Source organism: Cuculus canorus, chromosome Z, assembly GCF_017976375.1.
Source record: "Cuculus canorus isolate bCucCan1 chromosome Z, bCucCan1.pri, whole genome shotgun sequence".
In the NCBI taxonomy this organism is placed as follows: Eukaryota; Metazoa; Chordata; class Aves; order Cuculiformes; family Cuculidae; genus Cuculus; species Cuculus canorus.
Genome location: NC_071441.1, coordinates 63264152 through 63408330, shown reverse-complemented (window position 1 = coordinate 63408330; position 144179 = coordinate 63264152). Strand labels below are relative to the sequence as shown.

The 144179-nt window shown below is 39.5% G+C and overlaps 2 protein-coding genes and 1 long non-coding RNA gene across 6 annotated transcripts; 1 reads left to right on the top strand and 2 right to left on the bottom strand.

The window, feature by feature from the left end:
- Positions 1 to 18503: 18503 nt before the first annotated feature.
- On the bottom strand, positions 18504 to 24237 carry LOC128850430 (uncharacterized). The gene is made up of 3 exons (XR_008447865.1): positions 23187 to 24237; positions 22357 to 22440; positions 18504 to 20476 (listed from the first exon to the last, which is right to left on the bottom strand). It is a non-coding gene; the product is annotated as an uncharacterized LOC128850430 (long non-coding RNA).
- A 1065-nt stretch (positions 24238 to 25302) lies between these two features.
- On the top strand, positions 25303 to 39840 carry LOX (lysyl oxidase). Of its 2 annotated transcripts, XM_054054901.1 has the most exons (7): positions 25307 to 26489; positions 27545 to 27653; positions 28958 to 29095; positions 31331 to 31487; positions 33781 to 33876; positions 34016 to 34131; positions 35717 to 39840. In XM_054054901.1, exons 1-7 carry the CDS (start codon positions 25763 to 25765, stop codon positions 35721 to 35723), a joined length of 1350 nt encoding a protein of 449 aa, XP_053910876.1. In that variant the 5' UTR covers positions 25307 to 25762; the 3' UTR covers positions 35724 to 39840. The 2 variants fall into 2 exon arrangements, with proteins under 2 accessions (XP_009561254.2, XP_053910876.1); XM_009562959.2 differs by lacking the exon at positions 35717 to 39840 and having other exon boundaries at positions 25303 to 26489; positions 34016 to 34135.
- A 5747-nt stretch (positions 39841 to 45587) lies between these two features.
- SRFBP1 (serum response factor binding protein 1) lies at positions 45588 to 126242 on the bottom strand. Of its 3 annotated transcripts, XM_054054276.1 has the most exons (9): positions 126107 to 126242; positions 112218 to 112349; positions 94001 to 94089; positions 93025 to 93097; positions 69696 to 69767; positions 49836 to 49917; positions 47498 to 48236; positions 47091 to 47128; positions 45589 to 46354 (listed from the first exon to the last, which is right to left on the bottom strand). In XM_054054276.1, exons 2-9 carry the CDS (start codon positions 112218 to 112220, stop codon positions 46167 to 46169), a joined length of 1284 nt encoding a protein of 427 aa, XP_053910251.1. In that variant the 5' UTR covers positions 112221 to 112349; positions 126107 to 126242; the 3' UTR covers positions 45589 to 46166. The 3 variants fall into 3 exon arrangements, with proteins under 3 accessions (XP_053910252.1, XP_053910251.1, XP_009561256.2); XM_009562961.2 differs by lacking the exon at positions 112218 to 112349; XM_054054277.1 differs by lacking the exons at positions 69696 to 69767; positions 112218 to 112349 and having other exon boundaries at positions 45588 to 46354.
- Positions 126243 to 144179: the final 17937 nt, after the last annotated feature.

The window sequence follows — 144179 nt, the reverse complement described above, 5'->3', positions numbered from 1 at the left end:
AGCTTGTTAGCTCCATTGCAATGTGATGCACTCAGAGTCAGCTCAGGCTGGGTGTTATATCTGAATGAATAAGTCCTCCCCCAGTTTGGAGTGTCAGGAGGGTGCCGTGCCGAGATACTCCTAGGTCTGGACAATCTTATGAGGACTGGTTCCATGACTGCTATTTGGATCATCCATGTTTTTCTGCTGTTGGGAAAGTGTTTATTTCCATTAGATAATGGAGAATTCACCGTAATTATTTTTGGCTTGTGTACCACTTCTAAGAGCTATTTCAAAGTGGTGTAATACAGAATAGGCTTGTGTCAGCACATGGTTTCTTTGTTCTGGAAAAATGTGTTACTGAATGTCAGACTAACAGATCAGAAACATCAGTGAAAAATCTTTTCATTCTGATGCAGGGCAAGGGGTTGAACGAACCTTACCTACTTGTCACATCAGTGTCCTGCCACTGGGGCAGGCAAGTTTGGAGGAAGCACTTCCGTCTATTCACACCGAACCTGTCCTGCCTAAAATACATTGACAGCTACTGGGACACAAGGACTTTCCAACCTAGTGGTGAAGATGACCAACTTCCATAACAAAACAGTCTCAGGCCAAGGGGTTTAGAGCAGACCCATCTCAATACTTAACCCTCTGAGCAGGGAGCTCTTTTTTGCTTCAAAGCATTCAAATCTCAGCTCCTTTGATCTGAGCGAGGCGTCAGATCTGCATCCTCCGTATCACTGGCTGCTCTGGACACTTCACTAATGATTAAAAACGCTACTCTTAGCATTCAGTGTCTCAAAAGTGACAGATGTGAAATACCTGCATGATTTCTTTGCTGGAGGTGAAAGACAGAAAGAAACAGTCACTAAATGTGTTTTGACCTGAAAAATACGTATATTTTCCTCTTCTTTTGTTCAGTAGAAGGTAAAAACATGTTATACACAATGTAATTGGTGTTTAAATAGCATGGTAGTCATCATCTTTTTTTCTTCCACGAATATCCCTACCACTGTATTCTTAAGCCTACATATAATTACTTCTCCAATCATTGCCTCTATGATGTCATATGCCACAGTAACTAGAATTTACTTTCAACCGTGTTGTGAACAAAGTCAAAACCCTGTCTTTTTCAAAGTTTAGTCACTGGACTCTTACAAAGTGCTCTGGAGCAGTTCTATTTTATAAGAATGTAACAAAAATTGTCAAACCTTCTACATTGGCATAACATGAGAAGACCCTACAGAAACTGAAATGCCAGACCAGTGACCTGGACTTTGACTGCATGGGAAGAGGGAAGGATGAAGAGCAGCACATATTCTTAATCCAGAAGGAAAAACCTGGTTGTGACTCAGACAGAGATTTTTTTTCCAAGAACAGTTCATCCTAGCGAAACTAAGACACTCAGGTCATGCTGCCAAGGTCATTGACATTTTTGTTTATCTGATCTGTAAAGGGAAATTACAAAGTTAAATGTTGTGGGCTGTGTCCTCCATGGAGCAAACTGCTGCAGCTCCAGTGCAGCCACTGGAGGCACCTTACGGCACCACAGATTTCACACTGTTTCTTATGAGTTCTTTTCTCATGTTAGGGGTAAAATATTTGAGTTTGGCATTATATCCAGTTTTCATAATACTTCCACAGTTGATTTCTGAAAGTCAAGCTGTTTCACAGTCTGGCTTTCCTATAGCTGCATGGCTGCAAACAGAGTAGTGAAACACATAAAATCTTGCATGAAATGAAAAATGATGTAATGAACATGTTCTGTTAGTGTCTAAAGCAACACTGGGCCATAGCGTCCTGCCATTTTCTGTCTCCTACCTCCTCCCATTCCCAATCAGTTCTCTTTAAATTAGGTTTTTCCTCCTTTCATGTATGCTCTGATATGCAGCAACTGATTCAAGCCTAAAGGTAAAACATGACAATTATTAAATATTGAGTCCATATAAGAACAGAACAAGAACAACAGAACCCATAATCACACATCTGAACTGTAAGCTTGACAGGGGAAGTTTTTGCTTTGTAATAGAAGAGCATGCAGTGACTTATTCCTCAACTGGATCTCGCTGATGGTAGTGATACATTGCTATTAGTAAAATATTGAATGGTTATGTGTAAGGAGTAACCTTCTGTGCAATTGTCTGCCTGACTATATCCATGAAATCTGGAGTCACTTGGATTTATCACAGACCTTCTGCAAGTGGGGAAACTGGGGAAACCTGACATATACTGTATAATTAAGGAGATTTTTATTTACAAACATATTCAATATTATGAATGAATCAAAATCCACAATGTAAGATTGAGTATTCTCAGAATCTTTGAGTTGTTTATCCTGCAAAGCATGATAGCTCCTGGCAATACTCCGCAGGAAAATTTGTGTCAGTTATCACTTCCACATCTTCTTCTCATGAGGGATAGGGCCCAGTTTCCCTCAGTCACATAGAGCCAGTCAGTCAGAGCCACTGTCATTTTATGCCTGATCTCACTATTTCTTATTAAAACATTTTCCTGTTTTGGAAAAGTCTTGGCTATTCAAAGTACAAGCAGAGACCCTAGTAGTCCCTTCAAGCAGCCTCACTGTGAAATATAGCACAAGGGAAAAGTATACTGAAGGTTTAATTAAAAACATATTTAGAAAACAGTAACTAATCACATGGGAAACCACATATTTCAGCACATTACTCTATGTAAGAAGTTTTGTTACAAAACAATTATTAAACCAAGTGTTGATTAAGAAAGAGACTTCTTTTTTGACTAAAGGTTCTACTTAAAGGAATTATACCTAAACCCTACATGAAATACGAATATTATCAGACAGCTCTATCTACAAGCAGCCCCTAAATACCCCTAAAAAATCCAACAAATTCTTCTCCAAATTTATTAGAAAGCCTTGTCCATTGAGCAGTTAATTTTTGCTGTTCCCCTTAGAGATAGCTTACAGCAAATTTTACTGTATTTCCTTCCCTCCTGGTATTGACTTATAATAAAAGAAAAACATTTTTTTGCCATTTAATGCATTTTCCAGAATTACATCAGTATCCATCCACTTCAAACAGCTTCTAACAAAAGCCTTGTCCAGCTGGGTAAACAAAAAGATTTTACATATATTTCATTGAGCATTTTTTAATTTTTATTGTGAAATATTAAGGCAACACTTCTTGCCAAAACCCTACTCAGATGAATAACTCTTTACGTGTTTAAAGTAAGGTATAGGTGCTCTTACTGCCACAGCAGAAGTTAAGAAAAGCATCCCAATGTGTTGGACTTGCAGCTTCACAGGGCAAAAGGGCATTGGTATGTAACGCAGTTCAATGGGCTTACATAGCAGCCTTAAGGCAACACATCTCTGAAACAATAAATACCGATTGAATAGAAAGATAAACTCCTCCTGCGGATACACCTGTCATAAAAAAAGATGAACAGTATAATGAATCTTAGCTTTTTCCCTTTTTCAGCAGATTAAAGAGAGATCATTACCAAAGTCAATGAACAGATTTCCTGAGTACACAACTGTCCCCAAAGAAGTGCATGACAGGCAGCCGACCCAGTGCCCCTTAAGAGAAAACTGTTTTCATCCCCAGCTGTTGAGGGCATGCACTTTGAATACACTTAGAATGAAGCTTTAACCATAGACTATGGGGTTTTGTTTTTTTTTTAATTAAAACCATAAAATCCAAGGAAACAAACCCCAAATGAGCCATTCTTCTTTCATTGGTGCTTTAAATAGATTTTTTTCTAAAGCTGCATTGGATTTTGACAGACTTTATTTGATGTCAAGGAAAGGAAACCCTGTTTCTGAGAAAAAGATGTGTGGCAGGGTGGGCACAGGAAGAGTGCTGCTGTTTGTGGATTGATCTCAGCAGCTCAAGTTCCTATTTTTATTTCTAAGAACATAAAGACAGCTGAAAATAAGTTGACAATACAGAGAAAAGACCTCATTGTTGCACAGTCCTGAAACCTTCTTCCAAGCAAATCCAGCTTTCACTTACATTGTCATGATCTCAGTGGAGTCAAATTTTCTTGTGATGTGCTGGTATGCACTAGAGAAAATTGAAGAGAAAGGAACTATTCCTGTAATGATTTTTAAGCACACTGATGAGTGCTCATTGCTGTCAGGATTATCTTGATTCCACTGTCTCATGACAGATAGCTGCACTGTAAAACAGTCGTTATTTTCTACATGAGGTACTAATCAATCTTGTGTGTTTCTTTATGTCAAGGTTTCACTTTTTCCTAATGACATGTGTTTGACCATAAGAAAGACTGGTGATTGTGGAGCTGATTCACAACCGCATGGCACAGGACTTCTGGGTCTTGCTCCTGGGTGATCTTCCTGTGTAATCGTTACAGTCAAGGGTCATTCCTCATCTAATGACAACTGAGTCCTCTGCATGCCACCTTAACACAGTGATTCATTGTGGTGGGTTAGCCTTGACTAACAGCCAAACTCCCAGGCAGCTGCTTACCACTGCTCTCCAGCAGGACTGGGAGAAAAATAGGTTTGAGAAAGTTCATTGGTTGAGATATAGACAGGGAGATTGCTTACCAGTTGCTGCCATGGGCAAAACAGTTTGGGGAAAACAAATTTATTTTATTGCCCATTAAAATAAATTCAGATGGTGAGAAAGAAAGATAATTGATGAAATCACCTTCCTGTCCTCCTTTCACAGGCCCATATTCACTCCTTCACTCCTAGCTCCTTTATCCCACCTGAGTGGTGCGAGGTTGTTGCAGTCAATACACAGCAGTTACCTCTTTGCTGTTTCTTCATCCTGATACTGCTCAGCTGCTCCAGCATGGGTTCTGCATGTGCTGCAGGGGATATCTGCTCTGCCATGGAGCACCTCTGGCTCCTTCTCTGACCTTGGTATTTCCCTGTGCTGTTTCTCACTCCTTTTGTTTCCTCTTTCTGTTTCTCTAGTAAAAAACCTTGCCATGGACAACCAGTAAAAATATACACTATTATATTTTGTAGCCAATTTTGCTATTTTACTATGTGGTGTGATATTAAGTAAAAACAATCTATGATTGGAAGGTGCTATAAAACTTGCAGTTCACTAGTTTTGAAAAGATTTATGATCTCCGTGTTCTATTTTTCTCAGAAAATTTCCCTGCATCCTTCTCTCACCTTCCAGAAAACATTGTGCAAACTCATAGATTGAACTAGGTGTGAAGATTAAACAGAAGGGAAATACAAATAATAAAGCAAATACTGTATTTCCAGCAATTTAATAATCTAAACAAAGAAGATGGCAGCCAGATATATATGTTATGCATGTGTGTGTGCTTGTACATGTGAAGGAGAAAGGGACAAAGACAGAAAAAGGCGGAGAGGGTGAGAGAGTGGGGAGAAGGAGGAAAGAGCACTTGTGTGTGTTGCGAACTTGCACACGCCAACATTACGAGGCAATGCAAACAACCACAGGTGAACTCACTTCTGGCAAAAGAAAATACGTGACTTGGTGCAGACTGAAATAGGCTCACACAGCGGTCAACCGCCTGTAACTTACCCAGTCAATCTGTACCATCTGTACCTCCACTTCTCTGCTGGAGTGCCAAAGCTCGAAGGAACATACAGGTAAAATAAAAAGGATTAAGGGACTTGTACTACATTTCAGGGGTGCAAGGCAATTTATGGTGTCAGGTCTTGGCTGAAACAAGAAGCAACCTATTGTGGACTGGTGTGGTTAAAGTATATCAAATCCAATCTGTTACAACACATGACAGAAAGATCAGCATCTCTTTGAGCTTATACCTATAACAAGTATTTTAAAGAAGGAATTCTGAAGGCAACTACAGAAACTATGAATTTTAAAACAAGTCCTGAACTCTTGGGACTAGTAATCCTTCCTGTAATAGCCGCTTAACACTTAGTGGCCTGAGCTTTATACAAACTATGAGCAATAAATGCAGTGTACCATGTGGTCAAGGAAGCAGAAAAATCTGCTATTGGGAAACATCTGAAAGTTAAAAATTATATATGTAATGCAAACATTGTGGCTGCGCTGGACCCTGAAGTATGGTGAAGTAAATAGGGAAATGCTTTCATATTTAATTGCTTTTTTGAAGCGCTTTAATGTTTTCACAAGAAATGGTTTCCAGTCCTCATCTATTTGATTCTAGGGGATATTTAGTTTTCCTAGTCTCCTTTTTTCTTGCCTTTTCAGAACTTCGTTTCTTCTCAAAACAGGACTAGAGAGAAAATTACTGATAGGAGGAAATGAGAAAAGGGTGTTTTTGAAAAAGAAGATATTTTTAGCTAATAGGTTTCAAAGTGGTGCTGCCCTAGAGAGACTTGTCTGACAGTTTCCTACCCATGATTTGTACTGGGCCACTATATGTATGAAATAAATGTATATATGTAATAAAATCTCTCCTGTTTTTACTACGTATTGGCACACAAAGAGACAGGCAGTAGATCAAGTATGAACAGTCTTAATTCATTTTTAGAGAGTCCCTGTAGGTCAGGGCAAGGATGAAGTGGCTAAGCGTTAAGAGGATGCTGCTGAGTTATTCTGCTGGAGGAAAATACAATTTATATGGCTGTGAACCTTTTACATTTCACAGCATCACAGTTGTGACTTGTCTGTTTTGCCAGAATGTCTACAATCAAACTAACTACTTTATTAAAATAGTGGTGATTCTTTAGGTCAGAGACATTTCATGCTTTCAACTCTAGCTGAAACCATAACAGAAACACTTTTTAGATAGATATGAATAGTTACATTGCTAAGTAGTATTTTTACTTAGCAACTGACTCACTGTCTCCTGGATAGAATTATCTATTCTTTGCCTTAGACAAAATGTGTCACCTGCTTTTAATGAAAACTAACCTTTTCAGCTTTTCCATTTTTCCTGACTCTACAACTCTTCTCACCATATGCAAGGAAAGAAGCAAAACTTGTCTGTACATACATGGTGCCATATTCTGTCCTGGAATCTGGATAAAGCATGATAACTGTGCTAGTACAAGACTATGTGTTTCAACATTTCTTATTTCATGGAACTTATTGGAGTTTCCTCTTCTCATCTGTGTAGATCTAGCTAGAACAGGTGTGTTTTGCTTCACAAATAATATCTTTACTTTGACTATAAACTGCAATAATATTTGGCATAATGTTCTTTTCCTGTAAAACTGGACAGGCAACTAAAGCATCTAGTGCTTTAGTTCACATGTTGGAAGTGTTTCATATGGACTAAAAAATCTGCAGTAACAGGGCCACCAGCTGCATCATCGTTCGTTGTCAAATTATTTGAAGGGAATTGTCAACCAGGTAGTACAAAACAATGAAAAAATCATGCCCACTTAGTTGGGACAAAATGGGTTTAATGTGATGGCTTAGCAGTGGTGCACACTTGGAGTAAGTTATTCAAAGAGTTGGCAGAGAAAAAAGAACTGAAGGAAAAAAGAAAAGAATACTGAGAAAAAAGAAAAGAACACTTTATGCCCCTAAAGTGATGAACAATTCAGAGAATATGTCTATTTGGGTTAACCACAACTGAGCAAGGAGCGTAGAATAATCTTGATTAGAAATCACAGATTATCAGATTGCCACGAGGTCCAGAAAAAATCTAAGTACTGTTTACAGGTATACTTAAAGCTTTAGATAGAGTTGTGTCAGGTTTTACCTATATAAATATTCTTGAATTTACTTTGGGCTCAGGACATTTCAGGACATAATTGACAATTAAAAACACTATCCTACTGAGTTATTAATTTAGATTTATTTATATAGGTGACAAATATATGAATTATAAATACTATTGACACATCAGCCTTGCAAAGCTCTGTTTGTTCACTTATACATGATAAATACATTGTTTCAACAAGAAAATGAATTATGAGTAGTTTTTGTCAGTCAGTACAACACCAGTATAAAGGGGAATTTATATGGGTGTAGTTGTGACTCATTCACACTATAACTTGGCTTTGATGCCAAGGCTAACATGAATGCTTCTAGATATATATATAATGGCTGAAAGTTATTTAAACCCTAATGCCACTCTCATCTCATGTAATATACTGTACCTCAAATAGCACAACACTTCCTACCTTTGTGCTGGACCACAGAGTTAGTTAGCAGTGACTCAAAAGGAAACTGTCACACTGTGAGTTATTATCATCATATGGTGCAATATTTTATAGCAGTATACGTTCAAGGAGCTAGATATAACCAAGCATATAAGATCTAACTTCAGGACTACATTTAAGATCTCGCTTGTCACCTATTTTATTGTATTTCGTTAGATAATGTCTAGCATTCCATTTAGAATGTCTTTATATTTATGGTTTCCTAAATACATTAGAAGCCTTTTTAAAAGAAAAATACTTGCCACTTTTCAATCACCAGTGGGTTTTCTGGTCTTAGTTAATAAATCATATCACCTAGAAATGAACTTGGAGCACAAAATCACAGGAAAATATATTATTTTAAGAGCATAATTAAAAATCTTTGTATGGATAATAATATGGCCCTACCATTTAAAAATAAAGTTTGTTGCTCTTCCTCACCCTGCCATTCCCTGAAAGTAAGAAGAGAGAAGTAAGTGACAACCTTACCAAAGAAAAATGGCAAGATAATGATGATAAAAGCCAATTTAGCTTACAAACTTTATATACAGTAGAAACAAACTGGGAAGTGGGTGTAACGTCACACAAAGTCTCTGGGTGATGAATTTGAGTTGGTTTTACCAGGGAATATTATTGCACTGACAGAAATAAAAACTACAACTCAAGCCAAGTATAAATTTGAAGATTTACTGAAGGAAAACAAAGTGATGCTTACCTTTCTAACAGTTTACTGTAATGCATTATCTCTTCTCAAAAGCCATGAAGCTGTTCATGGGTTTGGAACATTTAACCAGTTCTATATGCAATGTGTAGGTATACGAAGAATAATCTAAGCGTGTCTGCTTCTGGAATACCTCCTTCTTTACAGTTTAAATAGCATGTCTCTCCCACTTTGAACACAGAAACACTTTGTGCCTTAGATATTCACTCCCTCTACCCAACACATGGTGTAACCTCTTTTGTGATGTGGTTGATGGTCTACCTCGTACAATATAGCAAATGATGCCTAGTGACTAGTGTATGTGACCTGATATACTAATTCCCTTTCTTTCTTTAGCCATAAGGGCAATCAAAAGTCCTAACTCTTTTTAGTGTTACCATGTTATATAAAAGCCAGATTTCCAGGATGTAGACATTTCCACTAAGACCTACCAGAAAGTCAGCTAAATCTGGCAGACAGATTATTTTGGGACTGCTATGAAGTTATTTTAGACAAATTCTTAAGTCCAAACATTCAGTTTCAGTCTCATCCCATCACCAGTTAAAGACTTCTCTTATGCCTGGGAGGTCCTTGAACCACCAACATTCCTCCTGGACAATTTGGGATCTGAATGGAATTATCTTCAAAAGCTGAAGATTAATAAATAACATAGCTAAAGGATAAGTGAAGTTTCAAGAATGTCCCAGTACTCTGGCTTTTCAGGACAACTCCATATTGGCATGTCTGTGAGAGATCCAAAGCTTTGCTTAAATAATTGTAGATCTTCATGTCATTGTTCTAACAAATTAAATAACCAGTGATTTAGTAAATTAAATATTACACATATAAAGAATTACATTTTGCATTATAAAACACAAGGCTTTGCATTCAAAGCTGGAAAATATATGTGGTGGCTCACAACCATGTCTCAGTTGCCCCACCAGGCTTACTGCTCCTGGGACCCTTATGATGGTGTCCTTGCAGGACACCTGGCTAAATGTTCCACTCACTTCCCTGGCTATGAGGGTCTTTCCCCAGGTGTGGACCTTTAAATTCTCTTTTACTAGTCCAGCATTTCCATTTCACAGAATAAGAGGAGAGCAGACCATAGAAAAATTTTCTTAATGAAATTTAATAGTTCTATTTACGTTTAACACCTATATACACGTGCACGTGTGTGTGAATACACACAAAATGTATGCACATGCATATAAAATATACCCATAATGGTATCTATTTGCAGTGCAGATGTAAATATAAACCTGATACCTATTATACTACAGGATAAACATACTAGTAAGAAGCCTTAGACTGTACAGTGGTCCAAGATAGTTTCCTTCAGATATAAACAAGGGAAATCAGATCTCACTCTCCCACAAAACACTGTTTAGATGTAGCAAGGCTTAGAGCTACTTTTCTTTTCTATGTGTCTTCCATTTTGTGCCCTTAAAGCTGCACATAAAATTTCTCGTTCTTCTCTCAAATAAGCACAGGCCCCCAGCTTCCTAATTCAAGATCCCGCATCACATATATCACCTTCATAATGTGTGCTGCCCCTGCCAGTAGCCTGCACGGGATGGCTGTGGGGGTGTGTACTAAGAGGCTGTGTCTGGGGAGATCCTCCTTGGGAACACGTTTCTAACCTACAGAAGACAGCAGGCTTTGAGACTGCTGGGTTTAATAGATACTTATGGTTCTGTCTTTCATAATTTTATTGGTTCATTTCTCTACTCCTGCATTGTGCTTTCTATATTTCCCAGCAATACTTAGTCTACAAGGTAATTATATCACGGTGAAAAAAGATATTTTTTTAATGCAAACTTGGGAATGGTCATATTTTTCAGTACGATAAAGTGTCTCCCTGTTCCCCTTCTCTACACCAGTCATGGTTTCAAACCTCTGTCATTCCTCTGCCATTATGATTTTTCTGCTTTAAAAAAATGAAAGGGCTTATTCTATGGAACAAACTTGTCAAAGTAGAACATGGGAAACTTTGACTTAATATTACGAAAAATACGTTACCTTGGGGGTGGTCAAACACTTGGGCCCAGAAAGCATGTGTGTTCTTCATCCCTGAAGACATCCAGAACTTGTCTGGGCATTGCCTTGGAAAAATGTTAAAACTCATATGTTTCATGAAGTAGCGCAACATTTCTGTCTTCTGAGAGATCCTTACCTGTAATGAACTATTATCTCATAATGGCTTCCTTTTGTTTGAAGTATTTAATGCAAGATGGTATCAAAAGTATTTTTTTTAAATTCAAGCACTGCCTGGATTGCCATAAGTACGTGTTCCAGACAAATACTGCAACAGCACAGAGAGCAAAGAGAGTTCACCAGGTGCTTGTTTCCAGAGCACTGTTGAGAGAAGTCGCTTGTACTACCTGAAAAAAAACTTGCTCACAAGTCACATATTAGGCTGGAAAAGGAAGAACAAATGTTGGAGGTATGCATAATCATCTCTGGAGACCCAGTTTGGGTCTCCCAAAATTACCAGATTAAACCAGGAGAGGGCAATGAGCACACAGAATATTGTTGATAGCCAGAAAGGCGAGAGTTCCTGAATTGTACAGTATTTTCCTCTTCTTAATCAAGGGGTTAATATTTATTTGCCCCATCACTGGCTCTGAAGAAGCTGCATTTCTGAGGTTAAGTATCACTGCATTGCACACAACAGGTCCAGGGGTCTCTCAAAACAAACAAAAGGTTTCCACATCAATCTTGCTAAAATAAAAAAAAAAACCAAACAATTCAGAACTGCTGCCTCTTGGGCTAAATGGAAGAATGTGTTTAACTGGACAAATTCCCAGAATTAATGCCACAGAAATTTGCATTAAAAGAAACAACAATCAGCATTTAGAAGTGGAAAAACTATTGCAAAGATCTGTTCTAAGAAACTGCTTTCACAACAGTCTTCACAAGAGTGTACTTTCTAAGTTGCTTCATTCCCAACGCATATTATTTTGAAGAAGCCTATTTAGTGCATTTTGGTCTCTTTCAGAATGTTTAACTTCTGGTGAACTCTGGAAAATATATCTGCTCATTTACAAAATGAGGACAGCATTTGTTTGGTTTTCCCAGAAAGAAAGGTTGCTGCTTGTGTGTGGCTGTTAGGTCCACTGCAGACATAAACAACAATAAATTGTCCTGCTAGATTGAGGCATATAATTTTCTTAGTTTTGTTTAACAGGAACTCCCTTTAAAAAGACAGGGTAATTTCTAGCTTCAAAGATACTTCAGCATAAAAAAAAAAAAAAAAAAAAAAGGGAGGTGCTTTGGCTGACAAAAATAACCTTTTCCAAAAGCAAATGAATAAGGTACATCATTATTCTCAGGTGTAAACAAGTGCAGGGTTTTAAAGTGGAGTTTTTATAGCTGGAGTGGAAATATATTCCACACAAAAAAAATTTCTCCAGAAGCTCAAGTCCTGATTTTTTATTTTTCAACCTCAGTAATCTAGGAGGCATGTGTTGGATTCTGTTTTCGTCCTAAAGGTATTGGTTTAACATTTTGTAACATAATATTTGAAGTTCTGAGTAATTCCGAATACTTTCTGAATCCACAGGAGCAAACAAACACATATTGCCTGCATACCTAATAGTCTAGTGGTTTACCCTAGTGAGAAACTGCCCACCACATTTTATGGTGTAACCTCAATGCTTAGTGTTTTATGGGTTCAAATGAGTTGAGTTTGCTTTTCTCAAGGATATCACTATCTCGCACTTAACATGCGCAGTTTGTTCACTGCTTAGAACTTCTTTTGAAAATAATATACCTCTATAGTTCATGAAAACATCATTTCATGTGATATGTGTAACAGCACAACCATTTTCTGTCTCAGAAAATGGCTGAATAAAACCCTGTATTCTTGAACAAACGCTTTATTAATTATGAGAACAAAATTTATGTAATTGGGGTGCTGACACAATGAGCAAAATAAAAATGAAGGCAAATTTATCTCACTGGTATTTTGAAACCTGAAGAGATAGAAGATGCTTTTCAGATGCTATACAGTCACCAATGAGCCAAAAGAACAGGAATGTATATTCCACTAGTCTCATTTTGTTTGCAAATATCTTGGAAGAAGTATATCTCAGTAAAGATTTGATCAGATAGAGCATGGAAGTACACCAGACAGTCTAGAGTGCAGAGGACTCGCTGGGACTGCACATATGAGACAGGACTGACTGGGTCACACTATCCACAACGGAAATTTGTCCTTCATTTCTGGCCTCTATTCACTATCTTTTAACCCCAAATAAGGGAACCTGACCATTTTCTTCAAGTGCAAGATACAGTTTACCTGACATACTTTAAGCCTGGACAAATCATGATGTAGGACTGTGTACATGGAGCTCTGTTGTTGCCTTGTACTACGCTTTCTTTGAGCAGTCCCTCCACCCAGTATGTCTTTTCACTAGAATGTGGATCTTAAATGTAGTTTTACAAACTACAGCTATGATTGTGTGTTCTGAACAGAAATTTTGAGTGGTGAAGGAATTGAAATTTTGTAGGTGATGCACTTATCATTCTGATTGCAGTGTTTAGAAAACAAAAACCGCATAACAATACAGAAGACTTAGCATTTTCTTTGAATTTATGTGCTTGATGACTCCTTGAGAAAAAGGCCTAAGATTGCCTTCAGGTGTTTGGATATCAAAACTTCCCAAAATGCTTCCAGGGTGTAAGCAGGCCCCTGGTAGCAAGCACAACACCAGCAGCACTCCATTGTTTGGCATGAAAATGCAGAAGTAGATGAATAAATTTTCAGCAGCACAAAAAACATCCAAAACTGCTTCTTTACAGTAACATGCTCCTTTCTCACAAGTGGAAAACCAGTGAGGAGAAGTCACTCTAAAGACCAGATAATGGTAGGGTTCATTTAAAAAGATGCTTCAAAGCTCCTGCAGCTCTTCAGCACAACCCTGGTCCTCCCTCATGAAGTGAGAGGTCAGAAGGGTAAAGTGAGAGACCCAAGAAATGTGAGTGAACAAAAACAGTGAACAAAACTCTTGCTTTATTTTTCTTAGTTCTTCAGACATTCATGCTTATGTTAGCAAGTGCTTTCTTACTGCAGGTGCTGTCCTGAATGACAGCTTCAGTGGAGGTGTTCAACTCAAATTATAAATAAGGCACAGTTTTGTTTTGTTTTGAAGTGAAGGCAAAAAACCCTATTGCATCAGCTGACTTTGGGATGTGGTGTACTCTCTATCATTTGACCTCTTTAATCCAAGACTCTCTTTCTAAAAAAAAGATCCTTAGCTCAGTGACTAATTACGACCTTTATGCAGAAATTACTGGGTGAAATGCCAGTGCCTGTGTTATACAGAAGATCAGACTGTATAGATCCTTCTTGGCTTTAAAATTTTGTAAATCCAAATTCCAGTCTGAATTCTAACACATGTAATCTTTCCTACAGATTTCCCTAGAGGTTTCTATAAAAGACTATTTCATTTTCTTTCTGTACAACACTGCTCATTACCACTACTTTAACAGAGATGCGTTTCCTTAGTGGTGTGCAAAGAACAGTGATGGGAGAGATATCTATAACGTGCTTTTGAATATTCCATGATGTAAGGAAAACTAAAGTTACTACATACTGTTGCTCCGTCTTTGGCAAATACTGACTTGTAAGGACAGCACAGTAATGAATGAAAGGCAAATAGTAGTTTGTAAAAGACAGTATTTTGCCCTTCCTTATTAACTCAAGAATTTTAAATTGTGCTCTGGTCCTACAACCTACCACAGTAAAACTGAAACTTTAATTAACCAGAGTTTTACAATAGGAGAATTGTGCTGGAAACCATTCTAATTTTAAAGCAAAATAAAATGCAAAGCCAAAGCTAAAATTAAAAATGTTAAAAACAAAGTATCTGGATGAATTTTCATTCTTTAAAAAATACATCACAGGATATAAACAGACATAGTTTGTTAAGTGCTCTGGTCTCTGGTGCAAAGTCCCACACTAGTGTAATTCAGCTGATTTCCATGGGAGTCATTCGCCAGAACTGAGTAGTCCACAAAACTTTAAAGGGGAATCCAGACACATTGTATTCCTTGCATATCTGCAGAGGAAACACCTGCTTCTGGAACCAGACATTCAGTAAGCTTCATCCTCCTTAAGCAGCATCTTTGCTTCATAAACTTGCCCATTCCTGTTCAGGTTCTCTACCTACAGGGTCTCTTCTGCTGATATGATTCCTAGAGAAACCCTTTAAAAGTGTTCCTGTAGGCTCTGCTCTTTATTCCTCAAGAGGTTCATGACAGTGAGTGAGTAAAACAATGCCAGCAAGTCAAGACTGTCTTATTCTATATTGATTGCTCATGGCTTTTTGGAGAAAATCTTCCTAGCTTCCTTTATGAAGCCTGGTTTCAGTGGAGCAGTCACAGTAACTTTGCTCTAGGAAAAGTGGAAAACCTAGCAGGCACACCTCCCTACAGTCCTTTCAGATCATTGTATTAGAAGGTGTTATCCATTATACTGCTACTGGTGAGACAACCCACTCTGCGGAACAGCTATCCCCCTACTGAGTTCCCCATAACAAAGCGTGGATGGTGACCAGAAATACAAAATATTCTAAATCTTAGGACTATATGTATTTGTTTATAATGGTCTGTGTATTTGTGTCTATCTAAGAGTTTGATTTTGTTCAAGCTATGCAGGGAAATTGTACTTGCACCTAGATACAATATTATACAGCTAGATATATACAGGAAGATGTGCTAAACAGGAACAAGCACAGAAAGAAAATAACATGGTAAATCTAGGCTACAAGAAAAGCTGCTGTGGGCTTAGCTGTAGATTTACTGAGGAAGATGAGTAAGGGATTGAATTCTTCCTTTTTTCCCCCCTTCTTCTGTCCTCACATCCCGCTCCCATGCCACCACTCAGATAACAAACCCAGGCACTATGTGAAACCACAGCTTTCGCAAAGCTACACAGAAATCTGTTACACCAGAGTCAAGACCAACTATGACCTGTTCTCTCCCTTGTCCCATTCCCTGTCTTCTTGTAGACCTTATTGGCATCATCATCCCATGGCCTGACCTGATGTGGTCACATAGCCCAGATTTATATCACAGGAGACAACACAAGTCAGCTGGAGGGATGGGGAAGGAGCTCCGCTTTCTCAGATAAAGGCAGCAGCCACCTCTGTCACTACAGCATTCAAACAAAAATAGCACAATTGGAGTTTACATATTTCTGAATAATGTATCTATTTTCATGGAAGTTTCTGTTTGGCCACATGACATCAAATGCTTTGAAATGACACACGTACAGTACAGTTTAAGCCAATTACTGTGTTAGGCTTCAATTCAGATAGAATAAACCCAATGAAATCAACCTGGCATGCCAGGACAGTTTCCAAGCCTACTCTCAAAGATCAATTTTTAATTAGTAGCTTCTTGAGTGTGTTCAATATGAGGAGAAAATAGTGTTTGCCAACAACTTTTATTTCAGCTTATTTAAGACAAACAAGCATTTTATAAGTATATCTCTTTTCTTCTACTTTTACCTGGTAGAGTGAATATTACAGTCATTGCCCTGATATAGTTTGAACATCCTTTTATAAACATTCTTTTCAATCTACCTGCACAGAAATGTTTTCCTTCAAATAATTTCTCCGATTGTCTGAGCAATGAGAAGACCTGAAGAGAAATCTGGTAATTACCTATGGATGAAAATAGGAATTAAATAAGGAATGTAATTCTAAAAGGATCTACTATACTGCTACAGAACAGAATAGTAGAAGAATTCATAATATTGGTATGTAAGACAAAATATTATGATGAAATTTAGACCAAAGGGAAAACCACCATGAGTGTTTTATTTGAGTCGGAATTGCTGAGTGTCAACTTTGTTCAATAATACACACAGCTGCATGAAGTCTTTCACATATTCTAAATGTCGCATCTGTTCAATACAGCATTCTGTGTATTCAGTGCTGCTCTTCATATTGCAGTGTTGGCCAAAAGTAATAGTCAGACTCAGTGCCCTACTGTGAGTATTACTAAGTCTATACAGAGGGAGCCATGGTCCCTGCCCTGGAGAGCTTACAATTTGGGTTGAGAAGGGAGATGACAATTGGAAAAAAAACAAAGATAGTAGTAAGGAGAAAAGATAATGGGACCAAGATCATGTACTTGTATAGACTGAGAATATTAACAACAAACAGTTTCTCAATAGCCTTAGTGTTCTCTTCATCTCATAAGGAAGGTAAATAAACAAAGTCAGTTCTTCCCAAGATTTGCTCAGTTATACACTACTTTTTTTCAGTCTTCCTATGATAATTATACTTAGTTTTGCCTAAAGAAAGAAATTCTCAGCAGCAGCGAAATTTTCATGAGTCCAGACTATCCATTTAGGCAAGCTGGCCTTTCTCCACTCTTGTATGTGAGATGTTTTGCAGCAGAACTGGAAATATACCTATTTTCATAGAAAGATTTGGGTCAGAATGGACCTTCAAAGTAGACCTTGTTCCAGCCACCCTGTGATGGGCAGGGGTATCTCTCAATCAGTCAGGTTGCTCAAAGCCCCATCAAACCTGACCTTGAACGTTTTCAGGGAGGGGGCATCCACAGCTTCTCTGGGCAATCTGTTCCAGTGCCTCATGACCCCCATTGTAGGGATGTCTTCTTTAAATCTAATCTAAATCTACCTGCCACTTGTCCTTTTGCAACAATCCATCCTAAGATGTCTCTCTCCATCTTTCTAATGAGCCCCCTTTAAGTACTGAAAGGCTGCAATAAGGTGTCCCCAGAGCCTTCTCTTCTCCATGTTGAGCAATTCCAACATTGTGAGGCTTTCTTCACAGGAGATGTGTTTCATCTCTCTGATCATTTATGTGGCCCTCCTCTGGCCCCACTCCAACAAGTCCATGACTTTCTTGTACTGGGGATCCCAGAGCAGCATGAAGTACTCCAGGTGGGGTCTATAAGAGCAGAGGAAAGGGGAGAATCACCTGCCTCATCCAGCTGGCCACACTTCTTTTGAGGCAACCCAAAATACTATTGGTTTTCTGGGCTGCAAGCGCGTGTTGTTTCCAGCTTATGTCTGATTTCTATTCTACACTGTCCCCAAGTCCTTCTCCCAGGGGCTGTGCTCAGTCCATTCATGCCCCAGTCTGTACTGGTACTGAGGACCACCCCAACCTTTGCACCTGGTCTTGTTGAACTTCATGAAGTTCACATGGATGCAATTTTCAAGCTTGTCAAGGTCCCCCTGGATGGCATTCTGTCCAGCAAGCAAATCAACAGCACCATTAAGGTTGGTATTATCTACAAACTTTATGAGAGTGCACTCAATCCCATTATATATATCATTAATAAAGGCATTGAGCACTACTAGTTTCAAGATGGGCCCCTTGGGACACCCCTTGTTACTGATTTCCATTTGGACATTAAGCTGTTGCTTGTCCCTAATTACCTCTCTAACAACAGTATGCCTTGATATAGCTTCCAGCAAATCTGTTTACTTAATCCACATAGAAATACTTTTCCAGGCTTTACAGATGAAACTTTCTACACATCACAGTCTGATAAGCAGAACAGAGCCTGTGTGTCTTAATATCAAACATTTGCTTGCCAATAACCAAGCCAGAAAACGAGACTGAATTGTTAAGCTGAGGGTATTTATCTTAGAAACATCCTGCCCCCTAATCAGACATTTACAATTTGACCACATTAGATACAGCAAAACACAGCTGGAGACACCTAGGAGGGTTTAAGGACTGATAGATGCTTAAATTATACAGTTTTTCTGTAGGAATTTGGCTAATGTAAGATACCTTGTAAGTATGAAGTTGTATCTCTGTCGGAAGACCTTTAGACAGGTGGGTTTCTGTGTCCTATTTGAAGCAGATGTCATTGTGGAGAAGTGGGGCCATTCTTCTTTATATTCTTCCCTCATTTCTTTTTGAATACAAACTGCAAACTGTATTTGTAATGTCCTTGATACTTACTTCTAAAACATACTTTGTGATGCAAAGATGTGGGGTTTTTTTGTTTGTTTACTTTGTACATATTCTTTGGTGAAAACAAAGTAGCAGACAATTAAAATAAAATCCTAGTGACAGGAATACAGATATTCTTCTGCCAGTCCTTTATTACCTCCATCATTTTCCCACCCTTTATACATTTACATTTGCATTGTGAATGTCACTATTGTTATCTTAATTGAACTTTTTTATGCACCTTATCAATATAACACAGAATTATTTTCCAGTGTTATTTATGAAAATTCACCTCATGAAGTGGGCTGTTGTCTGGTATTTTTCCATCAGGCATTGGAGTTCCATGAAGAAAATTGCCAGTCTCTGTGACAGCCATGAAAGTTCAGGGATTCTTAGGAAGATGCTGTATGCTAGATATAAAATAATTATCAGATCCAGGTATATAAGAGAGTTAGGAAGTATATCTGCTTTGAATATGAAATATGAGACACAAATTTGGAATTCCTTTATACTATTTTTACAAAAGTTAGCTTTGTTTTAGACATATGACTGTCTGATATCTTTGATGAGGTGCATAGTATAATCATGTCTCAAAATTCCTGCCAACCTATTCTGCTCTTGCATTATGTTGGACAGAGTTCCTCTTTGTGGAAAGTTTACAAGGAGTTCTCCCCTGCTGAAGAGGAAAGGAAGATGATGGATTTGAAATGTTATCCATTCCTCTCCCTTCATACATAATGTTCTTCATCTCGGAACAGTCTGGTGAATGCTTCCGTTCAAAACTAATTGTTTTCCCAAGTCTTTCTTAGTTTGGAATTCTAACCGGGCTGTTAGAATGTGCTGTTGGGATGTCTCACTTGGAGCCCTGTGACAACAAAGACATGCTTGTGTAAAGAACTGTTCAGCCAAACATTTGCTTTTTCTGAATCTACTTAGTTTTTTTCAGATTTATCATGATAACTTCTCAGTGTTAAGGTACTTCAAAAAAATTAGGTTGTCGTATAGAAACTGGTAGGGAGTTCTTGAGCATATGTTCTGCTTATGAAGACAATTCAGGGCGGAACCCCCTAAACAAAAAAAGTAATGTTTACATATACACTGTACAAATCTATTTTAAATTTTATTAACCTTGCTAAATGAAACTAACTGGTACTTTACTTTGAGTGTCTTCGATTTCTGTTCCTTTGTACGTGTCATCAGACAACCTACTGAAATTAAATCAAACATTTCTGGTTGTATTACCCATGGTCAGCTTTGCATACCACTGCAATGAGTTCTTTGAAGACAATAGTTAGGGAAACTTTCATTACAGATGTTGACGTGTAAGGAAAGAAATAACCAGTGGGTTTTCAAATGTCTGATTGAATTTGCAGTAGTTGCGATTTATCTCACTTTTTTTAGAAATCTCACTTTTTACAGAAACCTTTGGGAGACCAACAGAAACCAAATAGAAACGCCAGAAAACAATATTCAGAGATGAAACACACTGTAAATTCAAGAAGGGAGAGGCTTTTTAAAAAAATTTCACTATGCTTTTTTTTCAAATCAAGAGAGAAACCATGCAACTGCATGCCATGAAACCATTCATATCAAGCTTTACCAACAGGTCAACACTCTACACTTTAAAAATCTGTGATTGAAACCTTGTTGCAAAACCCCTGATGTGACAAAAAAATCCACTGCGATTGGAAGGCTTTTGTCTTCAGGTCTCACGCAAGAAGTTATTTCAGGTCCTGTAGATGCTTTTCTTGATAATGCTGTCAGATCCTGCAGAGACAGACACCAGTACTTCATTTTCTTCACTGAACATGGATGAGTCAGTAGCTCTACCTCCAGCACATGAAACAAGGTAGCGACAAATTAGTTATGTAATGTAGATAAATAAGCACACAATATTAGACAGGGGTCAGGTGGCATTTTGGCTGATAATTTTGAATTGAAGACTTTACCTACTGATAAAATCGTAACCATTTTCTTCGTCGAATTGACAAGTTCATTGAAGCAACAAAAAAATCTATGTGTTCTTTCATAAATTCAGAGCAGAAAAAGTCTTAAGGTTTACTTTTGCACTTTACTTATGGTCAAAAGAAGCTGCCCGATTAGAGACTTCAAAATTAGACCTACAAATGGTAGCTAAATTTAACAAGAACATTAGCTTTTGTGAAATAAATTCTTAAAGTCTACTCCAAAGACTACTGATGTCAGAAAAAGTGTATAACCCTGGTCTCTAATTAAGTTGGTTTGTTAAAAAAAAACCCAACCCTCATTACAGACCTGAATCTGAAAATACTCAGTGTTCTTAGTTTCTAGGAAAATTCACATACTATAAAAAATATCTTAAGATCATAATTCCCACTATTAAGTGGAATTCATTATAATTAGGAACCTTTTAATTCAATGCACTGCCAAGTGAGTTTCTAAATAAAGATACCTGGGTCTGCAGTAAAATACGCCTTAGAAAAATGCAGTGTCCTAGTATGCAGCAAAATTACCCAATTTTGGATATTTGAATGCAAAACCCAATAGGTTAGAGAAAATAATATAACACAAGCAAAACAAGATAAATTTGAATAATCTAGTTGCAACTCGGTGTTTATGCAAACAGAAATATTAGATTAACTTCTTTGTCTACTCAAGCATCACTTGGATGAGTAAACTAAATATTTTTCAGATAAAGAAAGCTGAAGCCACTACTCTTCAAGCTTTTTCTCATGTCAAATACTCAATAACCAACCCTTCAATCACAAACAAACAAATACCAGCTTCAAAGAAACACACTTAACACATACTAAGTTGTCTAGTTTCATGATAGGATTTTATACAATTATTTATATTTCTTGATTCACATATGTGACTCTAGCTAAGCTTCAGTAATTAACACTAAACAAGAACACAGATTAGCCATCCTATAACAACAGAATTGATTTTTTTTCAAAAATAACGTTATGAGTAACAAATAATATCATTAGCATGAACTGCTTGTCATTTAAAATAACTCTCCTTTTCTATACTATCAAACTTTTTTCATCCAGTAAGCTTAGAGAACTTTAAAATGTCTTTCTTAGGACACATACATGCCAAATACAAAGAGCTTTGGTTCTGTTTGGTGTTTTTTTATGTTGGTTGTTTGAAGAACACATCAATCTTTTTCCATTTTTGAGATTCACAACTGCTGTTTAATAGTGAAGGAAGACTTAAATGACTCACATGCCATTGAATATGTTTTTCCATTTGTAATCTTTGAATAAGGACTGCAACAACATACCTATATTTGATTAAAATTAAATATAAAGTTAATTAAATATAAAATTAAATATAAATCCTGATCTCAGGTTTTGAGAAATTACTGTAATCACTTAGTGATCCCTGCTTCTATTACTGTCATTTTCCAATATGGGAAAACTTAATTTCTCAGTTGCTATTGACTGTATTTGTTTCTGTAGGTGGCAGAAATCAAGATCCCCAGTGCAACACATATACAAGTCACTCCAGTCAAAAAAGAAAGAGACAGGCAAATGCTTAAATAACTAAATTAATTGTAATCCACTGTCAGGACTGGGCTTTATGAAAAAGTTGCATTAACCTCATCAGAAAGCTTAATACCAGACTACTTGCCTTTTTTTTAGGGCAGTAGCTGGGTTGCTTACCAGATTTTTAAGGTATTGCAGAGATTTTCACCTCCATATCTCTGGTCAGAGATACTGGTGGGCTTTTTGATGGTCTAGACAGACCTAGGGTATAAAAGTTAGGTATAATTAGGCAACTGGTGAGGAGAGGACAGTAGTTAAATGGACATAGGGACCTAACGATAAATACAGGACATGACTCTCTAAGGATGCTGACAATGCTTAATAACTTAAATTCATTAACAAATTAAACTTGTGCTATGGACTAAATGGTAGATAAGGTGAATGGCTGACAAATGGCCAGGATTAGCCTCAACTATGCTTTCTCTAGTTCCATGAAAAGTAGTTACTTAATAAGGAAAAAAAATGGCTAGAATCCCACTGTGTGGAAATATTGTCTAATATTGCACATTGGGCAACAACCTGGTGTTTGTAACACTAGTAAGATTTAGAGGAAGATTAGAAAGACAGAAACCTCATTCCTTCAGTGTTTTATTTTCCCTGTCTTCAACCTTTCCGTTTTACTCAGTCTTAGTCATTGATTGTTCTGGGCAAACCCTTAATTGGAGAATAATATTTTCAAAGCCACAATAAGATCAGAGAGGAGGATGAGTAGTCTGCAAACACGGTGAACAGGAGGACCCAAACCCAATCACCTCTGCAGCAAGCTGCCCAGGCTGGAACTAAGTGGAGCATAAGGCACAACCTGCTTGTGGAAAGACATCCGTTACTGGGCTGCCGACCAGCAGATGCTCCCCACCAGCATGGTGCTGCCTGGTAGTAATAACAAGCACCCTCTGGCTGCTGGGGGTATTCCCAAGAAAGAAGACTTTGCTCTCTTTGGTGCTTACCTGCCCTGTGTTCTTTAGTGTTCTTCAGACTCAGAGCTTTTACGGCTAATTGCTGATTTCCCAATGATTTCACCCCCCTAGGTTGTTTGGGTGACTGCAGGAAAGTGAACAGTGCTTCAGTAAGTCCACTAGGCTGCACACTTGCCTGCAGCACACGTCTCCCGAGATCAAGAATAAAGCAAGCAGTGCCAGGCAGAGAGCTACTTTAAAGCTAAATACTAATAATAATTGGATAGCAGTGCAAATCAGCATTCATAATCCATCACAGCAACGATGCAGGGCCATGATTTCCAGGATTTTGATTATTAACTGTGAACTATTTGAAGTAATACGCAATTAAAATAAACTAAGTATGAAAATTAAAGAATAACCATACCCAGAACATCAAAATGCAGTGGCAAATCGCTGCCCAGACGGCTGTGTGTGGACTGTTAACCTGTCCTGGGGAACAGGAGCAGCATTGGGAAGATGCCTTTCATCTACCACAGTAGGGTAAAAATTTCCAGCCTGGGCTGATCATCTTTGATGGGAATTACTTAAAAAACATCCTCACCATAAAACTTCCGGTGAAGGGGAACTTTTGTGTATTCACCTCCATTCCTTTGAAAGGATTCATAAGCAAACGGCCCTTGGAAAAATACACTCAAAAGGAGTTTTGGCTGAAATCCACAGACCTTAATTCGTTTGCTTCTCTGGGTGATTGGACTTATCAAAACACAGTGTTGATGAACTCTTGTAAAAGCAGGAAGGGAGGGAGAGGCTTTCGGGCCACAGCCCGCTCCTTTTCGCCTAGCATAGTTTTGGGGAGATGCTGCCCGAGCCAGGTTTATTTGTTCTGGTGATGGGGCTAAGCCTCTCCCATGTGAAATTTCACTTTTCAATGAAAACTTACTCCAGGAGGAGCACCGCCAGTATATTTCTCGTGTGACTCATACGCAGAAAACCCAAAAGTCAATAGTCAAGAGTTTATTTGATGGAGGTTTTCTTGTAATTAAGAGGTCATTAAGGGGATCCGACTGTTACTCAGTGCTGAGACGAAGGTCCCCAACAGCTGCTCCAGCCCAGTAGATGTGCCGGCCAGCACATTTTCCATAAAACATGTTTCCTCTCTCGCTAGCGGCCCCTTCCCCCTCTCCGCCACCCCGTTTCTAGTCTCTCCAGCGCTGATGAGCTAATAGCATTTTTCCTTTGCATACTTTGGCGCTGCCCCACGGCATACTCTGGCAGCCTACGTGTGTCTGAGCGCGCCCGCCTGCTGCAGGCTCGGCACGGCTTGGGGCGCGGGGGAGACAGGCGGGGAGCCATGGGAGGGAGGGAGGGAGGAAAGGCAAGGAGCAATGGGTGGGAGGGAGGGAAGGGTGAATGGATGGATGGATGGGAGGCACAAAGGGATAGATGGTTTGGATGGATGGTAGGGATGGAGGAAGGCAGGGAGGGAGGGAGAGAAAGAGAGGGAAAGAGGGAGGGGGTAATGGAAAGCAGGGAGGGATGGATGGTAGGGAGGGAAGGCAGGGAAGCGTGGATGAGAGGGAGGGAGGGAGGGATGGCAGAGATGGATGGGAGGGAGGGAGGAGGGATTGGTAGGGAGGGAGAAAGAGCGAGGGGAAGGAGGGAGGGGAAGGAGGAGAGAGAAGGAAAGGAGGGAGGGAAAGGAGGGAGGGAGGGAATACAGGGAGGGAGGGAGAGAGGGAAAGGAGGGAGGGAAGGGAGGGAAAGGAGGGAGGGAAGGAATGGAAAGGAGGGAGGGAGGGAGGGAATACAGGGAAGAAGGGAATACAGGGAGGGAGGGAGAGAAGGAAGGAGGGAGGGAGGGAATGCAGGGAGGGAGGGAGAGAAGGAAGGAGGGAGGGAGTAATGGAATGCAGGGGGGGGATGGATGGGAGGGATGGGTGGAAGAAAAGCAGGGATGGATGGATGGATGGATGGATGGATGGATGGATGGATGGCAGGGATGGGTGGTAGGGAGGAAGGCAGGCAGGGAGGGATGGGCCGTAGGGAGGGATGGGTGTGGGATGGGAGCCCCTCGGCCCCTGCCCGCCCCCCCGCCCGTGCGGAGCCGTCAGGGCTGCACGTTTCCAGCCGCATTACGTGAACAAACGGCGGGGGCGCAGCCAAGCCCAGCCAGCGGGGCTTGTGTAACTTTGCTAGGGTGCCAGCAAGTTTAAAGTCCCTGGTCTCTCCTTCTCCTCCTCCTTCTCCTCCTCCTCCTCCTCCTTCTCTCGCTTCCAGACATCCGCGCGGGCCGGAGGACGATGAGAGGCTGATTGTTCGCTCCGGCTCCCATTCGCATCCCCCCTCGCCTATAAATACCACCGAGAAGAAAAGCCGCTCCCGCCGCCTCCCCGAGGGTTGGGTTTTCCTTCTCGACCTGCCCGATGGCACCGGCCGGGTGCCGCCGCTCCTGAGACCAGCTCGGCCCTTCCAGCGCCGCATCCCGCACCCCGCATCGCGCATCCCGCGCCCAGAGAAAAGGAAGGTGCCCCTCGCTCTCCGCAGAGACCCTTCCCCGGTTTTTTTTTTTGTTTCTTTTTGCCTGTTTTCTCTCCCTCGCCGTCGCTCAGGGGAAGAGGAGGAAGATGCGTGTCTCTCCGCCGGCTGTCCTGCTCGCCCAGCTCCACGCGTGCCTCTACTGGAGCTGCCTGCGCCCAGCCAGCTGCCAGCAGCCCCCTGGCCGCGACCCCCCGCCGCCCCCCGCCGCCTGGAGGCAGCGCATCCAGTGGGAGAACAACGGGCAGGTGTACAGCCTGCTCAGCCTGGGCTCCCAGTACCAGCCCCCCCGGCGCAGGCAGCCGGCGGCGGGCAGCCCCATCCTGCTGCTGCGGAACAACGCCACGCAGCCTCGGGGAGCTGCTGCCCGAGCCGTGCAGCCCGCAGCGGCGCAGCCCCAGCCCGCAGCGGCGCAGCCCCAGCCCGCAGCGCCCGGGCAGCCCCAGCCCCAGCCCGCAGCCGGCAGCCGCAGGGGCTCCGGAGCTCGGCACTGGTTCCAGGCTGGCTACCAGGCTCCCTCCGGGGGTAGCCGAGCTGCGGGGGTGCAGCGGAGCTCCGGGGCGACCAGGAGCGGCTCCGCAGGGTTGTCCCCCCCCAGCAGCACTGACGGCAACCGGAGCAGCGCTGGGGCGGGCGGGCCGCCGTCTCTCAGCAGCTTCAGACCCGGCCGGGAGGATGTGATGGTAGGGGACGATCCCTACAACCCCTACAAGTACACGGACGATAACCCCTACTACAACTACTATGACACCTACGAGAGGCCCCGGCAGGGCAGCAGGTACAGACCCGGCTATGGCACCGGCTACTTCCAGTACGGTAAGAGCCCTCCTCTCCCCTCCCCTTCCCTTTCCCCTTTCTTTCCCCTTTCCCCTTCCTCCTTTTTTCCCCCTTTCCCCCTTTCCCTTTTCCCCTTTCTTTCCCCTTTCTCTGTCCCTTCTTTCACCTTTCTCTCCCCTTTCTTTCCCCTTTCTCTCTCCTTTCTTTCCCTCTTCCCCCTTCCCTTTTTTCCCTTTTCCCTTTTCCCCTTCCCATTCCCCCCTTTCCCTTCCCCTTCTTTTCCCTTTCCTCCCTGTCCCATCCTCTCCTCCGTTGCCAGCGCGGCGCATCCCGTGGGATGCAGTGCAGGGGGGTTGGAACAAACCCCTGCCTTAGAGCAGGAATCGTTATTTGTACAAAGAGCGGAATGTTTTTGATCTAAGCAGAGTTAAGTTCCATCTAAGCGATCATGTTATTTGAAAGTGAGACATGGTGTCGCTTTGAGAGCATGTATTGTTTAAAACGGTGGGGTTTTTTCCGGACACTTTGGAGGTGATAACGATGAAAACATCTTGTGTTCAGTGTGATCCGTGCTGAACAGATGTCTCCTCTTCCGTAATCGCTGGTGTTTGTAGTATTTTCTGTCTTAAAGACAAGGTCAGGCAGAGCTGGAGCCAGCTACATATTAGCAAGAGTTTTAACTGTTGCAAAGGTTCATGATAACATGAAATTGATTCTTGGAAAGGAATAGAGTAACATTTCTGGGAAAATTTATAGACATGCATCTAAATGGGAAGTATATTCTGTCCCCAGCCCTTGTCTGGTGGCACACGATGGATGGAGATCACTCCCTTGTGTTGCCCGGCCCTGATAAAGGATGCTTGCTCCCAAAGCTCCAAAACAAGTCTTAAGAGTTTGATTTGCCATCATTTTCATGCCTGCCCCACTCTCAGGACAAAGCCTCTACTGGGCAGGCGCTTGCTTGGCTCCCGGGGAGCCCGGTGGGATGGGATGCGGTCTTTGGAAAAGCCGAAGGGTCTGGGATGGAAGCCGAGTATTTGCAGACGTGTCCTGGGTTGATCTTGCTGTTGTGTGGTTGGTTTGATGAACTGCAGGTCTCCCTGACTTAGTCCCGGATCCCTATTACATCCAGGCGTCCACATATGTCCAGAGGATGTCCATGTATAACTTGAGATGTGCTGCCGAGGAAAACTGCCTGGCAAGGTAGGCATCACCCTGGCTTTTGCCTGTTTGCTGTGGGTTCTTATGCTCCTGCACCCACCAGAGTACTTGAGGACACGGTGAAAAGTGGAAGAAAGTGAGGCTGCAGACCCCCAGAGGCCCCAGCCCAGTTCGTAGCCTTCTTCTACTCGTGTGGCAGAGGGTAGGGTGGGTGAGTAAGAAAACGATACTGCCCTATTAGAGAGACAAACCACACGTGCTCCAAAGAACCTACATTTTGTGAGAAGTTTCATTGCTCATTCTATTATCAGGCCTATTTAAACATATCTGAATTTTGCAAAATGGAGGCGTCTGAAAGAACCACTTGGATCTGGTGATTTTCATCTCGCTCCTCAGATCCAACCAGATCATATGCTATTCCATTTGGAAAAAAAAACCAAAAAAACCCAACCCCCCAAACCCTATTGTTAACCAGCACAAGTTACCATTAAAATTATAACATGCTAATTGTTTCTGGGCCTATGCCTTGTAATGTCTCATAAGACTAAAATCTCCCTGAAAAGTATTTGAAAGTCTTTTAACGGGTTGAAATAAAGCTTTGCAATGAAGTTAGGTCCTGCCCAGCTGGCAGAGAGGGATTTTTCCTGTTTTGTTTGGAACAAAATCAACATAGCTGTTTTTAACCATTTTAACTTGCTTGATACCTTATCATGCAAACCAGATTTATTTATTTACCACCATCATTAACTGAAGTCAGACTTTCCAGGGTCATGCTCTTTCTTCACTTGCTGAAAAAGGAAAACAAGGCATAAGAAGCAGTACTTTTTATGCTAACTTTACAGTGAAGACTGATTGAAATGTTCTTACTGGCATCTGTTGATTAAAATGTTCCAGTATTTGAAAGACTGGAGATAACAGCTATGCGAAAAAGGAAAATATAGCCTGAGGCATCTATTTATTCATATTTTTTACAACAGAAACAAACATCTGTTGTGTGGTCTTGCATACAGAGTAAGTTATTTGGGTTAACAGCAACTAATGTAATTGTGCTTTTGGTACCAGTCTAATTTTGCAGCTAAGCTGTGATCTGTTTCAGAGACAGAGGAAGAAAGTCAGTGGTCAAACTCCTGTTTATGTTGCTAGAGGCAGATCAGACTCTCACTCAGGTCTTGGTCTGACACCAGGCACTTCTGAGCATGATGTGGAATTCTTGTGCATCTCCAATGGATAAGCTTTAAGGGGACTGAAAAAATTCTGTGCTATCAGCTACTTCTGAAACAATACAAAGTGTTTTTTTTTAACGTATGTCATGCATATACTTACGGCTCTTTTTTGTCTTATCCCAGTTCAGCTTACCGAGCAGATGTTAGAGACTACGACAATCGGGTGCTCCTGAGATTCCCCCAAAGAGTGAAAAATCAAGGCACATCAGATTTTCTGCCCAGCAGACCTCGTTATTCATGGGAGTGGCACAGCTGTCACCAGTGAGTGAAGTGCTCAGTATGGTACCAACTAATTACCTTTTTTCGCTAAGAAATTGTCAATTAATAAGGTGATATTTTCTAAAACTGCATTGAAGCAGGGGGAACCCATGGGGAAACTGTAGTCTGGTTAATTTTATGGTAGTGGTAATTGCTCTTTACATAGCTACAAGAAACCAAATGAACATGAAGCTTATCTATAAATATAAAACTCAGGAGTATAGGTTCGTTATAAATACAAGTCTCAAATCGGTTTGGACAGTGCCACCTTCTCCCTTTATTCTACATAGGTTATAGTCCAGTTACATTTAACTGGAAACAGTAAGTTAAAGTCCCCATCATGGTAATTTAACTCTACAAACCCTAAAAACGTACATTTACTGGTATATTCTCTATACACGTTGTAAACATCAACCCATACTTCCTGACGTGAATTTCCTGGGTAAGTTCTTGACAAGGAATAGTCTGGTTGATATGGAAAAGGGAAGATACTGATGCTGATCCTATTATCAGCATCCTTATCATATCAGGATACTTCCACATAGCAGTATTGCTTTAGAAATAGCAAAATTGCTGGAAACACGGCAAGGCAGAGGTAGTAGAACATTTTCAACATTTTGGGAGCAGGTAAGACTGGAAACTTGTACCTTTTCAGAGAATTCACGTGCCGCAGTTTGCAAGTTTGTTCCAATGCTTATTATTTCATAGCAGGACCAGCTGTAAAATACTAGAAAGCTTACCTTCCTTCCACCTTACTTAAAATACAGCTCTGCTGTTATGGGTACGTAAGTGATAACTTAATATTATTCTATCAAAAAATAATATGCAATGTACGTTTGATCTAAAGGCCCTTAGTGTCAATGGAATATTTCTCTCTAGCTTCAAAGACTTTAAGTTTTCTATGAAAAATCAGTACAATTGAACAAATCCTTATAAAAAATGACTGATATTACTAGTTTGTTAATCTTGTAAGGGTTAAAAAGCTAAAACTAAATCAAAACTAACAAAAAAGCCTCCATAAGTGCTTTAGTTAATCCCCACTCCTGAAAAAACCCCACTACTACCACTAAAAACCCCAGCTCTGCTGCTTACAAAGTTAGTAAGTGGATGAAATGGATAGAGAGCAATAGAAATTTTCCATTTGTAGAAAAGCCATTTCTTTCTCTGCCATGATAGCCCAGCTGTTGCTATCCAGATGCAAAGTGTCTCTGATGTCGATTCAGTTCTTGGACAGAAAATACATTGCCTACAAAAAAATGCATTTCTCATGATCATTTCCATGACAGTGAAGCAACCTCATTTGGAAATGAACTATAACTGCCAATTAGTTTGGCTAACCATCAGACTAAAGTGTTAGTCATCATCATCTTACTGTTCCTGACATGAATGCTTGTGAGACTTGTGCGCTTCTCTTCGTTTTTACAGTACGTGTGAGTTCTGCTTAATTATACCTTTTTCATACGTTTCTTGAGCTGAAAGCATTCATAAGTAACAGCAGCCAAACGCTGCACAAAGTGCAGGTTTCTAGTACAAACTTAGTTTTCAATACGTTTGGAAAAAATGAAATTAAAAGAATAACAGGTGTTCCAGTCCACGGCAGAGCTAGTACGTATAGAGCTTGTATGAGAACATGAAAAATGCATCATTGTGCACAGATCAAAAAGCATACACACTTTTTAAAAGGGACTACGTTAAGCAACAAAAAGTTGACATGAGACGATATCTGCATTGCCTGCACATGGAAGCTGATTTCTTTACAAAAACTTTGCTTTCACTAATGTTATGAATGTGTTACTTTGATTGAGGACAGTAAATGGATGGGGTTTTGCTAGCAAGGAGCAAACTTCCCTGGAATTTATAGTATGTAAGGTAAGCATTCCTAGCGCAACTCTGGCTAAAGGCAGTTATAAGATATACAATTGAAATATGAACTATTTAATACTTGCTATTGTTATTGGAAAAGAGCTGAAACAGGAAATTTTGGAAAAACAGTGCTGTTATGGAGTCTTTCTCTTAAACTGAAATCTATTATTCATTCTTAGAAGATAGCATTCTTATAGTCATTGAAAATTAGAATATTGAAAATAAAACTTAATTGAATGGCCAGTAATAGGAACACAGACATTCTGTGTAATAAATAAAATTTAGCCAGATCGAACAGAAGGTAGATCAAATAGAAATATGTTAAAATCTTATTGACAAGATCTGATATTTACTAATGGATCTACTGTTTAACAGACATTATCACAGCATGGATGAATTCAGCCACTATGACTTGTTGGATGCGAGCTCACACAGAAAAGTTGCTGAAGGACACAAAGCAAGTTTCTGTCTTGAAGATACCTCCTGTGATTACGGATATTATAGACGTTATGCATGTACAGCACATACGCAGGTAAGAGTTGGTTTGGAGACAAACAAGTTCTTTTTCCCCTCTTATTTATTATGGATTGCTTTCTACCAATCATCTGATGGGCTATATTGCCTGATACCTTAACCAGCTCTGGAAGTCTTCATCACAGAGACCAAGAAAGCAAATTGGAGACTTATAATTTACCTAGGTGCTGATAAATGTGGGTGTCATTAGCCTGGCATCACCGATAACTGAATTATATTAAAACACACCACAAGTTCTTGTGGCTATGTCAAGTGAGCTAAAAAGAACTCAAGATAGTAGTTTTCAGTATTCACTCCTCCTAGCTCCCAAACTGCTCGGTGATGTCCTTGCTGGTCCCAGAGTTCCCTTTGCAGAGCATGTGGCTGCAAGGTGCTGAATTCTTTTGAGACTTTTAGCTGCTGGCAGGCAGTCCAACACAGAAAACTTACAGCATAGTTTTATGCACGTATAGAATGCTGTTAAAGAGAACGCAGCCATGTGAACATTATGATGGGTCATAAACAAAAGTAAAGCAAGATGCAAGGGCTTATTAAGGGAATAGATAAAAAATAGAATGTGCCATTATGACATCATACAAATCCACAATAGACTACTACCTTGAATATTGCATGGTGTTCTGGTTGCTACCTCTCAAAAATGCTACAGAAAATCTTAAAAACCCAAACCAAATGACCCCAGGAAAAGAAGGATGATCAGCAGTGTAGTATGGCTGCCACACTAAGACACTTTATAGACTATTCCGTCTGGAAAAACAGACGTACTATCAAATCTTGAGTGGTCCTGGATGGAAAGAAAAATTTGATGATATAAACTGTTTCTCACAGTACAAGAATTTAAGGATATTCAAAAGAGCTGTCAGTAAACCCCTTGAAAACAAAGAGGAGTGCTCATTTGAGATGTGAATAAAGTATTCTTGCCATAGGATTTTGCAGAGTCCAAAAATCTGATGGTGCCCCATGCCTTAAACACAGTTAAATGCCTTATAGAAGGAATTTGCCTCACTAGAAGGCATTACACATCCCATTTCTTATTTTCTGTTCTCCTCAAGCATCTGCTGCTGACCACTGTCATAGGCATGACACTGAGCTTGATGGATCTGTGGTTTCACTCATTGTGGCCATACTTACACATAAACTTGTATCCCTCATTCTGCAGTTTGTAATGCAGGAGGTAGTTATTTTATTACAGAGAAATGACAGCTATGCTTCACTGGATGACGTGTCCACATTTGAATTTTAAATATAATGAATGATCTGCAATGCATAAAGGCTTTGAAGAGGTTTTATAAATATCTTTTCTCCTTTTGTAGACCAAGACATCTAACTAAGCAACATACATATTTTACAGCTGGAGTATTTGTGTCACTAGAATCATGGCTGTGTCAGCGTTTCTGCTCGAAGCCCATATTTCAGGGGTTTGTAATTGGACTGTAAAACTTTCCTCCAGCCTCAGACTTGGCACATACTTGCAAGAGTCTGAGCTGATCACCAGCAAGGTCAAGAGGGAATTCCTGCAGGACTTGGGTTTTGTGCACTCTGTGTCACCAGAATGGATCAGCTTTGCCTAGAGCAATCTGTATTGGCCATGGTTAAAGACACCAGATTTGAACCACTCATACATTTATATATGGGAATTCTTATTAGTGGTATTAATGGCAAAGAATTTTTCAGAAAAGATTCATCTGGAAGAGAGACGACATTTTCAGTTCTTGTGTCACTATTTGCCTGAACAGATGCCATTTTTGTGCAAAACACAATACAAAAATGTCCCTAGACTCTGTTATTCAAAGTTGTCACTTCAAGAGAACATCTCTAGCAAAAAGTTGCATCACTCCTAAGGGCAGAGACAGGTTCCAACACAGTGATCAGGTTTGTACTGAAAGGCCCTCAGAAATTATTTACTTGAGGTCTGCAGGTATCTAGGTTTAGTCTTTGTTCAGTTTTGATTTTATTCTCACTCTTTGTAAAGAACAGTGACCGACAGCATCATCTATCTTTACATGAAAGGAGAGCTGTAACAAATGATAATAAAATATGGATAAAATACAAGTATCTTAGTATAGGTGTTTCTTATGCATTAGTAATACAGTGCTATCTATAAAAGTGATATGTCAGACTTGGGTGTTTTAATTTAGGTTGTCAAATAAAATGCCACTAAAAGATAAGCCTTATTTCCTGAGGTAATTATGTTAGTGAAACGCAAAAGTAAACTTCAGTCTGAGTGTCCTTAATGTCTAGAATGTTGCTATTCCTAATACATTTTTGACATCCACTGTAACTCCATTTTTAAGGGACTGAGCCCTGGCTGCTACGACACCTACAATGCTGATATAGATTGCCAGTGGATTGATATTACAGATGTAAAACCTGGAAATTACATTCTGAAGGTAAGGGTATTGGGAGTGGGAAGGTTTGGTTTTTGTTTTATTGTTTTTTAAAGAAGCAAATTATATGCATATGTCCTTTTGAATATAAGTTATCAACTCAAGCCTGGAAGTAGACAACACTGTGCTTTCTCCCCTTAAGGTGAGCGTAAACCCCAGCTATTTGGTGCCTGAGTCCGATTATTCCAACAATATAGTTCGCTGTGATATACGCTATACAGGCCACCACGCATATGCCTCTGGCTGTACAATTTCACCGTAAGTGCATTCCTTTGTCTTTGTAAATGCTTTATATTCATAGTACTAAAGGTAACAGATTTATAAAACTGAGAGGTTTAGTTTATATTGAAAAAACAACTTCCCACCTTTAATTCTAGTCATATCAGCTCCTTTAGTATGTTTTTGGGTTTCATATTTAGTGAATTAAAAATTCAGATGCTACTTTTCAAAGGTCTTTTTTGGCAGGAATGATGGGAACAATTGCTTTGCTGTTGATAGCTGTGTAGCATTCAAATCTTGACCTCCAGTAATTAAACTATGTCTATAAGGCTATCATGGGTTTTCAAAAATTATTTAGGCTTAGAAAACAATTTTAAGGGAGAATTTTGCTCTTGCAGTCATGCCATATATATATATATATATATCTCACTATGAAAATTGCTGCTACTGTCTGGGTTTAGATAACTACCTCTGGCTCACATCATCTTCGTATTTGCACAAAAGCTTTTCTGTGCTCATTCAATATCCACATATATCAGCCACACAGAACTGTTGAGCAGTGACAGAGCTCTTGAAGCAACCTGCAAAATCCCACACATGTATGTTACTCGCTTCTGCTGACCCAGCCGCCATCCTCCTCGGAACAGTTCTTCCAGACACACTCCATCTACAGTTCAGTTCTTTTAAAGCTTAAACAATGCAACAATTATGATTTTTTTTTTCCCTCCAGGAAGGCAAATTCATTTAATTAATGGTCTACTGTAGCTTACCATCTGTGAAACACACACACACACAAAAAGCAATCAGCCTTCTGTAACACAGAGGTGAGCAGTTCTCAGGATAATATATTAGTTGCTCATACAAAAACTTTATCAAGTGGTTTCATTTGGATTGCATAATGAGTGAGGATTAATATTGTATTAACATTGTTCACATAAGAGAAATTCCCGAGCAGTAAATGAAAAGTAGAATAAATGACCAGTATAGTCAGTTATAACAGAATCAGTGAAACAAACATACTGCATTAATGTGACTATTGCTTAATTAGCCTTCAAAATATGAATTCCTGACTTTGTATTAGGAAACCACTAGTTAAATGAGGCTAAAATGAGAAACATTTTTTCATGCCAATGTGGAGATCTGTATTTATAATCACACTTGGGGCACAGACACACTAAGTTAAATGGCTTCGGTAAAATCCTCTATTTGTTCTCGCTCTGTGGTGGTCAGACTTGCGGCAAAGAAATGAACAGGCATCTTGCAGCGTGTGAGTGATTATTTTTGGTGGATCTGTGGTAGGAGCTTTTAAAGCATTTGTCTGTAACGGCTGACTTGCTCATAATTCAAAGGAACACCGTTCATGCTCACATTCATGCAGAAGGGAAATCTGTACTTTGTGCCTTTAAGTTTTATTTTTCCCATCTTACCTCTGTAAATGTAGCAGGTAAATATATTCTTGCAGGAATTATCAGGTAAATATATTCATGAAGGGTGAGGAGAAAAAAATCTCTGTTACTGTTTGTTGTTGACCTATGCCTTCAAGCTGGCAAAAGGGTATTTCGCACATAACCCTCTTTGTATCAGTTTGGTTGCCTCCATAACATTGTCTCTTTCTTTTCCACAGATATTGAGAGAGATACAAGAAAATGGATGAGACGGTGCCAAATGTTTTGAACTGAAGTACCATTATATAAACTTCAATAGGATGTAAACACTATAGAAACAAAACTACAGAACATACACACATACACCCACACACCTTATGTGATTTTGAAGCACTTCAGCTGCTTCTCAACCAAATCTGTAACTGGATTTTAAGCATTTAAATTGGCATTACTTTTATTGTTATTGAAATGTGTGGAACTGGTGATTCATGCACAAATACTTTAAATTTTGAAAATCTAACTCATTCGTAAAAACATAAGCATTTCTTAACTCCTGAAAATCTGGAGTTTAGATGATAATAGACTTCAATGGGAATACTACTGGTGAATGAGTTGAACATATTTTAAAAGGTAGCAAAAATTTATGTAAAATTAATTAGATAAAATGCAATAGAAAGTACTAATGTCAGCTATCTCAGAAAATACCAGAATGAAAAACAGTTTTAAGAGTAATGCTCCAGCATAATTAAAATAAAACTCGCTAGGACACGTTAATATGAATTAGAAAAGTATGTTGAGTTTTCAAGGAATATGAACATATAGCAGAAAAATACATATATCTATATATCTATCAGTTATACCCCTGCAGGAAAAGTTACGTTTACATTTTTAATACATTAGAAGTTTTTCCATTTTCTTAAGTAAAAAGCAGATGAGGTTTTGAAAGAAGCCTTCCATCTGTGGAAATGAATTAAAGAACTTAATCCACCTTTCTATGTACAAGAGATTTTTCAAGGTGGGGCTTTTAAAAGACTTCTGCAAACTTAGTATGGATAAAAATAGATATCTGTCAAGAAAGGGGCTCTTGGAGATGATTAAGAGACCCTGATGTAGTCATCTGTGAAAAACATCCAACTTGAAGAGGTTAACCATCAAAGTTATACAGACGATTAACTCAGGTGACACCACAAACAGAAGTAGGTCAGAATCTCTAGAAAAGTATTTTTATCATGAAAAAAGCCTACTACCTGCTTCCCCCTTAAGTACTGTATTTGACTTTTTAAATTTATATTTCACTATTCGAACAATGAAGTTGAAAATATATTATCTATAGAGGGAGAACAAAAGTAAAGGTATTTAACATCCTACTTTAGGCTGTTCAGGAAACAAATACACCATTATTAAGGGGAAAAACTTCCAGCCTGAATTACAAGTTTTAGCTGAACTGCTTAACTGGTGCTGGGTATTCTGCTCCTCCTCCCATCCCCAAATTATTTTGCTTTTGCAATGCACCCTGCTGTAAGCTACAGTAGCTGTGATTTTTTTTTTTCTTTTTTTTTTTTAAAAACTGTGAAATAACATATCACAAGGGGATCTGGTGTTTTGTTTCAGAAGATTTCTGATAATGTAAAATGAAGGATCTACTTTTGAAACAGGGGGACCTAGAAATATTGATTGGTATTGGTTAAGTTTAATCAGCAGTTCAAAACACCCAATGAAACATGGAAAGCTCAGTATGTTTTTTTAAAAAAAAAATTGAAAATACATGTTCTATTCAGTATAGTTAAAAACTGAAAAATCTGAGGAGTATGGAGAGGTTTTATTATCACTTGAGAATAGTTCAGGCAGTATGGAATTAAATTGGAAGCTTTATGAATTATCGTAATATCCTTTAGAGATCAGCTTTTTCTTTATTACATGTATTTAAGCTTATTTCACAATTATGAAGTATTTCCACCTTAATGATAAATTACAAATTTGCACAACTGTCTCAGTAACCCAGTGACTGCTACCCAGCACTGGGAGTGGTGCAGAAGTGGGAGTGATACGATTTATTTCTGCAGATCCCTTTTTGTTTGCTGAGAGATACATTTTAGCAGTCAGTCACCAGTATGGGCAACGAACAGAAGCAACATGTGGAAACTAGATTTATTAGAAAGCCATTTATTACATATGTCTGCAAAAATCAGGGTCTGTTTTAAAGTCTAGGCTTCTGAAATCTCAGCCCAAATAGTTTCTAAGACTAAAAGGTCTTAAGGGATGCAAGTGCATTCACCTTTCTATAGGCTTAGGTCAAAATTGGGGTGAAAGTCCTGACAGCAGCTTGGGCAATGGACACAAAAGCTGCTGTAATGGAAGCCAGGCTGTGGGCACGGGCTGATTACTGGTTGAGAGGTAGTGTGCTCATACCTCGTTGTGCCTGATGCTGAATGTGGGAAGAGAGCACTAACTGGACACACAGCAGCCACAGGGATCGAGCTTATCCCTTGGCTTATGAGGCAGTAACCTGCTCACATGTCTATACCCAAACTACTTGCAGAACTCCACTGAAGTCAGCAAAAAGGCAGAGGACCTTGGGCATCTGTGTAGGTGGAGCAAGTTGTAATACTGGACTTAGTCCTTTCAGTGGGAATGGCCTGGTTCGGAAAGGTGTTGAACGCCATAATATTGGGGATATTGTAGCTACAAAAACGTAGCTTTTTTTTTCCGTAGCAAAATATTGTATTTGTTTTGACATGTGTGTTAAGCAACATGACAGTGATGTAAAATAGCACAAAAATTGCCTAAGATAACATGATAACATGAACAGTCTATTTTGAAAAAGAAAGGATTTTAGGATTAAAAAAAATGAAGGAATGTGACTTTAACTTCCCCTGTTCAACTATAGTAAATCGCAACGCAGTAGAAGAGTTTATTATATAGCATGTGTAGTAGTTCTAAATAGGGGAGTGTCAACCAGTGTTTTCAGTATCTTGGTTCTGCAGTTTTGACCCAGACACTTTAACCTACTTTTTTCATACTGGAATATATTTATGGGATTACGTGCATTTTTGCTGGAAAAAAAAATTATAAAACCTGTTTTGGTAAAAGCGTCTTTTATACAGCAAATTATTGTTTGGAATACCTTCTAGCAGACATTCGGATTATTCCCATCACCCTTTAAAGGCATCTTGCCATTGGTTTTGGTGGGAGCAAAATCAGATTTAAATTTGGTGAGAACCTTAGTACCAATTTGCTGTTTTGCAGTCTCAAATTTTGCTTTGAAAAGCCAAATTGTAAAAATGTGTGTGAAGCAATTACCTCCCACATTTCAGATATTTAGTTAAAAATTGCACATAAGGAACATATTGTATGCCAGGCTCATTACAGGAGGGATTTATTATATATTTTTTTTAATCCTGAAATACATTTGATATTTGCATATTTCTAGACAAAAGTGTAACAAAAATGACAGATTGGTCACCATTGGAACCAACATATTGTGTAGATGATGTTTTTGTGTTAGTAAAAGTCTAGTCATTTTCTCTCTGCTCCAAAGTTTACTATGCAGCGTTGAATGAGTGCAAACACTAAGTGTACCTTCCTATAGTCATTCATGCATCGTTTGTGGTGTACTCATTCAAAACCAGCAGGGTGAATTTCATAAATGAGACATTGAAAGGTGGTTTATCCTGTGTCTCAAATCTATGCCAATATGGCATTTTCATTTTCTCCAAATCGTAAAAGGTGCTGAAAGATTTTAACTTGAATTAAAACCAAAGAGTATGTTATTGGGAGGTTTTTATTATGCAAGTAAATGCTACAGATACAGTGAAAAGCCACTTGTTTTGCAACTTTTTTGAAGGTTTTTCATTATTTCATTGTCTTTTCTTTCAAGAGTCTTGATTTCAATAACTTTTCATCTTTATCTGAAGAGCTCTAATTTATAATATTCAGGCACTAGCTTTGTATTCTTCATTGCACTTTCATATTCTTGTGTTACATGCCCGTATTATGGTTGCAAGTTTATGTGAAAATGACTTGAATAAAATGTTTCAAGCGTTCTGCTTGTCGAAGTATTATAGTTAATGCATGGGCCAGATCCATCTCTCAATGCAAACGCTGAAATTAAAGTTATTTTACCTATATGAAAATGAAGATTCTGTCATGCTGACATGGTCTTGGAAAAAAATGTCACAAGTTAGAAACAAGAAGGAAAAATTTGCAAGGCATGATAAATTACCTCTCACACTGCACAGGGGTTTCAAGGAGGCCTAACAGAATGAGGTATGCTTCATCCGGACACAAGGTACTATACAAGAAACCCCTCTGTTCCTCTCTTGCGAGACCTAATCTGGAGTATTGTGTCCTGTTCTGGAATCCTCAACATAAGAAGGATGTGGAACTGTGAGAATGGGTCCAGAGGAGGGCTACAAAGATGATCAGAAGGCTGAAGCACCTTCCCTACGAGCACAGATGAGAGAGTTGGGCCTGTTCAGCCTGGAGAAGAGAAGGCTCTGGGGAGACCTTATAGTGACCTCCCAGTACCTGATGGGGTCTACAAGAAAGCTGGAGAGGGACTGTTCACAAAGGCTTGTGGGGATAGGACAAGGGGGAATAGGTATAAACTGGAGAGGGGCAGATTTAGAGTATGGAGGGGTTTCTTCACTATGAGAGTGGTGAGACACTGGCACAGGTTGCCCAGGGAAGCTGTGTCTGCCCCATCCCTGGAGGTGTTCAAGGCCAGGTTGGATGGGGCCTTGGGCAGTCTGGTCTAGTGGGATATCCCTGCCCATGGCAGGGGGGTTGGAACTAGATGATCTTTAAGGTCTCTTCCAACCCAAACTATTCTATGATTCAATGACTGAGATTTTCTTATATCATTCCTGTAGGAACAGGAACTTAGAAACATATATTTCAGAATTTTTGCACCAAAACCTCTATTTTCGTGGAAAGAACATTGGAGCACTCCATGGTAGAAAGTCTATGCACTCTAGAAAATTGACTAACACATTTCAAACTCTGCTGCTCCAAAAACATTTTATGCTTTGCTATCTACGTTCTCTAACTACAAACCAGTGTCCTGCTGCCTCTTCAATCTCTGTGCTAAACTGATGAATAGGCTGCATTGTGAACCATCTCTCGTCCATTCACTGAGGATTAATTCAGAACAGCACCGTTAAAAACTTCAGAATGTTCACTCTAGTAATGGTTTGTCAAACACTTAACTATCACCTAATGGCACTCTTGACTGAGAAATGCAGACAAAAGCGATACAATAAGATATTGCAGGTGACACTAAGCTGGGTGGAAGTGTGGATCTGCTGGAGAGTAGGGAGGCTCTGCAAAGGGATCTGAACATCCTGGACTAATGGGCTGAGACCAATGGCATGAGGTTTAACAATGCCAAATGCCGGGTCCTGCACTCGGGGCACAACAACCCTGTGCAGTGCTACAGACTGGGGGAAGAATGGGTGGAAAGCTGCCTAGAAGAGAAGGACCTGGGGGTGTTGGTTGACAGCCGACTGAACAGGAGCCAGCAGTGTGCCCAGGTGGCCAAGAAGGCCAACGGCATCTTGGCTTGTATCAGAAACGGTGTGACCAGCAGGTCCAGGGAGGTTATTCTCCCTCTGTACTCGGCACTGGTGAGACCGCACCTTGAGTACTGTGTTCAGTTCTGGGCCCCTCACCACAAGAAGGATGTTGAGGCTCTGGAGCGTGTCCAGAGAAGAGCAACAAAGCTGGTGAGGGGTCTGGAGAACAAGTCTTATGAGGAGCAGCTGAGAGAGCTGGGGTTGTTTAGCCTGGAGAAGAGGAGGCTGAGGGGAGACCTTATTGCTCTCTACAGTTACCTGAAACGAGGTTGTGGAGAGGAGGGAGCTGGCCTCTTCTCCCAAGTGACAGGGGACAGGACAAGAGGGAATGGCCTCAGGCTCCACCAGGGGAGGTTCATGCTGGACATAGGGAAAAAAATTTTCACGGGAAGGGTCATTGAGCACTGGCAGAAGCTGCCCAGGGAGGTAGTGGAATCACCTTCCCTGAAGGTGTTTAAGTGACGGGTGTATGAGGTGCTGAGGGGCATAGTTTAGGGAGTGTTAGGAATGGTTGGACTCGATGACCCAGTGGGTCCCTCCCAGCCTAGTGATTCTGTGATTCTGTGAATATCTTCTAATACCATAGAATTATTTCAGATAGAATCAATGTAATAATGTTTCTACACTTTGTTTAACAAAATTATTCCTATATTACTGCACATTGGAGCTAAGAGCTTCAAACTGAGAATTCTTGCAAGGGCTATCCCTAGAGCACAGAATGTAGTGTGGATCAGAATCCATGCAAATACAAAAAGACAGTACAAAATGCATAGTTATTGCAGAAAGTTATGTTCCAATTCATTGAAAATAAAGCATCTCCTACTTTCCAAGTATCTTCTACATGCCATACTACTGTCTTATACTCACATTAGATCACCTGCCTAGTATTGCAAGTGCTCTTTTGGTTTACAGAGTATTGCTGTAACTGAATTTTCATTCAAGCTCGATTTCTCCTGATCTACTGTATCCATAAAAACTGATTATTTCTCTACATAACAATCTACTGATGAGGATCCAGCTCTTCTAGTATATCAATTCCAATTGACTTCCAATCTACAGAGTCTGGTTTAGCCCCAGAGAAGACCAATTAACATAGTCACATTTATATCCACTTTATCCCTCACCCTAAGCATCATCCTAACCATATTAAACTTTTGGCTTGCCCAAATCAACCCTGACTCAGAAAAACTTTCCCCATACGAATGTGGCTTAGATCCACTTATTTGGAAATCTTCAGACTGCTGCTATCATTAGTACACCTGTGGGTCTTCTTTTTTTTTTTTTTAAAGATCACATTTATATTAAATATTGACCCACTTAAAAGATAGTGAAAAATCTGAGATTGTTTTATCAGTAATTCTGAAGTGAAAACCATGCACTTGAAAGTGGTCTCGTAGGATCTCAGGGTATGTACCCTGACTGAGAACATTTCTTCTATAGCACTGATCTGGAATGCGTGGTTCTCAGAGTTTATTTTTTATATCTAATCACCACAGAATGAAATAACTTTCCCTATCACTATAAAAATAAATTGGTAGTACTTTGTGAGAGGTCTCTGTCTAAACAGTAATATGGATACAAGTTACGTTAACGTACTGTATGTATTGAAAACGTTGTTACAATGAGAAAATGTTCTGAGCTTTATCAACAACCTTCAGGCAAGTCCATTTGGTTTATCAGTTCACAAAAATTTTCCCAGTTGCACATAAAAAATATTATCAAATCTCAACCATCACTTCTTGTTTTATAGTGCTTTAAGGCTGTAATCCAGGTGACTCACTAAGCACCAGCTAAAAGTAGTAGTAACCCATTAAAAATATGAAGCAATGCCAGTAAGCTAATCTCTTTGCTTTCATTCATGTTCAGTGTATGTCACCTTTTTTTTTTTTCTTTTCTTCAAAGCAAGAGCTCAGAAGTGTTTTTGAAGATGAAAAAACATGTTTTGATAAGTCAGGCTTCCTTCAGGAAGAATTCTGTGGCCATAAATTACAGCAGTAAGGATGGAGTAGGAAACTTGCTCAAATGCCAAAATAAACCAATGCTCCTAGATCTCTAAGCACATGCAAAGAAGTACTTTAGAACTCCTTAGAGTCTTCCCCCCACCAACCTTTTTGCAATCTCTACTTTTCTGGTCTTCAATGTGAATCAACTGTTAAAGTTGGGTGCTCATCTGTGGAAAAAAAAAAAAAAAAAAGCTGTCCATGAAAAACTATTATAGCTGATGATATCTACCAAAATTATTTTTTCTTGCCTTTTACTGGAACCAGAGAAGTCACATACCAAACAGTTGTGTGGCATAGCATTCAGCTAGGATTTATTTACTTATTTAATTTCAATGAATCCTATAATCCTAGAGTCATTTGGGCTGGAAGGGACCTTAAAGATCATCCAGTTCCACCGCCCAATGCCATGGGCAGGGACACCTCCCACCAGACCAGCCAGTGCAAGGCCCATCCAACCTGGCCTTGAACACCTCCAGAGATGGGGCAGCCACAGCTTCCCTGGGCAACTGTGCCAGTATTTATCTACCCTCATTGGAAAGAATTTCTTCCTAATGTCTACTCTAAATCTTCCCCAATTTAAAGCCATTTCCCCTTGTTCTATCTCTCCATGCCCTTGTTAAAATCCATCCCCAGCTTTCTTGCAGCCCCTTCGGGTACTGGAAGGCCACTATAAGGTCTCCCCAAAGCCTTCTCTTCTCCAGGCTGAACAAGCCCAATTCTCTCAGCCTGTCCTCGTATGGGAGGTGCTCCAGCCCTCTGATCAGCTTCATGGCCCTCCTCTGGACCCATTCCAAAAGTTCCATATTCTTCTTACGTTGAAGATTCCAGAACCGGACACAATACTCCAGGTGAGTTCTCACAAGAGAGGAATAGAGAGGCAGAATCACCTCCCTCACCCTGCTGGCCACGCTCCTTTTGATGCAGCCCAGGATACACGGCCTTCTGGGCTGCGAGTGCACGTTGCCTGCAAATGTCGAGCTTCTCATCAACCAGCACCCCCAAGTCCTTCTCTGCAGGGCTGCTCTCAATTGCATCATCCCCCAGTGCACCCCCTCAAGTGAGGGTGCACTCGATCTCACTGTCTATATCATTGATGAAGATATTAAACAGCACTAGCCCCAGTACAGACCCCTGAGGGACATCACTTGTCCACCCACCAAATGCGTATCTGTCCAATTTAGAGAGAAGGATGTTCTGCTTCTCTTTAGGCGCTGTGTCAAATGCTTTACAGAAGTCCACATCACATCCGTTGGTTTTCCCATGTCCACTGCTGCAGTTACCCCATTACAGAAAGCCATTAATTTGGTCATACAGGATTAGCCCCTGGCAAAGCCGTGCTGGCTGCCATTTATCACCTCCATGTCCTCCACGTGCTTCAGCATAGCTTCTAGGACGATCTGTTCCATGATCTTCCCAGGCACAGAGGTGAAGCTGACAGGTTGGTAGTTCCCAGGGCTGTCTTTTGTACCCTTTTTTAAAACAGGAACAACGTCAGCCTTCTTCCGGTCACCAGGGACTTCTTCTGATTGCCATGAATTTTCAAATATCATGGAGAGTGGCATGGCAACCACATCGGCCAATTCCCTCAGGACTCTGGGATGCATCTCATCAGGTCTCATAGACTTATATATGTTCAGGTTCCTCAGGTGTTTGTAAACCTGATCCTCCTCTACAGTGGGAGGGTCTCCACAGCCCTCCCCCAGCCCCCCGGTCACCATCTTGCTGTCCCACGACCCAGGAGGGGTGAGGAGAGCAGTTAGCAGTGAAGACTGAGGCAAAATGTTGTTTAGTACCTCAGCCTCCTCCTCATCTGTTGATACAAGGTCACCATTCCCGACCATCAGTGGTGGTACGCTCTCTTTAACCTTCCTCTCTAATTGGCGTACCCGTAGAAGCCCTTGTGGCTGGTCTTTGCTTCCCTTGCCAAGTTCAGCTCCAGCTGCGCCTTGGCCTTCCTGACCTCATTCCTACACAACCGGGCAGCGTCTATATACACATCCCCAGGTTCCCTGTCCCTGATTGCACTGCCTGTGCAGTTCCCTCTTCTTGTCTAGTTTAACCAGCAGGTCTCGACTCAGCCACGCCAGTCTATTCCCTTTCCTGCCCGATTGCCTACATCTGGGGACTGAGCGCTCTTGTGCTTAATGGAAAGCATCCTTAAATATTTGCCAGCAACTCCTTGAAGAGCTGGAAGTCTGCTTTCCTGAAATTCAGGGTCCTGATTATACTCCTCACTGGTCTCATGTCCCTCTAAACCTTGAACTCCAGCAGCGCATGATTATTGCAGCCCAGACTGCCTTGAATCCTACTGTCACTGATTTTACCTCATATCCCAATAAGAGGAACTCCCAGACTCAGAAAGGCACTTAGAAGTCAAATGTTTCTTAATGGACAAAGACCTTTCAGTTTTCACCATTCTTCCAGAAAGTGCAAGACAGACATGTTGCAGCACCCACATGTATCCTCTGGGACAGCAGTATTTAAAGACACTTTTTCATTTCTTCAGACTGGTGGTATTATCAAAGGACAGAGATCACAATTTAACAGTCCAATATTTTATTCCTCTCCAGAAAATTTCATAGCATACATACTACTGATTGGCTGATAATACATTAATGAATTACTGAATTCTATTCAAGTTTAGGAACCTCTCACTTTTTCTTAGTTGAGATGTAGTTGATAATGCAGTCCTAGGATCAGTCTTTCGTATCCTCCCCTCTCTCTTGACATCCAAGTCCTCATATGGTGTGAAGTACATTTTACAAAGAAAAATGCTCCAAATAATTTGAACTATTCCTACAGGGTACAGACGACAATCCTAAACCTGATTCATTCACATTAGTGTATATTTCATAAATGGTGGCACTACACAATGGGATTTATGAACCAACAACCATACAACCATACATTAATCAACAGACAGAACAATGAATAAACAAAGCAATTTTCATTATTAACAGATTTTAAGTTTTAGCAGTTGTTATTTTATAGGTTGGAAAGGGTTAAGGACAGTGTAACAAAAATGTTGAAACAGCAGTTGTTACTTCATAAGAAAACAGCATGGGATGCAAATCTGCAAAAATCTTTTTAAAAATCGTTTTTTTACATATCCTCTAGTCATCAAACTTAATCTTTTTTCCTTGGAATGCTGTAATTTGAGACATTTGTTCCCGGCGTCTCCTGCTTGCTTCCCATGATGGATGAAGAGGCTGCTCTGAACATGCTTTCTTATTGTTGTATTTCATACCTGCAGCTTTTGCAAACGGTTGCTTCTTAAGCTGTAGTTCCTTTTTAAGAAGAGCTGTGCAAGAGGTACAAAACAAAGCATTACCTACATCATGGACATACATGAAAACATGCTAAAACTACCTTGGAATTGCAGATATTTTCCAGAATTTCTTAGCCATGGGGAACACATTCATCTGAACGTTGACAGCAAGATTTCCTCATCTTGCAGCCTAATAAATTGTCTCTTGGTAGACGGCAGATAGTTAAGATTTATTATTACTGACCACATTCAAAATTTGTGTAGACAAATATTCAGCACAATTTTAACTTTTTCCTTCACAATTAACCAATGTGATATTACACAATGTAACCCAATATGACTGAAATGATATTCTTAATCCAAACCGGAACCATATACTAGAAATGGAATAAAATATTGATATAGCTATTGAAGGAATGATTTATGAGATAAATTACTTGTTAAAAATCACAATCTGACACCTTTACCTTTAGTGCACCTTTTGTACACAGGTAACACTAACTGCTCAACATGAAGACTGACAGAAAAGCACTATCATCTGTAAACCTTACTTTTAAGTATTTGTAATATTCAAAAATAGGGAACAGCAAACAACACCCACAGATTAAAAAAAAGCCTCAACGATTTGACCATTTTAACAACGAATGTTAAAATATGTACCACAAAAATGAAATGAAACAAAATCAGCCTATCATGATTAGACTGCAGAAGCAACAAAATCTCAAGACGTTTTTACTCTTGTAATTTTACCAGGTTAAGTAATACATACCTGTTCTTCCATTCTTGGGAGGCTGGTCTTTAGTATTTCTAAAATTAAAAGAGAATATTAGATTTTTCAAGAAACTTGTAGGAAGACAAAACCACATGAATAAAGAATTGTCATCACCCAAACACTCGTGCAATGACTTTTCAGGCATAATGTGCTGAACCATTACATAGTTTCCTATTTGTTAATAATGAAGTAAAAATGGAAGTATTCAGCAGTGATTTAATTGCTAAAGTGAATATAAAAAATAAATGTCAAGAAAGCATAGGAAGACTGTAGAGTAGTTTATGTGAAAATGTGTAATTGGCTGAAATACTTCTTGTTTGGAGAGGGCTACTAAAAATCACAACAATTTCCATTACTGGGAAGGATGGAGAGAACGGAGAACATAACAAAGGGAAAAAGTTTACCTTCTGTTTTGAGATTTCTGATTAGAGTTAGACAAAGAACTGCAGAACACTGATTTTAGCTTGCTTGCTTTTTCCTGTGGCTCTCCTTCTTTCCTGATCAAATCTTGTGCTATCCCAGGTACTATGTCCTTTTCTTTCTTCACTATGTTTTCCTGAAGTGTGTCCTTTTCTTTTGTTGAAGAAACATCACTAACTGCTGATGGTTTTTTATTTTTTTTTACTTTCCCAATGAAGAAATCATCATTGCTGTCACTGTCAGAATCTGAAGACTGGTTATAAAACCTCTCTTCAGTACTGTCATCAAAGTACTCCTCTTCATTAGGTTGTTCCAGGTCACTATCAACGATTATTTCTTTTAATGCATTTAATTTGTTCATGGTCATATTTTCTTTCCTTTTTTGATAGCTAGGTTTCTTTCCTGTTTTATTCTGAGTGACTGCTTGCATTTTTACTACTTGAAATGAAGATTCTTCTGGCCCACATGCTCTCTTCATTTCCACAGTTTTGTGCCCAGATTTACTTTTACAAAGTTCTTCAGCCACCTTGTCAGCTTCTATTTTCACATTCGTTTTTGTTTTGTGTTCACACCCTTTCTGTTTTTGAGCTAGTTTAAGAGCTTGATCATCCAAATTGCTATTGAACTGCTGTATTGACTTAGGCTGTTCTTCTGACTTGACGTTTTTCAAAGAAGTTTCTTTGGCTGAGTTCTTTCTTGCATCCTTGAAAGCTTTTACAGCAGCTACTCAAAAGACAGAAGAAAAATCTTTTGTTGTAGCTACACTGAGTTTACACAGTTAATATAATAAAACATTTTTGGAAATTAAATATGTTGTAGGAGTAAACATATTTTGAATGTCCTTATCAATCATTTACTAAACACACAGGACAAGAAATATCTTAGAGTACTTGACAGGAGTGAAATAACCTGAAATTATTACCAACCGTATACACTGTGAAATTTGAGTTTAACTGAGGACTTCTCTTTCAGCAAATAATCTGCAGCTGATAACCATGATAATTTAGGGTATCACTTTGTAAAAACTTCAAACAAAGAGTAAATTGTTCAGATATAATTAAATGGGTATTTGACATGCTCTGCTATTAACAAAGTAACTTTGTGACATTATTACTAGGACTTGGTGCATTTTAATATCAATCTTACTTGGAAGATTTGAGTTTTAAGAGAACAAGAGATAACCTAAAGAACAAGGAAAGATTTCCTAAGGATTCTGGGGACAGTTTACAGGGAATTTTAAGGTAGTAATTTGCAAATGACCTTATATCTGCCTTTGGAAAACCAGTTGTAATACTCCTTTCACCTTTTTATCTGCTCACTGCCAGTTCATTCCTACTGAATTTACAGATACTCAGGTATATCAATTCAACCTTTAGAGTTCTTCCTGTGGAGATGGACCTGGAGACCATGGTGGATGAGAAGCCGGAAATCTGCACTTGCAGCCCAGAAAGTCAACCATATCTTGGGCTGCAAGCATTGCCAGCAGGTCAAGGGAGGTGATTCTGCCCCTCTGCTCTTCTCTGCCGAGACCTCACTGAGAATACTGTGTCCAGCTCTGCAGCCCCCAGCGCACGGAGATCTGCTGGAGTGGGTCAAGAGGAAGGCCACTAAAACGATCAAAGGCCTGGAACACCTCCCCTATGAAGAGAGGCTGAGAGAGTTGGGGTTGTTCAGTTTGGAGAAGACTCCAAGGAGACTTTATTGCGGCCTTTCAATACTTCAAAGCAGTTTATAAGAAAGATGGGGAAAAGCTTTTTAGCAGGGTCTGTATCAATAGGAGAAGGGGTAGTGGTTTAAACTAAAAGAGAAGATGTTTATACTAGATATTAGGAAGAAATTATTTTCACTGAGGGTGGTAAGGCACTGGAACAGGCTGCCCAGAGAGGCCGTGGATGCCCTCCTCCCTGGAAACATTGAAGATCAGGTTGTACAGGGCTCTAAGCAACCTGATCCAGTCGAAGATGTCCCTGCTTACTGCAGGGGGGTTGGACTAGGTAATCTTCATGGTCCCTTCCAACCCAAACTATTCTATGACTCTATGATTATGACCCCTGTTTGTCCTACACACTATATCTTACAATACAGGGATACGTAATACCCCATGTCATGTGGGATGCTGTCATGTATAAGCCCATAACCAATATAAATGACTACAAGCTTGTGACATTTGATTCACTGTAGGAAGATAAGGTAATTACAGAACCTTTCTGGGTTTTTATTTACTTTTCTTTTTAGACTGATTGTTCATACCAGGAATACAAAGAAACAAGGTAGCACATCAGTAAGCTACTAAAGTAATAAGTAAGTTAATACATTTCATACCTTTAAGTTCAATAAATTTGGGTTTCAAGATGGGGTGTGTTGCAAGTCTGGCAATGGCTCGCTCAGTTGCAGTACAATCTGACTACACAAAATAAATTCAAAGGTATGAAGTCAGTAGAACAGTGAATACTTATACAGGTCTCTATCAGTTATGATACAATGCATACAAATGTGATTCTGTGCTATTAACTGAACAAGAAGAAAAGCTTGTGACACTATAATATTTTAATATTTTTTATCTTTCATGTGTTACTATCATTGTAAATAAGGAAAAATCTGACTGCCCAAACTCTGACAGAAACTAACAGACATGTAAATCTGCTATCTCCCACATACTGAAAAGCAATAACATGAATTCTGTTTTAAAAGCATACTAGACACATCTTTCAGAGCTAATAAGTTGATTTTACATTCACAATTTCTTTCATCTGCAAAGGAAATTCATGAACACCCTGAACACTGTATTGATAGAAGGCATTCTGCAAAAAGGAATAAAGCAACTTGCAAGATGAGTAGTATTGATGCCATGAATGTAGGCAAAATGACATCATAGATACTGAAAGAAATATACATCAGACATGGCTGAGAGGCAGAGTCTAACCTGATCTTAAAGACAAACAGTCTTGGTTTTGATGAAGTAGAGTATTGGAATTCTGTAGACTAATTCAACAAACAAATATGATCTTCATGCTTTAATTTTAAGAAAACAGAAGAAAATTAGTAACTGCTTCCATTCCTGACATCCTTTTTTATATCTTAGAAGTCACAGGTACTATACATTGTAAAAGGCATGTCATTTTCAGGTTCTTGTCATCACTCTGCTTGAAAAAAAAAAACGAAAGCCATCAAAGCCTTTCTGAAAGACAGCTTTGTCTTTCTTTTTTTTAACAGATTTGTAAAACACAAATTTAGTGGGAAGATTTCTTAAAGCCTATAGTGGAATTCTCTGGGAGAAAGGAGAAAAGACACACATTCTTCCCACCCAATCCAACAGATGATGAGCTGAGCCTTGTAAACAAGTAGGCAAGTATCCCGTGACCCAGCCTGAGTTGGTTTATGTGTCCAACAACTCAAGACAACAACTGCCTCTCCTGTCCTGAGTAAGCATGGCAGCAGACAGAGCCCAAGTCACAGGTATGTAAATGGTAGGATTTTAGGGGTGGAGACTGTACTGTCTCTGCCCTGGGATAGAATTAACTTTCTCCATAGCATTCGAGATGGTGCTGTGTGTTAGATTTGTGACTAATACATTTCACACCTGGTAATGGACCAACACTTTAGTTATTGCTGAGCAGTGCTTGTACAGCATCATGGCCTTCTCTGTTTCATCAAGGCTACTCTGATGTCCTGACAAGTAGGCAGGGGTGGGCAAGAGGTTGGGAAGGAAACACATCTGGGACAACTGAACCAAGCTGACCAAAAGCATATTCCGCGCTGTCAAGCCACACTCAGTAATAAAAGCTCAAGGAAAGGACAAGGAAGGGCAGGATGTTTGGTTATGGCATTTGTCTTCCCAAGTAACTGTCAGGTGAAATGAAGCCCTGCTTTCCACAACATGGCTAAGCATCTGCCCGCCAAAGGGAAGTAGTAAATACATTCCTGATTCTCCTTTGCTTGCACACACAGCTTTGCTTCACTTACTGAAGTGTCTTTATGTCAAACGACGAGTTTCTCTCACTTTTGCTCTTCCTCCCCTGTGAGACCTCACCTGGAATACTGTGTCCCGTTCTGGAATCCCCAACATAAGGAAATGGAGCTGTTGGAACGGGTCCAGAGGAAGGCTACAAAGATGATCGGAGGGTTGAGTTCCCTACGAGTACATGCTGAGAGAGTTGGGCCTGTTCAGCCTGGAAAAGAGAAGGCTCAGAAGAGATCTTATAGCGACCTTCCAGTACCTGAAAGGGGCTACAAGAAAGCTGGAGAGAGGCTATTCATAAAAGCTTCTGGGGATAGCACAAGGGGGAACAGGTATAAACTGGAGAGGGGCAGATTTAGAGTAGACATTAGGAAGAACTTCTTCACTGAGAAGAAGTGAAGAGAGTGGTGAGAGACACTGGCACAGGTTGCCCAGGGAAGTTGTGGATGCCCCATCCCTGGAGGTGTTCAAGGCCAGGCTGGATGAGGCCTTGGGCAGCCTGATCCAGCGGGATGTCCCTGCACATGGCAGGGGGGTTGGAACTAGATGATCTTTAAGGTCTCTTCCAACCCAAACTATTCTATGATTCAATGATTAAGATTTTCTTATATCATTCCCCTAGGAACAGGAACTTAGAAACATATTTCAGAATTTTTGCACCAAAACCTCTATTTTCGTGGAAAGAACATTGGAGCACTCCATGGTAGAAAGTCTATGCACTCTAGAAAATTGACTAACACATTTCAAACTCTGCTGCTCCAAAAACATTTTATGCTTTGCTATCTACGTTCTCTAACTACAAACCAGTGTCCTGCTGCCTCTTCAATCTCTGTGCTAAACTGATGAATAGGCTGCATTGTGAACCATCTCTCGTCCCTTCACTGAGGATTAATTCAGAACAGCACCGTTAAAAACTTCGGAATGTTCACTCTAGTAATGGTTTGTCAAACACTTATGTATCTCCTAATGGCACTCTTGACTTTGAGAAATGCAGACAAAAGAAATGAAGAAACATTTAATCTGTTTTGCAAAACATAAATCTTGTTCCTCAACCAATGCAAAGCAAACCCCATTTCTATTTTTTTTTGCTGTAGTTCTAAAGCTTACAAAACACACTCTGGGTATACGTCCACTCATATTTTGTGCTTGAAGTGCAGAGCATCTGGGAATTCTAGTTCTTTCCTTTCTCCTCAAGTCCTATTACAATGTTATTTCCTGAGATCAAGAAAACCTGGAAAAATGCTTTCTCTATAGACTATCTACAGAACTATGAACATTGGCCAGAGGAGATGGGTCAAAAGACTGGTCCATTTCTAAGGGCCACAGGCTGGCTTACTTTCAGGCCAGCCTAGATCAGAGAACTCAAAATCTGAATTTTGATCCCCATGTGACAATGCTACACGCTGCCACCAGATTCCTGGGACAGCAAGCTCACATTTCTGAAGATCAAACACTATTTTCTTTGGAGGTTTTCCTATAGCTGGAAAATCTATTTCTGAACTTAATTAATACACTTTTTCCCTCAGCTACTTCCTGTGGGTTTTGAAAGAATATACCATGAAGTTCAGAAAGCAGCAGCAGCTTCTGTGCAACATCTGGTGTCCTTTAATTCAACTATTTATAGAAAGAGTTTAAGCACATACATGCCGATCCATATGGAATAACCACATTTTTTCCTTATAGCAAAATACTTCACAAACACTACTCACTGATAGACAGCAGCCATCAAACACACAATACGACATTCACATTCTTTACAATTTCCCATTTTTCTGGGATTTTTTTGGCACATGCAATGCCCAATTTATTTTTCCTGAAGCATTTTCCAGTATATAAAATCTTGGCAGAAAATAAAACTTAACAAAAAAAATCAACGTTCCAGCAAGAATACCCGTCCCTCCTCCTCCTAATACATTCAATTATGCACATACTGCAATTGTACACATTTATTCTCACATGTTCATGCTGCTAATTGCATTATTTCGTATATTCATTTTTTCATGCCAGAGTGCCCTACTACTTTCGGAAGGAATACTATCCCTCATTCAGTTTATAACTGAGGCACTGCAAAGTGATCAAAGCAACTGAGAAGTGTGTAGTCACATTTTTCAGTTGAGACAGAGTCTCCTCGACTTTTTATCTTTGTAGGTAAAGCATTATTTGCATTCATAGTATTAAAGACATCTGTCTATCATCACTGCCATGTTTCATTAAACTTCATGTGGACATTTAAGTGAATTAACTGTACTAACGTCTATATTTTCATATCTCTTATAATGAAAAGAAACCCAAACTGCATAAACAAGCATTCTTTATCCTGAACAGGATGGACACATAAATGCACAAACCTCAAAACCTAAATAGTCAGTTAGAGCACAGTAAAACAGCAGTTGTATAACTTACACACCTGCAAACACACATGCACGCTGCACACAAGGGAGACAAACTTTGAACAATGTGGCAACGACTGGGTAGAGAACGGGTATTCCGATGCTTGCCAAGATAAAAACCAGATTCACAATGCAAGTTTCCAGATATGCTCGAATAGGGGTCAGAAGAAGTATGAAATGGCTTTGAGATCTGGGTTAAAAAAAGAAAAGTCAGGGAGAAGCTGTGTGGGTAGTAGCTGGTTCATACAATGCAGGTAAAGTAAGAATGAGAAGCTGAGTGTCTCAGGACTTCGAGGGAGATGTGATTGCAGGAGTTGAAAGGGATACCTTCTTAGCATACCTGAGACAGTAGAGCTGCGTGAAGAATTGAAGGGCAGAAATCTGGGATTAATTCAGGAATATGAAACAGGTCAAGAGGCTTCTGACCATTGGTTCATTCTGATTACTCTTCCTGCTCAAGTCTCCTTTTGTTTGTAGTCACTCTGCTACAACTATAATCAGTAACAGGAAAGAAAGAGGTCTCACTTCTATTCTTCAAGTGACATTTGTACAAAAGGGGATTGCCTTGTTACAGCTCTCACCAGAAAAAAGACTGCTGCTAGAAGAGTATACTACTACAAAAACTACTACTAGAATTTCACCGGGGTCAAGGGATACTGCTGCTAAACTGGTAATGCTTGGTGACCTTGCATCTTTCACTTTAGATCATCTCTTATTTATTTAAAATAATGACATTCAAATGGAGACAGATGGAAACCGCACTGACAAGTATGCAGTACACTGCAAAAGCCATGACACAATGTAACCTTCAAGTGTATCATAGTCAAGTTTCTAAACTAACTGGAAATGCAGTTTAATGTAAAGTGTAACATCAGCCTGATTTTAAGCAAAAAAATTGGCAGAGATAAAACTAACCAGGAGAATCACAAAAAAAAAAAATCTAAACAAACAACCCCAAATTCTGGGCTAAAACAAGATGTCACTGCAATATCCTTTGCAGCAGTTCAGAAAAGAGCCATCTCTCTATTAAAAAAAACCAGACAACCTGTTAATGCACACATTCTTCCAAGGGCTCTAACTAGTTACAGCTGTCCTCCATAAGAGCAGATGTGGTTAGTATGGAGTCACAGGGAGGCTGAAGGTGCCAGATCACGGCTGTCACCCAAATCTATCCCATGACTTCATACTGCCTTGGACTGAGACTCTTTAGAAAACTTACTTTCAGACTGTGAAATGCTGCTAGTTCTCCCTCTTCCTTTATGTTTGAGACACATCAAGTGTGTGATTTGTGGCCATTAGATATGGTGAAGATTTTGGTAGGAGAGCAAATTGATTATTGGTAGCCCTTGTGGCAGCATTGCTGTCTCTCAGCTCCTGATAGCAAGGATTGTTTGTTGACTGTGTCTCAGCATAATAACAGGAGGACGGATCAGCTAGGGATGCAGCAAACATGTGTCTGCTGGATGTGGCAAGAGCCTAAAGGGAGTGGTTTTCTCTAATACAAAAATAACAGACATCGCATAGTATCCAAAGGGGAGAATAAATGTTTTCGACTCTGCCCAGGAAATAGATTGCCAACACTTGTCAGATTCAGAATCAGCTTTTACTCAGTTTTCACTCAAGCTTTTCCGATTTTCCATGTAACATCAAAATGATGGCACAGGTATTATGAAGAAGTGGCTAGTGAAGCTTAATAGCAAGACAGGTGAGAAGTTCTTACGGCAATTTCTCCTGCATTGATCTCAGTAAATCATGCAAGTTCTCAACAGATTTTTTTTTTTTATTGAATAATACAAATTTTTAAAATAGACTGATGACAAATTTTCAACTGCAGCTAAAACCTATGTCCTAATAGATCTAAAGCCTTTGGAAAAATCCCTCAGCAGGATAATTTCTTGTAACAGAACAATAAAAAAACCACCCTAACAATTTCTTACACAACATCAAGATACATAAGCAAATCTGAGCTCTCCCTTGGCCTCCTGTTTATTTTTTAAATTCTTTTCAACACTTGCCACAGTTTATATTGGTTTACATTGTTTTATGTTATTGTGGTAATTCAAAATTGAAAATATTTGGATATTGACTTTATTTATCTTGCAAGCATTATGGAAGCTGGAGACTTGTAGCCACAGAGGGTACTCTGAACAATCTTTTTGCACATCTGCAGAACTGCAAACAATAGAAGTCAGAGGTCTGGAGAATCTGCTGACCCTTGCACTAACAGCAGTAGCACTGACTTTCAACTCATCACTGACTTCTGCAGACTCTTCAATCCACAATTAGGAAGAAGCATGAGATTCTTCTAAATACCGCCACAGTGCTTACACTGCCGTAACTTCATGTGTATGTCTAGACTAAAGCTATTCTCTTCCCCGTAATTTGTTGGCTTAGATTTACTTTCACTCCTACATCCAGATTGGCCCACCTTTTACCAAAAAGGAGTGTGGAGTAGGTACTTGTGTCTATCATTGTCTTCTCTTCTTTTAAAATGAGAATTTCAAAATAGGTCATAAATTCAAAACCAGATTTCTTGCTGTTCTTTGCTGCATGCATGATGAAAAATACCTACTATCCAAGTATCTAAAAAAGTTTAAAGGCACTTTAAGAAGCCTAGCACTTTAAAAATGTTAGAAGACCATAATTAATAGTATTATAGAAGTGTCAATTGGGTTTCTCTGGATTAACCCGCCCCAACTAATTCAGCTAACCATACAAGTGTAAGGTGCATGCTTTATTTTCAGACTGGGAAAAGGTCAAAGAGAAATGGAGTGTTTCATCCTAAACTACCACAGTGATCTACAGCAGAGCTTGGCATAAACCCCAGACCAGCCCAAGTACAAATTACATACTTAATCTTTTACTAATGCTTCCTTTCTTCTTTTTATGCATAAAATAATTCTTACGATTGTTTCAATAAAGCAAAGTCAGAGCAAAAGAACCCAGAATAAATCAGGCATGGATTCTTAATTATCTCCTCATGGAGAACAGGGTCAACTCTCGGTGTAAGTTGAAACAGCAAGACAGTAGGAAAACTCAAAAGCTGCAAACTCCTCTTCGCTTCTTCCAGGGCTAGTAAGAATATGCATCTATAATTACAGAATCACAGAATCACAGAATCATAAGGTTGGAAAGGACCCATCGGATCATCGAGTCCAACCATTCCTAACACTCCCTAAACCATGTCCCTAAGCACTTCATCCACCCGTTCCTTAAACACCTCCAGGGAAGGCGACTCGACCACCTCCCTGGGCAGCCTGTTCCAGTACCCAATGACTCTTACTGTGAAGAATTTTTTTCTGATATCCAACCTGAACCTCCCCTGACGGAGCTTCAGGCCATTCCCTCTTGTCCTGTCCCCTGTCACTTGGGAGAAGAGGCCAGCTCCCTCCTCTCCACAACCTCCTTTCAGGTAGTTGTGGAGAGCAATAAGGTCTCCCCTCAGCCTCCTCTTCTCCAGGCTAACAACCCCAGCTCTCTCAGCCGCTCCTCGTAAGACTTGTTCTCCAGCCCCCTCACCAGCTTCGTTGCTCTTCTCTGGACATGCTCCAGAGCCTCAACATCCTTCTTGTGGTGAGGGGTCCAGAACTGAACACAGTATTCAAGGTGCAGTCTCACCAGTGCTGAGTACAGAGGGAGAATAACCTCCCTGGACCTGCTGGTGACCCCATTTCTGATACAAGCCAAGATGCCGTTGGCCTTCTTGGCCACCTGGGCACACTGCTGGCTCCTGTTCAGTCGGCTGTCAACCAGCACCCCCAGGTCCTTCTCTTCCGTGCAGCTCTCCAGCCATTCTTCCCCCAGTCTGTAGCGCTGCATAGGGTTGTTGTGCCCCAAGTGCAGGACCCGGCATTTGGCCTTGTTAAACCTCATCCCATTGGTCTCGGCCCAGCAGTCCAGCCTGTTCAGATCCCTTTGCAGAGCCTCCCTACCCTCCAGCAGATCGACACTTCCTCCCAGCTTAGTGTCATCTGCATCTCTCAGTTTGGCACCACAAACAAACAATGCACAATTTTTTTAAAGACAGAGCACATAAAGTTAGCACTGAGCCAACTTCCCCCTCCTCCCAGTCGTGATGTTCTCGCTTATTGTGAAAACCAACACTGAGAACTTTGATGGCCTTTGAGGAAACCTAGAAACATGGTGAGCATTACTTTATGCTCACTATTACTTTATGCTCATGGACAAATGTGTCTATGATGCAGGTGAATTCCCAGTGGAAAGCAGTTACGTAGAACGTAACCCCCATATTAGATTCTAAATAGACCTATTAAGCAATATCTGTACTGTAAAAACATTACATAGTTTGAATTATACAGCCAGTACATTTAACCAGTATAAAATACATACAGTTCTGACTGATAACAATGTAAAGTCAAATACATAAAGCATAACAGTACGAATGTTACATGGTTTTGCTTTTTATACATAGCTTTGTATAATGTGTGTGCTTTTCATAAGTTTTGACATTTGAGCAGTTGAGGCACATCACTGTAAGACATATGCACCTTGCCAAACTGAATAAAAAAATTTGGCACATACCACAGTAAAATAGATGGCACTAAGAAAAAAGAACACCAAACAAAACCACACCAAAAACCCCAAACCAAACACCCGTCCCCACAACCAACATCAGGCAAAAGACAATCGCATTAAGAAAGTACGTTGGAAAGCAAAATATGATGAACTAGAAACCCTGAAGCAAAATATGTACTTTGAGGGAACAGAAACAAAATGCATCTTGGATAACAGGCAGTAGCTGTGAACAATACAACGAGAAAAGTCTGCCAGAAAATTCACATAGACTTCTTCAGAGAGCACAGTGACATTTAGAAGAAAGGTCATCTATAAATTAATCTGACAACCACTATACACCAGAACTGAAAACACAACTGACTTTTGAGAAAAGTTACATTGGTAGAGCTTTTGCTCATAACTGGCCATGTAGAATGAGTGTCTGGAGACCCAGAATAGCCAGAACAGGGAGTTAAACGGCCCAATGTCAAAATGAAATTTGAAACAACCACTATTTGGGAAAACAAAAATTGAAAAAAAAAATTGTTACTTATCCTTATCTGTTATAGAAATGAGAGCAGAAACACAAAAGTAACCAACAGAACTGTCCAAGTTCACTACAACTTGAATGCACCTGAGTTCTCAAGCTGTGCATCATGGAGATGTCCAAAGACGGAGTGGAAGCAGATGGTAGCAAATACACTGGCAAAATACACGGATAAGCTCCACATTACTACAACTTTCAGGATTGAGATATCCACCTTTCTCCTTATCAAGTCAATTTGGTGATGAAACTCTGTACTGAACTTTGAGGGATGTACCTTGAGACATCCCTACAACCTTCCACCGTAAAACTAATAATGATCACTTGTCAGACGGAGCCTGACATAATGCCATATGTATAAGCACACATGAAAGAAATTTATAACAAAGAAAACAGGCATAGTTCACATCTTCAAATTTAAAATGGACGTGAAGCTTCAAAACTAGGTAACATCTGAAAAACAAGGTCCAATCAAGTCTATTTCTCATAATGTAGAAAGTAAAGGTAAAAGATTTATCCCTGACAACAAATCCTGTCTTGCTCAGGCCTTCACGTTACAAACATTCCTACCAGGGAACACACCTATACAAAATTAAAGTATTGTCAGGTCAATGTCTCCAGATAAAACATATTTATGTTCAGAGCACTGCTGAGGGAACTAAATATGAGAGCCAAATACTCGGAGGCACAGATGACTTATCAAGCCTTGATGAACTGCACTTACTGATCAGAGTAGGCCATGTTATAGTATGTTATTCAAAACAAGACAGAATTTCTTGGCATACCATGCTGCAATTTTTGTGCACAATGGAAAACAGATTTCTTTTAATCTATATATTTTCAGCCACTCTCTGAAAAAGACAATGGAAATACAAATTTGGTTAACTGAAAAACTATTAAAACATCTGAGATAATCATACCAGTTCTTTGGCATCAAAATGTACACTTTCCATCATTAAGTGTATTGAGGGAATATATGCATTCAAAACTTATTCTAATGACAAACACATGTCAGATATATATGGAATCCTTGATATTACTTGAACATATCAGCAGATAATGGACGTAAAAATAAATGGAAATCCTGGATGTTCACATTTTATAGCAGGTATTTCACCACCTAGCAGACAGAACAGTCACATTTATGCTTAGAGGCTCTCAAGCATCTTCTAGGCCATTACATACATCTCCCACAAGAGGACAGGCTGAGAGAGTTGGGGTTGTTCAGCCTGGAGAACAGAAGGCTCCGAGGAGACCTTATAGCAACCTTCCAGTATCTGAAGGGGCTACAAGATAGCTGGGGCGGGGGCCTTTTCACAAAGGCTTGTAGTGCTAGGACCAGGGGCAATGGCTATAAACTGGAAAGGGGAAGATTTAGACTAGACATAAGGAGGAATTTCTTCACCATGAGAGTGGTGAGGCCCTGGCACAGGTTACCCAGGGAAGCTGTGGCTTCCTGGATGGGGCTGGATGGGGCCTTGGGCAGACTGATCTAGCGGGATGTCCCTGCCCACCGCAGGGGGGTTGACACTAGATGATCTTTAAGGTGCCTTCCAACCCAAACCATTCTATGATTTTATGCTTCCCATACTTTCTCTTTAATCTTGCCACAGAGGGGCAAGATGCTGTTAACTTATGCTTATTTCAACAAGCTGGAACTTTTCAATGTATCTGGTCTTAGCACCTATGATCATTGACATTTCAATAGATGACATTTCAAAAAGAATTCCAATAATTCAAGAAGATCTGATTTTTTTTCCTTCTACAGTTAAGTTTTAAAAAGTTCAAGCAATAATGCCTCCAGTAGTCCTCGTTTAATTTTCCAGTGTTAACAGACCAATGTGCTTCAGATTGAGCTGCAAGAGCCCTCCTAATTCCATATCTTCTTTTTTTGTTGTTTGTTTTTATTTTTATAAATAAAAGTTAGTTCTTTAGTTCTGATTTGTAGCACTTTAAAAACCAATCTGGGTAGGAAAAGGAGGAAGAAAAAGGAATGGTTTTGTAATTTATTTTTATATGATATATAATAAAAACCCGATAAGAGTTTCATTTGCAAAAATAAAAGGAGCAAAAGACAGCAGCAGCTGTTTTTCATTTTTGGAAATATCAGGAATGTCAAATTTATTCTTTTCTGATTTTGTAATGCAATTCTGAGTCACACTGCAAAGCATATATGCAGAAAGAGCCTTTCCAGTTAGCAGCTGTCAGTTTTTAACAGATGTGATTATACTTGTTTATATAACATTAAAGACATCTTTACACTTTGAATTCTCTAAACAACCAAATTAATGAAAGATTCCAGCTGATGTATGTTCTACCTTACGTTCTCTATCCTTGCACATTTTTTCTGTGTCAGTTCTATGGTGCTTCTCAAAACAAGCCCAAGAGGTGACGAATTATTTCCACCTTTCCCTCAGTGCTACAAAGATTTTGGTTTCTCACACCTAAAATAACTCCCTGTTTGAAGTTAATACTTTTAAAACTGCTTCCACTAATCTTGGTTGAAATTGCTCACTGGGTACCAGGATTAGAGGATTAGCAGATAGATAGATATCAAGACAGGAAAAATATTTTGCTTTCTCATTTGGTTAAGCGTATTCTTCTCCTTGCCCCTTCATGTGGATCAGCTTTACAAATGGATTACTTTCTCTATGGATACATAAAGGGTGCAATTCAAAGATGTTGTCTTTAGTATCCAAATGAATCAAGGGTAACTGAAAGCTCTCACTATTAATAATCTGTCCTAAATCTGAAGCTTCTCTACTGTCATTTAGCATTTTCTGTTCAGCATAATTCTGATCGAGGCTGTACCACATTGCTGGTACCAAACTTTTATGACAGTTGGAACTTCCATTGAAAACATTTCTTAGAGCTTCTCTTTTCCTGTAATACACTTGTGCTGTTAAGACTTAAAATGTAGTGCTTTCCAACACAGTACCACTCTCATGCACATCCATCCTACTCAATTATCCCTGTAAAGATATACCTTTCATTAACTATCTTGAAGACCTGGTGCAAGGAAGATATCTCAGTGTGATATTATACATCAGACATTCTACTTTCCTCTCTTTATTTTTTTTCAGTTCAAGGACTGGTATGGAAGCATTCATAATTTACACCCTTTCTAGCTTAGTATTGGAGCTACCAATCAACTGGCATTGCAGGGCATCTGATTTATCTTCATTATTTATTGGATCAAGCTGTTCCCTCCCAGACTTTTAAGAGACATCCTGAAAAGCAGCCACATGCCCCCTGTTGGTCACATCATTGTGATTTTGATATTCCTCCATGCATATCGTCTTCCCCCTGCTTTTAGTTTAAGTACTCCTTTATGACCCATAAAATTTCCAGTGTTATCAGCCTGATACAATTTTAGTTATGATGCAGCTCATCATTCCCATCTAGTTTACTCATGTCCCAAAGGTTCCCCAGACATGTAAATCTCTCCTTTCTATACCATACTCTCACCCATGCATTGAGATTCTATATGTCTGTTTGCCTCTCATGAATTGCATGCAAGTCTGAACAGTATTTTGGAGGATACCAAGGAGATTCTGGGCATCAGCAACTTCTCCTTCGCTTATTAAAAAAAAAAAGGCACACCAACCACCATTCCTTGAGAACCTCTTGATAGATCACATTTTTTCCTGCATGTTCTTCAAGGAAAGCATAAAACCAAGACTACTTGTAGCACTATCATCTATTGTTCCCATTACCACTCATATCCAGTAAGATATTTATACACTTCACGTACTCATTGAAAACAGGAATGGAAGTTTAGAGTTGCTTGTCTTTCATGATTACTGTGATATAAATCTTTCTGGGATTGTGCACGTGAAGCACCATGTATCACGAATGGCTAACCAAAGGTGGGAGGGCAATCCACAGAACATTGCATAGGCAGGAACCTGAACTCTCCCATTAGAAGTCTGGGAAGGGACTCATACTAGCTAGGCTAGCAGACAGATGGACAATTTGTGGAGAAGCATGTGAGAGAAGTGTGAAAAAAGAGTTGTCAAAAATCAATAGAATTCGTTCTATACTGACATAAAAGTTAATTTGCAGCCATAGCAGTGGATTCTAGGCTCTGAAACATAGAGGAGTACATCTAAAGACATGCTAAACAGCTCACAGTTCAAATGATCAAATTTGGAAGATGAAGAACCTTCAGGAAAAGAAAACAAAAAACAGCCACACAGAGAAAGTATTTACGCCTGAATGTGATATTCATCACTGAATGCAAAATTCTTCACTTCATCGGTAGTCTTAGGAAGACCACAGACATTCCTGTTTAAAGTTAACATCTGGTGTTTGACATGGAAAAGTCTCAGGAAACAGTGGTTTCATACATTCAGTGAAACTTCCATTCAAACAGAGTCAAAACACTCTGGACAAAAAGAATTCAACCCTGCAACACTGATTCCCAGCATCAAACCAATTATTTTAGCCTGTGTTACAGGAAATTGTACTATTAAATCAATGCAACACATTTCCAAAAACTTAAGATGTTGACAGATGCAACTATTAAATAGAGAAAAGCATATATGGTATCTGCTATGCAAATGAATACCTTTATTTCTATACTGAAATATGAAAGGAACAGAACAGAATTTTAACAAATAAACAGAGTATTATTTTTTCACTTTTCTCAGCATAACCACATTGCTAGAAAATGAAAATATCTTTTTATGTACAAGGCAATGCATTCATTCTGATGCAAGAATAAGTAAAGTTTAAACAGTGTTTCCAATAATTATTACTTAGAAAGAAGGGGGAGGAGAAAAGAGATGAAGATCCTTAAGATAACAGATAGGTGATCACATTAATTATCACATATTCTTCTTATAATTATGCCCTATCATCTAATTTAAGAGAAGTGCAATAATCAGAATATAGACAGAAGAGTGTTAAGTTTTTCATGGCTGCCTCAAAAGAACCAGTCGTTTGCCCCCACATTGCAAAAATCTAACAACAAAGCAGCAAAGTGCAAAGAATTAATAAGGATATTGTACAAAGCAGATGGGACTATCACATCAGTATCACACAAAGACTGATTCATACAGTAGTCCTCTCCCTATGGTTTATGGATTGCAAAAAAAATATTTTCATAAGCAAAGAATGTTAAAAATCCACATAAGTAATTATGTAGTTATGTTGCTATTAAGGGCACCAGCAACAGAAACAGAAGTTTTATATCGATTAGAACATCTATCCTAATCAGAATGTTTTTGTAATAAGCTGAATTCTTCAGGGGGACTTTGGGGAAGGAGGGAAGGAGAAGGGAGGAGGTTGTGGAAAAATCCCCCAAAGCCCAAATGAAAGACAGCAAGTATTCTGTGCTTGGTCCAAAGCCTTTGAAGTTAACAGACAGTCTTCAATTAAACTGCAAGAGACTTTGCATCAGGCCCCTTTTAAGATTTAGTGCCATTTCCTGAGATTAAATCCACAGAGAATACAGAAGTTTTGGTTTTATGTATTTTCCACTATAAAGTAAATATTAAATTAAACTAAGGCACAAGTGTACCTTTAGGATTGTCATCTTTTCAAATTTAGAAAATACAGAACGACTGTTTGTCCTTGGATGCGGATGTGTTCAATCTAAAGTTCTACTCAATTCAGAAATCAGATTTTCCTTTCTTTCTCTGTCACACAGTTGAAAAGTATTAGCTGTATCGTTTAAAATTTCCTTAATAAGTAAATGTATTCATTACAATAGATTTACACATTAATTCGTTGTGCAACCACACCGTGTAAGTTTTAGTGTCCTGCAATGAAAGATTACCATCTAGTGATGGATTCTGGGGAAACTGATGCTCCAAACAATTACTTAGTGACTACTTTAATTAATGCCTCAAAGCAGGCACCTTTCATAAACTGCCTTTCAAAGACTGTTAGCAGCAAACATCCTTGCAGTGTAAATCTACAAGCAAGAACACAGAACAACACAAGCACTGTGACTACCCTATCCTTGCACTGTAGACTGATAAACAGACTAATCTCAGGCCATCACCTGCATAATTTAAAAAGGTGGTTATATGGAACTGAGAAATATTATTTTCACAATAACAACTTCATCCTTACTGGTTTTGTCCCTCCTGGGAAGAAATACCTTTTTATCTTTTTCTCATGTTCTTCTTGCCCAAGGATTTCCTTAACCCTTCACCAGAGAGTCAGTGAATTCATGGAGAAGCTTGAGAGGTGAAACAGGGTCTTCTCATGTGTGAAACAGCAGAATTCTCATTTGATAAATTACACAAAACCTTTCCTTATTACTGTTAGATTTTAGCTCATTCCCCAAGCCCAAATTCCTTTCAGCTGCATAGGTAAGGAGCCATATATATTGAATTAACTCACTCCTGAAATAGCCCCAGGACTTTAGCTGTCGCATAACTGCCTTTGGGCATCTGTTAAGCATAACGGACCTGAAGGTAGACAGCAAAAATTCCATCCCTCCAAAATTGTGTTAAGTACAGCTGTCTTCATTAGGCAGCTTTGACTTTTAATGATCAAAATCATACTGTGCACCAGGCTGCTCAGTCAAAACCTGGCACATCTGTCTGCAGCCATACATGAGCTGCCTGAGATCCTGTTTCTAAAGTCTTTGAATTCCTTTTAAATTCCAAACAAGGCAAAGTTGGTTCCTGAACATGAAGCAATCCAAAATAAGCTCACCAGGACTTACATTAGCAACAAATGCTTCTAAGAGCTAGTAATTGCTTACATTTCTGGTCTGGAAGAAATTTCTCAACATACTTAAAAGTTGTGGCAAGCTTTTCAGTAATCTTGAGACTCAGTGGGATGTGGCATGGCCCCAAGAAACTTTTAAGGTCACAACGTAGTCAGAATTTGCCGTGCAGGATCCTCTTTGCAGGCAAGCTTCTACGTGATTCAAGTACAAAAGGACTGGAGTAACAGGTGAAAATACAGGACTGAGTAGGAAAAGGTGGTGCTTTTCTCAAGGACCACAGATTAGAGACCAGTGTGAAAAAGGCGAAATTACCATACTAAATGTGAAGATTGTATCTGGAGGCAAAAAATTTGAGGATGTACTTATCACCTGTGAATACTTCTGTGAATATTTGTTGGTATTTCGGCAAGTCAAACATGCTGACAATAATGTATACTGGAACTCAATTCTTCACTCGAAATAAAACACAGTATTTCTTTTCAGTTTCAATTTCCATTCCACCCCACCCCACTCCAAAATGTGAAAGTCACTGGATTTTTAAGAACAGAGGCTGTATTATTTTGGAAAAATAGTAAGTATTTTAACTTAAGGTGAGATGGCACTCCAGATTGTTGCTTTTAGTGGAGGGTGCCATTATGCTAGACCAGAATTCTGTTATTCTCAGTGTTTAAAACAGAGTTGTTTTTTTCTCTCAAATCGTATATGCCAAAGACTTACTGAAAGAAAAACTAAATGAGATGCTACAATAAGTTAGTCAGTAGCTGTTAGCACTAGTGCAAAAATAACAAAACCAACCACAGTTATGATCAAGGTGTGCATAGGTAGACCCATGTCTCCTTTTCTGGAGAAACAGCACAGATGAGACATACAACTTCTCTAGTACCATAAAAATATCAATGCGTATTAACCTATCTATCCTGCTGACCTTAGCCTGCCTAAGTTACCTTAAACCTAGGCCAGCAGTTATTTGGAGATAACAGTTAAGAACTCAGTCAGTTTCTACGTTTGGTTCCTGCTTGTAATAAACAGCATTTTTAGGATTAGCTTCTGATTTATAACTTTGGTGGGCTGAAGCACAACACTAACAAACCAAGCCTCTCATAACAGTTCAGGTCCATATAATGTAAGGAAAACTTCAAAATGCAACCATAGCCGGAAATACCAATTTAAAATAACATTAAACCAGACAGCTGTCACATTTTTTAAAATGTTATTAAATGTTTGGCAAATATATTTGTTGCCAACAGTACACAACTGTGTACAGAAAGTACACAAAAACTTAGTCAAAACCTAGAAAATACAAGTTCCATTTTTCAACAGCTGTAACTAAGCACCAACAATATAAAGTCTAGTTAAAGTTGCATGGCAACATTCTTTATAAATTTTACAACAGAATTTATACCTCGCTGATAGCAACAGTGCCAGCTCCAGCAATATTAAAATGAATTAAAAGTACTTCAGCAGAGGTGCACAGACTAGTTCACCTTTAAAGGCAACTTCCAACTCAAACCATTCTATGATTTAAAGAAGAATCTACCACTGCTTGACTTCCAGTAACGCAGTAAGCTCTGTAACGTCTTTATCAGAAAAGGAAGTCGTCTTGTGTCATATGGCTGGTAACTCTTGCGAATTCACTTTGCAACTATCATTAATTTAATTTGCTTATTAGCAACTATCCGTACAGTAATATTGACAGCTAAATCCTAAGAACTCAAGTTAGAGTGCCACCTGTTAAACACTTAGCACAATTTTATTGATGTGACCGAAGTCTACGAGAACCGGTTTTAAAGAGAAAAAGTATGCTTACCTTATTCTGAAAAATATATACATAGCAATGGAACATAAAATCTAAGTCGGAGAAAGAATTAAACAAATATCTTGACTACATGTCCACTATGCAAAACTAATATTCAGCATTCCACAGTGAATTAAAACCAGATTGCCTTTTACCAATGAAAACAAACCTATTCTGAAAATGAAAACAGCCACAGGATGTTTTCCTTCAAATATTTTGAAATTCAAGTTAATGAAAAGGTAAACAGTGTGGTCTGCATTTCATGTGACCTACAGAATATTGCTAAGGATAGAAAATAAATTATTTTTTAAATTGTATGTTTAATAACTAACTGTGGGAAAAGAAGAATATATTGGAAAATTAAAGTTTGTTAAAACAGAAAGGACACTTTTTTGAGTTGGGCGTATGCTATTGCCAGCCTTTAGGAACCAATAAGTTATGATGGCTTAGCCGCTGCACGTCAAAAATTAATGTAATGTTTACATTATGTAATAATTAATGTACATGTTCTTCTATTACAATAAGGCTAAAAATCCTGTATGGTTTTAAAGAAGCACCCATCCACGAACTTGATTTGAAACATGGGATCCATTTACTACAACGCGCAAGATTTAACTGGAAAACAGGATAATCAGCAGAAAGTAACAGAATAACAACAGTGCTAAACCTACAAAAAATTCCAAACAGCTATTACCTGTTTTCAAGAATTACTACTAAATGAAAGCCTATTTTAAGCAAATATGGAAAACACACAGTCAGTCATGACTATGAACACATCAAAAATAATGCGACAAAATAAACTAGTAAGATTAATAATATTCCTTCTATATTTTTGGCAATAAGTTTGTCCTCTTATAAAATAAAATACCAACTGCAAACCTGTAAACTCCTTTAAAACAACAGCATTAATTATTTCATTCTGGGGCTCCTATACTTTATGCCCACACATAAGCATGAGGCATTTGAATTCTTGGCAGAAGAATCTGCTACAGGAAGTGACAAAATGTCTTACCATTTGAATTTAGTATCCCTCTTCAAGCATGAAATCCCTCTCCATGCGTCCTCATACATTCAGAACCTTCACTTCTGCACCATTCTAACATAACAGTAACCAGTTTATGACTAGCTCAACTTCAGAGTGGAAAATCTTAAAAATAGATCTTGAAAAGAAATTTAGAAGAAAAATGCTGCTCTATAGCTCCATGTCTGTATTTCCATGACCTTTTCCTTACTCTGCTCTATCATTAAGAGAAGGAAAAGCAGTAAGATGCTTTCATCCAAACACTGCTCCAGCCATGCCAAATTCCTATAATAGTTTCCTATTAACTTCATTACGCTCACATGAAGCATAGAAATCCTGGTGTACACTATGCTAATGACTGAAGTATATCACATATAACTGTGCTTTGCAGCAGCATAGTTATATTGCAAACTAATGATTTCACTATAGAAAAAAATGACCCAATTCCACATTAAAACTTAGATCATGGACTTTAAAAATTTTAGGTTTCAGACTCCCTCAGTGGACCTGCAGGAACTTAGCATAACGTGGAGGAAAATACACAATTTCATGTACTGATATTTTTTGATTCAGAATTGCTTTCTGTCACCACTTCTGCTCCATATCTCTTAAAACACTACTTTGCTCTTCTTTTAGTGTCCTGTCTGGTCTCAACTTCGACTGTTTATTTCAACAAGTATCTTCCCACTTGTACGTCTTTATTTAATCTTTTACAGACAACAGTAGTTAGAGAGTTAATATTTAATAATATACCATCAGTGGGCTTCAGAAGAAACACTGCACTGAAATTAATGAGTCACGGGGGTGTTAAAATTCCACCATTATTTCAGGCTCATGTTTGTCATGTTTCGTTAATGTGTGGAAACTTCTCTCTGCATCTAAAAGTTTTTAGAGCCTTTTTCCAACTGTTGTTGAAAGCTCAGATTATTTACACTAACTGAACCATATATATAAACAAAACAAATCTATTTACAAAGACTCTAAACCAACTAGATGCTTCCCGGTATTCCGCTCCAGTTACAAGGGATTAAGTCCACCAGCTTAGATGACAAGCCAGTTGTACTAAACAGCTACACAATTTTTTGGTAGATATGTCCTAGTGAATAAATTTCCTTAGAAAAGGAAGCAGGGTCTGTAATGAAGACAAAATGTAACATACAGAATACACAGTGAAAACGCATGTACTCCCATTCAAATATGCACCTTGTCCTAAAGGGTGCTCTCTCACTTGCAGAAACAGGAGAAAGAAAACACAAAGCAACAGGCTTTACCTTTCTGCAGACACTTTCAAAATTAACTTCTGTCCTAAGAGCATGTCTGGTAACTTCATCCGGTTTTATTTCCTGTGGACAAGAGATGTATTTATTCTTCTTATGATGAGACTTTATGAAATCCTTCTAAGGTTCACCTTCCTCATAAACATTCTAACTTCATAGCATCTCCATTTTTTAAAGGAAGAAAACCAGTTTGATACCTCGAGAGGTTTTTAATGTGTGTAGGTAAATACCACATTTACTGACTTCCAAAACACTACTTACATTTTTATCTGACTGTATGCACTACTACTGAGGAGAGCAGAGATTTTCAACAGTAAAGTATGCAGATGGGTGGGTTTATTTAGAGATATGTTTAAATTGCCTGTATTGTTGTGCTATGAATAAAACTTTGGGATGTTTGAAATGCTCCACTTATCTTAGACTCTGAAGTTACATCAGAACTTTTCAACATATATGCATATATAAGTTTAAGGCAATGAAAATGAAGTTGAAAAGAAAAAAAGAAATTTTCTTTTCTGAGGAGACTGACTATTCATGCAGTTTTTCATTCCTGGACTCAAGCGTTTCCATTGGCAGCTGTAAGAGAGGAATGAAAATCCTGGACAAATGGGTTTTGTTAAAAGTTGAATATTCTATGAAACATGCTTTCATGACAGACTTCTCATTATTTTTAAATACATACTTTATACATGCTGTATTACAACGTGCCCTATTAAACTTATCAATTGAATGCACTTAATATTAGCTTTTTCCTCCTGGGGTACTGCATTAAATAAATCATCTTACGTACCAGTTGTTTGCCAGATGGCCATTTTAAAAGCAGTTTAACTACTATTACGGAGAGCCCAAGTAACTTCTGAAAAATGACAAACTTCGTACGATGAAACCTAGTTATTCCAATAGCTTTCAGCTAGATTTAGCCTATATCACAATGCTGGTGGCTTTGACGGCTGAAGAAAAATTATCTGTTTGCTAATTTCTAAAACTCTGGGAAAGAAGATGACTTAAATATAAAATAATTTTGCAACACTTGTGGTCAATAAAGAAGGATAAAAAAAGAAATTGGAACTGCTCATGCAAAGTATTATAGTTTGAGGAAATGAGACGTCCAGCTGTTTGGGCTGCACCTGTAGTTAACATTACCCTCAGATGTGGACAAGAAAGGTGTTAACTGACAGCCCTTAAAAACAACTACTGTGACTGTTGGCTCATAATAATAAAAGAGTTAGCAACGATTCAAATGCAAATCAAGTTATGGGAGACATGATAATTTACAAACGTCTAGAAAAAAAAATAGTACTATACAATAGGGAAAGGCTTTCACGTTCCACAAATTTAAATTTAAGTTATATTCATCCCTTTCTCCCTACTTAATCATTCATGATAAGTATCCCAAAATTTTCATATAACCTTCTGCTCCGTTGTTAAGTTTCCACGTTCTATCCTGGTTTTGCCCTAAATGTGGAGTAGTGTGCGCACTTATTTCCCATTGTTATATGTTTGCTTATGGTTTTCAGACATGCAACTTATGCAACAACTTAAGGAACCTCTTACCTGGATTCTGAACAAAACTAAATCCACAAAAAAAAAAAAAAAAAATCTCTTTTCATGATGTCAGAGGAGCTTCATGACAATTAGGTCTAGAAGTCTACAAAATCATCTCCCAAAGGTACTGGTGGGAGACCAATCACTTGGAGGACAAAATCCAGACTGGAAAAACACTGGTGAATGTAGGAAACAATCTTCTACTGGCAGATGGACAGTTGGATGACCTAATAGCATCTAGAGATGGAAAAGACCTATGATTCAGTTTTCCATGACTTTCCAAAGCATTTCACAGATGGTGAAAGTAGGACACGGTGGTTAAGTGACATGCTTACTGTCACATAGTTGGTTGGGGGCTATAAGTGAAGCTCTGAAACCCAATACTATTCATTAAATCAAGCTGTTGCTTTATTAAAAAAAATAGTTTAAATGATCTTCATCTCAAATAAACTGCCAATTTCCTTTCTCTCTAGGATGTAAACACAGCAACCTGGTTTGGAGGGGAGGCAGGTAAACTTCAGCAATCCCTACACTAGAACATCAAAGGTTTAGTTTTTAATGACAATATTGCAGAATTCCTTTAACACTGCAGAATTGTGCATAATAATAGAGAAAGAATTACAGTTTGGAATGTGAAGTCAGGAATGGAGCTTCTCTGAAATGATTAGTATAAAGAATGAGAACAAGAACCTCCTGATTAGGCTTAAACCCTCAAATTTATAAAGCTTCTTCTTCACTTCTCTTAGATTTAAGGCAAAACAAGCATTTTTTACTTATACAGTCTTCAACAGCACCCTGGTTTTGTAAAAGCAGCCATATAAGTCAAGTTATTGGAATAAACAGATTCTTCTGTGTGTATTGAATCCTCAACAGAAGAAAGATATGGAGCTGTTGGAATGGGTCCAGTGGAGGGCTACAAAGATGATCGAGGGTCTGGAGCACCTTCCCTACAAGGACAGGCTGAGAGAGTTGGGGTTGTTCAGCCTGGAGAAGAGAAGGCTCAGAGGAGATCTTATAGCAACCTTCCAGTAACCGAAAAGACTACAGGAAAGCTGGAGAGGGGCTATTCATAAAGGCTTGTGGGGACAGGACCAGGGAGAATAGGTATAAACTGGAGAGGGACAGATTTAGACTAGACATTAGGAAGAATTTCTTCACTATGAGAGTGGTGAGACACTGGAACAGGTTGCCCATGGAAGTTGTGGATGCCCCATCCCTAGAGGTGTTCAAGGGCACCTTGGGCAGCCTGATCTAGTGGGATGTCCCTGCCCATGGCAGGAGAGTTGGAACAAGATGATCTTTAAGGTCTCTTCCAACCCTAACTATTCTATGATTCTATATTTCTAATAATAGTTAGCAGCAGACAGGAAAATAGAAGAATATAGTGATATTTTTCCCAGCACAGTTCTCTCAGCTTTAAGATGCACATAGCTGAAGAACTCCTAACTCACAAAGAAATCTTTCACCAATTACATTGAGAGTTGTTTTAAGTAGCTGTGATCTGCAGTATCTCCAGAACCATTCCAGAGATTCCTCCTGCCCTACTCTGGAGCCCAGCCCAGTGCATCCAGAGACCTGGACATCTCCATCCCAGGTCCATAGATATGACAGTTACTTTCTCATCAGCAGGTTCAACCAGTAGAGAAGCTCAGCTATGCAGCTAGGGGCCAAGGACAAGGCACTGCCTTTTGACAGCATCCATATGTAACACACTCAGGACTCACAAGAACTTATGTACTGTCAGTCAAGACCGAATTCTCCCTTTCGCCCGGTCAGGGCTGATGTTCACTATTGAGAGTACGCCCCCTTCCATGCCTTCTAGATTCCTAAGCAAGTGCACATTCATGTATCCCCACAGCCCATCCCTCTGTCTGCCTAATACTCCTCTGCCTGAGTCCAGAGCCCTTTTATACGTCTCACAAGCCTAGTCCTAGCAGGTGGAAGCTCACACTCACACTCTGTCTGGTAGGTATGCTTGTCTTTCAGGACCACACAGGCTCGCAGGCCCCTCCTAAACATGAACCAGTACAGACCCTTTACCCACCAGATACTCCTGCCAAATCCAGCACCCCACACTCACTGCTAGATCAACTTGAAGTCTGCTGGTGAATTACACAAGTCAAAGAGATACACACATGGTGCCAAGGTGCCAACCCAGACCACCTGGTATGGTGAACATACAGACACTGTTCACACCTTCATCAGCAGGTGCCAAGCACATGTGACCTGCACTCTCAGTCCAGGTGCTGCGCAAAGAGCCTCTCTTACTTAAACTGCCCTAGTCTCACCTGTAGCTGTGCCCAGGACACACACTGCTCCTGCCCAGCCAGCTGGGATATGTGCTGCCTCTGCCCTCATGGCTGGAGATGAGACCCTCACTAGCTCTGCTGCTGACACCATGGGCTCAGTGCACCTACAGTCCTGGTCTGACTCCAGTGGATAGCCCTGTATCTGCCCATGTTGGTCCTCCTAGTAGCTGGCACCTACAGCTACTAACAGCATTCCCTCCCACAAGATAAAGAGTATGATTATATGGAGAGTTAAGATTTATAAAAGATGACAGACTGTGGTGATCAGACACAGGGCTTGGTCAGATAAGCGTACTGACTGGGCACTGGCCCCTCTGGCCCTGTAAACATCGCTTAATAAGTTTCATATATTCCATTGTCTCCATATATCACAAAATCCTGATATTCATCTTGTCTCGCCTTCTTATTGATTATAAAATCCATGCTGGCCTTCCCTAAAGAAATACCAGTAGTTTCTTAATGGCCTGTAACTTAGTGACTGGAGGCATTTTGTCTTTGTCACAGCCTCCGTTACCTTTTGTCCACCAGTTCTGTCCCTCTCTCTATTTTTGTTCACCTTTTTCTCCTTTACTTACTGTCCCCTTAGTACTGAACGGGCCCACTACTAGAGGCTTGTAATGGTCCTCTCACCACCCTCCATGTGACCTTACAAATTACAGCTGCTTTCTGAAATTATGCTAACGCTTGGTATCATAACATCCTGTGCCGGTATTTTTCCAAGATTAATGAGGTGTTATGTTCTAAGCTAAGTGGGAATACAGAAAGTTAAGTGGGAACTAGATAACTATGCTACTCTATGAAAGTATCCAGTCTACAATAATCCCAGATGAGTTAAATACAATCAAAGCCCCTCCACTAACCAACACTGTCCTCTCCTTGAAAATCATCTCTGACAAACACTTTTAACAATCCTCAAACACGTAAAAAAAAGCATTAAAAATAAGGTGTTGAAGCACTGACTACCTCTTGAGGGATGATGAAAACCAGCTGTTGGGATCAGTAATTTTGGTGAATATTCAGAAATTTTGGAGGCTTTTGATCAGTCTTGAGAGCACCTGCAGCAATCCTAGGTGAAGAACAGTGTTTTAATAATCAGAAGTTATTTCCACTGACATAAAACAGGCTCTGTATATGTGCATGCTGTTTTCTCTTGTAGGAAAGTGACTACCATTACAAGAGCTCCTGACTTTCAAATACACTGCCAGCATTGATGGCACCTGTGTCCTAGATTGCAAACACTGGCAGAGTAATTGATAATAGGTGAAAGCAACAAAGGGAGCAGACTGTTTTCTTTTAATTACTGACTGCATACCTATCTCAGCCTCTGTCAAAAAACCGTTTTAGAGACAGGGAAGTGAGTGAAGGAAGACTCTGCAGGCTCATGTATGTGACACAAAGCTGTGGTGTAGCTCTGGTAGCCCTGGTGCCTGTGCTGAGCCAACAACTGCCACAGCAGCAACCAAGATGAGACAGAAGGAGGTGGTGAAGGTGAGAGACAGCAGGCAGCAGCAGACCATCCTGACTCTCAGAGCTGAGATGTACACAATTTTTAAACAATTTTCACAGTCTGGGGACTGAGGCTCCTCTGGGCGTTTGCTACTCAAGCAGCTGCTCTGTGCTCTTCCAGGGGGACTTCAGATGCACCTACCCATCAGGCATTTGTATCTCTTCATGGCTGCAGGTAGATGACTAGACATTGGCCTGAGATTAAGCAAAATATACAGGATGTGAAAAACTACTGTTCATGACACAAGAAAATTGCTGGATGTGACAAATAATGCAAGAAGTTGACAGAGTGGCTGGATTTTACAGGGAGTGTAACACAACAAACAGACAAGCTCCATGGAAAGCTGAACAGAAGTATGGGGCAGCTTTTGGGAAGGGACATCTTACAAGCCTGACAGTACCAAGGGGACCATACTGGTAAAAGCACACAAAGCCAAGACCACCTACAAAATTACACTGAAATACCAAATGTGGGGAAAAAATAACTATGGGTGGGCAAAGACTGACCTAGGGCTAGGAAAAGGGAGCACTGCGGCACAGGTAGGGATAAGGCATCATGCAGCAGGATTGGCTGTTGGGCAGCCACGTAGGTCTGCTGAATACAGTCCCAGTACTAGAGGCAGAGAGCTCACCCCACTATTTACAGAAACCTTGAAGAGCAAAGTTTGGGTCTTGATTTGTAAATGATGTATTTAATTAAATACACTGTAACTGTCTTATACAGGAAGGCAAGACTACATTGACCAGACGTACGCCAAGCATAAACGGCACCGGACAATATAATTACATGCTGACATTGCATTGCATTGTGGTTGCTCTGACCACACTTTATCCAAGCGGTACTGAGGAAGACACAGTTTCTCACTTTTTTTTTTTTCCCCTGCAAAAAACCCCATCAGATGAGGCTTTGATACATCCCAGAAATGCAAGATCATTCACATAAAATGTGTTGCCGGCTATGCCATTTAACGCAGTTTTAGATGACTCAGGAAAAAATAAGCTTGCCATAAGTGGCCTTTGGAAGCAATTTGGGAGTCCTCACAGTGTCAGAAACTACGCAATTCAATTTAGTGTTGATTAACACTTTCCTTTTACCTTTATAATGCAATTCATTAATTTTCCTCAATTTTCCCCCACATTTTCTTAGCTGTACAAGTGTTAAGCCTTTCCTTATAAAATGGCTCCACATACAACACCCTTAGAAGATGATTTTTGCCTTAAAATGGATGAATTTCTATAAAAATTAAGTAATAGAATCAGTGCACGTAATTCAATTAGATAACGGAACACTCAAAATCAAATATTATATTTCTGCTGGAATCTCCTCTGCAGTTTGTTACCCATTACAGCACTTGCATCTTTTAAAATACGATTATAATTTTTACTCTTTAACAGGTGTTTGAGACTACTTTATTGTAAAGTTTCTTATATTTTTCTACAGCACTCAGTCTCACTTTGCCGTTTCCTGTCTTTTTCTAGGTTCCTTAGTGAGGAAATGCGGACAGGAAAAAAATCCACTTCAAACTAGTTCTTTGGCATCTTTTTTCTGTAATTTAATAACTGCATGGCTCCCTGTCATAATCCATTTCTTCCCCTAAGTCTGTAAAAGTCCAGTATTTCAGTCATTCAGAGCAAAAGTAGTCCTTGACTCTTAGTGTAAATGCTACCACTGTGTAAGCGCACAAAGCTGGGATCATGCACTTACAAGCAGGATATCTAGAAGTGAAATAAATCAGCCATGGTTCACCTGAAAGTTCATATGCTTCTCAAAAATAAACCAAATCCATGATAAATACCAGTTTGTTTCAGCTGTAAAGGGGAGTTTTCAAGAAATACAGTACTCTAATTGGTGATACCGAACCGATTATGAAGAAAAAAATGAGTTTTCCCTGACGATTTACAAATCCTAATCCTTTGTCAGTAACTGTGACCCAAATACAGACACACACACACGAGTTTCTACAGATGTAAGACTCATTAATGGACCACCATAACAAACTAAATGGCACCCTGCCTATGTCAAAAACTAAAATAAATCCAACCCCCAAACTATATCCCCCCAAACTCCAATTTTTCCAGACATGAAGCCAAGATGAAGAGCATTGCCAAAAGGGGAATTTGGATAAAACTAATAAACAGAACAGTAGGACAGAGAATTTCAACTCGTAAGTAAAAATTTGATATTGTCTAGTTAAGTGTGGCTTAAGCTTATTAATAAGTTTGTGAAACAGAGAAGCGTTGCACTAAGATATCTGCTTTATTTTAAAATCACCAGGCAATTTTACCAACAGACAAAATTAAGCACTTTTGAGTAGCTGCCTCCTTCCTCTCAGCACTTACAAAGTATTACTGAGTTACCTCTCAAGCCCCCTTTTGAGTAATTAAATTTCCTGAACTTCATCAACCACAAAACAAAAATTTGTCTGGTTTTAACCTCTGCAAGTCTTTTCTGTATTTGCTCTCATTTTTAATCACTATTTAAAAAACAGAAATCAAATGGGATGCAGTATCTGTCTTAGTAATATCATGCAGAAGAGAAGAATTCTCATGCTAGACAATGAGCCTGTAGTCTTCCTTACTCTTGGAAATATAATCTTTCCTTTGGCTTTACTTTTTTCCTTTATGAAATCCAGGCAATTCAGGACACTCATCTTTATCCGTCACCGTTAAATTTCATAAAATCCTTCCAGAGAGGTCTACTGATTTGTCTCAAATTCCCCTAACTGTAACCTGATGTTAGGTAAACACAAAGGCTTTCTGCTTGTTTATGACTGCCCTTCTGCAGTAAAGCTTTAGACACCTAAAGACTCAGACTTTTGTTTTAATGATTTCCTGCTTTGTTGACTATGACAAGCAATCCTGAAAACCCATTTATCTCCTCTGGCTGAATGACAATGTGAGCATGGCCGAATGATGCAATGGCACCATTTATTTGACTTGGTGCTAAGAAATAGATTGGATATTCATTAAAATGTTTCATTCTTCATTAATAGAAGTATAAACTGATACATTAATTTAAGTGGATATAGTAGTACCACTTTGATACTAAAAATTCTGTTGCTAGGAGTCCCTAGAAATCCCCAGTCTTCATACACATATTTTTCTACTAAAAACACAGCACAATCTACCTCCCAAGCCACACTCAGCTGATGCTAGATTTACAAAAAATGCAATCAAAAGCATTTATTTGTTATACTTGAAACAGATGTAGAAACATTTATAAAATGCAAAGGTAAAGAAATGAAAGACACGATATGATTCATCTATTAATACCAAGGTTAAAGAACTCTCTGCCTTGCTCAGGTTAACTTGACATTCTTCCTGGAAAGCCAACATTCAGGTTTTTCAATATTTATGCATATTTACGCCACAACTCCCACCTCTGAGACAGAGAAAGTGAGTGAGTCTATTTGGGAGCTACCATCATGGTTTCTTTGGTGACTCACTGGCACCTCACCAGGAGAAACCGTTGCTTTTTAAATTACAGATGGACACAAAATCTAAGTAAAGCTTGTAAAAATACACAGTATTCAGCTGGACAATAGGAGAGACTGTAAAAGACAGTCATTAACAACTGTAGGTTAAAAGTGTTTATGAAGATGGACACCCAATCCTTTAAACCTAGTATAAAGTAATATACTGATAAAGACTGCATGTTGAGGAGTAATACAAATGACAAATAAATCCATATATTACCAATGTATTTTTTTTTCTTCTGTGAAAATTACATGTGACATTACAATGTGTGGTAGGAATATCTTTCCAATTAGCCATGCTCTGCATGTTTTGGGAACTTCTAACTATTAAACTGCTTTCATACTATCACTCTTACAAATATTTACAAGTATTGTTTGAATAAATACTATTATTTCAGAAGTCCGTACATTTTCAGGACTGACATCTTCTTTTAATAAATAGCTTCAAGAAGTTAAACCTTTGCTAAGCTTACAGCCAATGTAATAATTCTGAGAAAAGTTCAAATCATGTAGATGCACAGATTTAGCTTTACATAGAAGCCAAATTTTGCGGTAAATACCTGTGTCATAAAGAACAGAAAACTACAGGAAAGCAAAACCACAACAAAAAAAAGATCCCCCAGAACTTTTTTTGTTCCATCAGTCTAGCCAACAAAGCTTTTCCTGGCAACCTGACTGGATGACTTGATTCTATATCATCACATACTGAAACCAGAGGTTTTAGCCAGTAGAAATTAAGACATCTTCTCTCTAATTGCAGACAAATGAAGTGAATCATAATTTAAATACAACCCCCTGTATCATTAGGGTTTAAGTTTATTATTATGTCCCACAGTAATTATAGTATTTTTCACTTATCAAATACCTAGATTCTGTATGACAAAAAGGAAGGAAGGAAAGCATAAAAAGAAAGTGTTCTACAGTTGCTTATTCTCCTAAAGTATACACTAAAGAAAATTTCATGTATTTTTAATGACCGCATGCTTCATTGGTTGCCTTACATTTTCAAAGGCTTTATAAAATTCAATGTTATTTTAACTTGACCTTTACTTTAATATTAGACTTCTCAAACTAAAAAAAAATCTTCCTTGAAATCATTAATTTTCAGCCTTGTTGCATTAATAACAACTTGGGCAGGAATACTACAGAACAGATTAGGAAAAAATAGTAAAACTTAATTCTCATTTTACAATAACAAAACTAGTCACTAGAGGAAATTATTGGAATAAAACTTCCAAAACAATTCAAAGATGTATAACCATCTCACTTTAGGTGAACATATGGCATTTGACTTTGATGGGAATTAACTATTACTAACCTGTTAAAAAAAAAACACTCCAAAATTACAGTTAATCATTGGGAATGCAAGAATGTCTTTAAAGTGGAGCTTGTCTAGCAATTGTTCTTTTTGTGAACCATGCTGGTGTCAGGTTTTTGCTGGCACCAATTTTGAACATTACTAAATGTCTACAGTATTGCTGTCTCAGTTTAGATCCAAGTGAAATTCAATGTCAACCTGCAAGTTTTCCTCTACTAAGCTTCACACTGCAAGATTTCTGTTTTCATTGTTTTCTGGAAAAATAAAGTTACTAAAATTCTCATCAAACAAAAGTATACCATATTCCTGTAAACACAGTTTTGTCCAAATGGTTACCTTCTTCTCGCTAAATATCCTCATTCCGCTATGCTGTACAAACTCTCTTAAAAGCAGAGCTTGCAGTTGAGGCAAAGACTACTTACTCATGCAGTCTAGTAACAAAGCAAGATGAAAAAACAACTGCTCAAAAGAAGAGTTAACATGGCTAGTTCATTTAAGCTCTTGTAAAATACCCAAACTTTATTTGGCAAGTATACGCTGCTCTTTTCTGCCACGTTTATAAACTAATTTAATATTTCAAGAGGTATGCAAGTCAAATGCCAGCAATTACATCAGTCTACTGAGATGAACACTGTGAACTTGGCATTTTTCTTCAGTCAATTTCATTAAATGAATTCTTTAATTTTGGAGATTCCCGTCTCATTCAGTAGCCACATTCAGGGAGCAGCAGTGACTGTTTTCACCATAGGATAGAAAAAAAAGTTAGTAGATCTATAATCTAGTGACGATTTCAGAAATAGGAGGTATAATGAAAGTATACTACAATTACAAGCATTCAAAAGAAAGGTTGCAAAAGAGGAAAAAAACAAGTTCAGTGGATTATTCAACTCAGCAAGCACAATGATGCCAAAATTATTGTTATTTGAATATTCTTCAAACATCTTTTAGTTCTGAATGTCAGTGTTCACTTTGACTGGGACAATCTGTAATTTCACACTGTACTGGCAATTTGTTCCACACTGCTTCTCTAATATTAAAATAACAACCACATGCAATTGCAGGGTTAACGTATTTCCAAGCAGTCCTGTGCTGGCTGGAACTATCATCGGCTTTGAATTACTATCCCCGGTATTCACAGCCGTTGCCAGTATCGACAAGTTGCCAGATGAACCGTTTTTGTAAAAATTAAAGAAAAACACTGCTTCCTGCCAGAAGGGGACGCTATGCACAACTAGCAGAATGCCCCCTCTTCGTCAGTTTAGCCTCTTTTCTCCCATTAGGAGCTTGAGCCAGCAAGACTGACACCAAAGCTGCCAGAAAAAGGATGTGCTATATTCTTGCAATGTTCCCAATGGAGACTGTCTGACAAATAGGTGCAATCCAGCTAATAATCCCCATCCGCTTGATTCTGGTTTTAAATAGATACAGAAATAGAAATGAAGACTGAAAAAGCTGGAGAGAGGCAGAAAGAGAGGTGCAGAAGAGTGTGAATATATAGACCCATATATACAGCCCCTTTGTCTGCTTCCAGAGGGCATAAAAGAAAAACAGTTCAAAGATTACACACAAGAAAGAATTCAGTTCTTCACTCCCTTTCCCAGTACCTCCAGGAAAAGTATACCCCCTCCAGTCTTTCCTTAAAGCACCATGGGGAAGAAAAGCAATTACTATTTGTCCTTTCCTAGATATCTTGAATCCTCTGCAAAACAAGCCTGCTATCTCATTTCCCCAAGGTAAGAAGTAAAGGTGGAAAGAAGAGATCTGGCAATAAAACACAAAAACCAATTTTTTTTCAGTACCTGCAGATTTTGAAATTGGCTGCTAAAACCTCCTCAGCAAAATCTTGGTATACAATATGCAAAACAATAACCCAGGACGAATACATGAATTGTGTAAACCTCCAACATCTGTAGTTCACTTTGTACTCTGCAGAGTCCTGTTCCAATTTTGTTACACTGTCTGTACAGGTTATTCCATATCTCTGATCATCTTTGACAATTTTCTTTATACTTTTACCAATTTTATTTTGCTTTATTTTAAATACGCTAATAAGACTTATGCACTATATGGTAAAACAACTGATTTAAATAGAGACAGATTGTCTTCCATCTGAAGACAACAAATAGCAATGCAGTGTTTTCAAATGGGTGTGTATGGTAACTCCAATATCCACTCCAATATCCTGACTAGTAATTGGTAATAGCCAATTTTGACCCAGTGAAAATGAACTACTGGGAATTTAATTCTCATCAGTAACACATGCGTTACTTTGCATTTAGCATTATCAAATTTCTTTAGCTATTTTGTTGCTTAGTTTGTTTTCTTGTAATATTATTCTGCAGCGTCTTGGGTGTTAGTATCTTCACTACCCTGAAATTTCAGGTCATCAAGCTTCAGCATTCATCCTCTTTTTCTGAATCATTTCCAGCACTGATTCCCACAGAACTACACTGCTAGCTTTCCAGCACTATGAAAGCTAACCATCTATTCCTCTGTCACACTTACTATGTTTAACTCTGTGACTAAAAGGAAAACGCATACCCATGAACAGATTTTCTCTTTAAATACCTCTCCTACCCTGCCTCAAACCTGAAAAAAACACCAAAGGCTTTGATGCAAGTTGAACAATGACTTTTTTTTTTTCAAAGCAATATAGAGCTCAATCAGCAAAATCCAGTGCATGTAATTATTCCTTCAAAGAATTCCCACTGATTTGCAAGGCATGACTTTCGTCTCCTAAAGGTACAATTATTCCACCTTACCCTAGTCATCCACATGTTCACTCACTCCATTCTATAATAAACATATCTATTTTATTTTTTCATTGTAAGCAGGAGGCAACCATGGGGGAAATAAGATTTTACACACAAAAGCATCAACTGGGATAAGGAGACATAGCAGCTGCAGCCAACATTCTGAATTAGTTTCCAAGTGACTATAAAGATACTTACAGTAGGTCTCCAATTTCTTTCCCCTCCTCCCCTTGCCCTCCCAAACCCCCTCCAATAACAAGAAAAAAGAATAAAACCTTTATTCAAGAATAATATCTTTTACATCTGTGAAGAACAAAAGACATAATTTCTGTTGGGAAACCTCTTCAGAAGAAAGTTCCAAAAAGTACCATTGATCAGAATACTGAGACAGTTTAATATTGTTCCACCACACTAAGTAGATTCACTGTTTACTGAAGGTATTCTTATCTTCTCCAGAACAAATTAAATACAGAGACCTGCTAGTATTCAGCAAGAAATTAACTAGAACTGCCTTCAAGATCTTACAAAAGCCATCTTTTTGGCAACTCTTAGTACACCTCAGCATGGGATGGCCAAAATGCAAAGAAAAGCTATGCGACGCTTACAGAAACATTATTTTCCATCTCAAGTTCAGATGAATTATGAAGAAGGTTGACAAAGAGGCCCAAGTTGGTGCACTAAAGTGTAATACATGTTGGAATGATGAAAGAAGTCAACAACAACAACAAAAAGTATCTGTTTGGAATATACATAAATATTTTCAAAATGAGCACAGAAACTTGCTGACATTTCTGTCATTACTTTGAATAATAGTAACAATAAGTGTTTGGGTTTGCTGTCACTGCTCAATTTTCAAATAAATTAAGGCATATGGGTTGCATTAATTTGTTTTTCGTACTACTGCAAAGGTTGCCTCTTTATTAAAATAAACAATACTTATGCAGAATTCAGAAAGGACATGGAGTCTCATCTGCAAGCCATATTTTTTAAAAAGTGAAAATATCTTATTTTCATCCCCACAAAAAAAAAAAAGGTAGTAAAAGTCTTATGCAAGACTCAAGAGGAAAAAGCTTCATCTGCAAGCCATATTTTTAAGATACTTGACAATCTTTACTTAGAACCTGCTTTAACATTTTCCTTAAGTTCTCTCAAATCCAACAAAAAGCTGCCTTTGTAATCTGTTTTCACTTTGTAACTAAGAATCTAGTATATAAGAATAAAAAAACATGATAATTGCTTCTATTTAAGTATCTTGTCAACAATGAAGTCTCAAAAATGAAGACGGTGATATTTTCACTGATTTTTATATTTAAGAAATGCAGCACATCTTTTTTATGTGCTCCAAAGCAGTATTAAGTGTAAAAATCCCGCTACATCTATCATAATGAAATAAAACAGTAAGAATAGCTTTCAGACATTTTCTCATTACAAATTAAAATTGTACAGTACAAGATTCCCCTCCCCTTATTTCTCCGTTTTCCTTATAAGTCTAAGTATTATTTTATGCTTGCTGTCTAGAAAAAAAGAAGTGTACCATATTCTACAGCTTTCTCATGCTGAGACTGTTAAGCTTGCTCAGCTAAGATATTTTTATCCTGCAAGAGCAAACAGAAGACTGACTTGGAAAAGCAGTTATATTAAATGTGGGGTGTAAACATGAATGGAAGCAATGTATCAGTGCAAATAGTCTGTCAAGATTAAGAATAGAACAGAACTCAGTCTGTGAATACACCAGTTGGCCTTCTCACTGTTTTAAGAATCATGTCAGAAAAGGGTGGTAGGTAGGAACGTTCAAGGAAAGTGGGTATAGTGAGGAGATACTGTTATATAGACACCTGACAAGGAATTCCTCCCTTATTCTTATTAATCAAGAATGTCAACCAAGCCTCAGACCTCACACAAACACTCAGTCATCTTATCACTTCTTCTGTATACTTTTACTCCACCTCAGCCATAAAGACCAAAACATTTGGGTTTTGATAAAAAGGTTGCCATCACTCACTTCTCAGGATAAGCACATGTGCATATTGGTATACAGGTGTAAATGAAATTTCCAGAAGTAAAATCTGTTTGGAAGCACCATCCTTACTGTGAGATGGAGAGCAATTCCATACACCAGGAATAATTTATACTTGTTCAAACTCTTACCTCTGTCTGGAAGCGTAACATTGTCGTTTCTCATTATTTCAACATTAGTGTAATGTTTTTAATTTCAGAAACAGGAGGAAAGAAGTTCTTTAGTAAGAATTTGTTGAGTATCAAAAATTCATAACACTTCTGAAAGAAAATACTACTGAATTACTAAGGAATCATTTCCTATTGTCCTCCTAAGGATATAACAGAAGACGAATTCCATAGAACTTCATGATTACAAAAAAACAAAAGGTATCAGTGAGCACATCCAAGCCAGTTATCACGATAATCTGACAGATGAGCTGGAAAGACAGCGTATTGCAAAAGTGAAAGAAACAAAACCCTGACCCTGAAGTTACAGCAACCAACACTTTTCTCCCCTCTAATCCAATGCCCAGGATGCTTTAATATTCTTATGGAAAGGATGATAAAATACTATGCTGCAACTGGTTAAATACAGAAATATTTCTTTCCCACCTCCAGTCACAAGATGTTGATTGTCACAGAAAAATCTTTGCCATTTTTGAATGGAAAATGTACTAAGTGCCACCTATTTATGTATTCTCATAAACAATTCTGTTTACTGGTAGCACCACTGCAATAATGCAAACTAGCACAGAACAGAGTATCTGTAAGTTTATCAGATAAACCAGTATTAAATTCCACTGTCTAGACAAGTCAGGGGATGGCACTGCTTGGCACAGTATATTCTCAAGCAACTAACTGATCTAGCTACGTATATACAATACTGTTTGTGATGCTCTTCCACACACTCTTTGGAAGGTAAATAGATAGCATAGCACAGCTTTCATACTTGACATTTCTCCATTAAAATCTCCATGAGATTTCCTTTGTCCATTTCTCCAGCCTGTCCACATCCCTCTGAAGGGCACTACAAATACCTGTTGTACTCGTCCCGATTTTTATCTTCTACAGACTTGTTGAGCAAGTGAAGACATTGAATAGTCTTGACCCCAGTACTGAACTCTGCAATATAGCACCAGCTACTGGCCTCCAGTTAGGTGGTCTTAGGGCTGCTACTAACAACCTTTTTGCCCAGCACTCCCCCCAGTTTTGATCCATTTCACCATCCCTTTACCTAGTCCCTGCTTCTTCAGTTTGTATGCAAGGATATTATGGGATACAGTATCAAAAGCTTTACTGAAGTGAATAAACCCTGTTTATCTTGCCGATCAAGCTCATCATCTCATCAAGGAAGGCTATGAGGCTACTCCAACGTGATTTCCCTACTGGAAACCTATGCTGATTCTACCCAGCTAGCTGCTCGTACTTCACAGTTTTGGCAACAGACTTCAGTATTATCTGCTTTATTTATCACCTCAGCAATTGAGGACAGGCTGCCCAGCCTGCAGTACTCCTTGATTTTCTATCCTGCCTTTCCTGAAAATAGGAGTCACATTTGCTTCTTCCCAGCTGTTAAGAATCCTGCTTTGGTCTCACACGGACCTTTCAAGAATTACTGAGACTGGTGACAATGGCAAGCTTCCTCTTCAACTATGTATGCATTCCAACAAGGTCCCATGGACTTTCGTATGTCCACTTTGTTTAAACGTTCCCTGATCCTTCTCCACCAAGGGTAAGTCGTCCTTGGTCTCGACCTCCCCACTAGTTTAGGCAGCCAGGATTCCTGAAGGCTGCTCTTAACAGTAAAGACTGCAAAAAAGCACGATTGAGTACCTTGGCCTTTCTAACCTCCTTTAACAGGAATCTCCTGTCCCCTCATCAGTGGGCTCAGGTTATTCCTAATCTTCTTTTGGCTGCTGATGATCCTGCAGAAGCCTTTCATTTCCCTCACCATATTCAGCTATAGGGGTTCACACGGACAGTGGCTCTGTATTCCTCCCTGGCCATCTCTGCCTCCATTTCCACCCTGCATGCTTCCCTTTGATGTCTGAGTTGGCCACGATCTCTTTGTTCCTCCTGCAGGCCTCCTGCCTTCACTTGACTTCCTTGGTGGTGGAGAGATTAATTCTTGAGGTTGGAGATGGTGATACCTGAAAAATCAGCCTCTCCTGGACCCCCCTTCAGGACTGGACCGCCATGGGATTCTTCCAAGCAGCTGCCTCTTGAAGAACAAATTCTGCTCTCCTCAAGCCCAGGGTTGTGATTCTGCTTTTTTTGTGTTGTTGTCTCCTTCTCTCAGCACCTTCTACCATCTTGGGGTCACTAGCAGTACTGTACCTGACTTTCATTCCACTGTCCTGTTCCTCCTTGTTTGTATGTATCAGGTCCAGCAGAACAACTCCTGTCATTAGTTCCTCTGTCATCTCTGTTAAGAGTTACCATTGGTGTTCTCTAAAAATCTCCTGAATTGCTTAACAGATGCTGTTGATGCCACTGCAGCAGATAGTGAGGTGATTCAAGTCTGCAAGAGGCTGCAGACATGGAGCTTCTTTCAGTTGTCTGAAGAAGGTCTCACCTATACCTCAGAAGTGTCTGAGCAGCCCAGGGGGAAAGCTGGTGGTGCGGAAAGCAGGGCCAGGATGGGGGTATCAGGCCAGCGCTGACTTGAGAGAGTGAGTGGAGACACTCAACCCTTAGTGTGTCCAGCAATTCTACTCCTGGAAGCTAAGCAGGGGTGGGTGCAGCTAGTACATGGATGGGGAGGCTGCCTGAGGACATCGTTTTTTTTTCTGACCCTTTCTGTGCTGGAACTTCCTCCTTCCTTTCTTGCCCTGGATTGTGTTGTCCTCCTTCTAAAGCCTCCTCACGGACAATGTAAAAATTGGCCAGACAGGTGCTAACAGTGGTATAGCCATCTCCCATCTCCTTTTAGTCCCACCAGTGTCATAGGCTGAAGCATCAGGGCCTCTGGTACTGGCATGTAGATTGGGAGATGCAACTTCCACCACCCTGGGGAGGGTGGAGGAGTGAGGAGGTCTTTATGCATAGCCAAGATGGTGTGGGAGCTTCCTTTGCCCCCTATGAGGGGCTGAGGCAAGTGCTTGCACCTGTGTCGGAGCTTGTGGCATCCTCAGAGGTGGTAGGAGGCAAGGGCAGGAGGAGGCAGGCAGGGCACTGATCCAGAGCACCAACGCTGTGGGTGCTGGCAGGGAGTGCAGGGGAAATCAGACACTAACAAAAGCTGTGCCTTGTTGGTACACGGCACCCTGAGAGGGCTGGCTGCTGTTGTGCTCTGGCTCGCAGTGCAGAGCAGCTTCACACTGCCATGGCCAGCCTTTCTGCGGCAGTTGTGTAATGTGGGGAAGTTGTGCTTTGTTGAAGGGATGGCATGCATAAAGTCACCTGCAAAGTCTTCATCTTTGTATCAGAAATAGTGTAGCAAAAAGCAATGGAGGAGTGATCGTCCCTTTGTACAGGGCACTGGTGAAGCTGCACCTGGAAAGCTGTGCTCAGTTTTGGGTCCCTCCCTAGAAGAAAGATGTTTAGCTGCCGGAGGCAAAGTAGAGCGACAAAGCTGGTGAAGGGCCTAGAGAACAAGTCTTAAGGAACGGCTGAGGGAACTGGGGTTAGGAGACCTCACTGCTCTCTATAATTAAGGTTGTAGCAAGGTGGCTGTCGGTCTCTTCTCCCAAGTAACAAGTGATAAGATGAAAGGCAAAGGCCTCAAGTTGTGCCAGGGGAGGGCTAGATTGGAAATCAGGAAAAAAATTCCTCACCAGAAGGGTTGTCCAGCATGGAACAGGCTGTCCACGAAGTGGCAGAGTCACCAACCCTGTGGGTATTCAAAGGATATGTAGACATGGCTCGAACATGGTGGACTTGACAGTGTTATGTTTACAGTTGGACTTGTTAGATAATCAGCTATTTTTGTATGAAGAAACTTTTTAAAATATCATAGCTTGATAAATAGGGTAAGAAGTAATCTATGATGGATAATTAATCCACTTCAAAAGTACTATCAAGCCCGACAAACTAGTAAAAAAAATCCTGCAATATACATAATTTTATATTTTTAAAAAGTAGTATAATAGTAGAAAGACTAGAAACGATCACACTGTTCTTTTTTCCTTCCATCTTTAATGAATTGTTAAATGAACATTTTATACAGTTTTGGCAAAATGAAATCTGAAGAACTCAAATAGCAGTATACTATTCCAATAGCTTTGAGAACTCCTGCAAACAATTAAACCAGTTCCTGCATCCACGTAACTGGAATTTTTAACTGCTCTCCTTTCTCACAATGTTTACTTCTGATTATTGTGCTTGAGAAATCATTAATAATATTTGCAAATGAAGTTATTTTTAATCTCCAGTTCTAACACTTAACACCTACAGAATGAAAAACTAAATGTCATTCCAAGAGCACCACAACAATATATGGTACTTGCAAATTCAAATAACAAAAAGCTTAATACAGCCCAGCACCAAGACTTCTTAGGTTTTCAATATGAAGAACTGTGCATGTGTGAGTACACAGAGGATATAAAAAAAACAGTAGACACACCCACAGTATTTAACTCGAAAAGTGAGCACCTATTGATGCTCACTAATATACAGGAAACTTTATATTAACAGTGAAATTATTTATTCCTATAATACCAGATTGTAATTAATAAAGATCCACACTAGAAAGAGATGTTAAAGTCTTGTAACTAAGAGTTCACATTTGGATCATTCAGAAGGTCAGCAGCCCTTACGAATCCTGCAGCCACCCTCTAACAACAGATGCACCATCAGACAATTTATTTACTTTTTTTTTTGTTACAGTCTGGATGAAAGATAACAGTTGTCCCATGAAGTGGCATCCATCATACTGAAACACTGTGCTGGCCAAGAAACAAGATTCCCCGACTAAATGAACTAGTACAAGAAGTTCAAGGGTTTAAAGGAAACTGAAAATGTAATTCTTAAGAAGGCAATGAATTCTCCCTTATTGAGGTTTCAATCCCTCAGATTTTTTTTCCCAAGTAAGAGAAAATTAAGCCATCACATTAAAAACTTCTAAGACAGACAACTATGTCAAGGTCCTGGAACTTCAGTCTCTCTTCCCTGATCTTGAAACAAACTCCCTGTGAAATGGAATCCTCCTCTTATGCCTTGTGAGATCACCAGGATAAACGGAGTTGTTCACAAAAGACCCAGCTCATGCCAGCAGCCCCAGAATTCTCCCTCTGCCCCTGACAAGGGTATGTGGTAGCAAAAAGGTGGTCTGAGTCTGTTCTTGACTGACTCATATTGAGAAAGAGGTATGCAGTCTGGCAACTTGGAAAAGCTAAAAAAACACCAGTATTATTACCCTTTTCTTTCAAAATTGTATTTTCTTCAGTCTAGAGCAACTCTTCATGTCTTCATCCAACCAATAAAGAAGTTCTAAAAGATGGAAGTACCCATCTCAATAAATCTTTTAATCTGAGAATATACATGGTGTCAGACTCTGATGTAGCATCCACTTTCGGACTCCAAACCACTTTTGATGTCATTATTTTTGCTTTTGTCTTTTCAATTGAATTTTTCTTTGCAGCCCGCTATCCTCCTCATTCAGTAAGAGAGAAGGCAGACATTTCTTCTTACATAAAACATATAAGTAGAAGTTTATGGACTGTTCCTGCAAGTTATACGTAGACTGAACAATTTCTATATTCTGCACACATAGAGACAACCATGAAAGGATTTGCACCACCTCTGAGAAGTGTAAGGATCCACACACCTAAACTGCTAGAATAGTATGGATAACAGAAGTCTGCTCTAAGTTGCAACTTTGTAGACCGCTTAGCAATTTACCTGCTTTAGGAGCAATTTACTTCTATCTGGCCATTCTTTCCTAAAAATTCTAAAATATCCATTTGGGTTATGCAAAGAGTGCTTTATGAAATCTTAGGATCAATAACTTAAGACAAAAGGTTGCCTGGAGTGACAATTTACCAATAGAAAAGGCTCCACTACCTCAAAATAATATAAATGATTTCTGTAAAAGCTGTCTTGTTACTCTTCCACGTTGAACGAGGAATATTTCTACGGCAATTCTAAAAAGCACTTTTAGTCTAGAAATCAACAGTCGTGAAAAATATGTAAACAACTAGTGCCTTTTATGCTGCAATTTCCATACAAAACAGGAATTTTTCTTTTGTCTAAGAAACAAATACACTGTAAACCCAGAAAATGTCTATTTGTTCATTTTAAAGAAAGAAAACCAAGAAAAACAACCTTTTTGCTATAAAAATATTATTGAGTGTTTTTTTTTTAGAGACCATCTATAGCACAATTTCAGAAAATTAAGTGCATTTACTAGCTAATTAGCAGACAAGTGGGAGAGCTTTTCCTTTCTCAGCTGCTTACTTTGAAGGCTCCTTCCTTTCTATAAACTATTTCAAAGCAAAATTTGTTTGCCTTAACTCTCCAGATGACAAACCTGTCCTCCTTTGATAACTGCTCTTAACACTAACAAGTCCTGCACTAATTAACACCAACTAAAGGTAAAGCTTGAATGTACTTGGCCAAGACAGTTCTCTGAGTGCAGGCAGCCTTTAAGATGTCTGGATGAGCCAATCCTGGAAGGAAAAACACAGTGGACGAAAGTGGATGAAGCGAATGCTTCTGGGAGATGTGTGCAGAATGGTGACCCTCTCAATAGTGTTTACAGAAGCTCCATAAAACGTGGACTTGTAAGCTCAGTGCTGCACCACATTTGATCATTTGATATATATTCCTACAAACTCTTACAAACTCAGAGATGTTTCTAGAATCTTCCACATGCTTCAGTAGATATATTTTCAGAAATATTTATTTTTTATATATATATATATATTTTTATATTTATTTTCAGTATTTTTATTTTCAGAAAAATAAAAAGCAATCAATCCTGGGACCACATTTAAGACTGATGGCAAGTCACAGAAGCAAAATGCCTTAATATGACAGTCATGTTGCTTGATCAGTGCTTTACCTTTAATACAGTGCTGTGCATTTACTTTTCCCTTTTAACAATTTGTAAGGACTCTTGTTTTATAAGTACTGTGCTAAAACCCCCTATGATTCCACCTGATCAGTCTGGCACAAAGCACATCTGAGTGGGTCAATGACGCCTTTCCAGCTATCAGATTTTGAAAAGACTAAGATCTGTGCAAGGATCAGGAAAGATCATCAATGAAAAACAATCAAAACCATTCTACACAAAACCAGTTTCTTTGCCTATAGAGGTCTCTTGTGCTCAAGCATTATGACTGGAATTTGTACCTCATTTCGACACACAACTGATGCAGTATCAGTTAAAATTGAGATATAACTACTACAAAACTATTAGAAGGTTATAAAATTTCTGAAGCATTCACTGGCGTGTCCTAACAGAGAAGAAAAACAATTATTGACAACAAGGCTGAAGATAAAAAAAAATGTCTGACTGAAGTCCCTTGCAGCTAAAATTTCAAACTACTACAGAATATTGAAGTTGAAAGTAAAACACAAGTAGCATTATATTTAAAGCTAAGAGAACTGGCAAAGAAAGTACTGTACTGTCAGGCACAAAAAATGCCTTCAAAGCACTTTAACTGATACAGTAAAAACTTTAAGAATCACAAATTTCTAAACAAGTTCATTTGTAGCGTAACATGCTTAAGACTTTAATTGTCCAACACTTTGACAGATACAGCAAACAATCAAATATTCAGAATTTTTGAGTTGTGTTCCAGTAAGGACCAAGCTTACTCTGGAAATATGAGGTCCAACACAGAAAAAATGAGACCAACCCTATAGCTCATGAACCAAGAGCAGGAGGAGAGAGACAAAGCGATGGCTATAGAACATGTTCTAATGTGTCACAGTAAGACAGGGGACAACTTGATCGCCCCACTCAGTACGAGCGGACGTGTGTTCAAATAGAGATGTTTTCTTACCTACGGTCAGAAAATGTTGCTGTGCTAAGACTGAAGTGAGTTAACATCAAGTCCCCTGTGAAACTGAAGAAATGTGCAACAGAAACTTTTCAGCTACAGACTCAGGCTTACAGTGAAGAGACCCCAAAGATCCACTCAGCTCTCAAGAAACCCATTTTTTGTTGGCAGATGATGTGAACGCAAGAACGGTGGAGATCCTCAACAGCCCTTCAGAAAATGATCTGCAGTATTGCTTTGAACATTGGCAGCATCATATGCAGCTGTGTCATCTCTTAAGGGAACGGTTTTGAAAGTGATCATGGCTGATTTTCTTAATTTGTTAAATAAAAAGAGTGCAGGCACAGTCTTTTTTTTTGTGTCAGACCTTATACTTCAGTTAAGTTTCAACAGCTGCAGTTCCAGAAAGCAGACAAATCTTTTGTAATCTAAAATTAATTGCCTCTAATATTTAAATATCTAAACATATTACCTTCATGGCATGGATTTCCTCTATTAACCTCTCAACTCGTTTTTGGTTCTTTATTTTTAAGTCTTCTGAACCCCTGCAAAAGAAGTCTGTCTTTATTAAAAAAATCTGTTTGTAATGTGCTAACATTAAGTTGAAAAATAAAAATACCATAAGAGAAAGCATAAACACATTCCCTTGTTATTAAATAAACACTTCAGCAAACAGTTGAACATAATCTAATGCTTCTGTTGTTGTGAACAGAACAAAATCCAAAGGATTTACCAGAATTAAAACAGACAAATACTAGTTTATTACAAAATGGTAACTACAATTCATATCACTAACAGGTATCTCAAATATAATTAAATTTTAAGAGCTGTAATATTTAACTAGAAGCATTCATTGCACTGTCTTCCTATTTTGCATAATTTGCCCAAATTGTGGGCGTACACTCAATTTACACTTTGAACTCATTAACAGCTGCATCTTATACTGTCTCCAGTAAGACAAGCCATAAGTTATTTTCAGACAGTTATCTTTAAGAACACAATCTATAAAATGTTGTTTAAACTACTTACCAAATATTAGTACTCATTATTAAAAAATCAAAAATGACCCGTATATCTATGAAACTGAATTTTTTTTTTGCTACCTTGCAGATAACTGCAGCAAGAAAAAGTTGCACAACTTACATTCTATCAGAGGAATAGCATAAAAGATCAAATCTGACACTTTTAAAAGTGCTGTAAAAGGTTCAGTAAGTGACTGGAATTAGCTTCCAATACACTAAATCCCTTTAAAAAAATGTTATACCAATTCTGCTTTATGAAACTGCTTTCTCACTAGCAATGTACGACGACCAGAATTTTTGGATCACAGTGCTTGAAGTTTTAAGTACAATATACATTTCTTCTACTTCTCCATTTTTTTGGAAAATGATGAAAACACTGCCTCACCTATAAACACACAAACAAAAACAGTGATATTTAAAACTAACTTTTTCAACTTTAATTTCCCAATGTGTCTGGTTAGTCTGCGGATAGTCAGGACTCTGGCCTTCTTCACATCTTTTCTCATCTTCACAACCTGTCAGGAAGATGGAAGACATTGTAAAAGTTGTTTCCCTTCATTAGTTTCCATATACAACACATTGATTACATTAACTTAAATTTTAGAAATTAGTTCAACAAAAAGAGCCATTTTGAATACAGAGCGCATTCCCTTGCTAACCAAATCCCAGTTCAAATGAATTCAGATTTTGTTTAAAATCAAATTGCTTCCATAAACGTAACAGGAAGAACAACCAACAGTCTAAAAATGTGTCTGAGGTCTAAACAGAAGACAAGACATTCTTTACTAGCAATACTTCAGTATTATTCTTAGAGTTAGAGGGAGCTAAAGATTTGAAAAGATTCACCTTTTGCCTTCACTTTGTTTATTTTTTCCCCACCACCACTTTTCCATTAGTACATAACATGTAAAAGCATTTTCACTGTGAAACATTTTCAAAGTTTAAGGAAAGAATCCCAAACTAAACATTATTTATTATACAACAGAATTTGAAATATGTTATGTATTTGAATTGATTTTTGTTGAAAATAAAATCACAGTGATTTCCAACTCACTACAATCTCTTCATCTTACTTCCTACCCAGCACCCTGTTACCAAAACGTATTCCAAAGTAGACAGTACTAAAGAAAAACTGACAATAATGTTTTTGTCTTACTTCTCACATGAAAATAAAAGAAACATAATCCTAAATACTAATATACATCTGGTACAAATTGACAAATCTTTGGAATCTTCCGCTATTGAATTTCATCATAGGAAACTTTAGGCCTAGATGTTCTTTTGTCAATAATGCACATTTTGGAGAAACAGCGAGTCAATCGAGTCTTATAACCTTGCTATTTTACAAGTAAAAAAAATGCCTTATTTATTCAGGTACATCTTACTATTCATATTAAGGTAAGTTAGACTTAGGAAATATAAAATATTAAAGCAAACAAACAGAAAGATTCTTCCTGACAAAAAGCCAACTTTCTCTTAAATTTATCCATGGGAAAGGTTTCAAAATAAGTTGCCACCTCTTTCTCATGGAAGTTCTCTCAGGTTTCTATTTTATCTTCTAATTTCTCATAGGTTATAAAAATGATTACTTGCTGGTGACTGTACCCTCAAGTCAGTTCCACCAGGAATTACTATACACCCACATGAGGCTTAACCAAAAAAAGAGAAAAAATAAATCATCAAAGCTCACAAAGGAACATTTCACATCTATAATGACAAGGCTCGCTGGTATACCACACCTGACACAAAAAATGAAACGAACCCAATAGCTTGGGAACCAAGAGCAGGAGGGGAGAAACAAAGGGACAGTTACAGAACATGTTCTAACCTCTCACAGTGAGACAAGCCTCAATTCGATCACTCAATGCAAGGGGACACATTTTCAACCAGAGACATTTTCTTACCCTCAGTCGGAATATGTTAGTGTGCAGCAGCCCACAGGATTTTTGTCTGTGAAGCAGTTTTTAGCTAATAATATCACTGTGTTGAGCAGCCACTCTGTTTCCCTGATCTTGCCCCCTCTTCCTAGAGTTCAAGTGGAGCTCAAAAGAACCTGTTTCTGTCAACAGAAAGTGTGAAACGAAGAATAACAGAGATGTTCAACAGCCTTTCAGAAAATGATCTGAGGGATTGCTTTGAACGGTGGCAGCAGGTGTGCAGACATGTCAGCTCAGAAGGGAAGATTTTGAAGGTAATCATAGTTTATTTTGTTAATTTGTTAAAAAAAAAAAGAGTTGTGGGCACAATCTCATTCTTTTTGTGTCAGATCTTGTCTATGTCCTGTGCAGAAACCATAAAGGTAAGACTGTATCATTTATTTCTGAAAAAAAACCCGAGAAAAGCCCCCACGTATTTTGCACACATGATTACACTTGTAGCTAGGTTACTGACTCAAGGAAGCGGTTAAGTGTTGAACTGTACTCAGCAGTGGCTCTCCTGAAGGCTGAATCTGTCAGAGCAAAACAATCTCCAGAGAGGGGCATGTACTGATTACCAGCCCCAACTCTGCCAGGGTAGAGGAGAAGCGTGTGGAGCAGAGCTTGCCAGAAAGGCAGGGGAGAAGAATTGTACTGGGCCAATGTTACTGGTGCTTGCACAGAGAAAAGGCTAAAGACAAAGAGGATTTTTAGGACAAGAATGACTTGCTGAATACTATTCTGCTGTTCTAAAATTTGTACAGGAAAGGTCAGTAGTTACTTCAGTTACCCTAGTGAAAATAATTATGCACATAGGTCTACCTAGAAGTGTTTCTACTTCAGTTAACAGAAGAAACCATGTGCCAAAAAGAACCTGTGCCAAATCTTTGCTAGACAGCAGCACTGCTCGAGTCTCCATGCAGTAACGAAGAAATCCTTAACATCGCTATTTACCATCTAAGAATGTAAACATTTATTTTTGAATGGAAATATCATAGCTCCTTACATTACATCTTCTTATAAATGGAAAAAAATAAAGCATCTTCTGGTTGAATACCTTTAAGATATTATGTATGCGCAAAGGTTTTGGCAACTCAGATGCAAACTGGGTATACCTTCTTAGAAAGTTTGGGGAGAAGGAGTTCTTGGGTTTTAGGTTTTGTTCTGTTTTAAAAAAAACATTCATAACCTACAATCATATTTGAAGTTAAATAACATAGTTTACATATTAGTTACACACAAATGCAAACCATATTTAACTTTCTCTCAGAAACTATTTTGTAATGTATTTTTTAATAGAAATATTAATGCAGACACAGCATGTTTCCGGGGTCTATGAATGCCAAATCTCAGTCTCTCTACCGCCAACCAATGAAGCCTGTATAGACATATGACAGCAGGAATGAGAGAAGGTATTCGCCCTTTGGCAGACGAGGAATATCAATTTATGTAACCCACAGTCACTTTTTCACACGGGACAGTATGCATCAACTGTGTTCTTGGAAGTACTCATGAAGTTCTCAAGAAAGCAAGTTAGATCCTTTGGAAATAAATAATAAAAAAAAAGTTTTGTTTTAGATTTACAGTGTGCCTGAAACAACGGGGTTCAGACCACCAGAGTGGCTCCTCGGACTCACTGAACTATCCCCCTCTCATATTACAAAGTCAGATAAGCAACTTTTTTGTGAGTAAAATAAACCCAAAACAACAACAAAAAAAAAACTCCTACCAAAAGCAGTACTAGATTTTGAAAAATAACAAATATTTAACGCATAATAATAGTCTTCATAAATAGGTTAAGAAAAGACAACAAGAAAAGGAAGAAATCTTTGCAATGAAATTTAGACAGGCTGCAGTATAAATCAGGGTCTGTCATTCCCAGAGATTTCTCCTCTTGTATGATAGTCCAATCAAGCCTTCCCCGGTACTCAGCATGTCCAAGCCCTTCACGAGCCCCAGCAGGAAGAATATAACAAGAAAAATTGACACAAGATTGCGTAATATTATGACTGATCTCTAATCTTCCTTCTAATTTTTTTACCCTTGTAAGAAAATAGTTGGATTTGAACACTGATTGATATTTCAGTCATAGTTGCAAATTACCTAGTTTCAATTAACAAAAAATCTTGGAAGGGCTTAATCAGTGCCTGAATCAGTACAGGACTTACTGGAAAGGACTTCTGATGACATGCATTAATGGGACAAGTTCATTATATATAACGCAAGACAGAACACGTGATAGAACATAGTTATTTTAAGAGCCTTCCATGCAATTAAGCTGTTGCAAAAAAAGCTTTTATGAAAATCTGCAAGTTTGCTAAGGTATTTTTAGATGAAAGTACTAAAAAAGTATCTGGCTTATATTCCAAAATGCTAAATAGCCATGGAACAGTCCTCACATTGGTGATGGCAACAAAAACACACCAAACAATGTGGACAAAACAGTACAGGTACAATTCAGATTCACATAACTAGTCAAAGGTATTTGCCTTCACATTTTTAACACAACAGCAGCAAAGTTCTCAACGGAACACTACACTAGAATAAAATGTTATACTTGGCCACTTCTGAAACTTGTTTTGAGGTCTGTACACGCAACATGTCTCCAAACTAAGCTAGTATTCAGCCAATTAGAAAGAAATAAAGGAAAGTGTGACTAAAGATTTGTAGATGTATCAAGAAAGGTACGTGCCTACTCTCAACTAGTGTCCACTGTACTTGACCAAAAAAAAAAACCAAAACCCCAGACCAAACCATTCTTCAAAAAACTACTGATCCAGAGGATTGAGAGAATAAATAAGCAATAACATGATCTTGTCCATTACTGATTTAATATATTCCATTAAAAAAACCTGAAATACTAGGAGAACTGTGTAGGTTTATGATATGAAAAGTCAAACTTTTTTTTTTGTTTTACCATGTACAAAAGCTAGTACTGTACATGAAGACACCTGAAAGACACAGAATGTCTTAAATTCTTCTTAACTCAAAGTTAATTAAAGTTTACTTATGCAGTCAGTCCCAGCTATCCAAAATGCATGAAAGTCAATAAACTGAAGGCCATGTCTTTTTCCTCTGAGCAGCCTGAATCACATACAACTGTTCTCCTTGGGCTTCTGCCCATGAGGTGCAGAACACTTTGGTCCTGACCCAATAATGCACTTAAACAAATTATTAAATCCTTAAACAACCAGCACTAGACAGACTGGAGTTTCTTCATCCACTGCTTTATGCCAGCATACAGTCTAGTCCTAGTTCTTGTATGCTTAACTAGAAAAGACAAATAATTCTGTTCTCCTCGACAAAGGACACTGCACTGCACCTCCTCCAGTGAAAAAACTCACTGTAAGAGTTTACAGTATTCTGAAATATCCATAAAGCACAAACACTTATCTATTAAACAAAGGCCTCCCTTCTCTCCCTCAAATGGTAAAGTATCTCTATATGAAGATCATCTTCAAGTTCCAGATACAAATGCCAAAAAAAAATTAATTTACAGTTTGACGATATTATTCCTAACCAATGTTATGTAATTTTACATAGAGAGACCCAAATTTAGTTTACAATACAAGGTCTCATATCTTTTCTATCACTTGATGCCTGGAAAAAAAAAAAAGTAGATCTGAGTTTGCTTTTCTGTTTCAGTTTCTTGTGCTCTCAAGGCTCTACCTGACACAAAGGTCACACCTAAGAGTGGGATGACGATGAGAAAATATCAAGAATCTACCTTGTAAATTCTGCCTCAGAAAAGAATCTATTTTAAATAAACCTGACCACATTGCTATCAACAATACCTGTACAAAACTGGGTCTAGTGAACGAACAATAGTGATAAGTGAAATTGTAGGAACAAGCTATACCTAAGCCCTAGTGGAGCCTTTTCATGTCAAGATTACCCTAAGAGGTTGAAATTAGAGTCTGACCCATTAACATCAAAATGCCTCAACGCAAAAGGCCAAAAATTATGTACGTGTGTCCAAGATATACAATAGCTTCTTGATTTTACTGCATTAAGAAATTTGCTTCTGAAATCCCTCAAGTTCAAGCAGCACTGCTAAAGCAGAGAGGGAAAAAGTCCTTAAAACCACACCAAAACCAGTTGTGTATATTGGTTAAACTATGCACCAACAAATGTGACAGCAAATAGTGAAATGTATTTAAGTTGAGTATTCAAGGTGTCTCCAATAACTTCAAGAAAAATGTGGAATTAAGTAATGTTTCAGTTCTCAGTGATCTTCTTTTCTTCCCTCTTTTTAGGGCACACCAAAAGCATTGGTTTCATTTTATAGTTATTTGGCAGTCTTCTAACCAACCAATTACCATGGCAACAGAGTATTCTAAATGTTAATTTTTGGTGCTACTTGGCAACAGAGTTTTAAAATTCAAAACACCTGCAGTTGGATCACCTATTAGCCAGAACTAACAACAGTACATAATCTTTTGAGTGAATAATGTAAGTGAAAAAATGTTTCTGGAACTTCATTACAAATATTTCTCTCTATTATCCGGAATGTTAGCTTGAAAGATCTAACGATTTTTAAAAAAGTAAGGAATTGCCAAGTTTACTTTTTTCTTTATTAGAAAAAAGAATCACTATATTACAGTATATATTTTATACACATCAAAATACCTGGAAATAGCCAGTCTTAGACTTATTATAGCTTCATATATTTGCGTTTTAAAAACATATATAAGTACGGAGGTAAAGGCAGCAAGAACACAAATGCACCTATGTGGTACCTCAGGGTTCAGTTTTCAGTTCCCAGCAGTTTTACAGAAATATACATCCACAAAAAAAATAAAAACCTTACACATCCTAACCTTAAAAAATGAAACAAGATAAGTTTTTAGCCAGATCAGTTTCCTGTGGTCACTTGAATGCTAGCTAGTTCCAGGGCAAAAAAGCAAGTTAAGAATGTACAAGGAGGAGACAGAAGAGATGGGCTACAACAAACCAGACTACAACCAATAAGCTATCCCCTTATTTACTGTAAGGATCAAATCCCAGCACAGAGAGTGCTAAAGAACACACCGTTTCTTCAGCTAGTGTCTGTGCCATATGATTGCAGCATTAATCTTGCTTTTGCCATCTCCAGCTACACGCCAACAGGTTCAAACTATGCAGACTGAATCGTATCACAATATGTCTAACAAAATACTGACAAGTTCACGAAATATGAGGCAACATTTTCTGGACTAAAATATAGCACCCTGCTGCCCGAAGCAGATAGAAGTATGATTGCTACCTGGAGGTACCTGCAAAGCAAAACAACCGCAGCCTCTCAGTCTCTCACTCAATTCTGCCCAGGTTCCTGGGGGCAGTTACTAAAGACCAATGGAAAAAAAAACAGCCTGCACATTTGGGCATATTTCCACCTTTCTCATGGGAAAAGTAACACACACACTCCTTGTGAGTTGTCAAACCTTTCCTCCACAGTCCATCCATGCTTTCTTTGTACTTTCTCAATTAGAGCACTGAAATATGAGTTTCTTTTTTTCAGTATAGCACTGTGTTTCCTCATGCATGGAGAACAGTTGTCATTTCTAGCATAATTTCTCCAAGTGGAAACCACAATGAGTACTCGGGACTGCTGGCAAATATCATTTTCATCTAAAGGTTTTGAAAAGCAATTCCAAATATCTCAGATAGTTGGGAGAGAGTAAGGCTAGTCTAGAATTACTTGCTTATTGCCAAAGACCAAAATTTAATAGATTTACTGCTTCAAAGTTGGTGTCTCACTGTATGGAGTCAGGCTCTATGTAGTACTTCAGAAAGCATTTGAGCTATCCAGTCCAAACCAGGATCATGAGCTGGCTAGACACGTTTCTAAACTCTAAATAAACAGCAGTAGTTGTGAATGTCCAGATAAGAATAATTGTGATAAACTAGCCCAAAGATGCTATACTGCACAAATAAGCACTTAGGTCACCCCTTGGAAACAAAAATTCAGGTAGTCCTCTCTTTTGGAGAACTTGTGTAAGGTGATTATCCCTGTATTTAACTGATCAGCCGGACAAGAGTTTGAAGACCACCAGCTAGCACTTGGCTGAAAGTATTTCCATGGTATATTGCAGGGAGATGTGACCAAGGCAGTCAATATAGCCAAGCTTAAATCAATGGATTTCTATGTCTAGGAATTCTTAATTAGACCAGAGCTCTAGCTAGAAACCATATGTGAATTTCACAGACCCTTATACTTTGATTTCACAGGAAGAAAGTAATAGCAGAAGATAAACAAGAATTATCAAGATGAGCACAGGTGAGTAAATAATGAGAGTGGTGATAGGCTTTTCTCTTTCTCCTCAAAGACTTAACTTTTTAAAAAGACAACTAAAGAAAGCACTGCTTCTCTGGCTATACTGTGAATCTCTATATTACTGGTATAATCTGAAACATAACACGGTACCTTGACTATACTGACTAAAAAAAAAAACCAAACAACAAACAACTGTAGTTTTTTTGCATTAATTATAAAATAGAAATATTATCCAAACCTGTAGAGTTGAACTCTGTCATGAAAAGAAAACTGTGGTGAACCGGGTAAGACACCTTTCAGATAACAAAGTCAGAAATGCAACAATAATGTTTCCAGTATGAATTTGGAGCATGGTGTGACTGCTTTGGCTTAGGCTTGTTTTTAATTTTTCTTCCCATAAAGATAAACTGATGTTGCTACACCCTCTTCTCTCACTTAATAAGAGGAGCACCTTTCTGTAGAAATTGCACAGTAATTTCAAAAAAGAGACAGTAAAAAACCTGTTTACAAACTTACACCACTGTTCTGAGGATATTAAAAAAAAAAATAACATGACTCAGGTTAATATAGAGTTTTTAAAGATTTAAGATTTTATCTAAAAACGAGCCTGAGTAACACTGTTGGGCACTGGTCACCTTTTCACTTACCACATGTGATTTCATGAACCACAGGATGGGCATAACCAACAGCAAGGAGCTAGAACTCCTTCTCCTAATTGCCTGGTACCAGATCAGCAAGTCCTTTAAATGTATGTTAAATTCAGTCTGGCTGTCAATGCCCCAAAACATTAAGGGATAGTTTTGTCTGACAGAACCAAGTGCTGCAAGACTCCTTGCTATGTAAGCCAGCAAGAGGTCAATTAAGTACCAGCTCCTTTGCAACAAAATGTTAAAACTAACCATTCCATTAGCTTCTATGATTCTATGATATCACTCTACCTTGCATGAAAAGCAGCAGCAGAATCATGAGTACACAGATCAGCTGAAAGGACAACCAGTATATCAGATCACTTTTCCCTATTCTACCTTAGTTTGATTGTTTCAGTCCTGAGGTACCTGTCACTGGCAAAAGCGCATGTAGAAACTTTTATGAGAAAGGAATAATAAGAGGATAAATAAACTGTGGTAAACTGTAAAGACAGCCTTGTTTCTCTTACATTCTTTTCCACCTTCCCTCATTTACATGTCGCTTTACTTCCACATAGCACTTAACTGTTCAAAATACATAGAATCATAGAAGAGTTTTGGCTGGAAGGGACCTTCAAAGATCATGTAGACCAGCCACCCTGGCCATGGTATCAGGTTGCTCAGAGCCTGGTCCAACCTGACCTTGAATGTTTCCAGGGATGACATACCTACAGATTCTTGGGGCGAACTGTTCCATTGTTTCATCATCCTCGCTGTGAAAATCTTCCTTATGTCTAGTATAAATCTCTCGTCTTCTAGTTTAAAAACCTTTGTACTATTTCTACAAGCACTGCTAAAAAGTCTCTCCCCATCTTTCTTCTAAGCCCCATTTAAGTATTGAAAAGGCAAAATAAAGTCTCCCTAGAACCTCTTCTTTCCTAGGCTGAACAACCCCAACTCTCTCAGTCTTTCTTCATTGGAGAGATGTTCCATCATCCATGTTCATCGTTTTTGTTGCCCTCCTCTGGACTCGCTCCAACAGCCCGTCTTTCCTGTACTGAGCATCCCAAGTTGGATGTAGTGCTCCAGATGTGGTGTCACCAGAGTGAAGCAGAAGGGCAGAATCCCCTCCCTTGACCTACTGGCTACACTTCTTTTGATGTAGCCCACAATACAGTTGGCTTTCTGGACTGCTAGCACACACTGCCAGCTCATATGCAGTTTTTTTATCCACCAGTATCCCCAAGTCCTTCTTGGCCGGGCTGCTCTCAACCCCTTTATACCTCACCCTCTATTGATACTGTGGCTTGCCCCTATCCTAATGCAGGACCTTGCACTTGGCCTTGTTGAATGAGATTCAAAAAGCAGGCTAGTAAATGACACTTAATTAAATATGCACTTCATGAATCTTCATACCACCACTCTTCTGGCCAACTAGTTGTTCCCTACATAGTACAGTTCACTTCCACTCCTCATCAACAGGTCTCCAATATCCTACGGCCAAACAGTAAGCAGGTCACTCGTCTCACTCAGATTAGCACACAAGCATGCTTTGTCATTAAGTAATACATCAAGATTAATTTTTGAACCACAACAAAGCTGCTCAGCTCCAGCTGTAAGAAGATCAGTCTGCTTGCTAGAGTACTAACTTTACTAGTGATAGGAATAGGCAAACAGGGACAGTGGCAGTTGTACGCCAATTAGCCCTGCAACAATGTATGCTGCCCCTTCTTTTTGCACTGGTAGAACTCATCTCATGTTATTCATGCATTCATTTATATCGGAAGCACTTTGGACAACATCTACTGGAAGTAATTATTTGCATCCAGTAATTATTTGCACCACAGTTTATGACAGGGTTTAAAAGCAAGCAGAGGACCAGCACCTGAGCTGACTCAAAGCTCAAGATGGAAGTCGTGGAGACTGCCAGCCAACCTTATTCTTCTATGTATAATTTTGCTTTTTAATAGTTTATTTAGACTTGAAGTTCTTTAAATATTACATCAATTTGTATAACTACTTTTATGTAACATAATGTTATGATAAATTACTTTACTAACACACTTACAAAAACGAATGAAAACATATCCTGTCTTACATTTAAAATATATTGTGTTCACGTCATCTTAAAAGACTCACTTTCTCAACTTTGTTTCCAAACTTATTTTTCAAAATTTGTGTGCTGCTCAGCATTTCCAACTGAGTTTAATTAATGCTTATTTTTGCGAATGGTGGTACTGACCTTCTAAGTTACCAGTGAAAAAACTCAAGAGTCCTGAGAGCCAATGTTACAACTTTTCGCAGCTGTCCTGAAAGAGTGGAACATTATAACTTTGTGTATTCTGGAATTAAATTTGTTAATCTGGCTTCAGAGGAAATTGAGTTTGTCATCACATTGTTTGCCTGTCAGTATCCCTCCCTAGTAACTTTTGGGCTTACTAAACAGAAACCAACTTTGACAAATCAGCACAGGCCGGAGTTCCTACATGTTTTGTGAAAACTAGTAGCCAAGAAGGAGATAAGGACTAAAATTAGTAAGCCTAGCATGGAAGAAATACATGAGCAGAATTCAAATCTTTTCCACTTTGTCTGCCAATTAGTACATGCATACTCATTCTCTAGCACATCTGGCTCTGAACCAGCCACAGAACACCAGTCATCTCCTGATCCGCCAAACAGGTGGGAAGCATGGACAACAACTATAGTTACTGATTAGCCCTCAAAGAAAGCCACTCCACGGATAATACACTAAAAAAATTTAGACACAGAGAAATAACTGAGGAAGCTGTAAGACACCAGGCTTCACTGGTTCTGTAACTTGAACATACAATATATTTTACTCTAACCATATTAATTGGACTGATGTTTTTAACCTGGTGAATGAAGCTAAAAGGGAAATTAGAACACTGATAGCTTCCTGAACTAGATAGAGAGGTTCTTCTGTGCAAGATATTTAAAGTAAAAAGAGACATTTTTAGAGTTACTTCAATTAGTTTCAGCTTACACTAGTCTCACATGCCGAGAAGTCAGAGAATAAATGGGAAGCCTGTGCGACATAATAGTAGCACAACATTTGCCAAATATTCTTGTCTTAATATTACCACAAAATGCATTAATTATTTTTGTGAATCTGTCATTCAACATAACCACTGATTTTGTACTTAGACTCATTCACTTCAAAATTTCTATTTCAAAATTGCTATGTAGTTGTCATTATGAGGACACAGGAATCAAAAAGCAAAAATGTTTTCCAGTTCATTAAACAAATAAAGCTTAAAATCAGCCGAGGGTTGATGGTGGTGAAGCTGGTGAAATGTGTATTAAATAATTTCTCCATTTCTCTATAAATGTGAAAAATAAAAAAGGAACTAAGCTCTACAATTTTCAGATTGCCTATATAGTGTAACTTTTTTCGTGAAAACTGAAAGTAAAAGTAGCAAATCTTACTATGATACGAAAAATAAACGTTTCATTTAGTCTAAACTACTTTTCTTCAAACTCCTCCTAAGCAAAGGTTGTCCCTGTTCATACAGTAAGAAGAGGAATAACTACTAGAAAAACAAAAGTTAGGAAGTTTCTTTAGGTATGTGAAGACATCAAAAAGCGGAAGGTCTCAACTATCAACACCTGCTAAAGTAAAACTCAATATTAAGTTTGATTAACTTTTGTATAGAGGCAAACCATACCTCAAGTTATATCTTGCAACACTTAAAACTAATTTTCATCATATTATTATCACCAATACTGATGCATTTTTTATGAATAAGCAGCTCTCCCTGTACTACACTCCCCTTGCAAGCTGAAGGAATTTCTATGGTGCAAGTATACTACAACCAATTATAAAATTCTCTCTTGTCTCTAATCCATAACTTCTATGTCTGATGCACAAATGTGATGCTTTTAAAGTTTACGTAGAACTCCCTCTCCATAACTAGTGTCACAATACCATCACACAAACCATCACACAAAAAGTAATTAGAGAATACACCATGGAATGAGTTTTTTGTCTTAAAACTATACCTTCAAGCAATTAGTTTTCCATTAGGCAGTTGCCAAGACACCAGATCTACAAGATGTTGTCTAACTATCCCAGTATTAGTTACTAAAAACTTAGAGCAGAACTCAAGGTTTCTGGTAAAAACTTCTTTGTTGTAACAGAATAAGTGCCCTCACGTTACCCACCTATTTTAGGTATGTTATGTTTATTGTCCAGCCATTTAGAACTTCTCTCCCACACTACGTACATGTGTTGGGGGATTCCCGTCTTTTAAAGCCTGTTACTATCTTCTTCAAGTATCCAGTGATTCCACACTGAACACGTTTCACCTCCTTATGAACACTCCTCATTCCTCATCCTACGTTTTCTTGTCCAACATGCCAATCATTTTTGAATGCTGCAAACTGGAGAGCTGGGCAATCACGAACCACATGCAGTTGAACAAGGGCAAGTGCCAAATTTTGCACCTGTGACAGGGCAGCTCTGGATGTCCATACAGACTGGGGAGCAAGAGGCTGAAGAGCAGCCCTGTGGAAAGGGATTTAGGGGTTCTGGTCAATGGTAGGTTGAATGAGAGCCAGCAGTGTGCCCTGGCAGCGAAGGGGACCAACCATGTCCTGGGGTGCATCAAGCACAGCACAGCTAGCTGATCAAGGGAGGTGATGGTGCCACTCTACTCTGTACTGGTGTGGCCCTATCTGGAGAACTGTGTGCAGTTTTGAGTGCCACAGTGTAACAAGGATATCAAGCAACTGGAGAGTCACCAGAAGTAGTGAAGAAGTTGGTGAAGGTGAAGCCAGAAGAGGAGACTGAGGAGAAACTTCACAGCTTCCTAAGAAGGAGAGAAGGAGGAGCAGGTGCTGATCCCTTCTCTCCGGTGATCAATGATAGGACCGGAGGAACTGTCAGGGAGATGGGCCAAGGGAGAGTTAGGTTGGCTATTAGGAAAAGGTTTTTCACTCAGGGTGGTAGAGAACTGGAACAGGCTCCCCACAAAAGCAGTAATGGTGCCAAGCCTAACAATATTCCAGAAGCATTTGGACCATGACCTCAGACACATGGTGTGAAAGTTGGGGTTGTCCTATGCAGAAACAGGACTTGGACTCAATGGGTTTTGCAGGCCCTTTCTGAGTGTAGCCATTCCATTCCACTCCATTCCATGCCATGCTCTGCCATGCCACTCCATTCCAGCTATAGCTCCCCTTCCCTTCCTCCCATCATAGAATACTTTGGGTAAGAAGGGATCTTAAAGATAGATAAACTAGTTCCAACCCCGCTGCCACGGGCAGGGACGCCTTCCACCAGACCAGGTTGCTCAAAGCCTCATCCAACCTGGCCCTGAACACCTCCAGGGGAGGGACAGCTATGACTTCTCTGGGCAACCTGTGCCAGGGCCACCCCATCAACACAGAAAAAAGTTTCTTCCTAATACCTCATCTAAATCTCCCCTCTTTCATCTTAAAAACATCCCCTCTCACCCTATCCCTGCACCCCTTTAGAAAGAGCACCTTCCCCAACTTTGCCACAAGTCTCCTTTCAGTACCAGAAAGCTGCTCTAAGGCCTCCCAACAGCCTTCTCTACTCCAGGCTGAACAACCCCAACTCTTTTAGCCTGTCTTTATATGGGAGGTGCTCCAGCCTTCGGATCACCTTCGTGGCCTCTTGTGGCCTCACTCTGACAGATCCACGTCCTTCCTTTGCTGAGGACTCAGAACTGGACACAGAACTCTGCTCCTACAGTGGGTGGTGGCATTTCTGAAATGTCCCATGAGCAAGCAATCATGTTAATTGCACTTTTGCTTTCTATGGTCTGGAATTCCTACTTAATCAAGCTACTGAGTGCAAGTTACACTCTCCTACTCCTATGCTACTCATTTCCTCTGCAGCAGTGCCCTGACGATTTTTGCCTCTGGAAGAAATCCTTTATTCATTTCTTTGAACCAGCTGCTGTTTAAAACAGTTCTTACCAGCCACTCATGCAACCAGTCTCTACTTACTCATCTCTTCCTACATTAGCATATCTGTACTTGACCCCAAACTTTTTCTAATGTGCTTTCACAAAACAGCAAGGATGAATCATAGAATCAATTAGTTTGGAAAAGACTTTTAAGATGGAATCCAGCCACAGAACCAACACTGCTACCAAGTCTACCATTAAACCACATCCCCAGGCATCACATCTTTTAAATACCTCCAGGGAGTTCTGTGACTCAATCACTTCCCAGGTCAGCCTGTTCCAATGCTCAAGAATGCTTCCGATGAAAAACTTTTTTTCCCCATATCCAATCTAAACGTCCCATGGTGCAGCCTGAGGACGTTTCCTCTCACTCTAACACATACTGCTTGGGAGAAGAAATCAACACCTACCTCACTAGAGCCTCCCTTCAGTTAGCTCTAGGTCTTATTTGTACACACTCCAGGAGCTCAATGTCTTCCTTCTAGTAAAGGGCCCAAAACTGAGCACAGGATTCCAGGAGCTGCCTCACCAATACCAAATACAAGGACTATCACCTCTCTGTTCCTGCCAGCCACATTTTTCTGATCCAAGCCACAATGCTTCTTCGCCACCTGGGCAAAGTGCTGGCTCACATTCAGCAAACTGTCAACAAACATCCCCTGGTCCTCTTCCACCAGGCAGCTTTCCAGCCATCTGAATGGCCTCAACACTGGAGCATTGCATGGGATTGTTGTGGCCCAAGTGCAGAACTTGACACTTAGTCATGCTGGGTTGAAGCACTCAATCCCCTCATCCAGATCACTATAAAAGATATTAAACAGAATTGGCCTCAACCCTGAGCCCTAGGGAACACCGCTTGTGACTGGCTGCCAATTGGATGTAACTCTATTCACCACATCTCTTTGAGCCTGGCCATCCAGCCAGTTTTTTAATGCAGCAAAGGGTATGCCTCCTCAAGCCATGAGCAACGAGTTTCTCCAAGAGAATGCTGGGAATCAGGCAAATTATGACAAAAGCTTTACTAGGCAGTCAACATCCACAGCCTTTCCTTCATTGACTAAGCAGGCCACCATGTTACAGAAAGAGATCAGGCTGGTCAGGCAGGACCCGCCTTGTCTAAACCCATGCCGACCGGGCCTGATCACTTAGCTATCCCATAGGTGCCATGGGATGGCACTTAAGATCATCTGCTCTGTAACCTCCCCCAGCACTGTGGCCAGGCTGACAGGCCTGTGGTTCCTCAGATCCTGTTTCCAGCCCTCACTGTATACGGGCTTTGTATTTGCTAATTTCCAGCCAAGTGAGAACACCCCAGTTAGCCAGAACTGCTAATAAATAGTGGAAAGTGGCTTGCTGAGCACTTCTGCCAGTTCCTTCAGTACCTGTGAGTGGATCCCAAGAGTACAGCTGATTCTGAAAATGACAAAGATCGCCTGTTATCACAGCAAAACACTTGACATGCCGTCTACCTTATATATCATAAACACTATAAATTTAATGGAAGACGTTCCCCCAACCACTTAAAGATTCAGATATCTTCACTCAGCTTCTACTGGTTGCTTTATGCCAGTAATATACTGTATGTATTGATAACATAAAATGTGATTTCTCTTTGCCCTGCTCCACTCATTAGTTTGATTATTATTGTTTTTAAAAGGAGTGCAATTTCTTTCAATACAAAATAAATGTTACTTCAGTATTTTCTGTTTAAAAAGCACTAAGACTTATATCCTGAGGAATAAGCTTTGTTTTCCATCGGTCAATTTTATTTTGCTGGCTAGTTTGAAATTATTGACATTATCAAGGTCAGAACTGAGACAAGAAGTCCTGAACTACAGAAATAAAAAAGAGAATAAAGAAAGAATAAACACAATTTTATAGCTATTTTAATGTATGTTTGGAGATTTTTATTTGAAACTGGATTATTGTCATTATTACAGTTATTTGGAGAATGAGTAAGTCAAATCATAAGATGGCTCTCTTTTTCTAAAATAGCTTCCAAACACAGAGCTATTCCAAATTTGCTGCGTCCATTTGCACCTTACCTTAACATACAGTAACTTTCAGGAGAAAGACAAGCACCAATTCCAATATTTTACTCATGAAAATGGGAAACAAAGTCCCAATTTTACTGCTCACTCTGAGCTCCCACTTCTACCTAAATATTACTCAATTCTGCTCCTAATACGGCAATGAATTTTTGAGACTGACCTTATTACCATGCACCAGTATATAAAGGGTGTCTACCAAGAGGATGGAGACTCCTTTTTTTAAGAGGAGTCATACGGAAAAGACAAGGGGTAATGGGTATAATTTGCTACAGGAAGATTCCAACTGGATTCCAGAAGACAATAATTCACCATAAGATGAGTTAAACATCTCCCCAAGGAAGTGGTGGATTCTTCTACCCTCGACACTTTTAAGGCTCACCTTGACAGGCTTCTGGGCCATTTCATTTAAACTATATATCACCTAAAAAGGTTGGACCAGATATCCCTGAAGTCCCTTCCAACCTGGCTTCAATCAATTCTAAACACCTTGCAATTCAACTTCTCACTCTACCAAACTGCTACACAATAATATCTTTAATTGATAGTTACCCAATTCAGCTGCTGAACGGTACTTTACAACCAATGTTTGCTGGACCACAGATAAAAAGAATTTAAAGACTCTACAAACATATGATAAATTAGCTGCCAACACAACTGAATGAATCTACCCAGATCTCCAGATAGTGCACTCCAGTTTGTAAATCAGAGCCCCTAGCTAATTTTTGGTGTCAGGGAGATCTCAGTATCAAGCTTACTAACAACTTAAATAGTTCTTCAGCAACCACCACACAAATACGCTGCTGGACCCAATTCTGACCTATTTAATCAACACAAAGTTGGAATCATGCTTTTCTGTTCTGTAAGTCAGGTTACTGTAGACCAGAAAACAACAAGAATAAAAAATGATTAAAATATTTGCATCCTAAAAATAAGATAACTGATTTACATTCTAACCAATCAGTTTTGGTATATGCATACACACTGCATTAGGCTTCAAATGCCATATGAATAAACATGTGTTGTTGTGACCCACCTTTGCAATGGAAATACTGTCATGGTATTTTTTTCATATAAAATCAATACAAGAATTTAAATCCCTTTCTTTTACATGATTTAAAGGACAATCAAAAAAGTCACTGAATTTAGTAGCAGGCTACTTTTGTGCTGACAACCCTAACGAAAAAACTCTTCCCTCAATTGCTCTTCACTGACCCCTACAGCATAAGACAAACTATAAGGAATTTTTATCATTGCCATAGCAATTGGCAACTTGCAATGAATTCACAATTGATTACTATGCTCCTTCTAGGAACACACCCTCCCCCTAGCCCACACATTCTGTTAGGAAAAAAAAATCCCACCCCTTCCCTTCTACACCCATTTCAGCCTTGCTCCTTCTTCATTTGGCAGGAAGCTTCAGGCCCAGCAATGCAAAGGTTGCAGAAAGATGGCTGCAATGACAACAGAAAGCAATTAAGGACATTCAATATAATAGAACCCTTTAAAAAAAAATATTTTATGCATGCTTATATACCCATAAATTACAGCTGACAGAAGACTACACGGCATACTGTAAGTTATTCACAGTTCCTTTAAAATAAAAGTTACAAAGTTTCACATGACTGTGTTTGCATGTTTTTTTTATTATTGCACACTACCACACCAAGCAACCGCAGATGTTTTGTTTTATGAGAGCATCTTACTAGTCTACGTGGCCTACCACACACACTTTATATAAACCACTTGAGCTAAGAAAAAGTTTTCATTTCTGCCTTGAAGTACAGTAGTTTGATAATGCCTGTATACAATATTGCCAGAAGCAAAAAAACGCATAGTTTACCATGTTTAATTGCCTCGATAATCTCCTGAAACAAAATCTGTGTGAATAGCAGATCAGTATGTGCTGTTAATATTAGCATAGCTGATGATGTGGCAACTCTAGAAACTTTAGAAACAGCTGCTGTCACAGTTCCTAGGAAAAAAAAAAAAAAGCCAGAGTATAAGTTTGGAAATTTCATAAGCTTTCAAAAGACCTTTTCCTTAGGACATTTACATGGTTTGCTAAAGAATGTCAGTAATTTAACACTTGAACTGTTTTAAGCAGAATGCAAGCCCAATCTAGCACAATTTTCTTCAAGAAACTGTTGTGCTTTGATTTATTAGTAACACAAGTAATGCAGGATTTTTTACATGCATTTCCATAGAGCTGAAATCACTGCTGCCAAGTATACCAGAGTTTGAAAGGGAAGTCCTGTTTGCTTTCTAACTTTTCACAGACTTGTAATTTACAGCAAAAAGCAGAGATTTGCCAGCATACTAAGAAATAAACTCACAGAACAGATTAGCTATTAGGTCTTGAATTGTGTAGGAATTTATTTTTCCTCTGTTCTCACAACTTGTTTATAGACCTTCCCAAGACTTTAGACCAATTTCAGTGACATATGACTGTACGATCAGCTTCAAGGAAGTATTTAAGACCACATGCTACTCAGGGATATGCAGATCTTGGTAGTGCCAGAATTCATCCACAGCTTCAATTCTGACCACAGAGTACTGGTAGCTTTTCAAAAGCACCTAAGTTCTGGCCACTTGACCTTAAGAATAACTTTGAAGCGGCCACAGATGAACCTAAAACTGACTTAAGTCACCCAGAAGGCAGTGTCACTCTGATACAGCTTAACCACACTGACAGTTAGCTCAGAACAGTATCAGCACTGCTGCCCACCACCTGAAGAACAGCCTAGATGCTGGGACGCCTACCAGAACTAAAAGGCCTAAAATTACAGACCTTCTTCAATGTAAGGCAGTCTAGGACAAATGCTTCTACTTCAAGAGAGTGGATTGGCCAGCAGGATGGGTAGGTGCTGGAACAAACAAGGCTTATAAGCCAGAAACAAAATAGCAAAAGGGAACTCAACTGCAGACCAGCAAGAAGAACTTCCTCAGAGGTAGAGTTCCAGTACTACTAGAGTTGCAGTACTATCTTTGGAAAATATATTTTACGTTAATTGTTGGATAAGCAGCCTTTGGAGCGCTGCCATGGACTTATCCTAAGGAAGTGCTCTCACTGGTGAAAGATATGCCCAGGCTCCCCTCACTCCATAAAATCTACCTTCTTTGCTGGCCTAGCATGAGTACTTATTTGTATTTGTGATTAGTGCACTCTGCAGGTCATTGAGATCACAGAATTCAACACATCTCATACTGAGGGAACATATACACCAGCTTTCTCAGCTACTGGAAAGTTTTCTAACAACTAAGCCATTAAATAAAACAATACAGCATTATCCACATCAGACAGAGAAGTGACTTGAAAAAAGGCATGATGTTTTGAATTTTGAGTAGTAAGGCAACTCACAGCTCAGTCCAAGACCAGATAACTGTTCGGATACTTCACCTCTCCTAGACAGCTACAAAGCCAGTACACAGGAATATTAAATCACCCTAAAGGAACTCCTGGATTCCCACATAGCCCAGGGGATAGCACACGAAACAGATCTTTGGGGGTAGCTACTTTATTTCAAAGAGAAGCCTGGATCACCGCACTGGGCTAGCTGCCCAGTGTTTCAGACTGCTTTAAACACTGTAATGCCTACAGCACTCAGTCTCTGTTATTTTGAAAGTTTCCATCTAGGACTCTTTTTAATCACTGGGAAAGAAAGTCCAGGAATGCACTTGAAAATATCATAACTTTCTTCAGGTAACACTAGCCACTTGGATATAATACATTAAAATACTGAATGCCTACCTCAGCTTGTTCACAATAGTGAAAAGCAATTTTAAAGACAACCCAAGAAAGACCAAAGTGTTCATATTTCTGATTACCACGGCAAATACAAGAACTCATCATGCAATATTACCAAGATCAGATAAATACAAAGGCTCCTTTGGCTTCCTCTTTGAACTTTTTAGTTTTTCTGTCCTTAAGGCCTTACCACACCTGCCAGACAACACAACTGCACATCATATATCATCCTGACTATTTTAGGTTTTGATGGTTAAATGCTCTCCCCAAATCATAGAATCACCAGGATGGAAAAGACCTCTTGGATCACTGAGTCCAACCATTTCTATCTGCCATTAAGCCATGTCCCTGAGCACCTCATCTACCTGTCTTCTAAATCCCTCCAGGGATGGTGACTCAACCACCTCCCTGGGCAGCCTCTGCCAGTTCCTGATGACCCTTTCTGTGAAAAATTTATTCTTAATGTCCAGCATGAACCTCCCCTGGTGGAGCTTGAGGCCATTCCACCTTGTCCTGTCCCCTATCTCTTGGGAGAAGAGGCCAGCACCCTCCTCTCTACAACCTCCTTTCAGGTAGTTGTAGAGAGCAACAAGCTCTCCCCTCAGCCTCTTCTTCTCAAGGCTAAACAACCTCAGCTCTCTCAGCTGCTCCTCATAAGACTTGTTCTCCAGCCCCTTCACCAGCTTGGTTGCTCTTCTCTGGACATGCTCCAGAGCCTCAACATCCTTCTCGTAGCGAGGGGCCCAGAACTGAACACAGGATTCGAGGAGCGGTCTCACCAGTGCCGAGTACAGAGGGAGAATAACCTCCCTGGATCTGTGGCCGTGCCATTTCTGACACAAGCCAAGATGCCACTGGTCTTCTTGGACAAGTGAACACACTGCTTGCGCATTCCTGCTGCTCTCACTCCCTTTAAGACCCTGCTACCATAATCAGTAGAAAGAAACTACCCTAGTGGGTAGTTTCTAGTTTCTAGTTTCCTAGTGGGCAGAACATTTACTCTGTTCACAGAAGAGGGAGGCAGGACCATGAGGCTGGAATAAGTGAGGAGCAAGTAGGAATGAGAAGCCCTGACTTCAGAAGCAATGAGTCTAGGTGAAATTAGTCAGAAAATCACATTCCAGGGGACATACCACATGCCTGAGACACCACACACTGAACAGCAAAGCAATTCTACACAAAAAAACCTTATATGAAATGCCTGTTCCAGTTTCTGTAGTCTAAAATGTGGGGAAAATAATTAAGAAACAAAATCTTTAATTTGATGTGTAAATTTTCACCTTAAGTCAATAAAAACACGAGTATGACGTCTGAATGATGCTGCAGTCATAAAGCTGAAGAAGCCTGAAAATAAGGAATATCTTACATTAACCATGGTGAAGTCTCAAACTTGCTTTGTATGGAAAGTTCCTCTTCAAAACTAGTCATCATTAAATGACAGAAAACTTTAAAGTTAATTCCATTGTAGATCAATTTAAGACTGACATTCATATAAGCACTCTGGACCTACAGAAATACATAAAGGACTTGCACAGGTAAGTAATCAGGTCTTTCACATTTAATGCACCTTAAAAAAATTACGACGCAGTTCCTGGCTATAGAAACTCAATTCAGCTTCACGAGGAGCGCATGACCCTCTCAAATTCCTCCTCCCCATGCTTTAATGATTCCAACTTCTTTCACTGCTATATAGAAATTATGGTCACCAAAAGCGATTTACTTTTAAAAGCAAGTATTGGCCTCTCAGCAATTTCTGAGTGAAGGCATATATAAATGCAATTTCAGTAACCAATTTTCTACTTACTTGTGTTATCTTAGCTGTGTCTGACCACCGTATGACAAACTCCACAGAAACCCATGCTACACCAGGCCAACCCCACCTTTATACTAGCATCTTCAAATACACATTCACTTCTAGTTGCAGTGTGGTAAGAGATCCAAGTTTCACAGAATTACAGACACAACTCAGACTGCAGTTTCAGACTTGCAGAGACTGTATATCAGTCTTTCTTCACAAGTTAAGGTTATTTCCCATGGCTTTTTGTCCGATTTTTTCCATAATCAGCCACACTATCCGTCTTTGACTTTGTTGTACACCAGCCTATATCTGTAGTCACACATCCAGATTGCTTTCTAAACATATAATTCATCTAAATTGCAGTGCGGATAACTCAGAGTTCAGAATGTCAGTTCTAACTCTAAAGAAAATAAGGGCCTGAGTACTGCCATGTTGGGCATCACAACACAAAGTGGTGGGACTCAAAACACTACTGAATGGCATCTACAACTTCCACTACTAAGGTCGCTATGTAACATTTTTAAAATCTGCACTTTCTTTAGCAGATTGAAAAATGCATGTCCACACATAGTACTCTGAAGATACACTTTTATCTTGACTGTGACTTTCAGGAACACTTCAATCGTGGACGACACGCATTATGTAGACATCAGCTTTTATTATCTAAAAATCAAAGCTTTGTAAAATAAAACTCAACCTTCTCTAATTCAGTAAAGGGTACTTAATATTTCTACAAAGAGGCATCATTTTGGATGCTTGGAATTAATTATTAAACACAAATTTAAGATAAAAATTCACTTTATACCAAAGCTTCCACGCTCAAACAAGTCTGACAAATTCATATGTCACAGAATCATAGAATCACTAGGCTGGGAGGGACCCACTGGATCACAGAGTCCAACCATTCCTAACAATCCCTAAACCATGCCCCTCAGCACCTCATACACCCATCACTTAAACACCTCCAGGGAAGGTGACTCAACCACCTCCCTGGGCAGCCTCTGCCAGTGCCCAATGACTCCTTCTTGTGAAAAATTTTTTCCTGATGTCCAGCATGAACCTCCCCTGGTGGAGCCTGAGGCCATTCCCTCTTGTCCTGTCCCCTGTCACCTGGAAGAAGAGGCCAGCACCCTCCTCTCCACAACCTCCTTGCAGGTAGTTGTAGAGAGAAATAAGGTCTCCCCTCAGCCTCCTCTTCTCCAGGCTAAACAACCCCAGCTCTCTCAGCCATCCCTCATAAGACTTGTTCTCCAGTCCCCTCACCAGCTTTGCTGCTCTTCTCTGGACACGCTCCAGAGCCTCTACATCCTTCTTGTGGTAAGGGGCCCAGAACTGAACACAGGTTTCAAGGTGCGGTCTCACCAGTGCTGAGTACAGAGGGGGAATAACCTCCCTGGACTTGTTGGTCATGCCGTTTCTGACACAAGCCAAGATGCCACTGGTCTTCTTGGCCACCTGGGCACACCGCTGGCTCATGTTCAGTCAGCTGTCAACCAACACCCCCAGGTCCTTCTCTTCTAGGCAGCTTTCTAGCCAGACTTCTCCTAGTCTGTAGCACTGCATAGGGTTGTTGTGCCCCAAGTGCAGGACCCGGCATTTGACCTTGTTAAACCTCATGCCATTGGTCTCAGCCCTGAGGTCCAGCCTGTTCAGATCCCTTTGCAGAGCCTCCCTACTCTCCAGCAGATCCACACTTCCACCCAGCTTAGTGTCACCTGCAATATCTTATTGTATCGCTTTTGTCTGCATTTCTCAAAGTCAAGAGTGCCATTAGGTGATAGTTAAGTGTTCGGGTCATTGATAAAAACATTGAACAGAGCTGGACCCAATACCAAGCCCTGGGGAACCCCACTGGTAACCGGCCTCCAGCTGGAGTTAACTCCATTTAGCACCACTCTCTGGGCCCGGCCATCCAACCAGTTTTCAACCCAGGAGAGTGTGCGCCTGTGCAGGCCAGAGGCTGACAGTTACTGAATCAGAAACCTGTGAGAAACTGTGTCAAAGGCTTCACTGAAGTCCAAGAAGACTACATCCAAAGGCTTTACTGAAGTCCCAGAAGACTACATCCACAGCCTTTCCCTCATGCAGTAGTCAAGTCACTGTCATAGAAGGCGATCAGGTTAGTTTGGTGAGACCTGCCTTTCATGAACCTGTGTTGACTGGGCCTGATCACCTGGTTCTCTTGCACGTGCTTCATGATAGCACTCAAGATCACCTGTTCCATCACATGTCCCATGGACCGAAACAACTCTCAGCTCTGAGAAGATATCTTGCTTTACATAACATGACGCCTTACTAAGATCCAACATAGCCACTACAGCACAAACCCACTAATTTTTAAAACAATTCAGACATCATTTGCATTAAGTTCAAGAGTTTTCTGCAGCTTAATTCCTTGAGGCAGTTGTAAGCAGAATTTAATTTCAAAACAGAAAAAAAGCAGAGAGATAACTGTATTTCTTGCAATAAGATGATATTGGTAGTAGAGCACAACTGTAAGAGCAGAACAACACAATTTAAGAATCATGGATTCTGAAAAAACACAAATCTAGGTTGATTCCTATTCAAAAGCTTCAGTTTCATACTATTGCACATTGTATGCAATAGTAGATCAACAACCATTTTTCACATTGAACATAAGCTACCTCCCTTTAAAATTGTCCGTGTATGTGGCAGTTGATGATTATGTGCTGCCATCTAGCAAATGTTCCCAGAAAAGTTTAACTTTGGAAACTATACTGTGACAAGACATCTGAAAATTCTTAGAAAGAACATACATAAGAAAACATACAAGACAGTGACAGGTTTATAAAATATTCCTTCGGCCTGCATGCCTATAAAATTAAACATGTGATAAGAGTACAACTGGGCTTAGTACAGACAAACTCTCCAAGAGAATGATCATTTGCAGTTTATACATAATTATTGCAAACTTGAACTTGTTCATTCCACAAGTTATGTTTTCCCTTGTATAAAACAACATGATGAATAGAAAAAGGTAAACATAGCATACGCCTTTCTCAGAAACTGTCTACACTGTTTCCCTTTGTTCTGTCTTTTTGTAGCCTTTAATTCCCCTGCCCTTTCTGCAGTCCTCCACTCCTACCCCCTTCATCCCTGGGCACAGAAATTAAAATGCAATAATCCCATACAAGAATTAGATCTTTGAATTACAAAAAAAACCTGGGTTTTAACTCTTTTCAATCTTAATTTTTCAGCCATAAAGTCACACTGTAACCGTACTGCTATAATTGCCAGCAGCAAGCCGGCAAGCTCCTTAATATTGCTGTACATTGCTAACTGTGGGTTCTCCCAAGATACTGCTTTTTGCTGTTACTGTCTAGGTGTATATGCAATTAGAGAAACTTTGGCACAATAACCACTTTTCAACATGGAAATAGCATGAGTTTCTGAAGTTGCTGCACTGATACAGAGAACATTACATAAAAAAATTAAATAAATTATGAACAGAATGTCTAATTATTCTGTGAAGAGCTGTGCAATTATGAGTGATTTCTTATCTTTTCCACCTCATTCTAATTACTGCAATTCCCTTTTATTTTCACCCATGATCCTTACCACTGTACAGCAACTTCAGATCTTATTTATGAAATCACCTAAACAGTGCAGTATTTTCATTCTTTCTTCCTTATCTGATCAGATCAATTGGGAGCATGTAGTTTCATGGGGGCACTATTCTTTAACCAAATAATAATTTTAAAAAACCCTGAACTTTTGAGGTCTCAACTCTTTTCCAAACCCTCTGGAATCTGCCTATGAATTCAAAACCTGTCAAGAAAGGAGACACATATCACAGTCTTTTCTTTGCCTTGCCTCCTTGGAGGATTAGGTTTTCATAATAATAATAATATTCAACTTCAAAGTTTCTTTAGTGATAAGAAGTTAAATCACCACCCAATTAAATGTCCTTTAATTTCAAAATACATATACACTTTACTTCTTTATAATAATGGAACCAAAGGCTTCATTTTTACACTGTACTAACAAAACCTTCCTTTAAGAGTGTGAAGTCTTTTTTTTGTTTTCACGAGACCAAGTCCTGCCACTGAACTGAAGCTGCCTACTAAAGTTGAAATGCTCCTTCCTATTCAGAAATAAGCTAAACAAGTACATCTTGCCTGTGCAATGCAGATCTGTTTAACTTTCACTTACAACAATACAGTTCATAGGAATGCTGTACACACTGCAGAACAAGGAAATTTTTGGATATGGACAACTTTCTGTTTCGTTAGTTACTAGTATCAAACATGTAACAGGAAGTAATGAAACTAAGGGTCAATTAACTTTTAAAAAGTACCAATGAATGTTACCGAGAGACACTATGGTTATACTATTTGTTCTTCCTGTAAATAAAACATCAATTGGTAAAAAAAAAATTGAAACCTATCATCCTACTATTTGTCAAGAATCCTTCATTTAGTAGGCCATTATAGCTTATGATATCAATTAACAGCAGAACTCTGCCTTTGCCAGAAAAAAAACCCTGTAATATGCAAATGAAATACGACTGAATTTACAGGGGTTTACACAGAACTACTGTAAATTTAGCTAAGACAGACAGGTTTATCAGCTATATAAGCTTTCTACAGGGTGTAAGAGCATTCAGTCCCTGTATGTAGAAAATCAGGCAGGAAAGGGAAGAGATCGGCATGGCTGAGTTGAGACCTGCTGGTCAAACTAAAAAGACGGCGGCACTACACAGGCAGTGCAAGCAGGGACAGGGAACTTGGGACGTGTATATAGACGCTGCCCGATTGTGTAGGGATGAGGTCAGGAAGGCGAAGGCACAGCTGGAGCTGAACTTGGTAAGGGAAGTGAAGACCAGCCACAAGGGCTTCTACAGGTATATCAATCAAAAGAGGAAGATCAAAGAGAATGTACCTCCACTGATGACTGGAAATGGGGATCACGTATCAACAAATGAGGAAAAGGCTGAGGTACTGAACAACTTTTTCGCCTCAGTCTTTACCAATAACTGCTCTCCTCGCTGCTCCTGGGTCATGGGACAGCAAGATGGTGACCATGGGAGTTGACCCCCTCCCACAGTAGAGAAGGATCAGGTTCACAAACACCTGAGGAACCTGAACATATATAAGTCTATGGGACCAGATGAGATGCATCTGAGAGTCCTGAGGGAATTGGCAGATGTAGTTGCCAAACCACTCTCCAGGATATTCGAGAAGTCATGGCAATCAGGAGAAGTCCCTGGTGACTGGAAGAAGGGTAACGTTACGACTTTTAAAAAGGGTAGAAAAGATGACCCTGAGAACTACCGACCCGTCAGCCTCATCTCTGTGCCTAGGAAGATCATGGAACACGTCCTTCTGGAAGCTATCCTAAAGCACATGGAGGACAGGGAGGTGATTAATGGCAGCCAGCATGGTTTCACCAGGGACAAGTCCTGTCTGACCAACTTGGTGGCTTTCTATGATGTGGTAACCGCAGCAGTGGGCACGGGTGAACTGACAGATGTGATCTATCTAGACTTCTGTAAAGCCTTTGACACAGTACCCCAAAACATCCTTCTCTCTAAATCGGAGAGAGATGGATTTGAGGGGTGGACAGTAAGATGGATAAGAAACTGGTTAGATGGTCGTATTCAAACAGTAGTGGTCAATGGCTCAAAGTCCAGATGGAGATCTGTGACAAGTGGTGACCCTCAGAGCTCCGTACCGGGACTGGTGCCGTTCAATATCTTTATCAATGATATTCACTGCAAGATTGAGTGCACCCTCAGCAAGTTTGTGGATGACACCAAGCTGAGTGGTGTAGCTGCCACAACGGAAGGATGGGATGTCATCCAGTGGGACCTGGACAGGCTGGAGAAGCGGGACTCTGAGAACATCATGAGGTTCAACAAGGCCAAGTGCAAGGTCCTGCACTTGGGTCGGGGCAATCCCCATTTTCAGTATACGATGGTCGATGATGTGCTTGAGAGCTGCCCTGCAGAGAAGGACTTGGGGGTGCTGGTTGATAAGAAGCTCGACATGAGCCGGCAACGTGCGCTCGCAGCCCAGAAGGCCAATCGTATTCTGGGCTGCATCAAAAGAAGCGTGGCCAGCAGGTCTAGGGAAGTGATTCTGCCACTCTACTCCTCTCTTGTGAGACCTCAGCTGGAGTACTGTGTCCAGTTCTGGAATCCTCAATGTAAGAAGGACATGGAGCTGTTGGAACGGGTCCAGAGGACAGCTACAAAGATGATTGAAGGGCTGCAGCACCTTCCCTACGAGGACAGACTGAGAGAGTTGGGCTTGTTCAGTCTGGAGAAGAGAAGGCTCAGAGGAGATCTTATAGTGACCTTCCAGTACCTGAAAGGGGCCTAGAGGAAAGCTGGAGAGGGGCTATTCATAAAGGCTTGTGGGGACAGGACCAGGGGGAACAGGTATAAACTGGAGAGGGGCAGATTTAGACTGGACATTAGGAAGAATTTGAGACACGAGAGTGGTGAGACAGTGGAACAGGTTGCCCAGGGATGTTGCGGATGCTCCCCAGATTGGAACTAGATGATCTTTAAGGTCCTTTCCAACCCTAACTATACTGTGATACTAGGATACTAGGATAAGGACCATGAAGTTCTTTCTTCAACAGCTACCATTATGCCTCTTTGATACAGCCTAAATGGGGGAAGAAAGTCGTACAATCCCTAGCATTGGTTGATTGCAGAACGACAAAGGTGCTTTTTAATTACAGGGAATCCTATTCTTATCAAACTGGAAGAACGTACCAAAGATATTTAATAGCTTGTTTAAAATATGAGACTTTCTAAAATCATAATTTTATTCATGCTCAAATCCTACCATTCTGCCTATATTAGAGGAATATAAATATTTTACCAATCTTTACAAGAGCATCTCAGTATCTTCAGTGTTTATTAAAATACACAGAGGATACACAAATACTGGTAGTGAAAACATTTATTTCAGATTTTATGACTTGTCACTACAGTAATTAATACAGGTCTGATGCTTATAAAAATGCATAGGTGTAGAAATGGAAAAAAATGTTTAATCTATTCACACTAGGTCTCCATCCTACTTTTAGCCAGTCTGACCTTGTGTCTCCCTTGACAAGACAGCATCCAGGATTTCAGTCTCTGTACTACCTTATGTCTCAGATGGACCTGTTATTAGAGAGTGACCATTTTCTGTCTGAGCTCTGATGAAAGCTCTCAACTGCAAAAAAGCTAAGAACTTACTTTGAATTTCCTCCTAGGACAGCATGATGTTTTAACTATAGGAAGGAACAGCATCCCCAGTGTCCTTACTGAAATTTTTCAATCTTTTGTACAGAAACTCACTATATTTTTTACTTTTTTTTAAGAACTGTGTGGTCATTCCTCAGTCAAATAATGCTGCTTTTTTTTATCCTTTGCTATACAAGCATCTCTTTGGTGAATCACCACCTGAACTCAATCAATCAAAAAAATTCCTACTTCAACAGCAAATGAAATACTCTCTTCAGTTATTCACTGGTATATTTTAATATGAAATTACTCACACTTGACATTACATTTGTTAATAGCAAGGACCAAAAGCCTGTAATAAATTAGTGAATAAATATCTATGTTTTATATAATATCAAGATACATTTTTCTGACAAACAGCCCACCTCTCAAGTTTTTGACCTGCAAATCAACCTTCCTCAGAGTTACTATATACTTAGAACATAAAACCTAATTTAAATGCAAGAATAATCTGAGAATGCTTTCATAATCTTTCATTTCAGTTCGCTGATGAGAAATAGTAACTTTAACCACACTGAATTATCTAACAATCCGTTAAGCTTACAATGCCATTTGCAGAAGCTGACACAACATATGCAAAACTGTCAGCTACTGTTTAGGTGCTGTAACAGCAGTTTAAGTAGGCTGATTTAGTCAAGTTAACCTTATCATACACAACTATTTGTAAACGTGTATTCAAAAGTCACAGAGGTGAAACACACCTAATTTAACTCATGTTCTAGAGCAGAAAAAAATCTCTAAGAAATATGAAACACCAAACTTCTCACAGAAAAGGAAAAATTTAGCTCTAACACATTAGTTTTCAGTTCTCGGCTCCTCTACCTCCAAAAAAGGCAACATCATATGTTTGCTATGCAGGAGACAGCTTAAACTTTGGTAGGTCTGCTAAAATCACCTGCAAAACTTCAGTGAGAACACAAGCACAGTAAAACATGACACAAAACAATGATGTTGTGACACTCAATGACAGGATGTTGAACTGAGGCATAGATGTCGACAACTGGTGGGCAATCCCCTAAAGGTGGCTGTACAGATCATACTTCACACAAGACGTTATCATCAACAAAGAATGAACAGTGTGTGGAAAAACACTGTTTAGAAGAAAACATGCTGTTAGAGGATCATTTTGTCTAACTTTCAAAAAACACAATTACTTACATGAAACTTAACTCTACATTAGCTTAAAGAAAAAACATCCTACTTTTTGTAATACTAACTATTTCTATTATTTAGAGATGAGTCTTAGAGAGTTTACTTGCTGGCATTTTTGGTATCATTTCAGGGACTGGAAGGCTGCTATAAAGGCTGCCTGTCCCCATAGCAGAGGTGCTCCAGCCATTGGATCAGCTCCAGCCATTGGATCATCTTCATAGCCCTCCTCAGTACCTTTTCCAATAGCTCCATATCTTTTTCATGTTGGGGATATGCATGTAAGTGGGAAATATATTCTCTAATCATTTCTTGTCTTGCTGGACATGACTGATGGAGATCACACCCTCACGCTGCACAGGCATGATAAAAAATGTTTACTTCCTGAAACTTCAAAACAAGTCTTAGACAGTTTATTTGCCCGCATATTTCTTCACAATGAGGGTGGTAAGAGACTGGCACAGGTCACCCAGGGAACTTGTGGCTACCCCATCCCTGGAGGTGTTCAAGGCCAGGCTGGATGGGGCCTTGAGCAGCCTGGTGTGGTGGGAGGTGTCCTTGCCCATGGCAGGGCGGGTGGAACTGGATGGGCTCTAATATCCCTTCCAACTCAAATCATTCTATAATTCTATGACATTAGTTATCACAAACAATACACAGTATGTGGAAAAACACTGTTTGAAAGAAAACATGCTATCAGAGGAACAATCAGTCTAACTTTCCTACACCTGGGTTGGGGCAATCCCTATTTCAGCACACAGTGGGGGATGACGTGATTGAGAGCTGCCCTGCAGAGAAAGACTTGGTGCTGGCTGACGAGAAGCTCAACATGAACCTGAAATGTTCACTTGCAGCCCAGGAGGCCAACTGTATCCTGGGCTGCAACATAAGAAAGTGGCCAGCAAGGCAAGGGGGGGGATTCTGCCCCTCTATTCCTCTCTCCTGAGACCTCATCTGGAACATTGTGTCCGGTTCTGGAATCCTCAACATAACAAGGTTGTGGGACTGTTGGAACGAGTCCAAAGAATGCTACAAAGATGATCAGAGGGCTGGAGCACCTCCATACAGGTCAGGCTGAGAGAGCTGGGGTTGTTCAGCCTGGGGAAGAGATGGCTCCGAGATCTTATAGAGACCTTCCAGTACCTGAAAAGGGCCTACAGGAAAGCAGTGACAGAACACAAAGACTTCTAGTGATAGGACTAGGGACAACGGGTATAAACTGAAGAGAGGCAAATTTAGCTAGACATAACGAAGAATTTCTTCGTGATGAAAGTGGTGAGACACTGGCACAGGTTGCCCAGGGAAGCTATGGCTGCCCTATCCCTGGAGGTGTTCAAGGCCAGACTGGATGAGGCCTTGGGCAGCCTGATCTAGTGGGACGTGTCCCTCCCCATGGCAAGGGGTGGAACTAGATGGGGTTTAAGGTCCCTTCCATCCCAAACTATTCTATAATTCTACGAATACAATTACTCGGATGAACATTGACTCCACTTTAACCTATATCAAAAATATTACACTCTTTGCAACACTAACTACTTCTTGTGTCACCACCATCACGCAGCCCTTTCCCCAAGAGCCAGCATGGGACGGCAGCAGCCGCCTGGGGCCACATGGGCGACACACGGCCACCCCAGGCCCGTCCCGCTGCGGGCAGCCCCGCCAGCCCCAGGGCGGTGGGGTCGGGTCGGTCCCGGGCGCCGGCAGGGCCACAAGCGCCGCTTCGCTCCCGCCCCGCCTCCTAGCTCCCTCCCCGCGGCCTTCGCATCGGCTCACCTCGTTGTTGAGGTTCAGCACAGGCGCCATGCCCGCGGTTCGGGACCCGCCGCCGACTCCCTCAGCCCACGCCGTCGCACGGGGTACTGCGAACTGAAAACGCGCGCATGCGCAGTGCGCGCGCCGGACGGGCTGCTCCTCTCGTTGGTAGCGACGCTCTAGGCCGGCGGCAACTCGAATGCTCTGCTCATTGACTCACTAGCGTTCGGGCTGGGAGGGACCTCAAAGCCCACCCAGTTCGACCCCCCTGCCATGGGCAGGGACACCTCCCATTAGCTAGACTCATAGAATTATAGACTTATAGCATCATAGCATCCTGGAGTCGTAGAATGGTGTGGGCTGGAAAGAACCAGAGGAGGCTACAAATATGATCCGAGGGCTGGAGCACCTCCCATACAAGAACAGGCTGAGAAAGTTGGGGTTGTTCAGCGTGGAGAGGACAAGGCTCCAAGGAGGTCCAGTACCTGAAGGGGCTACAAGAAAGCTGGGGAGGAACTGTTTACAAAGGCTTGTGGTGATAGGACCAGGGGCAATGGCTATAAACTGGAGAGGGTCAGATTTAGACTAGACGTAAGGAGCAATTTCTTCACCATGAGAGTGGTGAGGCCCTGGCACAGTTGCCCAGGGAAGCTGTGACTGCTCCATCCCTGGAGTTGTTCGAAGCCACAGAGAGTTTAGAAGCATAGAATGGTTTGAGATGGAAGGAACCTTAAAGCCCATCCAGTTCCAACCCCCCTGCCGTGGGCAGAGACACCTCCCACACCTCCCAGCATCAGGCTGCCCAAGGCCCTATCCAACCTGGCCTCGAACGCTCCTGTGCCAGTGCCTCACCACCCTTATTGTGAAGAATTTGGGATGAGGTTTAACAAGACCAAATGCCGGGTCCTGCACTTAGGGCACAACAACCCTATGCAGCGCTACAGACTGGGGGAAGAATGGCTGGAGAGCTGCACAGAAGAGAAGGACCTGGGGGTGCTGGTTGACAGCCGACTGAACATGAGCCAGCAGTGTGCCCAGGTGGCCAAGAAGGCCAATGGCATCTTGGCTTGTATCAGAAATGGGGTCACCAGCAGGTCCAGGGAGGTTATTCTCCCTCTGTACTCGGCACTGGTGAGACCGCACCTCGAATACTGTGTTCAGTTCTGGGCCCCTCACCACAAGAAGGATGTTGAGGCTCTGGAGCGTGTCCAGAGAAGAGCAACAAAGCTGGTGAGGGGGCTGGAGAACAAGTCTTATGAGGAGCGGCTGAGAGAGCTGGGGTTGTTTAGCCTTGAGAAGAGGAGGCTGAGGGGAGACCTTATTACTCTCTACAACTACCTGAAAGGAGGTTGTGGAGAGGAGGGAGCTGGCCTCTTCTCCCAAGTGACAGGGGACAGGACTAGAGGGAATGGCCTGAAGCTCCGTCAGGGGAGGTTCAGGTTGGATATCAGAAAAAAATTCTTCACAGTAAGAGTCATTGGGTACTGGAACAGGCTGCCCAGGGAGGTGGTCGAGTCGCCTTCCCTGGAGGTGTTTAAGGAACGGGTGGATGAAGTACTTAGGGACATGGTTTAGGGAGTGTTAGGAACGGTTGGACTCGATGATCCAATGGGTCCTTTCCAACCTTGTGTGATTCTGTGATTCTGATTCTGTGATTCTGTGACCTTATAGCAGCCTTTCAGTACGGAAAGGAGCTACAGAATGTATGGGGGAAGGGCGCTTAAGGATCAGGGAGTGCAGGGCTAGGATGAAGGGGGATGGTTTTAAGCAGAAAAAGGGGAGATTTAGATTAGATATTAGGAAGAAATGTTTTCCTGTGAGGGTGGTGAAACCCTGGCACAGGTTGCCCAGAGAAGTGGTGGCTGCCCCATCCCCGGAGGTGTTCAAGGCCAGGTTGGGTGAGACTTCGAGCAGCCTGTTGTGGTGGGACATGTCCCTGCCCGTGGCAGGCAGTTGGAACTGGATGAGCTTTTAGGTCCCCTCCAACCCAAACTATTCTATGATTCTCCTAAAAAAGATCATTTGAGCAAGTGGTGAACAGTGCCGTGCTTCAAGGCTTTGCTTTATCCTCCTCCTCCCCACTTTCTGCTACAACACAAAACTGTTTTCAAACTGCTTTAACATTTTCAGATTAATTTCTCCATTTGCACAGAGGGCAGAGCACAAGTTGGGCAGAAATCAAGTTGCCTGAAGCTTTAGCTCTGTAAACTTTTATATACACAATCAATTCTAAGTCAAGGTAGGTAAGTGTGGCCAAGCCTATATCTCAGACTTTTGCAAGATCTCTGCCTGAAAAGTTTGGCCAAGTTTCATCAGAACTTTTTTCACTTTATTTCCATTTTATTGTTCTAAAAGGAATTGTTGATTTAAATTGTTACAGATATTTTTCTCTTTTACTGAAACATGACTTTTAGAAACCTCATGCCTAAACATAAACAAGTCTTAGCATGCCTGGAGAATGAATCAGTTATTGTTTCATGTTACTGTTTGTCTATTGTAGTATTCAAAAGAACTGGGATCATGTTTGAAAATATTTTGGGACTTTTTTTTTTAAATGCAACTCCTTTTTTGTTTATTCAAATGAAATCAATTTCAGGAAATTCTTTAGATATTCAACAGCAATTAGCTGGTCCCTGGATGGCACTGTTGTGCAGGGAATTCTGCTTTGAATTACGAATATTTATATAAGTACAACTGTTGTCAGCTGTTTCTGTAGTGCATTTTTTTTCTGCAGGACCTAGCACTTAGATCTTGCTGCATTTTAATGTTTGATATCTAACTGGTGCTCAGGCATCTCTTGTAAGTGAACTTGAGTTTTACTTGCAGGTGAGATCAGGACAGCTAGTCCTTTGAAATAAAACTTTCAACTTCCATTTAGGATGTTTCAGAAAGTGGTACTGGTTTTCAGTAGCAGTCTATATTTCAGCTGGCTCAATAAACAGCCCTTCATAATGGGTTACAGTTATTTTGTTCCAACTGGCACTGAAATTCATGTTAAAAAGATAGTCACCGAGAGTGCTTTGGCTCTAACTGTAGATGAGAGCTATTTACCACAGCTGCTCTTTCAGTATAAATTCTGGCTTGGGCAGTTATATCGAGAATACCTAAAGACAGCTGACTGTCATCTTTGCTTTTTTGTACCACTTGTGTCAAGCAGCTACAGTGTTCTCCATGATAAGTAGCTGCATTTGATTATACCTGCACATAAAGTGGTCTTGGATGTGAGGCACTCAATACTGTCAATATATTTTTAAAAATTAAACAACATAATCTGATATCTAGATTGGATTTTTATGCACTGAGTGTGAAATTAGAGTCAGAATCTCAATAACGAAAGATTTTCCAAGGAAAATAAAGAGGTGCTTCCCTTTGTCTTGATATTTCATGCAAAACTAATGCCTAGATATTGCAGTCTTAAATTCCATTGTGTGCCTGAGCAAAGAGAAGGACAAAACTGGGACTAGGGAGCCAGCTATTGTTCTGTGACTTCAACTGGTGGCAGCCTGACCTCACATCCATTAGAGTTGTTCCGTGTCTGCGTAGCCTACAGGGTAATAACTTCAATTTTCCTTTCCATTTCCTCTGGACACTGAAATAACTTGCTTTGGAAGTTTCTCATAGACCTTGATTATGTACTTCTGTCCCTTCCTCATCCAACAATTTTGTTTTCTTGTTACTCAGTCACTGATGAAAATACGTACTTCTATTTTTTTCATCTTTTTAAACCTCAGTGGCCTTCCGGAGTTCTGAACTGCTGTGTCCCATGGCCAGTTCATTGGCTCTTTGTCATATTATTTTTTGACTTGAATTCATTCTAAGTCGGGATTTTCTTGTCAGCTTGTCACAGTCAGGATGCTTTCACAGAATCACAGAATCACAAGGTTGGAAAGGACCCATTGGATCATCGAGTCCAACCATTCCTAGCACTCCCTAAACCATGTCCCTCAGCACTTCATCCACCCATTCCTTAAACACCTCCAGGGAAGGCGACTCTACTACCTCCCTGGGCAGCCTGTTCCAGTACCCAATGACTCTTACAGTGAAGAATTTTTTTCTGATATCCAACCTGAACCTCCCCTGACGGAGCTTCAGGCCATTCCCTCTTGTCCTGTCCCCTGTCACTTGGGAGAAGAGGCCAGCTCCCTCCTCTCCACAACCTCCTTTCAGGTAGTTGTAGAGAGTAATAAGGTCTCCCCTCAGCCTCCTCTTCTCCAGGCTAAACAACCCCAGCTCTCTCAGCCGCTCCTCGTAAGACTTGTTCTCCAGCCCCTTCACCAGCTTTGTTGCTCTTCCCTGGACACGATCCAGAGCCTCAACATCCTTCTTGTGGTGAGGGGTCCAGAACTGAACACAGTATTCGAGGTGCGGTCTCACCAGTGCTGAGTACAGAGGGAGAATAACCTCCCTGGACCTGCTGGTGACCCCATTTCTGATACAAGCCAAGATGCCGTTGGCCTTCTTGGCCACCTGGGCACACTGCTGGCTCATGTTCAGTCGGCTGTCAACCAGCACCCCCAGGTCCTTCTCTTCCGTGCAGCTCTCCAGCCATTCTTCCCCCAGTCTGTAGCGCTGCATAGGGTTGTTGTGCCCTAAGTGCAGGACCCGGCATTTGGCCTTGTTAAACCTCATCCCATTGGTCTCGGCCCAGCAGTCCAGCCTTTTCAGATCCCTTTGCAGAGCCTCCCTACCCTCCAGCAGATCGACACTTCCTCCCAGCTTGGTGTCATCTGCAAACTTGCTGAGAGTGCACTCAATGCCTTCATCCAGGCCATTGATAAAGACATTGAACAGAGCTGGACCCAGTACTGAGCCCTGGGGAACTCCACTTGTGACTGGCCTCCATCTGGAGTTAACTCCATTGACCACCACTCTCTGGGCCTGGCCATCCAACCAGTTTTCAACCCAGGAGAGTGTGCGCCTGTCCAGGCCAGAGGCAGACAGTTTCTGAAGCAGAATGCTGTGAGAAACTGTGTCAAAGGCTTTACTGAGTCCAAGAAGACTACATCCACAGCCTTTCCCCCATCCAGTAGTCGAGTGATTTTGTCATAGAAGGTGATCAGGTTAGTTTGGCAAGATCTGCCCTTTGTAAACCCATGCTGACTGGGCCTGATCACCCGGTTCTCTTGCATGTGCTTCATGATAGCACTCCAGATCACCTGTTCCATGACTTTCCCTGGCACTGAGGTGAGACTGACAGGCCTGTAGTTCCCCGGATCCTCTCTGCAACCCTTCTTGTATATGGGCACAACATCAGCCAGCCTCCAGTCTAGTGGAACTTCCCCAGTCAGCCAGGACCTCTGGAAGATGATGGATAGGGGTTTGGAAAGGACATCCACCAGTTCCTTCAATACTCTTGGGTGGATCCCATCCGGCCCCATAGACTTGTGGGAGTCTAGCTGGGCAAGCAAGTCTCTAACCGCCTCCTCTTGGATCACGGGAGCCTCAATCTGCCCCTCTAACTCTTGGGTTTGTAAACAGAAGGAACAACTTTCTTTGCTATTAAAGACTGAGGCAAAGAAGGCATTAAGTACCTCAGCCTTGTCCTTATCCCCTGTCACTGTTATTCCTTCTGCATCCACTAGAGACTGGATATTCTCCCTCGTCCTCCTTTTCCTGTTAATGTACTTGTAGAAAGACTTTTTGTTGTCTTTCACAGACTTAGCGAGTTTTATTTCTAGTTGGGCCTTGGCCCTCCTGATTTTTTCCCTGCACGATCTCACTTCGTTCCTGTAGTCCACCCAAGATGCCTGTCCTTTCCTCCAAAGCACATAGAGCTTCTTATTATTATTGACACCTCTTGAGATCTCCCTGCTCCACCAAGCTGGCTTTTCCCCCCGCCGGCTCCTTTTCCGGAACACAGGGATGGCCTGCTCTTGAGCTGCTAGGATTTCATTTTTCAAGAGCGCCCAACCCTCGTGGGCTCCCTTGCCCTGAAGGGCTGTTTCCCACGGGACTTTGCTAATCAACCTTCTGAACAGGCCAAAGTCTGCCCTCTCTGTACAAGACTTTCATACTTTGATGCTTTGTTCTGACCTTTCTTCCTTTCATGTCAGTATTTAGCTCAGCTATTTTGACATACTTTCTCAGTGTTTGAACACATTTTTCTGGGACATCTTCTATACTCTGAGGAAAAACTCCTTCTGTGTATGTGTGGCAAGGCAGCATGTATGTGTTGCAGAGTGATACAAGACAGTCATAGTGGTAGGCTAATTAAAGAAATAGGTAGTTGTGACTCGGTCCCCCTTTCCTTGGCACTCTCTGGGCTTATGTGATGTGGTTGCAGCTGTATATATCATCTCACAGCTACATCTGGCCTTGATCCCCGAGGCCATGCATTTAAGTCATATTTTTAGAGTACTTAATGAAATTTGTGATTATTGCAGATCATATTGTACTCATATGCACAACAAGGATATAATGAAATATGCACTGTGTCTTATATTGAAAATGACACTAACTAGATCTTGGCAATTTCAATGAATTGTTCTTATTTTGTGAACCAAATTTAAGAATTTTAGAATTTTCATGGAATCAAATGCTAACTAGACACTGAGGACGACAGAACCAGAAGGTGTTCCGTGACTTGTAGCTTGCTGCATTGCAGTTTGTGCTCTGACTTTTCCCAGAGGAGTTTCTTTTTACTGATACCAACGTGTCTGTTCTGGGCTTGCTCCATTTCTTGCATTGTAAATTATATATTTCTTTTTGAAATCACAATAAAAATTAAAGGATCTAGCTGACATTAGAATTCCTCTTTTTGCTTGGCTACATATACTCAGTAAGAAAATGTCAGCATCACACAGCAAGCAACTGAGATAGCTATGTGAAGTACTGAAACTGCTTCTTCTAAAAGAAAAATATAGGATATAGGAATCATTAAGTGGTTTATGATTGGTTGCAGAAGAAAACAATGTGCATTATGCATTTAAACTTCATGTCTTAGGCTGGAGTTCGCCACAAGGTCATCTTTCCACACTCTGTTTTTAATTTACATTAAAATATTCATTAAATTCAGAAATATTTTAGACATTTAAGTGCTCACTGTGTCAGTGAATACTGAATGTATTCTAAGTAGGAGGCAATCTCAAAGTTGGTTCTGCTTCTTTAATAAAGGAGGAATGTGATACTTAGAACTGTAATACATTAAATTTCACTGAAGAGCACGTTCAGGTGCATACAAAATATGGGTAGTAGCTGGTAAGCATGTATGAAGATACGAAAACTTTTAGAAGTGAAGAAACTTTTAGAAGTGAAGAAAGTAATAATAAAAATAAGTCTGTGATCATGGAATCATAAAATCATAGAATGCTTTGGATTGGAAGGGACCTTAAAGATCATCCATTTCGAACACCCCTACCATGGGCAGGGGCACCTCTCACCACACCAGGCTGCTCAAAGCCCCATCCAACCTGGCCCTGAACACCTTCAGGGATGAGGCGGCCACAGCTTCCCCAGGCAACCTGTGCCAGTGCCTCACCACCCTCACTGTGAAGAATTTCTTCCTAATGTCTAGTCTAAATTTTCCTCCTTCCAATTTAAAGCTATTCCCTCTCATCCTATTACTACATGCCTCGGGAAAAGTCCCTCCCTAGCTTTCCTGTAGCCCCCTTCCTGTAGTCGAAGGCTGCTCTAAGGTCTCCCTGGAGCCTTCTCTTCTCCAGGCTGAGCAACCCCAACTCTCTCAGCTTGTCCTTCTCAAAGTTAAAATAACTTATTTCATATATCATTCTTATAGACTACCAAAGAATTTTATATGGTTTTTAATATCTTTTTCTTAAGTAAATAAGAATTCATATTTCTATGTGTCATGTTGTCTTGACTGGAGTAAGATCCAGCTAGAACTGGGCTCACATATACACATACAGCACAGTAGATTCTGTGTGTTGAGAATGTAATTGAAGGAACTTAAATGGAATCTAACTCATTCCTCTTCTAATTAAAAGCCATTCCCCCTTGTCCTGTCAGCACATGCATCATAGTTTAATTGTATTCTGACAATTCAGAAATCATTCTATTCCAGAATTTAAATTTTGTAAACATATATTTTCTATACTGAAAAATCTGAAGACCAAAGTTCATTACACCAACTTTTAGGTGTAATTTAGGTGTAAAAGCTAGGCTTTTAAATAGGATGTTTAATCAGGAGTCAAATCGATATCAATTGTCCTTCACATTCACTTCAGCGAGAGACAGAGGGATACTTCCAGAGAGCACTTAGGCTTATCTAAGATCTTGATACTGATATTAATAGAAGTTTAGAGTGACTAGGTTCTTAACTTCAATGGCTCAGGTAAAGATTAGTTAGGTTGGATGAATCTTTGTATGTGTATCGTTGTAGCTGTGAAGCTCAACAATGTGAAGAGTCTGGTTATTATTTACTGTGTACCTAAATCTGAAATCATAAACAGATGTAATTTAGTCCAGATATCGCCAAGGTCTTTCTCGAGTACTCTTAGTGATAATTAAAAGTCAGTATTTGCGTCAATGTCGTCTTTCATCAGCTTCGTGTACAAAAGCAGGTGGGGGATTGGAATCTCATAGAGTGTTCCAAGGGTTATCTGAGTGATAAAGCTCACCCTCTGCTTTTGTTCCCCTTTAAAACTGATGTAGGGGTTACATGTGTGGAGTTGAGCAGAATTCAGCTAGGTTTCCTCCCTCAGAGGAGTTGTGTCAAACGAACTCATCAAACTCCACGGACTAGAAGGTGACTTAAAGCTGTTTGGTCAAGCCTGCTTACTTTTTAAGTTAAACCTTAGTTTGATAATTCAAAGGATTTGAGTTTTTCATAATCAGAGTTTGGGAGGGTACTGCTTTGGAGTTGCATATTTGCACAATATTTTTAGGTGATGATTAATGAGAATCCTGTTTCAGCATTGTTACTAATGATTGTTTTGATACATTGAGAAAGACAAGAGACATATAGGCACAAATTTACAATAGTGTAAGGTCTTTTAACTTCTTTCAACCTACTAATTAACAGTGATTCTTGTCTGGAATGGGCAAAGGACTATGGCATTGTAACTTAAGCTTCTTAAAGGGATTTTTTTATCATATCCTGTGAAGTAAGTTTATACTACAACTCTCCCCTGTTTATTTTCAAGAAAAATCAGCAAAATGTAAACAAAAGCCTAGAATGCACTACAAGTCTTCTTAAAGTAGTTATTTATTTACAGCTGTTCTTGGAATGATCACATTTTCTGTCACAGGTCGAGCTTAAAAGAAACAGCTGCTGGTGCTTATAAGCATAATAGTCACAGAATTTAAGGAGGTTCTGAAAAATTTGGGTAGCTAGCGACATGAGCAAAAGTTGCAGTATTAAGGGCTTACTGTATTTCATGTTCTCATTATTATTTCATAAACTGCCCTTATATGTCTTCACCTGGCCATCTAGTACAATTCTGAGTAGAAAAGAACTGTAGCAACTTCAGAGCAGAAGGTTCTACTTGTAAGCATGAGTCCCATCAATAGATACTCATTTATAGTAATGATTTTTCAAAGACAAATGTATAATTTCATTTGCATTCGTAAGCATTCATAAACAAAAGTTTAAAACTAAGTTTTCGGTAATCTCTCTTCAAAATGTGGTGTATGAAACGGGCTGTTTTTTCTTTTAAACAACTTACATGAACAAAAAAAGTAGAAGACTTTATGGTTTGTTTGTTTGTTTTTTAAAGTGGTCCTGGCTTAGAAAAACTTTACAATTAGTCAAAGAAAGCAATCTGAAGCTAATGTTAGTACCTAAACACATTTTTACAAGGTAGCTTTGGGAGTAACTGGATGATGAATATGTAACTGCAGAATCATGTTTTGAGATTTTTATAAATGGACTTGAAAAATAAATATGAAAAAATTTGTAAGTCTTAATTTACAAGGCTGTTGAACCAGCAAAAAGGGTATAATTTACAAGCACTTTGTATAATTGCAAAAGAATATATTATGTGATGCACCCAGAGTTTATTTAACATGTGATCCTTTGGCAAAGATTAAACTTAATGAGCTTGCAAGCCACAAAATGATGGAAAAAATCTGCAGTCTTTCCAAAGTCAAAGCAACTGCTGAATATTTGCTGTGAAACCAGTAAAAACCAGACATAATTTCCTGAATTCTGAAGATGTAATATATATTATTTTTAACTTCAAATACGTCTTTTCTGTATTACAGCAATATTTCAAAGTAACATCAGTGGCTACACATTCATTAGTTTCTACATTCAGTTTGAAGAGAAGTATTTTTTGCATGAAAGTGATTATAAGGGAATCAGGGCTGTAATATTTATCCTACAGACACAGACATTCCTTATTTTTGAGCTTCCAGAAATTTAATGGTGCTGACTTCGTGTTTCAGATTTGTTGTGTTTTCTCTGAAAAAAATTATTCTTTGTGAGAACTTATATACAAAATTTCTTGCAATAAACAACTTCTATTTCTTAATCTGTTCCACTGATTAGTTCTAGTTTGTGAGACAAAGAAATCTTTTGATTATACTTTTCTTTAGGATTTGGCTCCTTTTGAAAATCTGGCAAAAATCACTGAACCTTTAACTCGCTTTCAGTATTACCAGAAGAATCTAAAACCTCAATAGTTGTTTTAAAAAAGACTATTTCAGAAATTTCCAATTAGTAAGAAAAAACCCATTGTTTTTTAATGCCAGAAAGAGGGAAATATGCTGGAATTCATGAACATTCATAAACATCGGTGTCTACAGGTGGTCTCCCCATCTCAGTACTAACTGAAGAATCCCATGGGGGTCCAGTCCTGAAGGGGGGTCCAGGAGAGGCTGATTTTTCAGGTATCACCACTTCCAACCTCAAGAATGAACTACTCCACCACCAAGGAAGTCAAGTGAAGGCAGGAGGCCTGCAGGAGGAACAAAGAGATCGTGGCCAACTCAGACACCAAAGGGAAGCATACAGGGTGGAAATGGAGGCAGAGATGGCCAGGGAGCAATACAGAGCCACTGTCCGAGTGAGCCCCTATAGCTGAATATGGTGAGGGAAATGAAAGGCTTCTGCAGGACCATCAGCAGCCAAAAGAAGATTAGGAGCAACATGAGCCCACTGATGAGGAGACAGGAGATTCCTGATAAAGGAGGTTAGAAAGGCCAAGGTACTCAATCGTGCTTTTTTGCAGTCTTTACTGTTAAGAGCAGCCTTCAGGAATCCTGGCTGCCTAAACTAGTGGGGAGGTCAAGACCAAGGACAACTTACCCTTGGTGGAGAAGGATCAGGGAACGTTTAAACAAAGTGGACATATGCAAGTCCATGGGACCTTGTTGCAATGCCAGAACTTTTTTATACAATTTCAACTCTCTAGTTAAAGCTCACTAATTAAGATTGTTCTAGAGTCCTGAGTGACTTGTGAGGGACAGAAGGTGAGTCTCATTATAAAGATTGGACCGATGGGGATTTTTCTGCTACTTCTAGGAGGTATTTCTTTTAGAGATGATGAGTTTGTTTCTGATACCATTAAAATGAAAAATCGGTGAAAGAGGCCTGAAGCCAATTTCCACACTGCTTTTTGAATGATTATACAGTCATTAAACTAATATATGAGCCTCCAAGGACTATACACTTACAGCGAAAGCAATGAGAGCTTCACCTTGTATGCACGGACTGAAAAATGCTGCATGAATAATTTATTTTTATGGCCTGATGTCAAACCTGGAAACTTGAAGGAAAAATGTTCAAAATTACCTGATTATTAATGTAAAATAGTGGTCGTTGACAGCAATTTTGTACTTCCCATTTGAACCACATCTGTCCTATTGTATAGAACAGCATTTAGAAGAGTTCCTAGAACAGAAAAAATTTCTTGCTACAGCTTTCTTTGTATTATTGTCTGACTAAGTATTGAAAAGTTATCAGTTAATTACCAGAACTTTATTCAAAGAAGTTCCTGTACAGTCTTTGTTTTACCATGTTGTTTTCTCAATGGATGTCTGAATAGTTAAAAATCCCCAGTTACTGTCATGTGTGATTCTTTGGATGACTCTATTATTGACTCATAAAGTGCGTGCTCTGTCTGAGGTCCCTAATTTCACTTGTTTACAGTAGATTACTCTTGTAACGTTGTCACAATTGAGTAATAAATTATAATTTTCTGATTTTATAAAAAAATGCAGATCTTTCCAGCAGTTTTCCCTCTGCATCCTGAACATAGAAAGGATGTGGTTTTGATACACAGAATATATCCCCTCCCACCCTTAATTAATATCACTATCACTGTCAATATCGCTATCAATGCCAATGTTAATATTGATATCAATATTTATATTAAAACCAGTATAAATATCAACACAGGTGTAGATATATATATCAACACAGAAATGATATGAATTATATAATATATCATAGAATCAGAGATTCATAGAATAGTTTGGCTCTCCTTGATCAGGTGGCCAGTAGTGTACACCAACCACAAGGTTCCTGTTGGTTCTTCGGTCTTTTATTCTGACCCACAAGCTATCAACCTGTCCATGGCTACTCTTCAATGACTTATTGTATACTAGTATGTAGTATACATATAGTATCAACATTAACAGCATTAATATTCCATTCATTTGTATATTTTCATCTAGGCTGTTATATGAACTTAATTTTATATTTGAACATGCACTAGGAACTGCAGTTTCTGTTGGTTTGGCCTCATACTTCTTGTGTATGAACTTCTAGGCTATTATTTTATGAGTTGATCACATATCTGCCTTCTGAAGTTCTACAAATTTGCTATTCAGTACATAATGGTGTAGAGTCCACGTTTTGGTATTCACTATTATATTCCTTAAGGAGTCTTACTCACTTTCTTTGTCTCTCCAACCCAATAAAAATGTTCATGCATCAACTTAAAAAAAACCCTACATTAGCATGTACCTTAAATATGATTTTTAGAATACTATCATAGGAAATAGCTGCTCTGGTGCCTGTGGTGAAGGATAATGTAGAAATAGACTCAAACACTGGACTTGAAGTGAATGATAGAATCTCTTCTCCTTTGGTTTATGAACTGCAGTTTCTATTCCTCTATTTTTCTTCTTGAAATGAGTAAGTTTAACACTTTTTTTTTCCTGGTAGATCTGAGTTGGTTACAGATGGGTATGTCAGCAAATAATTTGTTAAAATTTGCTCGTCACTGCAGCATATTGTTTAAAGCCTCTGTAAATAAACCTCTTTCATTGTTATGTATGTATATTCAAGGCAAGAACTGTTAAACACGTTCAGTCAATTGAGGAATGACTGTACTGACAGCAGAAGTCAGTATTTTCCCTAGTTGTTTGAAAGCTGAAAAAAATGCACAAATCTTGCAAAAAACATTATTTTAGATGACTCTCAGAAGGCCGATTGGCAATTAGGATAGTGCATCTAGATGATGAAATCCTATAGAGTTTGTTATTTGCTGTTATCAGTAGGAGTCCCCAAACCCACCGATGTTCTTTTATGTGAATATTCAGATAAATTTTGTAGCATATTTTTAGTGATACCTTGATAGAGTGGATTTTCAGTTTGCTTAAGTCAGCAGAGAGAAAATAGTTTATAAAAATTTTAAAGTGATACTGGTCAAATTTTGTCTTTATGAATACAAATCCATGAAAATGCTTGTAGAAGTATGTCGAGCAGGTGTTATGTCATGTGTCTGATGTGTGGTAATTCCACATGATAAGAATAATAACCTGTAAAAACAAGCACATGATGTGGCCATGGGGCACACCACATGCATTTGAAAAGTGTTTTCTTTCTCTTACAAGGAAAAATGTAAAGCTGATATTTGTAACTTTATGTTATGTAACTACTAACTAAGATGGAGATGGAAGAAGAAAATCTTCATCTTTTAATATCACCAAGCAATGCCTTCAGACATCACTCAACAGTCGGATCTAATCATGTATTACAGCTGTTCTTCCAAATTTTGCCCTACAAGAAATAAATAGCCTGTCTTCTACAACCAAAACCTGGAAACACTTTTGGGATGTATTCATGCACTGAAGAAGACTTCTAGGTGTTTATAAGTATGTTTACCCTATCTTTTGTTGTGTTGTTGCTGAAATCCTTTTATTTTCTTCTATAAGGAATGAATTAAGACTGCTGCTGGAGTTATTCAAGGACTCAGCACTGCTAGGAGGGACAGCTTTCTAAAAGTTCACACTATTTTTCTGAAAGTTCACAGTGTTCAAGAGAATTATGTCTTTTTCTATCTACAAGGGAAATCTTGGCAGGGAGGATGAGATGCAGAGACGTTCAGGTCATGAGAAATCCCTTTTCCAAGATAACAAAACTCATAACACTTCTGTGTTGTTAGCTGATTTTACTGACCTATAGTTTTTTCTCTTAACTGTGTTTCATGCCTGAGTAAATATCTGGGTAAATTAAAAATGTATAGATAATTTTTTGAAAGTTGAATTCCATCACAAGATCCTTGATATTATCTAAAGTTATGAGAAACCAATCAGGTGCTTTTACTTTGTTTTGAAAGTAAATATTCTCTAGTATTAGAAGTTTAATGTCTGTTCTTGCAAAATTTAGGCTGTGGTTTATTCAGAATATGTAATCTTTACATATAGTATATATGTATGGCACATATGTTAGATACATATCACATATATATAAAATGCATATATACCTATAATGTAATGCTTAGATATGGTCTTGACTTTATGGATGTGTTTCACATGTTTTATGAATAGGGAGGGACTTAATTGTAAAAATGCTTTCTTTCATGAAAACTTTATAGCTTTGTTTATTTGTAGAAACCAGTGTTGTACGTATAGCCTTGAATCTTATGTCTCCTTGGGAATAAATAAATTGTTTCAAGAAGTCCACCAAGATTTGTCTAAAGGTTACTTTAAAATTCATCTCTTTATCAGTAAATATAAATTGCAGTTAGAACTTCGGGATATTTCTGAAATATGTAAAAATGATTGTTCTATCTATAAGCCACAGTCAGGTTTAGATGTAAACATCAATTCATGTATGTAACCTCTAGTTCCCAATAGAACAAGAAATGCAAGGAACAGAATTGTGCTAATAGTAATTTTACTGTTGATTCACTCCAGATTGCCTGAAAACAGGATGATTATCGCAGCATCCTTCTCTAGGACATCTGCCATTACAAGTAGTTGTTGCCAATATGATTGTGGCAAAAAATATGATAGAATGAAAGTAAAGTTGGATCATCAAATTACAGCAGTTGATGTTAGAGAGCAGAGTTTAAAAATCACTTAATGTTTGAACTCTTTTAGAAAAGGCCTCCTCACTACTGCGGGAATGGTGGCAAAACTCAAGATTTGTAATTTATGAAGTAATGAGATAGACATGCCAATACAGCTCAAACAGTATAATAAATGTATGAATATGCATATGAAGCAGTCAGGTATATAACCAAATATAGCTCAACCAAGGTAAGTTGTTCCTTTTACCTTCTTTACAAAATATGATAGCAAGCAGTAATGGGACTGAGGTGGCATTCTGTTCAGAAAAATAAAACTGCACGAAGTGCCCTTGAAAACCCCATAGACAGTCTAACAACCACACACAGTCACCTGGATGCAATATAATATGACAGAGACCTCTTGCAGGTGAAAAAAATGAAGGAACAGGTATTCCATAGGGCGTATTCTCTTCCTGAACTCATATATTGTATGGAGCAGGAAGTACTAGTATGACAGAAAAAAACAGAGGGATAGAAAAGCTGTCTTGCTATACATGCTCTGAGATCCTCACTGGAGATGTCACTGCTAATCTGACTAAAAAGGGCAGTTAAGTTGCCTGTAGAAGTGAAAAGAGTGTATGAGTATCTGTAGTTGAGTCAGTCTGCATTGTGACTTTTGAAATAAAGTAGGACTTTCAGTTCAGAAAAACCTTCATGGTCATTAGCGGTTTAATATTGTGACATTTAGTTTAGGTAATCACAAAAGCTTCTGCTGGAGCTGCTGGAAAGTTAACGTTTCATTGCTAACTCTCATTTTAGTTATGTGTTTGCCCATAAATTTAATTTCAGAATAATTCACTCATAACTAACAAAATTGTATTGCTAAGCTTTGTATTGTTAAGTTAGAATGAAATTATGTCAATAATAAATTAATTAGTCCATAAATAATTAGTTAAATATGGAATACTGTTTTCAGTACTTTTACTTTATAAGGTTATTTTTAAAAGCTGATATGTTACTAATTTCCATCACAATAACAATATATGCTTTGTTATATTTTCATGATGTTCTTGGAGTATTCGGGGTGCTAAAACAAATAGCGGATGTGACATTGAATATTGTTTCAACAATTTTTCCCAGCATCTGTTTCGTATTTGAACTTTCTGTTCTCCCTTATTTCTCTGCCCCATCTGGGCCTCACTATGAAATGGACCTGCCAAAAGGAAAAAGAAGAAAAAAGAAATTTCTTGTTCTCTGAAGCTGTGGTCAGGCAACAATATTCTGCAATGTTTTGTTTCTACACTACCAGAAATGTGAATGTGCACTTACCTTTGTTCTACATTTTTTCTGTCAGGAAAAACTCTAGCAAACTTTATGATGAAGAAAGGCAGAAAAAAAAGGGACTAGTAGAAGATTCTCGTGTTCCAAAGTGTGTTTTAGAGATTACGGTCTGCAAATAGATCTGCCAGTCTGTTGATCTAAATCATCCTTCACAGGAAAATCACTTACTAGGACTCAGTGGGCAGCAATCCTTCTTTTGAAGGAACCTCAAAAGAGCCAAGATGCTCCAAAAAGGTGTTAGGAGGTGGCTCTCTGCTAGAGCTTGTCTGGATTTCATGGACAAGAACATGCAGTGCTACCCATCTCCCACTTCATCAAATATTCAGTGAAAACATTTTAGGAACATGTTGTTTCTTAAGGAGATCTAGTGAAACTGACATGTCTCTGGATTTTCTTAAAAAAAAAAGGCAGATTAATATTTTCAGAAAATTCTAAAGGATTTTTGCTTGTAAATGCTGTATGAGAACAAAATTGTATAGGATATTTTTCTAAGAGAATGAAAAGTTTTCTTAAAATTCTGTGAAGCTGAGATTTCTCTGCAGTACATTGGTAAGTCCCTTATGGACTGACAAGAAGAAGGACTCTGACACTGGGAGAGTGGTATGAACTGCTCTGGTATAACAAATACACTTAAATGATAACAAAATTACTGTATTTGCTCTGTGTTACAACACAGAAAGTGAAATCTGTGTTAGGAGTAAAAGCAGCGTACTATGCACAAATGGTGGTGAAAGAAGATTAATGGAGGTTAGCATCTGTTTTCTCCAGACAGTTCAGGAAGACATTGCTTTGAGAGATACCAGTCAGCTCTCAGCCTTTCTTTAACTACTACACGGTGGCATTTCAATGTTCCAGTTGTCAACAAGGGAAGGAAAGGCTTACTTAACCACATTATGCATTACCTTTGCATCCACGGTCTTTTCAGTTTTCCAGTTCCTTCTACAATGAATTAAAATGTTATTAATATTTTGTTATTTCAAATATAAGAATGTCCTTTTTAGCACAGTATAAAATGTACAAGTCAGAGATACAAAGAAATCTTTGATTTTGACTTTACATCAGAAAATCAGTTTTTAGGTAAAATCATCCATGCGGAAAATTCACAATGAGCCTTACTAGTAATATTAATGAAACAACTGTTTATTGACTAAGCATGTGGAGCTGTGGTAGCTCTAGTAGATCTTAATTGGAATCCAACAGCCTTCAGGAAGACCAATATTTCAGTAGAAACTGGTAATCTATCAACAGTCATGTTCTTTCTAGTAAAAATTAATATGGAACTTATTTCTAAAGACTTAATTCAGTTTCTGTCAGACGTTTATACAATGAACATTATGAGTACTTACTCTGAATAGAAAAGAGGTTTTCATATCAACAAATAAATGTGTGAAACCAATGAATAACAGCCTCTCCTTTCTGCCCTGATCTCAGCCCTTACCTACAGAATTCAGTTCTTCCAAATTTTGATCTAGAAGCATTTCTAGAGATCATTTCTTCTACATCTACTTAGTCTGAAAGGAACTTATAGTGAGTGTTTCTACTTGTAGAAGAAGAGCACTGGAGTGATACTTCAATAATTATTAGAAATGGGAGTGGCCCAGTTGTCAGTTTCA

Bases quoted from the DNA above. Each gene is read 5' to 3' on its own strand.
- LOX (XM_054054901.1), top strand. From the start codon at position 25,763: ATGCGTGTCTCTCCGCCGGCTGTCCTGCTCGCCCAGCTCCACGCGTGC. The intron at 31,488-33,780 runs GTAAGAGTTGGT...TCCATTTTTAAG, and splicing joins CATGTACAGCACATACGCAG to GGACTGAGCCCTGGCTGCTA. The intron at 33,877-34,015 runs GTAAGGGTATTG...TCTCCCCTTAAG, and splicing joins CTGGAAATTACATTCTGAAG to GTGAGCGTAAACCCCAGCTA.
- SRFBP1 (XM_009562961.2), bottom strand. From the start codon at position 126,136: ATGGCGCCTGTGCTGAACCTCAACAACGAG. The intron at 94,090-126,106 runs GTGAGCCGATGC...TCTTCCTGACAG, and splicing joins TGCTGAACCTCAACAACGAG to GTTGTGAAGATGAGAAAAGA. The intron at 46,355-47,090 runs GTATGTATTACT...CCTCTTGCACAG, and splicing joins TCCCAAGAATGGAAGAACAG to CTCTTCTTAAAAAGGAACTA.